Below are 138,772 nucleotides of genomic sequence, written 5' to 3'. Positions count from 1 at the left end.
TAAGAGATGAGCCTTCTCTGCATTTTTAATTTTCAGTTTTAGAAAGTCCAGAGCGGCACGCTGTCCACCAGAGAGAACAGTCAGCTGGGTGGAAACACTGACCTCATACCTGTCGACATACAAGCTTCCTCTTCATGTAGTCATTAACCTGACACTTAGAGGCCAAGTTGATACAGAAATGTGAAAGTGCAGAAAACCCTGGAAATGAGTCTCATAACTTCCTGTATCCTGTTCAGCAATCAACTGTCTTTAATGTTTGGATGGGCAGCTTGTAGTCATGAGTAATGCTAACAGGTGGATACACTGTAACAAAAACATGACATTGGTTTGTGTTACCTGTGAGTCGAGATAGATTCCCAGGACTTTCATATTATGTACTAATGTTTATACTTTAACAGTGGCTCCATCCATACACTACAAACTACAAACATGTTTCTAGTGTAGAAGCTTAAGAATGGCTTCCATGTGATGTGATTATGTGTCATTAATACAGTAAACACAAACAAAGCTTTTTTGGTAGGGTTGGATTTGGTCCATTTGGCAACAAGAAGAGAAATGTTCTTCTCCAAAATCAAACTAAAAACTGAATTAGTGGACTGAAGTGGACATCGGGAAAAACCAAATTCACTCTCTTTTTTTTTTTTCCAGCAGCAGTGTCCAACATTTCAAATGCAAATTCAACACATATCCTGAATGTGCAAAGAAGTCAGAGGTAGATCCTGAGAAACCTTACTACAAAAACACATCCATAGTGTTCCTCAACTTCGAACATACTAAAAGCATTGTGGATGGATTCAGGAGCTCTTACTGGATATCCTGCCGTCAAATAATCTTAAAATGTAAATACATAAGCTTTATATAGGAGGATTTTCTCTTTCCACATATTTTCTGATAACTTGCCAAAGTAGAAATACATCTTAAAGCTTATATTTAATGCATTTCCTAGTACAATAAAACTGAAAGACTTCTACAATTTTGTGCAGGAGAACATGTCTGAAATGGCTAACAGAGCTCATTCTGGATCTGCTTTTTGTCCTCTGAACCACACTTTTAAAGATTCTGGCTCCAAAAGGACTTTATCCATCAACAGATGCGAGTCCTGACTGTAGTTACATGATGTCATTACAGGAATTGATGCAAACTAAATACCAGGTACAGCTGTGGGGAAAGGAGGCTAATGGTGAGTATTTCACTAGGCAGAACTGTTTGAGGTATAAGTTCCCAATCACAACATACATCTGGTGAACAAGGTGAATACATCAGTCAACACCGTCTGCTGTACTTCCTTAACAAGCAAACATGCCGATTCCTGCTGGAAACAGTTACTGAATGTGGAATCGTGCCGTTTGCTCTCTCATGACAACCTCTGGATTTTTCTGTCTGGCTGTTAATCTGTTCGTCTCATAGCTGGCTTTGAAACTCTGATGTTCCTCTCCATGTTTGGTTGAAGGTTTCAGAGTTTGGCAGAGCAGCGGTATGCCAAAAGGTTCAGGAGTCGACAGCTTGTCTTCATCCCCTCATTAAAGCTAGCGGGCTGTGTAAGAGGCACAAAGTCTGGCAAAATCTCTCCCAGAGAAAATCATTTAGCCCTCTCAGTTTCCCTCAGAGTTCTTCAACGTGTGTCTGTACAAAAACTGGAACAACTGAGTGACAGATAGCAATGAAGGGAAATAATGAAACCGCTTAATTGGCTGAAAAATGTAAAGTTGTGCCAGTCGTCCTGTGAGGGTGCTTAGAGCTTAACACTGTTCCAGCATAGAGGTCGTGGTAACGTTGGGATGGTTAGCAGGTTGAATGTTTATATTGTTCAAAATCTTGGTCAAGACTTACAGCATGCTAACATTAGAAATAAACACAGGGGGCTTTGGATAAGCTAATGTTATTATCACGTGCAGTTATTGTAGAGACACACGATGTATTTCCCTATTTGCACACAAAAAGAGTCAGTGCAGCTTTCATTAACTGTACTGTATGAGAATCCTTCACAAGCACTTAACCTGTATTTAAAAAAATGTAAATTACTCAGCGAGTTAAATATTATCTTTAGCATCCGGCAGGGCCGTTCACTGTAGCATGCTGCGTGTGACCGCTAGAAAAAACACAAGGCACAAGAGTAGTCGTGCCACTACTGCTTGGAAAGGCAACAGAATACTGTTTGTGCATTTTCCCACCATTTATTTTCCTTCGGTGAAGTCAGGCCAATTACAGAGCAAACCAAAGCATGCCAGTTCTACGTGATATCACAGGAAAAGGGTCATTAGCTTCTAACCCCCTTTACCAACATTTCCTGTGGTCATTAAGTCTGCAGAGAAGACAGAGAAGCAGGGTTGTCTGAGGGGTAAATCACCTCCACTCTGTGCTCTACTGCCTCTTTTCTGGCTCTGTCTGTGTCGGAAACCTGTCAACCTGTGTTTTTTCTAACCATGATGCAATCGTCTAGGTTCAGCAGACCCTGAATAATTAATTACTTTATTACCTGTTGCTTGGCTCCAGTTACTGGCTGGATTAGATTTAGTTCTGCACTGTAATTTAACATTTTCCGATAAGATATGATCGGTTTGGGAAGTAAAATGTTTCCAGGAGTGTCATTTTTTAGATTTGTTGGCCAACTTGTCCCATACATTCCTCATATTACAGTCAGGTTAATTATTTATTGTCCTACATTTCCCAAAATGCAGCACCAAATAAAGGGAGAATTAACACTCAATGCACTCACATCTTTATCTCATATTTTCTATTCATGTTGTTTTGCAACATTTCTAACTTTTTCTACCACTAATAACTCACTTTAGAGTCATGAAATCGTTTTTTTGCGGGAAAAAAGGAGTAATTAAAAGTGAAATTATATTGTACAGTGACAAAACAAGTGAAGAATTGCAAAGTAAACCCCTGAAAGAAAACATTTTTTAAAAGCTTTCTTCCATTGCAAAGGTATAAGATCTGGGATGCACTAGAGATGGATTAATTAAACTAAAAAGGACAAAGTTTAGGTTACAGATTTTGAGTTATGTTTAATTATAGCGACCCAAGCTCCATGTTTCCAGCATTTTTCTAATCATATTATGCAACGTAAACGTTTGTGTTATGTTTCAATAAATTCCGAAGTGTGCAAGTTTAAGTCGCACTTTTAGGGTTAGGGTACTTTTTTTCATATCAGACGTGGTACTTAAATCTGAAAGATGAACTTGCTACTCAAGGTATTAAAGCTTTCTCTCCTCCCTTCTCAACATATGAATGTAATCCATTTTGTTGGGAGCATCAAAACATCATAAAGAGAAACCACACCGTTTATTAACCTATCTCCAAACCTCTCCATCAATGGAGCTATTGTGTGAATTCTGTTTCTGGGCGATTCCCTACAGCGAGAAAAAAGAAATTACATTATGAAGAATGGCAAATATGATCCTAAAACATTTACTTTTTCAGTTAGTCCCTGCAGCCTGTCAGTCATCAACTACACCTTCTACTCCCACACACTGCCTGGCTGATGCCTGATACACACACACACACTCACTAACACACACCTGGACACTCCTGCCTGCCAGAAACCTTTCATAAAAAATGTTGTCACTGTATCTAAATCTACATATAGACAAAAACTCAATTACTACAGTCTGTTTCATGGCATATGCATTATGCTACTTTCCCCACTTTTCCCCACATTATACAGAGTATGCATTCATCTGATTCTAAGAACACTTCATCGTCCTTGGGCATGAAGGTATTCTCTGTCCGTCAAGATTACTGCACATATACGAGAGAATACCGCAGCTTGAGGAGAGCCTCCCTCTAAAATCTTTTATTTATTTGGCTGCAGGTTTGAGCCAAACGCTTTGGTTTGCATTTCATTCCTCTGCTGCCCTTGGAACGGGGGCCAGGTCTATGTGGACTGGAAACCCCCGGTGTTTGATGGTGGGGAAGCAAATTAATCAATTTAAGATGCTTGCTCACATCTTTAAAAAGCAGCTGAGTCATTGCCTGTTGATTGCCTATGCAATCTGGGCATAGTCTGGGACTACTGGGTTTACGGCAAAAAAATGGAATTTACATAGGTAAACCTGAGCCTGCTTGATGCAGAAAAGTCCTATTTTTAGTTCAGCCTTTATAAAAAAAAATTCTGCAGGTTTTTCAGACAGACATGTTGGAGGCCCATGTTGAGTTCCTCATGGGAATGCTGTTTGACCAAGACCAGGTCTAGATACACACCAAACGTGTCAGCCCTCCAGCAGCCCACTCTGTCAATTCAGCCCTGTGTCTCGCTATGTCTGTTGACTGGCTGGAGGTATGCTGTAACCTTATTCAGCAGATTGAAAGTACAGCAATAATGACAGAGACAATATCACTGCTCAAGTTAAATTTCAACCAATTCCCACAGTAGCCACTTTCCTCTGAAAGCAATAATGCTTAAAAAAATTGCACTAATAAATTGCAGTTTCTAGACTTATCCGTTACTGAAGAAGGCCATATTACAGTTTATAACAAATTCAATGATTCACTTTCCATCATTTGCCAACAGCAAAGCCTTCAACCACTTCCTAATTGCAATGTCAGAGGATAATGGACACCATGTAAAAATGTTAAATACTTTTAAATGTTCTTATATTGATTCAGAATTCAAATTGACTGCTGTGGCTCATTAAGTAGTGTGGGCTGGAAGATTGGGCCGGTGGTAAAATCCACTGCTCCTTCAGGTTACATTTTATATTGGCCCTGGCAAAGCTGATGGCTGGATGTCTAAAGTGTTTTGAACAGTGGGAAGACAAGAAAGGTGCGATATAAGTGCATTTACAAATGCAATGTTATTATGTTTTTTGATAACCTGGAAACTCTGCCAGATAGTTAACTGGCACAGTTTGTTTGCTCTTTATAATAACTTGATATCAGAAGTATACTATTCTTATAAAACTGCCTGAACTGAGCACTTTTGACGTATAAATAAGCCAAAAGGTTTGGGCTAGGACCAGAAAGTATCCAGTGGTAAAGGTTCAAAACAATCATGTGATTCTTTCACTCTCAGACCCCTATTTCTTTTGCAATGCAGTTATAAAAGGGTCCAGACGGCATGAAACTGAACATAAACATTAGTTTAAACAACACTTTCTCTAGGGATATTACATGAGAGAGGTACACAGTTGGCTCAGGGATTTGGCCTGAAACAAGACGTCATGCCCAGGGGGTCAAACAAATGTTTCATTTGAACAGCGTACAAGTGTTAAACTCTGCTTTCCCACACTCAAATCAACTCAATATGGCTAAAAATAAGACAGATTAATGACAAGTTCGATGCATTTGTCTAAGAAGCTTTGCCTCATTGAACACACATTCTTTAGCTGTTTTCATGGGTGTGTGTCTCCAAATTGAAATACAAAATAATTACAGTTCACCTCTAAGGCCACACCAATCTGACAGTACATCTGCAGTTCTGTCTACCTCAGCTCAAGCCTCCAAGTTTGCTCATTGGGTCAACTTCCTTCTTAGATGTTGTGTGATTATGTAAGTACATTTAAATGTTACTTTTGAGCATGTTCAGGTTGTAATAGAAATCTTTTCATTACTTTACTGGTCTACATTTTTGGTTGTGTGCACAGTCCTTTTTATTTTCCCTTGTGGACAAGCTCACATTATTTCTTTGGAGACAGGAATGACAGCTGTCTGAGATTCATGCCACTGGAAGCAAAAGGTATGAAAAATATCAGCCTGAAAATCCAGACAATGAGCCATAGTCTCTTTTTCCATGAAACACAGCTCTCGGGGCTGTCTGGACTAATTAAGGGATCATTTTCTTCCACCTATTCTGTAAGTCATGCTGTATGCTGGCAGGAGAGAATTTACAGCCACCACCTTTAAGGGTAATATGCAATAAAAATGTCTCGCTTTGAAGTATGAAGAGCAGCAAACCACAGGTTTTTCAGCTTCATGTTGTGAAACAATCACTAGAGTCCTGTCATGTGTTGTTCTGAGAATTTACATGATTGTGATGTTGAACAGAAATACTCATCTGTTCACATGACTGAGGCACAAAAATTCCTTCCTGCTTATGTGTCAGATGAGGCCACAAAGTCCTGTTTTATTTCTGCACTTGGCAAAATATCTGCGCTAATATCTTCAAAACAGGCTTTCTTTTACGTCTCGCCAAAGTCGGCCGCGACGCTGCGCTTGCCAGCAGAATCCAGATATTGATTCCAGATTTAGTCAATTAACTGTTTTTGACACACACACCAATTTTTGCGTCCAACCAAAGCCTCTGATACACCATTAAGACCAAAACCCTGCAGCTACATCACCAAGGCAACGCTAAAGGGTGCAACATTAAACGCGGATGCATGCATTTCATCCAAGCCAAAAATGAAGGCATGTGCACTTGTGTGCGTCAAGAAAAAGCAGAACTGAGTCGTACAGAAGCAGCAGAAGATGAAGCAGACAGTAGAAAAATTACCGTCATCCCTCCGAGGAGCAGAGTAAACTGACCCTGCTGGCCTTCTTTTGCCACACAGGTTGAGACGCTGAGTTTGGACATGTTTGGTGTTAAACGTACATGAAAGTACCTAAATATTGAAATATGCTGTAACTGGGTAAGTTCCCCATTCTTTACTGAGATACAATTATGCAACATGTGTATAATATCACAGTATAGTATAATATGTCGATTAAAGGTTGATGTGTAAGGGGCAACAGATTCCCCCTGGACACCAAATGTCCCTTAAATACAAAGTAATAAAGGAGCCCTAAAGGTCACTGTGACATTTCACTCTTCCTTACTATCCAGGGAAATTACTTCCATTAATGGAAACAGCTGATGTCAACCCTGTCCAGGAGACTTAATCAACTCTATAAGGTCTCACAGCTCCATGTTTCAGTGTTGATGTATTAATCGGAGCCTGCCGCACATCAGATTGATGTCTGGCGGCGTAAACTTGAAAGATGAGGACTACAGATGAGACTGTGAGAAAGACAGAGTCTAAGCAGAGACGGAATGATAATAACGATGTAGCCAAGACAGAAACGGAAAGGCTGAAGACTACTGTTGGTCTTCGCAGTGGGTCTCGGCCTCCTCAGAAGCTCAGCTCTCGACCCTGTTTGTCCAGCTTTGACGAACTGAGCCGGCTTCTCTCTTCGTTTGCCAGGAGAGAAAGTTTTTATTGGCTCGATCTCATCACATGCAGAGACATTACACACAGGCCGTGTTGACTCAGATAGAAGTCGATGCCCGAGCACGAAAGATGTAGGTTTGTCCAAGTTTACAGACGCTAAATCCAAAGAGTCACAAGATTGTCTGTTAGTCTCAGAAACAAGAACTTTGTGTACAGCAGCACTGACAAGGCACAAAATAAGGGGTTTTTGTGCGTAATTGTGGTTAGTCTGATTAACAGGATGTAGACAGTTTGTGTTAGCTTGCTCTGGCTGCCAATTTAGAAATAAATCTCCCCTCCTTCTGATATCATCGTGTCAGCACTTTAAATATCCCTGTGGCTACATAAAATGACAACAAGCTCTCGGAAAGCAACAAAATTGCAAGTATGGACAAAGACTAGTTTAGCTCAACCAAATAAGTTCCCTCCTTAAACCACTTTGCAAAAATGTTCAACAATCCCTGAATGTGTCTGGGTACTAATGTAACATTCCTTGATTTTCTGGTTTAATACCAAAAAAGGAATATGTTTTTTTGACACTGCAATCAGAATTTTAAAAAGAACAAAAAGGAGTTTCACATTTTCAGAAAAGTACTTTTTTGTTTGTGCTTATTGCTCTTAATTTTGATTAACTTACAGCAATACAATTGTGTTTAATATTCCATTAGCATTACAAAAAAACAAACTGCTGCTACATGGTGTGTATTTACAAATTTGCATGCAAACATTATTCTTAAAAGTTTAAAATATATTCTGAAGATGCACTATAAAGAGTCTCTACACTATCCTCATCATCACTTAGTCAAACTTTGAGCTTTTATATATGAAGTACTACAATGCTTTAATGATGGGACACATTATGACACAGAACCCCCTCGGTATAAAAAAAGTCAACGTGCGTGTGAGAATTCATGCTCAGCTGATTGAAGTGAACCTGACTCTGTTACATGAGAGACAGCGGGCGGGGGACTAATTGACTTCAGGTGTGTGTGGAGGCAGCGTGCCTCATTTTCCGGGCTACCGGTATTTATAGCATTTTTCACATGAGCTGTGCAGAAGATACCGGCCCATTGTGGACATTTTAACAACAAGAGACCACCCAAGATATTGGAATTTAAATGCACTCAACATTTAAATCTGAATCAGAGACACATAAGTGAGCTTGAGTGGTGAATTTTATTGGCTTTAGTGCTGAGCAAGGCCAGCTTTTTCTTCCTGTTTACTGTTTTTGAGCGAAGCTAGGTTATAATTAGCTTACCAGTAAGAGATTCATTTGCTGTGGTTTATTGTGTTTGTATAAATTGAACAAAACAACTAAAAACGTACTTAATAGTAAGGTTCAGTGGTAGATTTCCATACCTGTGTAAAGAGATAGGCTAGCTTCTTGTGCCTGTTTCCAGTCTTTATGCTATGCTATGCTAAGCTAACTGACTGTAGCTTATTTTTACACGAGCGTGGTGTCAAACTTCTCTTTTAAGTCTCGCCAAGAATGAAGATAGGTACATTGTCCAACATAATCAACTGTTCCTTTTTCAAAAACTGACTTCAAAACGTGTTTAGCCAAATGCTGGTTCATCCTAAGGGTTTTAACAAATCTCACAAATGTATTGTTTCCATTTGTAAACTATCTACAGACATGTGCAGACTCTGTGTAGAAACTGGTATTGCATTTAATTAAGGTTTTTATTGATATAGCTGTTCTAGCCATTATTAGGTTTCAGGTCTTTATACAAAGGTAGAAAAAGCTAAGCTAACCAGAATTAGCCTTGTTTAATGTACAGATATGAGAATGGTTTCAATCATTTGACCCTCAGCAAGAAAAACAATAAGCACTTTCCCAAGATGTAGAACAGTGTTTTGAGACAATTTCTGTTTGAAAAAGAGGATTTGGGGGTTTGAACAAACCAGATTTGTTCCCACATTCTAACAATCTAAAAAAAACACCAAAACACTCGCAAGCATTGTTCAAATATTTTGTCTATTGCATTATATTTTCATTTTGCTCTCCAAACACCTACAAAACACCCTTCCTTCCTGTCTTTCCCTTTCCTGGGGAAAGTAATCTGCATCACTGTGGGGAAGGATCTTTTTGCTAGACAATATTAATCAAATAGCTTAGACGTTCTTCCATGGTAATCACATTAAGAGTCTAAGTGGTTCAGAGTTTCCTCTCTAATTATTAAACCAAAGCTCTCTCTTGTCTTTGGTGTTTCCAAACCACATTAAAGAGGAAAATCCTCTCAAGAAGTGCTCGCTCTTGGTTTTGGATTTTAGTGAAACTGGGCCAAGAACTAAGGGGGCAGGATTCACACTTAGCCTCCACACTGAGGTTTGGATGTGTCAGTGAGTGTGCTCCTGCTCTGCCAGCTTTGGCAAAACAACTCGTACATGTGTCACAGACCTCACCTCCTCGGGTCTCAGACTTGCTCTCTCTACAGGGTTTTCCTTGGCAGGGGACAGGGGGAGCAACTAAGGCCCAAGATAAACAGAGACACGTTACAGGGGAGGACAGATGGTTTCAGAACGGCTAAGAGTCTGAAACTAAATATCTTTGTCACACCAAAGCTAATCTGCGGCTGGTCCTTTACAGTAGTGTTATAACAGATGTTAGCCTGAAATGGCAATGAATGAAACTTTGCTCTTTTTTTGTGAGATTGTGTCTTCTGATAAACCGAGCCCACCCAGAAAAATCTTTTCCCGAGACAAGTCAAGAAATAAGAAAAAAATGAAAAGGTCTTCGCTAAGAACAAGCAACCCCTGGTCTTCAAAAATGAAGCTACGGGTTGAGGCTGAAATCACTGACAGGTGGACATGATGTAATTGTTTCCCACGACTCAGTCCTGCCGCTTTGCCTGTTTATACATTGATTGAAAGTAAGGTCGAGGCAGCATTCTCCAATATGGCCACCGCCATTGTTAGTCTTTATAACCTCTCTTAACCAGTGGGTGTCGTGTATGTGAAGACGTCCATGTTTCATAGAGTCTTTCGTTTAAAAGGCTGAAAGTCATCCCCCCAGTGTTTGTTTTTCCAACAAATGGTCAAAATCCTCAAAACGATTACACATTAAATCCATCACGAAGTAAAGCAGCAAATCCAAGAATCAGACGCAGAAACTATACAGAGAAAAGACTATAAGTTGCGGATTAATTTTCAGATTAATTACACAATAAATGTGTAATTGTAGTGCAATAAAAATACCTCTAAATGTTTTAGCATGACAAGAAAATACTCAAGCACTTGTACAACTGAGAAACAAAACTTTTCATATATTTATATATAAAGGATGATACTACAATACACAAAAAATATCAAGTTAAAAAGGAGAATTATAGGGTCAAAGGACCTTTTGTTCTTACATTCATATTACTGCCCCCTAGTGGTGGTTTGCACTCAATGCACCTGTGCAGAAAGTTCAATGAGTAGCATAATGTTACAGTACAAGGAAAAAACTCTGTTTTTGATCTTAATCATTTTAAAGAGAAAAATCCTGTAGGCTTTAATGATGAACAATTGACTGCCTTCAATTTACTGAACAGAACAATAAAAGTAATTATGATTAATACGACAGCAACTGTGTAAAATGGAAGAACATTTGAGTTATTTTTCTCAGTCTAGCAGCCACAGGGCAAAAGACATGAACAATTTGTATGTAATCCACAACCCACAATTCCTTGGGCCTGGGTCCCGGCTGTCTGCTTGGACTCCTTCCGTAAACAAGATCTGATTTCTGAAATTGACGCGCTTGAGGTACCGTTCCCATGCCTCGATTTTAAAAAGGAGCTCAGGGTTCCAGGTTTGGCAAACACAATCAGAGAATCAGACACAAAGGAAGAAAACAGAAAACATGCAGGACAGACGAGACAAAGAAGGTGATGAACTCTGCAGCCAAAACTAAACACTTTTTTAAAAATAAAATCATTGCCTACAATTTTGGAATTTGGATGTAAACTATTAAATTTAATAGCAGGATATGAATCCATGATTCCCACCCTGTGCTTGTATTACTCTGGTCTTGGCCCGGTCATTTTGCTTGACCATCAGACAAATATCTCACAAATTACGGAATGTGTGTGCGTGCATAGTTTCGAGGAGAAAAAGGGAAATTCACAGTCAGGTTTTAGGGATTATGTCCAGCCTGAAATTGATCCTCCAAGATTGTCGGAAGAAGTCAAGGATCAAGACCCAAGGTGGAAAAATATAACAAAACTTTAGCCTTTCAGATTGATAAAGCTGAGATCGTCAAGATTTCCCTGCTTTTGGAGTGAATCTTGGCAGGTGACGGACAAATCTGACTGTCAGTTCAAACTTAATTTGTAACTCAAGAAGGTGCCTCAAAACATTCCGACTGTCAGCGCAATTTTCCCCCCAATTCAGCCTCACTGACAGCAAATTGAGGGAGTTTTTTTCTACTTTACATTCAGATTGATTGGGCGTTAATGTAAGATTAACAAGGTTCCACCCAAATTGCAGCACCGGACACTGCAAGATGTACTGCAGTGATGGTGAGTCATTTCCAGATGTGACAAGTTAATAAGAGAGATGAGAAAATCTTGTGTTAAGCTTCAGAAACATCTCATAATCTCACGGAAATGATTCAAAGTGATTCAAATCCATGATTAGATTAACACTCATCTAAAATTGCATTTATAAACATATCCAAAAGTTTGGGTGTCGCTTTAAGAAGTGCCAAAAAATTTGATTTCTTTCCGAACACAAATCAAACACATCAAGTTTCATTCAGTTTGTCAGGAGGGTTTGGCTTCAGGCCTCTGTGCTGACAACTTTTTACTCCTGAGGTGTTCTTGAGTTAAAGTCGAGTCAGGGCTAAAAGTGCTGCAGTAAAGCAGTCCATTTTTCATCATTAAAAAACGAATTCACTTAAAGTTGTTACTTTTAATATTTTGTAAACCCAGACAGGGCAGAGCATCAGCTTTGAAGCATACAATATGTCTAGACAAACTAACATTTTACAGCAAAAAAAAAACAGCTCAAATAATATATAACAAAAAAAAGAATGTGCTCTTGGTTAAAATGTTAATTTCATAACAGGGAAAATTCTCACAGGGATACTTAGGGGTCGTAACTTCATAACCCATCCAGTCAAAGAAAAAATGGGCGTTAACAATTTTAACGCTTTTTATGCTGTAGGAAACCTTGATTCCAGTTTGAGTATATTTACGAGTATACTTAATGAGATATTTAAAAGATATATTTCAGTGGGACTCAACCATCAAAGCCATCAGGTCCTGTTGGCTATCCTCTTGGATCTTCTCAGACCTGGGTTTGGTTGGTCCTCTGCAGCAGCTCGTTTTCTGCTGCGCTGCACACCAGTTTCAATGTTTTTTTTACCCTCTGTGACTTTGCTCTTTGTTGATTTACTTTGGTTTGTTGAGTCTTGCACATTTTCTTTAGATTTTACAGCATTTTTTCTTTCCTTTCCTCGACTATTAACTTTGGTGGCCTGTGGTTCATCCGAGGTTTTTACTTCTTCTGCTTCCACTTTGCTTTCTTGAGCTTTTTGGGTGCTGATCTGCAGTTCAAGAGCTTTGTTAGCTTCCTGTGAAGTCATGTCATTTAGTCAGTACAGTAAATCCGTTAAAGCCTTCAGTTTGCACAAATTCAGTTTAGTGAGAAAAGCAAAAATTTAATGAACATTACTTCAGATCCAATCCACTTCTCACCTCTTGTTGTGTTAGTTCAGATTTAAGGGTGAATAACTGGCTCATCAAACCCTGTATCTTCATCTGAAAACATAAACGAACTGTCAAAAATCACCCCAAAAAAACGACACATGCATTTAAAGTAGTTTGAGCTTCTCATACCTGTTCAGCGGCGACCTTTTTTTCAAGCTTGGCCTCCTCCTTCTTCCTGTTTTTAAGAGATCCATATTAGTAAATGATCCTCCTCATTTTGACAGACGTTAAATGTAAAACATCTACACATGCAGACTGATTTTTCTAACATTCATGAGCTGCACTGATCTAAAAAATAAAAAATAAACAGAAGAAATAATCAATAAGCAATCTGTGCGGAATTTCAAGTTCTGGGGCTTCTCACATGAAGGATGTTGCCGTTTGTGTTTGGGATTTACATGACACATGAACGCAACAATTAAATTACTATTCATCGATCTGTTAAAAGGCCTTGTTGTATTGAGGTTAACGTTGACAAAAAATCCTTTAAATCTTCTCTGCAAAGTCAATTTCTAAATAATTTCAAGTTAACATTTGCTGCTAATTTTCTTAGAGTTCAAAAAACATTTGGAATATAATTAGCAGGCATGCTAATAAATAAATTAGAATTATCGTAAACATTTGTAAGCATAATCTTGGATATTTGACTGTTTCAAATAACTCAAGGTAAAGGCTCCCATCTTAAAAGGGAAAGGCCGCCAGCTTACTTGTTTGCCACCATCTTCTCCATCCGAGTGAGCTCAATCCTTTCCTCGGCCATGGCTGTTTGGACGTCCTCTTCGGTCACCATGGCGAGGAGAGACTTGGCGTCGAGGTCTGTTAAATCTGTCAGAGGCGTGGAGGTTTTGAGGACCACCTTCATCAACCGGGTGAGGTCTTCACAGGAGGGGAACTGACGGAAAAAAAAAAAGATTCACGAGAATCAACTGGACCATTTTGATCTTCTTTACAAGACAGGCAACTTAAATACTTTTCACACAAGTTTGTAATTAGTGAGTGCATTTGTTTATAAAACAAAACCAACAACAACAGGTCAATGTGCTTGTGTTCAAGCTGTCCATCTTCTAACCTTTAAATGTCGATGGAAATGTCAGCGATAAGATCCATCCCCCTTACCTTCAGGTGAAAAGATATATTCTACAAGTAATGCCTTTTCAGGGTCAATACAAACAGAGACTCACCTTTTTAAGCTCAGCCTGTGCTTTCTCCCTGGTTGCACATGTCAGCTCGAACGCCATCATTTCATTCTTTAACAGCCTCTGTATCTGTTCCAGATCTCCCTGCAGACAGACAAAGCATCCCAAAACATGTTAAACTAAACAAAAATGATTGCAATCAAGGGAACATAACAACATTTTTTTTGCAAACAAGAATCAGCAAGGAGTGAGTAAGCCTGAATCACCTGCAGCTTCTTAGCTAGTTTTTCTTCCTTCATCTTCTCGATGAACTCCAAGTCACTCTGTGTCAGCTGATAGCCCTTCATCCCTTTCAGCATGGAGGTAGGGTCGTCTGGTTCTAAGAGTTTTAAATTAAAAGAAAATAACAAGCAAGAAAAATGATTAAGGGCAGAAAATGGGCAGCTAGGACTATTGAAATCCAAATCTGGGTTTTCAAAAATGCTATTTTGTTATCTTTAGCTTAAGAGAGGAAAAGACTAACACAATAATACAATTAAAAAAGCAGGAGTAAAGATCACTTTTACTTGTTTTAATCTCAAGAGGGTTGAAATCAAATGTGCTGTTTAGCTCATTTTCTTCCTGATTTCTTGAACCTGCCTGTTGAAAGAAAGCACAACAGGATTGAGTGCTTATAAGATATATAACTGGATATACGATGAAGGTAGGAGGTGAAATAATCTCAGTATGTACCTGCGCTCCCTGCTGTGTCTCCTCACAATCCTCATTCTGATCTTCATTACAAAAATCCAAGTGTCTTTTCACATCCATCATAGGAGGAGTCCTGGGGAGTTGTTGACCGGAGGGGATACAATTCCCCATGTGCCCGCTCTCTCTTCGAATTTCATAGTATCTGTCAGACATGTCTGAGGCTCCGTCTGTAAAACTGAAGATGCAGGCCCAGCCAATATGTTCTCCTAAGTTTGACTCTAAGATTTCTGCCCTGCCTTCTCCACACTCTCTTGTTGTTTGAAAATGTGGAGCTGTTTCTCAATTATCTGAATCATTTTCACCTGTGGCTCAAAGTTTGTAGTTCCTCCGTTTGACCACTAGATGGCGACATTTTCCTTTTAGTTTTGAGGCACGGGTAAAGGTTTGTTTGAAAATTTTAACTTGAGACAATAAATATGAAATAAAATAAGACAACAGAAGCTGTAGAGTTATTACAAGTGTGCACTTTTTTACGAAGGTTAAACACTTAGCAACCATCCCTTTATGTTCATACATAACAGAAAGTGCTCATACTAGACTGCTGCTAGTGCTGTTACTATTACTTGAAATATATGAAGAATGTCGAGTTACATGGGAGCAAAATATGATTTAAATTGATTATTTTTAGATTAAAAAATAAGTAAGACACAAGAGGGGACTCAGTTTACCTGTGTACACATTTGAGGTACTTGAACCTTAATTTAGAGGCAATGATCCCACTTTAAACTGTCTTCAAGCTCCTCTGGTATACAGATCTGACCGCTAAAGTTACTCATTAATCTGTTCATTTTAATTTCACATGTAAAATATAAACCTCAAGAAAAAGATTTTAAAAGAACTTTGCAAAAATAATTCAGCAAATGATACAGAAAGCAGGAAATATAGAAAAGTACATTCTGCTGATAATCCATGACTTCTAAGTGCAATTGAGTTTTTTCACACTGAATAAATCGTATTCTATCACTCTGTATGGAAACTCAAAGATACACTTGTGGCTCCATTAATCTGTACAATCAGAAAAGCAGAAATTAAAGTACAGTATTCACTATCTGATCTAATTTAGAAGCTGGTGTGTGTTTGATTTTCCTCTTACAGTCACGCTCAGGTCACAAAGTACCAGTAGCACACACAGACAGACACATAGACAGGCAGGTGTACAGACCCCTGATACAGAATAGCCAGATAGCCAACCAAAACCCCGGTCTATCTTTAACCTGAGCCGTTGGTGTCACACTGCCAGTCCCACATGTTTGCGGAGCTCCAGGAACTCTAGAGGAGAGTGCTGAGTCGTAAATACCTCTGTTTTTAAACCGCCCGCTCCCATAATGCCGAGCGGGAGAGGAAGGAGGAAGAGGTCAGGGAGTGTGTCTATCTGCGTGATAAATTGGTGCTTTATGACCCTGGCTCGGCCTCACCGAGTGGAACATGTTTGCATGGTTTTACATTGCAGGTGACAAATCATTCCTTAATAAAAATCAGAATTTCAAATGACATTTCTCATCTTCTTCATACCGACAATTCCTCTGCCGTGTAAGTATCTCCTACCATGTATACACACAGTGACCATGTGGCCGGTGGTCTTAACACATGTTTTTAAAGAAATATCCTCATAAATGACTCACAATGTGGCAAAATGCACCCAAAATCCCACACTTACATGCTATTTAAAAAGCTATAACAGTACAGTAAGATTTATTTAGTAGGAAACCAATTTTAACCGGATACTACATATTGATGAAATGCTTAATACTTCATATGAATAAACATCCCAAATGGCAATGTACTGTAGTAGTTAGGACAATAACATGACGGGCAGTTCAGGCTAAACTTCAGTACCATCACGTTAGCGCTCGGGTGCTGAGAGCAGTGTACCCAAAAGGCCGTTCACAGCTGCTCTGTCATGTAGCCTATTGAACAGGCAGCGCAGACGGCTCGTAAAGAGGCTGAGAAAACAGCACCCTGGTGGCGGTTAATGGAAGACAGAGGACGGATCTGACAGGTGTTCAGATTTCACTGAGAGACTAATGGAAATGGAAAAGTGTCAATACTGTGAGAAGGATTGACCCTTTGTTAGTTTTCATTCCCAAGAAACAAAAGACGTTGACTCATGTGTGGCAGCAGAGGATAAACACTTGAAAGTGTTCAGTAAAGGAACAAACTGTGCCAGGTGTTACACATTTACATACACTCCATTGTTTTCATGATAAATACAATTAATAGTCTATAATTAGTACACAGATTTTAAGATGTTGTTTTCAGAGTGGTAGCAGCGTCGGTTTAACTGAGTGAAGATGTAGTCCTCATTACAGCGGAGGCTGGTTAAAATCCGACCTTGGGCCTTTGCTGCATGTCATCCCCTACTCTCTCATCCCAAAATGTCCTGCCTCTCTTCAGCTGTCCTATCCAATTAAGGCATTAATTACCAAGCGGTTATGTCGCGTGCCCCATGTGCGGTTGCTATATTCCTTGTTGCAGCAGCCGTGGGTTCAAATCCGACCTCTGCCCTCCGCTGCAATTTATTCCCCACTCTCTCCTCTTAACATATCCTGTCTCTTTTCAGCTCTACTATCCAATACGGGCAAACCCAAAAATATAATTGGAAAAACTGTAAACAAACAAGATGTCTATATATGGTAGTAAATGTCGGGAATGACACTGATGTAACATTATACTCAGTAAGCACACACATGTACAGATACACGTGTAATAATCACGGCCAAATCTTAAACACACACACACTCACAACCATCTGCGAGTGATGAGAGAAGGTTAGTTGGAAACCTCGAGGCCTGCACTTCTCCGTCGTGCCGCTCTCAGAGCTGTCAGTGAGGTTCATTTTGAGATGTTTGTGTGTAGTGACCAGTGTAACGTTACTGCATGCCTCAGGCCAGGGACATGCACAGTAATCAGTCCAGCCCTGACGATGTGTTCTGTGCATGTTTGAGTAAATGTGTCCTGAGTCATTCGTCATTAGGGGGTGAAGTTTCACTGTGACGGGGTCCTCTTTCAACCCACCCAAAACAATCTTAAAAACAGAGGCGTATTCGCAGACTGCAATTGATGTGTTTTATTTTTGCCGGCCTCCCAAAGTGCAGTGACAGATATTTACAAAAATGCAAAAACAGGAAAAAATGTATTTAAACTATTTAAACACATGTTATTTCTGTTAGCATCACATGCTAGTCTAAAAAAAAAAGAGTTATTTTCTGTGAGAGTTACAAATTGAATTCACCTTTTCAAAACAAAGCTCAAATGCTCCTTTTCCAGGTTTGTTTACGTGCTTCATAGGGATGCTTTCACTTTTTATTTTATTTTATATTTATTTTTGATTTTTTGCGCTTTAAGAGAACACCATCTTTACTTCACAATGCCACTAAAATGCTTGAGAGGGTTGCAAATCAGCACAGCATGTATCCACACTTGCAGACTGTACTTTGTAATTATAATATAGTAAGAAATAGATATGTTTACATCAGGTTTTGTAGCTTTCGACCCAATTTGAGGGGATGTATTATGTTAAAACACAAAATCTGTATTCCCAATCGGTATAAAATAAAAATTCATCCACAAACAACATAAATGTAGTCTCTCATTAAGGCTTGTCTGCCCATAATGTGGATCGATGTACCATCTATAATTAAAACGGCAATCTGAGTCCTCTATGTGTCTCCTTAATTGCTGTTTTGTCCGCTTTCGAGCTCATAAGGGAAATGCGATTAATTGGTGCTGGTGTCGCATTGATTCACTGAGTGGGACATAAAAACAGCTCGACTGAGGTTAAGATCAGACGTAAATAAAAACCTTTAATGCTCAATGTAATCTGGAACACTACAGAATCCATGTTATTCAGGATTTAGAGAGCATTTCACTTCTTTTATTCTGCCTCCTGCAGCCATTTCTTCTTCTGATAAAGAAACTCATTCACTCCATAAAAGCACTACTCGAAGACCTGAGCAGTTTTTAATCTTAAGAGCTTAACTGAGAGTGAAAAATGCTGCGTGAACAGCTTTTATCTGTCGAGAGATCTACTCCTAATACGAGAAAATGCAAAAAATTGACATCCAATTCTGAATGGACTTTTAAGGCGCAGGGCTAGTGTCTGCTGTAATAGATACACTTCAGGAGCAGTACAAGCTATAATCACTTTAGAACGACAACATATATAACAGGGATTGACAACTATGTGAGACCGAGTGCCAAGAGTGAAGGTGTCAGAACAAAGCCTGCATGCTCTCAGCCCTCTGTGGCCTTTTATTATCTCTTCCTGCTGAATCCTTTCAAACCAAACATTTATTTTTAGACTTTTATTTTCATTTAGTTTGATTGTGGTTTCAACCACGTAAAGTCAGCAGTCTGTTCAAGCTTAGTGTTATTTTAATATTAAGGCATATGTTTGTGTAGGTGTGCGCCCTATTTCAGCCAGAGCAGCTGAGTCACTTCCTTATTTCCACTGTAGGCTGAAAAATCCATGTTTTGAAAGAAGCGTTTCAAGTATTTTCTCCTCACTGAACTATTTCTTCTCTCCTTGACTCGACTAGCTTGGACACATTTTTATGTACCCATCTGCTGGACTCTAATACTTATCTACTGACCTGACATGTTAACTGTTGTAGAGACACTTGAAACACAGAGGACCATCTTGTGGATCATCTGAAAAGTTTATGCACCAACTGTGTACACATTTAGAAGACAATCTGCAGATGAAGCCATAATGACAAATGATTCCATCCAAAGTGACACGAATGATAAAAAAATAAATTAAAGTAGATGTTAGCTGCAGTAGTAGTGTGCATCATCGATCCGTGTTTTATTGTAGGTTTGCAATTAAAAGTAAGATAAGTGAGATCATTGATGTAAAAACATCGAAAAGCAAAAATGAGATGGTTGAACATCTAAAGAAAGCCTGAAAAAACATAATTTACTCTTTGTTACAACTCTCACCAATCCGAATTTGTATGGAGAGAGATGGAGAAGACAATAGTGACTATAACAATGCACACACACACACACACACACACACACACACACACACACACACACACACACACACACACACACACACACACACACACACACACACACACACACACACACACACACACACACACACACACACACACACACACACACACACACACACACACACACACACACACACACACACACACACACACACACACACACACACACACACACACACGCCTGGGTAACTAAAGGTGAAAGACAAGAGAGTCGGCCGGGGTATTTACAATGACGCGTCAAAAAGAAGAACCACAGACAGCTGGAGGTCTCCGCAATTCAGGTCACGTCCACACACACACTCATAAAAGACACATTCACAAGTATGTACAGGTCAATTCTTATTTAATTACCTCTGTCTGATATTTTTCAAGTCCAGGGATACCTCTGAATAGAAATCTCATTTATTTGAAAGCAGTTTATTTTAGCTCTGCATGCCCTCTAAAACTGAACAATGCCCATAATTCTATGAAGGCTCTGACGTCTGACTGTGACTCAACCGTCTGTGACCCTCAGACTGCATCACAAAGTAACCCAGATTTTAAAACCAGCCAAGGGGCCGGCCACTTAAAGTGTCAGGTGCCTATTTTAGGTGCAATCCCACCTCGCTCCAAGGTGAAAAATATTACTCAACAGGGTTTTTAAAAAGGGAACTCCACTCATTTCATGATGAAGTTTCAGGTATTAAATCTTAAGGGGCTCGAGAGAGAGATGGAGACATAATAAAAACATTAAAACATTCTTACATACAGTACATGTTACTGCTGATTGGGTAAAACTTCTGACACACCCACCAAACTCAAAATAATGTTATTATTGATTAAACATGCTAACACTGAATAGTTATATAAACACTAACATTGAAACTGAAATTGAGAAAAAACAACAACTAGCGAATTCAACTCAGAACCCGAAGCGATTCAATGCAGCAAAGTTTTCAGTCTGAACACTACTCTCATTAACTTCCTCAAGTGTTGTCACTTGAGGAGGCAGAATGATTTGACATTCTGAAGATTGCAAGAAACCTAAGAAGCCAAGTGTTTGGCTTTCTTGCTTAGATTTTCAACTAATTTAAAAATATTTATCCATTGTGAGTCGACAGTAGTAAAGGAGACAATGACATGCATTGTGGGTAATGTAGGCAACCGGTTTTTATAACAAAGACGCAAGCAAGGGATTAAGAAGACAATATTTTTGGTAATGTTGCACATATTTTGATGGTTTTGTTTTAGCCATCTATCATGACACTTTGCCGTCACAGGAATAATGACAATGACAGGCATTAGGCATATTCATATCTGAGATATAGACTCATGGGAGCAGGAGTGCATACAGTCTGATTGAAGGCTTAAAGGACCGCACAAGGTAGCAGTTTTGGTGACATTTTTCAATCAGTTTCCTGTCTAGGTATCGACTGTAAAAAAAAACAAAAAAACAGCCCCATCACAATGTCTCTTCTCAGGGACAGTCACAGACTCCAAAGGGCTCAGTCTTCTGTCAAGGGCCATATGGTACCGTCAGAGATGTGTGTGTGCTTGCGTCCGAGTGTGTCTGTGTGGGAGAGAGAGAGGCTCAAGGTGTCAGAAGGGAGGGTGGTTTAAATTTAACTGCAACAGGGCTGATATCTGCTGCATGGCAGGTCGTGTCTCTCTCCCCCCTCTGCTCTCTCTTTCTGACACACACACACACACACACACACACACTTACACACAGTCTGTCTTTACAGTCCCCAGCCAGAGAGATCATCACACACATACACACACACACAATCACAGACACAGCAGCTCCCCCAGTCCGTCAGTAGACGCTCCTTTTCTTCTCTCCCACCTATCAGACCACCTGGATTGTACAAGGGGCCAGCTGAGGACGCGACAGAGGAGGAAAAAAAAGGGTAGCAGAGCAAATATTCGCACTAAGGATAACGATTCATCCGAGGCAGCGGGCTGAAGGCACAGCCAGTGGCACTGCAGAGGCACAGCAGCACTGAGGGCTAAAGATTCTCTGCAAGAGGTAAGACTTGGAGGCTGTGTTTATGTGCATGCTCAAACCTTGACAAAGCAATATTAATCTCTCATATTTAGGAAGAAAATGAGGTTGCATCCTTGTGTGTTTGGGATTCGTCAGCATTTTCTGGGTCTGGAAAACATCCAAATCAAGCAGCACTAGGAATCCTTGGCAAATGCAAAGTTATATGTGCAATATATTCAGATTGCTCTTAATAAAAAATCACTGTCTGAGATCATACATGCTTAAAGCTGCACCTGCTTTTCATTAATAATACATTTTCTGAAAAACTTTTTTTCTGCATATAAGATCAGTCCACTTTGCTGGTACAAATATTCATATATTTTATTTTAAGGCAAATTAAACTAGGTTGCATCATTGAATGTTTCGGTTCATCAGCATTTTGTAATATTCTTGTAATGAAAGTGGAAATCCTTGGCAAATTGTTAGTGATGTGCAATACATTAAGAATTTTTTTTTTCACTACCTGACATTTTAAATTACAAACATTCCTACATTTTCTTAGTTTATTACACCAATATTGTTGAGAACAGTAGCTGTGAAGTCCAGACGCACTAAAACGTTTAAGTTGAGTGGATTTACAGGACACTTAGTGAGCGGGCTGTAATCTGCATTGTGGCAGCTTTTCTGCAAATTTGCTGCTAATTAGACAGATATAGAGATTAGAGGCGAGTAGAGAGACACTACCTGAAGCTTTTAGGGGGCGAGGGGGTCTCTGTTTAATCTGAGTGGATTACATTTGCTCTAACAGAGTTGGACTTATCTGGAAAGGAAGTTCTTCTGCAAATCTGCACAGTATTTAGGGTGAACATGATGTATGTTTTTGCAGACTGACAGTACTTCTCAATTGGATTTGCTGGCCAGAGCAAAACATGATACTGTCCCGTGGTCAATTTGCCCACCACATCAAAGCAGCGGTGATAATTCATCCACCTCCTGTGCAGTGATACTCGGACGCTGGTGCAGCATCGTAGGCCGTATCCGTTGCAGCGAGGGAATTTCCAAAGGGCAGGGTGTCCATGAGAACCCACAGCAGTGCCATACAGTATTTGAGTGCATGGGGGGAAGGAGGGGGAGGTGGGGGGGATCAAGTTACAAGTTTGGACGCAAATTAACAGAAGTGGGAGAGTAAAATGTCACGCCAATACAGCATTTTTAATAGAGAAACTAAGACATTTATATTTTCCACTTTAAAAATGCTAAAGCTATTAGCACGTGTTACCACAGGATCGCCCCGCGCACACATCCAGAGTTTGATGACGTGTTGGTATGTTGTGGCATGCTGACCACCACATACACATATAGTAAAAGCGGTGTTAGCCGGAAAAAGGATTAGCGAGGCTCTCGAAGATCGTCACCATGCATTTCGGTTATGAATAGAGAAAGCTGCGTTTATGGCTACATTAAGAGCTGATAAGTCATTTTTAGATGAACTGTAACGGCTCTTCTCTGAATTACTTACAAAAGAATTGGACAAAATAACTAAAGGTATCACTCATAGAAATACACTGTATGTTGTTTTTTCATTATTTTCTGGGTTCAATTGACTACAATAAACTTCAATTGAAGCAACAGGTGTCAAAGCATTCCCCATACGAAACCTCCCCTCCTGTGAGTAAATATTTGGGTTGACAGAAGGACACCCCTTGGCGCTCCAGATGCAGCTTTAAAAGGCTTTGGTTTTGGTCATGTGACTGGAAGTGACAGGTTAATCTGTTTAAGGAGGTACGGTGGCGATGCGGAGAGCCACAGCCTTCTGTTGCTGCTAATCTGCCGTAAGCTTGAGAGAAGACGGACAACTGATTGATCAGAAATTGATTGGCTGGTATTCATTCCATCAAAGTTAACTTTATGAATTCCTGCACAAGAGCTCTTTCACCTAGAAGTACAGAAGACTGTTCATGTCCAGTTTTCAATTCCAAATTGACTGATTTAACCAAAACCAAAATGTTTTTGTTAACTAATTTATGTGGGAGGTTGTTTTAAAGAACAGTTTCAGAGGGGTACAGGTAGCCTAGTGGTTAGTGCGCACACCCGATGTACAGAGGGTGCAATCCTCAAAGGGTACGGCCTGGGTTCGAATATGAGCTGTGGCTCCTTTCCATCAGGTCATTCCCCACTCTCTTTCCCATTTTCTAAATCTGTCCTATCTCTAAATAAAAGTCATAACTCCCCCCCCCCCCAAAACAAACAACAACAACAACAACAACGACAACAGTGATATCATGATTTGGTTTAAAATATTGACCAATTTTGTTTGGTTTCATCTGGGACTCCTGATTGGTTTTAACCACTTAGACTCCAAATATGATTCAAATGAAACAACTACGATATCACTTGTTGGTAAGAATGCAATAACAGTAAGACAACGCCCTATTTTCAATATCAGAAGCCTAAAAACACTGCACTATATCAAATGTGAACATCTAGACAATATATGACTTTTAAGCAGCAGTGAAACTTCCTTCAAACTTCTTTCCTTGCAGGTTTGATTGACAGATTGAGGGCAGTGGGGCAGAGATCATTAAAGCAGACACGCATTAAGAAAAACCTCCTGGCACCTTGAGCTTCACCAGCTGTAGTCGGGATTAGATGGTTTGGCTCTGAGGCTTTATAGAAGGTGTTTGATTCATCAATGGGGGGAGCTTTGTGTTGCATGGCACGCTACGGTAAGAAGTGTGTGTGTGAAAGAATCAAAGCAAATCTCTCCTTGATTAGCTTAAACAATCATCAAACTAGATTGAAGATTGAATGCCTTTCCATCTACCTGAAATAACAAGATTTTCTTTTATGTGAATCAGTTAAAACACCTTGCTACTTATTAAGTACTAAAAGTGTCTGAATATGAAGGGAAAAGTTACTGAACTTGCTGAAGTGTCTTGAGCTGACAGTGTTTGCTGGTGTGATGCCAACAGAAAAGAGGAATCAATACAGAGTCCCATGAGATTATTGCTTCAGGGTGTGATGAAAAACAGTGATTAGAATTCCTGAGGCGTCTTAGACTGCGTTAATGGGATCTGTTGTTGAGATGAGCTGTGAGCAGAGTGATAAGTTGTATCATATTACAAATGGGAGGTCTCTTTTTAATTCAGCAGTCAAAGTATCTAAGAGCTAATGTTGTTTTATGATTTAAAGTTGCTGGACTTGTAATTACTTTGTGTGGAGGAGATGTAGAGAAAGGTTGGAAGAAAAATTTCAAGGGCACAAAGCAGACTGTAATATGTCTTAGAGCTATGTGCATATAAAAGGTAGAAAGCTTACTACTGCCTTCTAAGCATAACTGGGTTCTACCGATAAAAACTAAAAGATATTTAAAGATATCATCTTGTAGATATTTAGACATGTTAACACAATTACAATGAATGTCTCCTTCATGGTTGCCCTAGAGGTATTCTGTTTGTTTTTTCACTGAATGCATTAGAAAGGTTTTAGTTACACTTTTGTTACAATAATACATTTTAAAAGCTCAAGTCTATAACAGTGATCAAAGGCTCAATAAGTGGGCAAAAAGGAGTACCACAGGGTACCTGAGCGGGACCACTAAACTTTAACTCTGCTTTTTTAACTCTCTACCCTCACAAATTTGTTTTACATAATCTGAATCCCCCAAGCTGTTGAACCCTATAAACAGGAGGAGATCACATCGACTTGTTTCAGTCCAGGTATCCTGTTTCTCTCACAGAATACCAGCTGCACACAGCTCTGGGAAAAGAGCACTATATATATATCAAGAGAGAAAAGCCAATGTTGTCCAACATCGGTACTCTCTGTGTGTCTCACAGCTTGACCTGCAGCCTGCTGCTGTCAAGTAAAGTCAAAATAAGAGCAGAGATCAGTATATTGGGCATTGACAGGTCAGATGGAGGTTGCTTTTGTTGAACATGTTCCCTATGAGGGCTAGTGAAGACAAGAATAAGAGGCTTGTAACATTTGAGTCAGTCATTTAGTCAGCTTATCAACTCTTTTGTTAAAAAAATTGCCTTCACATCAATGTTATTTGTAGTTTGACAGAATCAAAAGAGCTGACAGAAAGAAGGGCTGGCAGGAGAATCTCCTGGTAAAATCAGAGAGAAAAATGTAGCTTAATTGCCTTACCCTTATAAGCAATAAGTCTGACATGCTCAGCTAAGAAGTGACCGTATTTGGTCTAGATGTTGGAGCTGGAGAAGAGTATAGGGTTTGCAAACATCGATTAGCGAAAGCTGTAAAGTCTACACCCTTGGACTAATCCTCTGGTAAAGAGCTAGTTGTGGCTCCTACACTTCTCTCAGCCCTGGAGGTTGCACTTTAGAATTAAAGTAATAATTTTTTGTACACTCTGTAGAGGGTCCTTCTGTTGTCTTTATGCTGCATTTTACTGCTGACACGTTCCTACAGCTAAACTTTTCCCCCTGAGGTGCATCACTGCAGAAGCCTCTTGACTCCAGGTGCATAAATAATTCACATCCATATCTCTTTAAGCCTTAGCTGGACCAACTGGTTCTGCTGGGATTTGCTCATATCTGTGGAAGTGTTAAAGTGAGTAATGCTTGTACAGAAGCAGCATCAGGACACCATGGAGCATTAGTGGTGGATGGCTGCCTGTGCTGCATTAAAAACTATCCGTCCATGTGGGCAATTTGAGGCTCAGATATTTTGGTGTTAAAATGCAACACGGGGAAAACCAAAGAGATGAAAAAGCCGGATACATCAGTGTTCTTCTTTGAACTGGTTTTGAAGTTGAAATTTTCCCTGAATCCAATAACCTGCTCTGTCAGACACCTAGTATCAATTCTTGTCACGTTTAAGTCATATTTCGTAAAGTACAAGAATATGCTCTTCTTGGATCCCTTTTTTTAACATATTCTTAGATGGTGTGAAATGACGATCTTACTATGACTGCTTTTACAAGAAGAAAGAAAAAGAAAATCATAGAAGGAAGTGAGACAGCAGAAATATTTAAGAAGCAGAGCAAACAAATCCAGTTTGAGATGGAGAAGTCTTATGGGATGAGGCACAAGTACAAAAAGGAAAACAGAAAAAGACAAGAATTGTGTTGAAAGAACACTTCAAAATATAGATTTATATAAAAACTGCGCACAGAGACAAAATAAACTCAGGACAAACCCTCCAACAGAGGACACAACTGACTTACATCTTATGAAGATGACGTGAAAAAAAAGAAGGCAAAAGCTACATATATGATCCTATAAGATCAAGCCAAATGCATATATTAAGTCATTTATTCAGTCGGGTGTTGCATGTCAACAAACTGAATTAGCTTGAAAATAGTCATAAAAATAAAGACACTATTATTATGGGTCAACCTTTACCAATACAATCTTTAAGCTGGTAGGTGATTTCTTTTAACTTTCCAATCCATTCAAATCCCTGCACTGTGTATTGCATTTGCTATTTTACAGGTTTTGGCCTTCTGTCAATTGAAAAAAAAAAAGCTCAAGCCTGACAGCAAGATACAGACAATTTGAAAATTACAATGCAGACGATAACAGCTTGCAGTAAAAGCCATGAAACTTTATGTGCAAGTTACTGCAACAATAAAGAGATCTCACTCGGAGTTAATGGACAAGAACAGACAGAGCTGCACTGTGATTCATCGAACAAATAAGGGAATGTATTGTTGGTATTGCAACACAATGATGCAGAACATTACATAAGCTACAACTCCTTATTGACTGTGGCATGAATTGAAAATCTTTCCTTTGTGCACTAATTGTAAAGAAATAAAAGTGTCACCAGCTAAGATTAGTTGCAGTCCCGAGTTTTAACCCTGCATCTCTCTTAATTTCATGGAGCTATTAATGTAAGTTCTCAACATCGCTGGGATTTGAAGGTGCGTCATCACCTTTACTTTATTTAGAGCCAATGTTCTCTGTCAAATATACAACGAGGGCCCACTGAAGTCAGATTCCACTGTTAGCTGTGTGACGTGGTCGATGCTTTCCATGATGCAGCACAAACTGTCAGGTCCATGTGCACGATGAAGACCACAGCCGCCGCTGGCTGGTCGGCATGTCAGACAGATTAACACGGAACACTGTGGAGTCCTGCTCTACTTAAAAATGTATGTTCCCTCTGAGAAAGGACTTTTGAGAGGTACCTGACCGGTACAGATTACAGTGAGCACAAACATCTCTAAAAAGGTGCAAAAATATCTAGCCTGGCTCGATCTACAAGCATCTCCAAAGCTCACATATCAACATGCCATTAATCAGGGGTATCTGCTGGTTTAATTCCTGTCAAGAGGAAGCAAGGCAGTGACTCTGAAAAAATGGCAAGGAGGTTTTCAGGCAGCCAGTGACGACTCTGGATTCAGTTAAAACCCCAAGATAAAACATTTACTCCTTTTATTTTCTTAGAAGACGTTAACAAGTGCATTTTAGAGCTTCTCTGTTTGGTGATTTGTTCCCCCTGTCAAGAGCTAGGCGAGCTGTTTTAGCTGTTTCCAGTCTTTATGCTAAGCTAGGCTAATCGTCGTCTGGCTATAACTTCACATATTGTTCGACCGACTTTATTCCTTCAGCCTATCAAACAGCAAGAAAGTTAATTTGATAAACCACTTTTTTAGCAATGAAACTAACTGCTAGCATGGTATTGTCTTTGTGAACTAGCTTTTGGAAGTTAAACTAACTAAGCTCAAAATCTTAGAATGGTGTGTTCTTCTGTAGCTTAGCTTTGCTTTGCCATACATTATGTAAACGAAATCTGTACGGAGCTCTCAGTCATGCCAACCTCAACATGAACCTGCTCACATCTTGCTGCTATTCCTGCATTGTATTCCCTGCCGGGCCTCGGCTTTGGTTGTGAAATTCTTGGCATATGTAACATGATTGGATAAAGCAACACAGGTGGCAGCTTGATGCTAAAAATGCACTGAAGAAAAAAATAAAACACCAAAAGGATCCCTGCTGCTAACACTCTGTTTTCAGCGTCAGCCTCCATTGTTGCCCCTCTGTGTGTTTGCTGTCTCTATAGAAACAGACCAGGGGCTTAGCATGGCTCTGTGACCTCTGCATACGCTAAATGACAGGGTCAATTATCGGGCTATTTTCTGATGACCCACTAACATTTCAACTACTGTCTCTTATTTAAGAGAAGCTCGGCATGTTGAGAGCTAATGGGAACATGGGAGGGAAGGACAGGAGTTCATGGCAGAGAGAAAGGTCAGTGTTGCAACATATGACAGTTCATTTACTCACTTTGGCCAGAACAATATCGGACCCATTTGGGAAATGTCCGAAATTGGCATGGTTTTTAGATAGAGGGATTGTGTTTGGCAGGAGTGCGACAGGGATGAGGCCCAGGGCTCGACACACGGTGTTGGAGAGGGTGAAGGAGGGTGCATTGCACCCATCTGCCAAGATGACTCATCGGCTGTGCAGGGGGGCCAAAGCCACAAAACTGCTTCACAGTTTGGTGTCCAAGTGGTGAAGGAAAAACTGTGGTTTTGGGCAGCTTATCTTGGGCTTTTATTTCAACACAACCTTGAATTCTATTATTTTGCTATTTTCATCTTAATCAGGAGTTTGCAGAGACCTTCATGCACAATGGTTTGCACTCTCTACATACAAAAATTGATTTTAATGTTCTCTTACGCTATAAAAATATATACATGGAAGAACACTCTGCACGCATGACTCGTGCTCTAACTCAGTACAAGACAATCCAAGCATAGTATTGCACAGTATTGCTGGAAGACGTGAGGCTCACCGACTTTTTGAAAAACAAAAACATGAGTCAGCTCAAAGAGAAATGCTGTTTTGCAGCTTGGAAGCAGCACAGCCACTGAATATTAACAAAGGCAGAAGAGGTGGCAGAGAACTGCATTATCATCATCTATTTTCTCATATTGGGGTTACCTTGGGATAAATTGCATCTCTTGTGGTATAATGTGGTCTGCAGGCCAATGCTTTGTTACTTGTAGTCTGGTAGAAAATGATATGTTTTGACCCTCGATTCCTCTTTGTTGTTGGCCTTTAATATTAGATATATGGATATTAGAGTCGCTAGAATCAACACTTATCTGAATTAACAAAGGATAACATGCACTTTTGAACCATTTTGGCATCTTTCAGCTCATTGTTTCGGTTCAGTGACTCGTAAACAAACTATTATTCACTCTTACTTCTTTCAAAGTGTTATTTCCAGCAGCTGTTTTTAGTTTCTAAAACTACCACTAACAAGTTACTTAGAGGTTGAGTATGTCAGTGTTGGCTTTGCATTTTGTTTATGCTGCCCCCCTGTGGCAAAAAACAAACAAACTATAATTGCAGGTTAAAAAGACCTGCAAACACTATTCCCCAACTTTGTTGTCGTCAGATGTTTACTCAGATTACTGAGGCTCGTTTCATGATAGATCGACAGAAAACCATGAGACCCTCCCTACCGTGGAATGTTAGTATTATTTATTGTTAATTATGTAGATGTCATTTTATATTTGACCAGTGTTGCAAACTACTTTAATGCCCTGAACAGGAAATCAAAAATCACCTGCTTATTGTTTTAAATAAATAATATTTCAGGTGCTCAAACTGCTCTCTACATCTTTTCATTTAGCAGCAAACCTTTTGTTGTTCAAATGAATAATGCAACAAGAATTTAAAGTTATTTGAGCTCTAGATGGGATTTAAATCACTCACTATCAGACAGGTAACCACATGTCCCCTGGAGAAATTCATGAGCTAAGAGATAATGAGATCCGATCCAGTTAATAGTGTGCCAACAATATGCTCCAGGACATTTTGGACGCACAGATCCCAATAAAAGCTCATTATAAACAAATCGCATCTTCCTGTTTGTTTGTTTATCAGATACAGTCAGCCTGATTGATTTGCTGATGTGCATTAATCCAAACACTTTGCCGTCACAAGGTCGATGCTCTGATTGCAGCTCATACATTTGACTTGTAAATGGCTGAAGGTGTGACTCATCACAAAGCTCACTGAGGAGGCTTTTTGGAAACAGGGATGAGTGCAGAACTGCAGAGACAGAAAGGTACGAGGAGGCAAAGTTAAGCCTACATTTAATTATCCTTCAGAATACGTTTTCATTAGATGAAGAAGGAAGTTGCATCCATAGAGAATCATTCCCTGGACGGAGAAGTTTGAAGGAATATGAAAGATCATAAAGATTTGCTTATCGCTCATATACTGATTTAGAATAGGTCTTTTGGTGTTTTCACATTGGAGGATAGACAGACACTAAACTACTACTAAACTAAATAAGGTACACAAATATCTTGCCTTTGAGTGTGCATTTTATGTAGACTTCTCTCCCACCATGCAATACAGTTGCAGCAATTATTGCAATAACAGCTCAAAAAACAATAACAAAAATCACTGGCAATGGTGTTGGTGCTGTCTGATAGTTTGGTTTATTGTTAGTGACATTTCCTGTTTGTTTTGTCACATAATTGCTGAGTTTCCTGCCATAAATGAGCTGATAAGTTGTATACTAATAGGAAAACTGTACACTACATGGATTATAGTATCCATAGTATAGTATAGTAGTAGATTTGAGTAACCTCCTCAATTCTCCAGTAAATAGTACAGTGGCCTGTAAGGGACAGTAAAGACTCACTTTGCTCTGCTAATTTCAATAGAACAAATGGTAAAGTGGGGTACTGGTGGCCTAGCGGCTAGGTAGCGCTCCATGTACCCTGATTTCATACTCTATCCAGTGTCCTCTGTAATAAAAAGGCATTAAAGCCAAAAAAATATCTTTATAAAAAAAAGAATAAATAGAAAATGGGAGAAACTGTCTATTCTTGGATGTGACCTTGAGGCTCTCGTTCATCGACTCAGTTGATAGAGATTCAAACATTTATTTGGAAGCATCCAGAGATATTCATAAGGTCTCATGCATTGAGTAATGATCACAGATACACCACCAAAAATGGACACAAAAAGAAGATTCTGTACAAGACAACTCTCCATTAAATTACCCCATTTCAAGTAGAAGACAAATCTGCAGCGTCTCACAAACCAGCCTGCTGAACTCTGTGATACCGTGCAGGGAAAGTCCCTTTATCACTTGATAAATGAAACCTTGGCTGCTGGAGGTTACATGCAGTGGACTACAGTACAGTTCCTCAAAAGGACGTGTTTCAACACCACCAAGCAATGTCACAGCTACACTCCTCAGTTCTGCTCTGCAGGGGATTGAATGACCCCTAATTTTAGCCCGAGGTTTGTCGGCCACTAGACAGATTGGATTACGAGCAAAGAGGAGAGGACGCAATAGTCATTAGTTGGGGAGATAATTAGGAAAATCACAACACTTGTACTTCATTTGTGATGTAATATTTTTAATCCCTCAAGAGTAGGGATGTTTTTCTTCTAAGAGAGTCCAAGCAACTAATGTTGGTAATTATTAAACCTCAAGCTCAGGAACAAAAACATAAATAAACACAGGGGATGGAAGTGAAGAGGGCATAAATCCACTGCAACAACAACTGTCAATCATGTGACAATTATCTTTTATTAAGCTATGCTCATTCAAAATAATTATGAACATTATTACAATATTTATATCAAATCTTCACACTTAATATTAAAAGTGGAAGTATGTCTATTAGGCCTTGATGTCAGAGTTTGGCATATGGCTGTTCCCATTTTATGGGAGCCAGAAGGGACCATATATGGACAAAAAGGTGGAGTGAGGTGCTGGCAAATGTGATAGCGCCAACAGTAATGATAGTTTGGTGAGCAAGGTGCATCTATAAGTCACAGTAACTGTGATATGATTGGGTTGTTTATAGGTGCATAACGCATTTAAAAAAGAACAAATCAGAGGGAAAATAAAAACTAACTCGTGTCAGTCTCTATCAGTACAAGCTACGCTTTACAAGAACACTTTCATGTCCAAATTCTTGGTCAAAAAAACGTAGTAACACCCTGATTTGATTGATTCATTGTCAATTTAAAGGTATTTAAATGGGGGATTTCGAAACAATTTGGCATTTTTCTCACCAGGGGAGGTGCACCCTACTGGCTACAAGAAAGCATTCAAGTTGTACACATTTTGCATAATCTTTTCAGATAATAGATACAAAAATGAGCGAGACATTTCAGTCTGGAACAGAGTGGTGTACTGATTGAGCAACAAATAGGCAGGCTGCGAACATGGCTAAAGAAAAACAACCGAAAGGATGATATTCTTGAGGTTATCAATGAATGAGGACTTCAATTATAACTAAGTCAGATACTTATGTCAGTGTGCTGAGGGTAAAGCTGCAGCATGTGAAGCAGCTGATGGATGCTGTGACCCTGTAATCCTCTACTGTCAATCCTCTGACTCTACACAGATGGATGGACAGACCGGGAATGCTTTGGTTAATGAATGAGTGAGTGCAAGGCGATGCCTTTGTTACGGGTTTGTTTTTCTACCTGATGGGATTGTGAGTACGGTAGCTTTAATCTTCATCTTATTGGCTTTCTGGACGAGATGCTAGCTGATGTTAATATTTGATTATTTCTATACTGGATGGTACAGAAGTACTCTATCTTCCATTACTGCAGACAATGTGACAGCCTGCTGAGCAGCTGTTGAACCTTTTGACTTCCTAATCTGCTAATGTACAAAGACTTGAGAGCATGTTTCTTTGGGGTCTTCACATACACGTTAACCAAACACTCTGCCAGGTCTTTATATAGGTTGAGTATCTGTTCCTGGAAAACACTTCGAAAGAGGACTAACTTAAAACCACTGCATTCTCTCAATGGTAAAAACACAACACCGCTATGTGGCAGATTTTCTGTCTAAATGTCATCTTAGGTATTTGAAGACGTAAGTTGTCTGCATGCCACTGATCCAGTTATGCATGTAACACACTGTAAACTATGACCAGGACAGGTTGGGAGTTCAAAACATAACCAGGTGCTAAACCAACATTTTTCACATTCTGACTTGTAGATCAGGGTCCTATTTTGGCATTTTTACTGCAGTTTTTTTTGTTGTTGTTGTTTTTCTTTTGTTTTGCTCTTTGGTTTTCCTTTAGTGTGTTGGACTGTGGTTGTTTTTTTTTAACTTTCAGACCATCATACTTCACAACTTCCAACCTCCTTTAACACAGTTTTTTTTTTTATCAGAAGCACACATGCATATTGTCCTACAAGTCCAACTACATGATGGTTTTAATGGCAGTCATCAAAAATAGTCCCAATATGAGTTACTAAAATAACTTCATAAATATGAAGTGGGAAAAACATGCTTGCAGAGCTGAGCAGCATCATCCAGAGTCCATGAGATCAAAACAGCCCCTCCCAAAAATAAAAAAATGCTGCCCTCTGCTGGCCGAACAAAGCTTACAGTTCCAAAGTGGGAAATTTGACCTCTGAACAATAAAGCAGTGTTATGATCAAATCCAAAGCTATTAGCTATTTTCTACTCCTATTTCTTGTTTTTGTTTGTGTGAATCATTTTTCATGAGTCTGGCAGAAGTTGCACAGCACAAACATTGGAAGAAGTGATAATGCTATTTGTCAAAATAGGAGACGTGTGGGCTCTTATTCAGATCAATTCAAACAGTATTTGGAGCTGAAAGTTGTCCCAATGATTTAGTGTTTTTCTGTGTGGACATGTTTTGGATCAAGTGAGAAGGATCAGGGTGTCAGGATGTTGGGGCTTGAAGGTGATTTGTCTTCTTCCCGAGTGGCCCTAATGCTGACAGATCCGTTCAGATATTCACACCTTCCTACAATCAGATCCGTGTGGATCTGCTCTGTCCTGTGGGCGCACAGGGGCCTTTAGAGGGGCCGAGGGCGAGCAGGAACACAGGATCACATTTTAAAATATGGAAAGAGATCTGAGTGTTTTTAAACTGTTGCCTAATCAGGGGAAACTCAGATAGACATGTTAAACGAGTTGCTGAAATCTAAATGTGAACGTTGTCCAAACATAAAACAAACCTCCTCCTATCAGTCAGGAAAATGGGACCGTGTCATGCTCTGACAAATTCAATTTCACGCAGAACACATCGAGCAGTTCTGGCAGCACACTCTAGATGTGTATAGGATGCAAATTAGTTTTATGCATCTTAACTACAGAGCTTTTGGTGCTACAAGTGTGGGAGGTACAATTTCATTTCTGGTCCTTTAGTGCTTCCATATCTTCCTAGCAGAGGTTCATGAGAACAAGTATTTCTAGAATGACTAAATAAGATTTATTTTTACAAAATTGCAAAGACAATTTACACATAAGATGCAGTGCATCCATGTGAAACTGTAGACAAACATTCAGAGTTTAAAGGGAAAAGATGGCGCAACCTTCAGCAGCTTATTGTTCCACTTGTTTACCGAGTGGTTGCTAGCTATGTTTGCCGGTAATTTGGCTTCTAAGCTAGCAGGAAACGCCAGAGTTGTTTACTGTACTGTGTCTTTGAGTTTGACCCAACATTACAAAGTCATGTACAGTAGCCAGCATGCCACTGAACTGGATGACCCTGTTGTATTAAATGAATGACATTAAAACCATCCAGCAGCTCCGGGCCAACTCAAACCCCATCAGGCCTCCAGCTTCTCTTTCTCATAATCACCTGCTCTAAAACAGACAAGGTTACAGTCTGATGACACTGAATGTAGAGCACCTGCCAATGCATGAAAGCCGATACATCATATTAAATAGATTCTGCATGTCAGAGGCATGTTTTGAGGCTTACATGAGACCTGGCCAAACATAGAGGCGAGTTTAGAGAGCTTCATTTAGAGAATGAGGTTTCCTGCATGAGTGTCATGTTCTGTTGAATCAAAACAGCATAACGATTAGGTTGTCTGCTCTAACCCTAACTAATGTTACATACGAGTGAAAAGGCATACTCTCCTTGCTAATGATGAAAACTAGTCGAGCAAATAAAAAAAAAATCATTCATTCTACCACAATGAAGCAGTACAATTTTTTCACAGTATCGACCTACCCTTCCTTTATCAGGGCGTAAGAGACAAATGGCAGCCATGTGAATATAAGGTGAATGAGCTCATGTGAAAGATATTCTCATGGCAACAGTGTTGCTCCAAACGAGACAAAAAAAACAGACAGCGTATGTGAGTGTGTGCATTAACACATTCAATACAGTAAGTAAGACTAATTGCATGTATGCTTGGCCAAGTTTCATAGTTTAGCGTCAGACTTGGCCCTCCTCCCAGACTGAAAACTCTTCAAATGCAAAGCTGGCTGAGGAAGTATGAGTCACTGTCAATGCTCTGTCTTTTCTCCTACGTTCCCAGAAGAATAACCATCTCCACTGTCCTCACCGTCTGTTACCTGGATGAGCTCAGCGATCAGAAACACATTCCCTAGTCTGTCTTAGATCAGAAAGCAGCAGTGTTTCATTTTCTGTTTTTTTTTACAGAGTCTGAAAATCAGGTCGTCTCTCAAATGAAGCAAAGTACATTTATTTAACTTTGACATTTAGAAATATGTAGAAGGGTTTCATCATCTCTACTGGAAAAGACATGAGGGCAATAACTATACAACAGAAAAAATAAAGGAGCTAATTTTTGCAGTTGCACAGCTGGTCACCGAAAAAAATGCAATATGCTTTTTTTTCACCATTCTAATTACCATCAAGAAAAATTCACATCTCTTCAGAGAGTCCTTCATCTAATTCAATTTGCTGTCATTTGAAACAAAGATGTTGAGATCCTAAACTGGATACTTTTTTCCCACTTTCGCTCGAGTACTCCCCATGCTGTGTTTCAGTTTAACGTAAATACGCAAAATACAAATTTAAAATAGTTTTTTTTTTAAATGCAGTAAGGAGACAACTCAAGGGATCACAACGGGTTGATTCCTCCACACAAGCACGATCAGAAAAGCAAGAAATGTCTCACATACACAGTCGACCATCATAGGAGCAGCAGAACAAGAATACAGAGAATCCAAATATAAATATTTAAGCTCAAGCTGCTCAAAAGTGTGCTTTGCTTGATGTTACTTCACTAAGTGACATCACAGTCCAGTCTACAACCAGAACGAGTGGGATGAAGAGACTCAAGCATATATACACTAAGAATGGACATAAGGATGTGGGGTACATGCTGTTCCCATCAAATGGAAAATATTTGCAGAGATTCTGGATTTGTTCATGTATGAAAGGATTGTTTATTTTAAGCTTTTCTATCAAAATCACTGAACTGTTTTCATCCCAAGCAGAGTATTTTTACATGTCTTTCTAAAGTTTAACATCACCCTCTGGACAGGTTTAAAGCTATTTTAATTGTCTTTATAGCTCCCACCTCACATGTAAGGGCTATATTTGGGTTGTTTTATTGACACACACACTAACCCTGACTTCAGAGTTTTGAAGGTTTGAATTTTATTGGCATCATGGCGCCCCCTGGTGCCTCACAGTTTCTCTTTTACAGCTCTTTGTGTACCTTATGTCCTACAAGAGCTGATGACAAATGAAAGCTAAGAAACATCTATGTAGGATTTATTATCACTTCTCTATTTCCAGCTGGAAGATCTTGCATGCTATTCATCTGTTCCAATTCATTGAGTTTATTCCACATAATCAGATTTAGAAATGCACAGCGGAACTAAACTCTGACTGAATATGATCTCTGTCTGTTTGACATGCAGGAAGAAATGTTACAGTTTCTGGCCTGTCCAGAGATTTCCTGGGATTGCATCATGTAACAGAAAGAAGGCCTCTAGACCAACCGGGCATTTTAGCAACTATCAGTCCTGTAGCAGAGAGTCTCTGACATATGCTGTGCCCTAAATCTGAGCTAATGCATCTTTTTTTTTGTGTCCTCGAGTGCTCCTGTGCACGACTTCAGCACAGAGGAATTCCCAAACCGCTTCTCTTGTTGCTTTACGGTCCAGCTCACTAATGATCCCAGGAAGCATCCCCGACGGTTTTATGGCACCTCATCCGACCTCGAGGCCAGAGTGCTGATCGCTACCTGTTGCTGCGGCAACCAATGCACTGTTTGTAAACATTTCAGTCTTTTTTTTCTTTTGGCTGGATGCTGGTAACCCCCCCGGCACAGCATGCTACTCTTTACTCTCTGACAGTCAATCTTTAGGGACAGTTAGCATTACTGATTAATTTAACATGAGAAGAAACACTACAGCTTTATCCTTATCTTACTCGTCTAAAGTTTTTACCACTTAATGTTTGAACTGAAAGAAGTAACACACAGAACTGTGATCTGTTTACCATTAAGGCATCAAGGTGTGACTGTGACTTGTCTCTAGTATTATTTGGTTCGGGAAGAGTCGTTCATAAACTCTTCAGTTACTACAGTTTGTAGCAAGACGTCCAAGACGTTTTTAGTCTATCCTGCCATAAAAATGAGAAACTTCCTCTAAGCAGAAAAGGAACAGTCTTTTTTTCTTTCATGGCTTTCTAACCTTGAATCCTCTAACATTTCTTGCTTTTATATCTCCCTCTTCAGTGTGTGGCCTTGCATTGATACACTCACACACTGTACATATGTTTGTGAATCATAACATGCATGAAGTAAAGTAACGATGCCATGACATTATTCACAGGTAATGTCTAAAGAGTAATGGATACCATGAATAATAAATGCAATGTTTGCTGCACTTGAGTCCTGACTGTGCATAAGATGTAAAAGTATTCAAAAGAAACTCCAAATAGTGGATATTGGATTACACAGCCCAGCACATGGTTGTGACTTCACATTCATCACACCTGACCTGCAGAGTGAAAAACAAAACATGTGACACCTGAGCAGATCTGACTGCCTTTTGTCTCATCCGTTTACTTCCTCCTGTACTCTGTTAACTCTGATATATTGGCGCATGACTTTACAGTTCCGCTGTGAGTCAACACACGCTGGGCTGAAAACAAGCATCTAAAAGTGGATTTGCTATGCCCCCGTCTCTATGAAAAGCAACTCTTGCTCTGCATGATCTATTTTTCATGGGTCACAGACAGATTGTGACGCATACTGGAAGAAATGAATACTGCTTCTGTATGTGTAACATAAAAATCCACTGCGGCCTAACATTTCTGGTATTTTGTTTAAAATCAGCTGTCTCCCCTGAAAAAGTCTTTACTAACCAGCTTCGAAAGAAACACTTTTGAGAAATTTGCTTTTTTGTGAGGGGAGAAGCCTGATACTAGTGTCCATACATTCATTCTGAATATGAAGCCAGCGACTTGTTAGCGGTAAACTGAGCACAAACACTGGAAACAGGGGACAACAGCTAGCCTGTCTGTTTACAAAGGTAACTAAATCTGCTTCCCAGCCCCTCTGAAGGCTCCGGATTTGTGATGAAAGAAATATTTCAGACGACGACTTGTTAAGATGACTTGTGGATGGAGTTAGGCTTCCCCATTGTCATTGTGCTAATCTAACTGGCTGTTGGCAATATCATCATACTGTATTTATCCAAGAGACATTACAGTAGTAAGAATCTTCTAATTGAACTTAAAGCAAGAGACCCTTATCTTATTGCATTTACACAGCTAAGACAACAGACGTTACAACAGGTGTAAGATTGATAGTGAACATACAAACATGTGAGTTGTAAAAAACTGTAAACAACTTTCAGCAAGAAAGCAAAATAACGCCTGTCAGTTCTCGATTTTTGTAATTTTAGTAATATGTGAAAATGAGGCAAACAGAGCCCCAGACTAGTGTGAAAGACGTTCAGATATGTTTGCACACAAATGCAAATGAAAACTCATTCATTTGCTTATAAAAGTTACGATTTTTCTTACAAACGCTGGTTGAATTATGTAAAAAGACAGTTCGCTGTTTATGCAGGATCTTAATCTTAAATTATCACATGTGAACTTTACTGGAATCAAAAGAATAAAAATGGTGTGCTTAAGTGTGTTGAGACTAAACAATCTGCTTTATGAAAAGGTTGAAAAATGTTAAAGACCTCTTGCTGTAATTACTGTAAGTGGTGATTTAGTGTACACTTTGTGTACAGTACGCTGCATGCTCCAGATCTTCCATCTTTCCCCTCCCTCTCTTCCCTTTCCCTGCTTTCTTTTGATCTGCGTGTCTCTTCCCCTCAATCATATTGACAGCCGCATGATGTCAGACTGCAGGAATTTACTCTGTAATTTGTGAGGGTGTGTACATGCGTGCATGTGTTCTGTGAGTTTGTGTGCCTTTCTGCAAGCTACTGATGTTTCCAGGCATACAATGTGTGTGTGTGTGTGTGTGTGTGTGTGTGTGTGTGGGAGGAAAAAGGGAAGAGGTGTGTGTTTTTTTTGTAGCACACCTGCTTCTTCACCTTTCACCTTTCTGACTTTAACTGCCCGGGCCTCTGCTTCACTTCCAGCTCACATGAAAAGTGAAGTCATCACTAAAAAAAGTCATATTTTTAGACAGCAAGTGCTCGTGCATTTCAGTGTCCTTGACGGCATTCAAAAAGATTTAATACATTTGGGAAAGGCCTTTAAATATGTGAGTGTGTGGCAGGGGTGTGGTGCCGCTTTAGATTGTGAGTCCCAAAAGTCACAGAAAGGATCCAAAATCATAAAGACCCAAAATAATACATTTAATGGTTTCCTTAAGTGTTCAGATGTGCGGTATAAATACTGGATGGCCATTATAGATGGACTTTATGAGCGTTTATGAGTTAGTGACTGGCTGGCTGGCTGTCTTGGTGAGTTCATTGCTTAGAAACTCTTTGAATGAATGAGCCTTTTGACCTGGTAGCAAGTCGAGGAAGCCTTGGTGGTCCTAGCTAGACAAGTCCAAACTGCCAACCGTTTCCAGTAACAGCTTTGCTTTTGGCTTCAGACATTGTCCACGCTGCTTAATGAGAGCACGAGGTAATGGAAGGTCCTCGGGGAAGAAGGAAAAACACGGGAAAAACGTATGAATGAATAAGCAAGTTGTTTTTATTAATATTGCTAATTTTGAGCCATGCTAGCTGCGTGTCTCTTGGGATGGTAATACGGGTTGGTTGGACCACCACTTGGGATTTTTGACTGAAACATCGTAACAACTAATAGAAGAATAGCCATGACATTTTGTTAACGCTGCCAAAGTATGACTCTTCACAACTTTTATTATACCAAGGCTTTTCATATGGTGTCATTAGCAGGCCAAGCATGCTGCAAGAATAATAAGGTTCTAATTAGTCACTGCATTTTGTGTTATCAAAGTTTGCATGCTAATACGGTACGTCGAGGAGGAAGTATTAAGTTCCTTTAGTCCGGTAAAAGCAATGAAACCAAATCGTAAAAATACTATTTTAGAGTTAAGGGTAATTGAAAATGTTATCTGAGTGAAAGAATAATCAGGAATAGGCACAAAAGGTAAGTCAAGTAAAATTTCAGTTGTCAATTGGATAATGGATGAATGGACTAAAGGGTACATGGTACATGTATTTACTCATGTGTTGGTTTGACTTTTAGCAAAACGTCAGATGCTAGAAGCTCTTTGCATGTTGAAAGTCAAATTGATGTAAAGTACAAGCAACTAAAAAGAAGCAAACAGACATGTTGATTTACAGTAAAAGTAGGTTTAAATAGTAAAATACTCAAGTGAACATTTGTACAGTAAATCCACTACGTTCCACCGTCGCTGAAAGTCTAACTAAGAACACCGTCTCAAACATCTGCATGGTAGATTAACCATTTGAGAATGTTAGCATGCTGTCATTAGCATTAAGCTCAATGCCCAAGCTTGTCTCAATACAGCCTTATAGAGACATTACCATGGCTATACTTTCACTTAAAAAAACAACCTTTACTTTGGCTCTGAGTGCATGTGTCCACTTGCTACAACCCTGATTCTCTGAAAAAGGTACGCTGTGTGTACATGTGTTATACATCGATGTATAAACGTATGCATACCTTAAATGAAAAGTAATCGAGTCTGTACACCAAAAAAATACATTCATTAATCCTACCTCTGTGTATTATTGAGCAGGAGCATGAATGATTCCTTTCAATGAGTCGCCTTTATTACCCAAACCGAGCTAAGCGGCCAAGTCCCTTGCATAAGATCTGAGCACCTGTTAATCATAATAACATCACCTTCTGGCACTGATCCCCGCTAACAAAACGAAAAAGGACTGGAGGTTATTCAAGCCGCTCTGACAGAATCGCCTGACACTGGCTGCATGGGATTAGTAAGAAGACAAAGCACGGATAAGTCATCTCTGGGCAGTTTTACACATGTCACACACCCGTTCATTCAAGCAGTGATTGTCAATAAGTACTTCAACAGATGGAGATCATGATGTATTATTATAGAGTTAGAAATACAAGTAAAAACTTGATAACAGTATTTCTACACCTAGAGCTTCATCAGATGACTATCCAGGTTAAACTGGAGTATATGTTGGCTGTAATGGACATGCAATTTATAGTTAACTGTTTGGGATAAAGATAAGGAACATCCTATTAAGACTTTTTGGAATAAGCTTGCGGACGAATACTTAACATTTAATGACTTTTGAATGCGCAACAATTATCATAATGTGGCTATCTTTGCAAAACAGCTGCAGATCGGTTATCTGTTTGCACCAAAGCATAAAACGGACTTGGTTATGTTTAAGCACTGAAACAACTTTGTAATGTTTATGGACCAAAAAAACTTAAGGTAAGATAAAGTAAAAAGATAATTTTTTGGTAAGTAAGTGCTTACTGTAAGCTAGCATGCTACTTGTGAATCTTGTTTTTTATGTAACTAAATCTGCTTAGTTACATAAACTATAAGTTATATGTAACTATATAACTGGACATAAAACCTGCCTCTCTGGATGGCAGGCCCCAAAGTCCACCATTTATACGTTATCACCGGACTTCAGGGCTATATCATAACAATAAGCTAAAGGGAAGTATGCTACAGAGATACCTGCGGCATCAAATTCAACTTGGAATTAAGAGTCGGGGTCTTCATGAGAAATACTGAAGTGTGTCAGGTTCATTTAAGTCCAAAAAAGACATCTAGCTAAATCTTTACTGATTTAATTTGTCCCAGGATTTAACAACAGTAATATATTCACCACCATGATTTTCTTTTCTTTTGAGTTAATCTGCTAAAGAACAATCCTGTAAGACTCTGACAGGGTTATCTGAGGCCTCCTGCAACAGATGGTGACTAATTAACTCTGTTTTGGCAGTTTCTTTTTCACACCTTTTTCAAGCTGACGACACCAACAACACAACACGGTCATGAAGAAAATATGTGCCCACACAGCGCACACAGGCATTTTAGAGCTAGTGTTTTTTCCTCCTCAAGCACAGGAAGGCCCAAAGGAAATTTCCAAGCAGCATTTTTTTTAAAGCTGTGTTTGTATTTGGCAGCAACCCCTTCCAAAGTCAATTTACACCCTGTGTTTATTTGGAATTGGACTGTGATGCTGTACAACTGACAGTGATGGGATTTTGAAGCTTAATGGTGAAGAAAAATGGGATCTGATTTATTTGTCATATTCACTGGAGGTCAACTGTTTGATTAAAGGAACAATTTGTTTAATCTAGCTCACTTATTTAGGAAATCTTTCTGCCAAACTGTGATACAAAACTCTTAAGTTTAAGTTAGTCGTATGGTTCAAATTTGTAAAGAAATCTTTAAGGAGCAGAATCAGACCTTTGATAGTAGAAAACAGTGAAACAACAGTTCAACACATTATTTACACCATCACATGAACACAAATCAACCCCGTTTTGGCCAGCTCTCTTGGACTTTTCTCACCATAGCAGTGTGTCAGAATTTGGCTGCTTTTCTATAAGTTTCCAATAACTAATAACAGTTCACAAAAACCACGAACATCTCTCGTCAGAGATAAAACCCAGATCTCCAAACCAATTTACTCGTCTCCCACGACGGCAGTAAGGGACTGATTTGGAGATAAGTCAGATCCAGTGCGGAGCTATTTTCCCGTCCCCTCTGTGAACCTTTTTATGAACTATGTGATATATTTGTGATCCATCTTGGAGATTTTGCAGATATGTGATACTTGCACATGTAGGAATCCCAGCAGAGCTGCGCTACATGTCTGTGACCCCACGATTTGTTGCACAATCTCAGTCCTAAACTGTATCCTGCTGCTTTTTATGCAAGTGTGTGTTTGTTGCATCACGTCTTTGTTAATTTTAACCAGCTGTAGTTGTGCATGAGTGACTGAGAGCTGAAATTAATTATATATAAACTTATTAGACAGGTTACATACTGTTCTAATGACGCTCAGGGTAAGGTTACAAACACATAAACTACACTGCCTCCTCTGCATATAGCACAAGAATTGAATGCCCAAACACTTGCAGACACATTTTGAACAGTTCTGTCTACATCTGAGTCCGTTGATGTGGAGTCTGTCTTAGACTGCAGGGAATTACCTCAGCTCTGAATCATGTGGCGCCTTGCCTAGAGTGTGCACAATGCAATCACCCAGCCATCTTTCTTACTCATAAACTGTCAGAGGGCCTCACACAGAGGCCGGACGCACACTGCAGCAGTTTGAACACAATGTTTCTAAGGTGCAATTAAGGCGTCTCAGGCAAATTCTGCCAGAGATGTGAGATCTTCCTTTCTGTCTTAGTGGCAACCAAGCTGAAAATATTGTTCTGTATTTTGTTTAGTTTATCCAGAGCTTCAAGTTTTGTTGATCCCAAATGTGGATACAGAATTGTATTCATTAAAAAGCTTATCCACATTTCATCAGAGTAATAATCTGTTAAGTAACTGCTTTAAATGATTTAAAGAGACTCTTCCTTCTACAGAGATACAATCCAAAGAATCAACCACATAAAAAAAGCTTAAATCATCACTGTTTCTGAGCCACCAAGACACCTTGGGTGGCGTCTTGGCTTTTTGAGAACTTTTTCCTTTACAGAAGTTGCCTTTAAATATTTCTAAGCATTTAAGTTACCTTCCATGTAAAGATTACGATGTAACATATGGTGACAACATTTTTGGCAAAAAAAACATAGTTAGCAAGAGTAACTTTACAGCTTCGTTGGAAATCTTTTGACAAGAGTTGAGCAGGATACACAATGATGTAATGCCTTGAGGCAGATTATTCTCTGAAACATCAAACACTCAGAAATGAGTCTCGGCATGTTATTTGCTACAGTCCATGTTTGTCTTGTTTTTTCTTTAGCTGAATATAATGCTGAAAATGTTTGATGGACTTGGCAAAGGAGCCAACATTTATTTTTGCCTGTGAGCTTGTGGCTTACGGCATGCATGTATTTATGATAGTTCGATTTATCACAGTCAGTGAGTCACTGAATGGCCCATTCATAAACCAGATGTCACAAAGACGCACTGTATACTAAACAGACCTTGGTGGGTAGACATGATGCTTTTAATGGCTCCATATGATGTTAGCCTTTTTTTCCGATCACTAGGCACAAACACATCCGACCACCTATCACCATCAGTGAAACTAAGAAGGTACACAAGAACAGTGCTCCAGTCCCTATACTATACTTTGGCAGACTACATTTAGCCGCCTTTTCTGGGCAAAAATTTCACGCTTTGGGGAAATTCATCGACTGTAAATGACGGCCATCAGTTTAGGGTAATTTGTTGTGACAGGACTTGAGGTTCAGGGTCCAAAAAAGTCCTGGCACTGTCTGAGAATTTGTGGCGTAATCATGCTTTGTGGCCGGGGGTACGACGCTGTGATGATGACAGTATTCCACTGAGTGACTAATAACTACATATCAGGCAACGACGACATGCCGATAGCTGAACGGATGACAAATGTGGAATTGGATGTAGTACGTAGGGTGTGATGACAGAACAGGTATTATCTGAACAGCATGACGTGAACCTACAGCCCATCTTTATTGTCCTCTCTTGTTGATTTGGAAGTCTTATTTTCTTGAAAGTGAAGGATTCATTTAAGGGACTTTTGGGATTTATTGGCAGGTATAGTGAAAGTGACATCCATATCAACTAACACCTCAGTCCTCTGGGCTGAAAATGTATATTTAACATTTCATTGGTCACAAGGTAACTTCAGGAATGCAACAAACGGTGCAGATTGATTACACATGATGGAAAAGAGTATCTGAGTGTTTCCTTCCTTAAGGACACTGACTCATTGTCAACAAGTAATGTTTTTGTTGTTTTGTCCTTTTATTGCCCCAAAATCAAGACAAGTAATGCAGAGCCAAGCACAAGTAAGACAAGGTGCAGAAGATTGGGGTTCATATTTGCATGCAGAATGATAATAAACGTCTTAACCCTTGCATCTTTTTGACTCAGCAGGTAGTGGAACATGCGATCCCGCAGCAACAGTCTGGAGGACGTAACCAAGGCCAAGCTGTCACAGCAGCATATAGATGCACGCAAGAGTTCTGCAGAACGAGAGGACCCTGCAGGAAGGACTGAACGTCGCAGCAGACACAGAGAACCCCCTGACGACACTGGCACCATCCAACGTAATCACAAGACAACAAAGAACAGCACCTGTGCAAGTGGGACTGGAAATGGGAGCGGGAGCAGCAGCACCAGTAGTGCAGCAAAGGGTGGTCGTAGGGAGAAGGGCAGGGACCTTTCTCGAGACGACATGGTATTTCTCCTGAGCCTGCTAGAAGGAGAGCTGCAGGTAATCGAAAAACTGTTAAATGGTGGTCTAAGTCTTTGGAACGTTTCACCGATACAGCAACATACAGGGTTTCCAGACATGGCTCTAGCCCAAGTCAGGCATAAAGTCATACAGACAGTCAATGGGCAGTGGGCACTGGAGATGGATTCAAAGCCAGTGTTAATGGACAGCTAACAGCTGAGGCTACTTTCTTTCATTGAAGCACTGGATCCAAGACTCTCTTGGCACTGTTGTTGTATGATAGGAAGAAGGCAGAGTTTGTCTTGTTGCTAGCGAGACACAAGCTAGCAGAGCAGCTTTTTTGGTGGATTTGGTCAATTAAGATATGAAAAAACTGCTAATTTGATTGGCAAAAGTAAGATATTCAAACCCTGTATCTACTTGACCATTGACCAAGACAATGTCAACACTCAGTTATTTATTTTTTGAGGTTACTTTACACATCTCAGGTTAAGATTCATCCTTTTCTGTCTTGGTGCTAGAGTATTGGAAGTCTGCTATATGTTAATCCACAGAATTAAATTTAACCACATCCATATTCTTTACCATTTAAGGCCAGAGATGAGGTGATCACAGTGCTGAAGGCAGAGAAAATCGACTTGGCTTTGTTGGAGGCCAAATATGGATTTGTCACACCACAGAAAGTCCTTCAGGCCTTGCAGAGAGACTCAATACAGGGCAAGTCTGAGGACCTGGAGGAGGACATCTATGAGAGACCCATGGAAGAGGTAACACCAACTGTAAATTAAATCATATATTATAATCTGACTAAATAACTTCTGACAAAAAAAGAGCAGTCCAGAAATGACAGATGTTTTGTCTGCTTCCCTCACAGCTGGACAAGTTGGTGGAGAAGCAGAGAGAGACGCACCGGCGGATGCTGGAGCAGCTGTTGATGGTGGAGCAGTCGCACAAGCAGGCCCTGTACAAGTTAGAGGATGAGAAAAGGAACCACGGAGAGTTCATGAAGAAAAGTGATGAGTTTACCAACTTGCTGGAGAAGGAGCGCGAGAGGTCAGTGTGTGAATCAACCCGAGCTCTTTGGAAGTCATTTGGAAATGCTGCAAGTCCTCTGGCAGACATGGCCACAATTGTTGCTGCTGCATTTCAGTGACCATATGTATTCAGTTTATTTCCCTCGGAAAGATCTGGTGCTGTACAATTTAAAGCAATAAGACACAATTTGTAATTTTGGATATCTGACCTAGACGCTAACCCTGGATGCCCTTTGAAGCAAATCGGCTCCACTAGATTACCAAGTCCATGAGCTTTGGCGAAAAGGTTGTGATATCGTCCATTGGTTTGTCAATGCCTTTTTGTTAACAGCAACGGTAAATGCCTCAAGTTCTATGTTTTAACTTCCTTTAGTGTGAGGTGCTATAAATAAAAGTTAGGGAAACCCTTCAATAGACCAGCCATGGCAACTCACTGGACGTTCCACTAAGGTTCAACAGGAAGAACAGAAAATACTTATTATCTCAAGAAACCATCAAGGTAACACACAACAATCTGAAATGAATTCAGCTGTTGAGTGCAATATCAATCTGAGCCAAATCTGCAACCAGCATTTTGCAGTAACTGATCTCAAGTTGCCTCACTGTCACCACAGAACACTCTTCAGAGTAAGAGGGCCTCTTAAGCCTTAGAAATTAATGATCAAAATGTTGTCTCTTTCCATGACCTTGTGATGACGGATAAGGATAGGAGCCGTTGAATAATCTCTAGTGCCTGGCTCATAAACAGATTTTCATCTAGCATAAGTTTGCATATCCTTTATCCAACTCCAGCCACTCTTGTGCTGCCAAATATAAATATCTTTATAATCCAATGTAATGTTAGCATTAAATCAAAGTCTCCTTCTGGATTACAGGGGGGAAAAACAGACTCAAGTATTCCATTATTGTTTTTCCCATGATCTGCTGTAAGTCCTTAACTTTTATTATCACCTTTTATTGAACCACTCTGCACAAACCTGGAGCAAACTGAGAGTTTTTACTGGAGACGATCCAGCGAAACCAAGAGAAGAGAGGCACGGGTTTGTCGACAGATAATTTAGGTTGGAGCTTGAATACGCACATGAGCTTTACATTTACAGCTGGTATTTGTGGAGCAGAGTGAAAAACCATATCGCAAGAAAGCTTTACTACAGCTGTGTCTGCATTTCAGTGCTAGTGAGGCTCAGAGGCAGCAGACATAATTATATATTTGCTGTACTTCTGTTAAACATTCAACCCTGTGATGGAGCTGGGATATTACAACTACTTTAGGTAACAGTACAGGCATGTTGCAGAGGGCTTAACGTCTCAAATAGTGAAACTTTTATCCATAAATACTGTAATGTGAGAGAAGTCTGGGATAGATTATTTGGAAATGTTGTTAAACATTGCCCCCTCAGACATAGATGGATGGAGGCCAAAGGTGGAAACAAGTTCTGATTGATTTCTTCTGTAAACGTCACAGAGAGCTGTTACCGTGCAGGGCTGTGTTTACTGCTTCCACAGCATTATCACATATCACTAACACACAAAGGTGTATAAATCAACCCCAAAAAGTAATCTACAACATGTTCAGGCAAACCCACACCCATAAACGACACAAATGCTCTCTCAGCAATTAATCTCACAATGGAAACACAGCTGGACGTCGGCCCGTGACCTATTTGGGACAATCACATCATCGCACTTTAGCCGGAGCAGAATGTTTAAGTTGGACCGGGGAACTGTGTGACGATGGTCTGCGCCTTGTCACCAAGCATGTCGGAAAGGACAGGCTGCCATGAAAAATAGACCTCTGTCCAGGGTCGGGCTAATTACCTCGTGAGAAAAGGCGAACAGATTTATACGACTGAAAGGGGAACAAAAAAGAAAACTAAGCTAATGGCTCTGAGAAGCATCAATCACACTGCATGTTCAACAAGATGCCAGATTACCATGGAAATAGTTGATGAGGGTGTATTTTTTCAGTCTTGAGTTTGCCAGGAGACTTTAGCGTGGGTGAATGTACTGAAAAGCAAGAAAAAAAACTGGTGTGGGGGGTTGTCTTCAGCCGTAACCTTGTTTATATAGCTTAGTACTCCGTTATGGTTTAATGCAAGCATGTGTGATGTGTAAAGTTTATAAATGTGTGTAATCAGAGGTGTCCTCTTACTGGACAGCCATTCCTCCCTGAATTGTTTGGACAGAGAATCCTTAAATGAGAGTCGTTTTTCAGTGCTGCCACACAGATAATTATGAGTTATATAATACTGTGCTGCTGTAAGTGTATGTACATCAGAGTCTGAGGAGTCTCAGCTCCTTTTTCGTTCAGAAAAAAGGGGCTTAGCTAAATTAAATATGGTTGGAGGCACATTTGTGGCAACTTTGTTCTCCATTTTGCAGTTTTACTTTTGGTTTTAATACAGTATTTAAAAACAAAAGGCAGGGAGTGAACTTTACGAGACATGTTAAGAAAATCCTGAAGGTGAGTCTCCAGAAATCAAAGGTGAATGGTAAAATGAGTGCCTAAGTGGTTCACTGAAAACTCCCTGGTGAAAATTTGACTCACTGCAATTACATCATTTCATTGTTTTTCTGTTTAATTAGGTTTACATTACACCAGGAAACATCATTTTGTGGTTTTACAGGCTGGTTTGAGTGGGTCTATGTCTTGGTAGGGGGCATATTCTTGAGTTTTGTGATCGCTGTAATGTTGTTGGAAATCGTCAGGGACTCCAATAAACTACCACTCCTGATGAGCCTCATGCAAACAGACTTTGACAGAGTTTATGGTCAAACCTCTGAAGACATTAAGAATGCTGCTAGCACCAATGATGCCCTTTTTCTGAATTCTTTTGTGCGATCTGCAGCGATTCATGCCATTAACATTAGCTGGGTTAACTTTAAGGCCAAGCAGCTAGCCAAGCATCTCTTCCACTTTACTTCAAACTTACTTCAACTCACTGGAGCTACCAACAGCCGTTACAGCACAATTGATACGTCCAAGCTAAGCTACCCTTCTTCTGGTTTTTAAAGCTAAAAATGAGTGCTGAGACATGGGAGTGATATCAAGCGTATCATCTAACTTTTTAAAAGGAAGCAAATGCACATATTTGCCAAAACATTTAAGCAATGTTCTGGCGTTCTACAATAACAACAATTACTTCAGAGAGTACAATCGTAACAATACTGAGGGAACTGATATCCAAAACAACAAAATCAGTTGATAGAAGCCAGATTTATCTTTTAGAACTCGCTGTCCGGTAGTCAATTCAACAGGGAATAACCTCTGAAAACTTCCAGTGCTGTTGACAAAAAGCTTCAACCAGAAGATATACGACTGTCATATAACAGTTCATTGATCCTTTAAGGTTGTAGAAGCAGACTTTTCATCAAGACTAACTCAGGCAGAAAGAAACAGAGAATCCCAGAGGAGCTTAAGTAAACAACATTTTAGTCGTTCGCCCCAAAACACAAAACCCAGAGTTTGTTCAGCGGCTTCTGTTCTGCTCTGCACACCTTCCAAAACATTATTACAGAGGGCTAGGAAAACTACAAACCTCAAAAAAGCTTTGACTTCTAAAGGGAAAAGCCACTTATCGCTTGTTTGAGGAGAGTTAAAACAGCTCTCTGTGTTTTGGGACCGGCTGCCACAGCTCGACATGTACACTACAACAGGCACCAGATCTCAGCGGGCTTTAAGTTCACTTTTGTTCATGTGTTTTTGTATGATGCATTTTAGCTGCATAGAATCATTTCCTTTTTACTCTGCCTCAGAAAGCAGAACGTTGTGATTACACCCTAGGGTTATATGCAGCAGGATTTGGGAATGGCCAATGCCTTTTTTCCCCTTCCTAAAAGCACTGAACTCTGCTTGCTGTCTGTTTTAATTGACCTTTTTCATAGGAGGATGCCCCAGACTGTGGACTGATCTCCTCTTTGGAAGGCCTAGCAAGCATTTAAATCAAGGCTGGGGGTTGGAGATAAACCTGGTTCCCCTCTGATTAATTAGCGATTGAGTGGTTGTCAATGAGTGATGACCTCATCGTGTGCTGAGTACAGCGGGAGCAGCAGGGGTGTGAGAGCTAGAGCGGCATCCTAACCGTCAACAGATGTGACATTAAACATGACTTCAGCACACACGCTGCATGTGTTTCACCCATCTTTGTTCTTTTTGCAACGAAACAAAAAAGGCAGGGAGCGAACTTTATGACCATCTGTATCCTCTGATTTCATGCATAGCAAAGAAAAACTTAAAACTCGGCTCACGTTTGGAACATACTGCCTCATGTCAATGTGAGGAGCCTGTGCCGTATTGAAATACGAGCCGGTTCATCCTGCTATCTTTACCATTTAAAGCTGCAGCAGGCAGCTTCGTGTGGCGACTTCTCCAGATGGCAGCAGGCGAGAGGCATGAAACATGAACTTGGATACCTACAGCTCCTCTGATGTAATGTCAGGAAAATGCACACAGCACCAGCATGTTTACTGAGCCAGCTGGTCTGGGATCATTTTAGACCAAAGAAAGAAGAGAGTCAAAAGGTCCTACAGTTACTGAGTCAAGGTTTTCATGGTTGGAAGTCTTGCTTGCAGCACTTTAGTTTGACTTTCATTTTTAATACTTTGATGCTTTCGATCCTTTAATGGGTCTTGAGTTAATCTTACCAGAGTTGAATTTTGCTGCTGCACAACATAAAAACTGCACAAAACCCTGAACAGAAAACCACATTACAAGTTGAAAAGTATGGAAATAGATACAAAAAGCCACAGACTAAAGCACACCTGATAAATAGATTAACTTGTTTATATAGGGGTGTTTGATTCCAGTGTAAGACAAAGATGCATTCAGCTCAAGCATAATAGCAGCAAACAGTTCTTTAAAAAATAAATTGTGTTGTTGCTTTTACCTGTCTATTATTGTTGTGTTGCCCAAGTACTCTTTATACAGCAAAGTACATGTCACTGCTGACTCTGACAAGAGAACATTTTCCTACAAAGTTTCTTGCACATTGTTATGAGGAAACATGTTGTTCAACAACGTGTATGAACGGTATCAGTTACTTCTGATGGGCACTTGAGAAGCAGCCTCTGCCATCGGTGTGTGAATGGGTGTTAATGGGTCGGTGTGACCTGCGGTGTATAAGTGCTTTGAGCCTTCAGACGACTAGAAACACGCCACACAAGCTCTAGTCCATTTTCCATTATTATAAGGCCTTTATGATCTTGGACTAGTTGACAGCATAAACATCAAAATCAGATCTGTGGCTGTTGGATGTCACTATATCAGCAACATCTCATGATTGGCACTAATAAGATGTGTGTACTTTCCCATGCAGATCATGATATCGTCATTTTCGGTATTTGTTAGTCATTATTCTTGCACAATCAATTTAGGCCTTTACGGGGAAGTCCGATAGTTGTATTTTGTCATGGAAACGAAGCTTTGGGAAAACAGCACGAAGATGATATGAAACAAGAGCATGTTGACGTAATTTGCTGGCACAATAAATTATAATCGCTGTAACCGAGCCTTTTATATAGTAGATGAAAAAACACAGTAGCTGCAAAACGTGACACTGCATGACCTTCCTGATCCTCCTCCTCCTCGTAATCATTTGCAGGGCACACAATATATCTCCATGCCATCTGCTGACTTAAAAGCAGCGCAGGGTGACATCACTCATGTGGATCAGATCGAGAACATTCCTGTGTGGTGTCCTCATCATCGCTGAGATGCTTATTATCCAGACCTGCCCTGTTCTTTGAAACAGAACACAGTGTTTTTTTGTTTTTTTTGAGAGATAATTTGGTTATTAATTCCTGTCTGTCTCTGCTGGTTCACCTTAGATCAGGTTGTGAACTTTGCAGAATATGCAAAGATGTTGTGTTTTGGACTCACGCTTGAGGAAGCGTTGGAGCAGCTGTATGTACACATATCCTTCCTTCACTCATGCGTTGTTGAGATATTATCAATGTTGGAGAGTAGACTAGAATCAGCCTCATTCATCAACCGGAGCTGACGTGACTGCTGATCTCTGAGTGAGCGTTGCTTTATCTTTCCTGGCTCTGAGCAGATGCACACCTGTATCTCTCTAAAGCCTGGTACATATTATACATTCCAGTGAAAAGATTTTGATATGATAAATGGAATATGAGCAACAACATATTCTAAACTTTCTGCAAAAATGTGATTACAAAATGCAAGTACAGAATTTACAAGCGTGCTTTTGGAAGCTCTGTGTTAAACTCTTCCTTTTAAGGGAAGGATATGGATTCCTCGAGCAGAGTACTATACATGACGTCACTCACATGTTTGCAGTGGGACAGTTTGAAGGTTCAGCAGCGAGGCCCCATGCTGAGGTCAGGAATCACACAAATACGACACATTCAGAGAAACCCTCAAAGTACACATATGACATGCAGCCACAGCTTTACACGCCTTCAAAACACATTCAGCGCGGTCTCTAAATGCGTCAGATTATAGTCTTCAGTGTAAACAGCAAATGGCTTCAGAGCACTCACTGATACTTTAAAGGTTTGGTAGCTTAAAATAAATGTATGACTGAATATAATCTAGAAAGTGAAGGGGTAAAATAAAATGAGACAAAAACTAAGAATAGACTGCAGTTTGAAATTCATGTTTACTACTACAAGAAGAAAAAACGATTATACAAAATGTTTCCATCAAAGGCAGAACATTCTTTGTAATTTAACCTTTCTTGATTTGGGTTATGCTCTATGAATGTTGGGATGGAAAGTCAGTGGGCAGTTGCTTCTATATTCAGTAGAATTGATTTTCCTGATTTGCAATACCTTTGTTTGTGTATCTAGACACTCATCACAGTATCACTCCCACATCTTAGGAAAAATAGAGCTTCTTCTGACCTAAATCAAGCCAGCAAACACTCCTTTCTCCGCTCTGGCCAGATAAAGAGCAGAATGCTCCTCAGCCTTTTGCCTATTAGTCTGAATCTAAAGTAACAAGGTGGATTGTACTGAGACTAGACAACTTACCCTCCCTTTCTTTCAATTAACCCTAGAAGCTTTTGAATTGCACAACTTTATCTTAAAAATGTAAGACGCTGAGTGTCTGAAGGTTGTTTTATTTGAATAATTGTGTTTACTTCAGACTAAGAGAAGAACGACCGTCTGAGAACAAAACTTGGTCTAAATGTTTTTAATGTTACACTTTGCACAGTAATGAAGTTTTGTCTTCATTAATGCTAAAATAGCTGAAAGAGTGATTTGTTTTTACTCCTCACAGCATTAAGATTATAAACCTAACATTTTGAAAGTCTTCCTCACTAACAACTGTATAAATTCCAAACACATATACACGCAGAGAGAAACGAGTGTGTTCTTACCAAAGCATTTCATTTGAAATAATGTAATAAACTACTTTTGCCCAGCGTTTTGGTTAACAATGCATCATGGTTTGTATTTTATTGTGAAATTATCTCATCACCAAACTATGACAGTATTCTTGAAGACGTTAGACACAGGATCCTCATTGCACCGTCTCTGTGCTGCAGATGTGCAGTTACTGCTGCATCGATAGATAGAAGACAGAGAGCGCTAAGATAAAACAGATACAACTCACATGAAAGTGCAGATTTTAAACGTGTGCACCTTCAAGTGTGTGTGTGTGTCCGAGACTCAACACATCACTTCACTGCATCTGCAAACTAGGTGGCGATTATACCCGGAGAGTCGTCATTGCATGGCGTAATGTGATTACATCTCTCTGACAGAATGCAGCGATTAGACCTCAACAACCACAACGACGCAAGCTCGTACTGCTTGTACTTTTCCAACCTTTTTTAGACTTGTTGTAGAAGAAGAAGAAGAAGAAAAAAAAACTCAGCCCATAAATAGAACTGAAATGTTATGTGCGGTTTGTTTTGCAGTGTAGGTATTTATTCAAGTAGGCAACATTCAAACTACTTCTAGATAAATGAAAGTTACATTTAGTGGCTTCATGTGGTCAAGAGAAAAGCAGCACTGCTTGGTTTGGTGTCATTGCAAGGTTTGTAAAGTTTTGAAATGTTAAAATTTACAAAGAAAATAGCTTAGTTTGTCATTTCAGGTAAGGAGAAAGGTGAATAACTGACTGCACATCTCCACAAGTGTTGTAGTAAAACTATGAGAGCAGCAGTGTTATTAAAGCATTTAGTTAGTTCTTGGATCTGTTAGAGGTTAAAAAGGAGCAGAAACAAATGAATAGTCTGCTGAATAGAGCATGACAAATGATTCTTGGGACTGGGAATCTGCAGGAGTGATGCATGAGCTAATCTTCTATTTGTGAAAGGAAATAGCACCAAGGGTGGAGGGCCGAGGTCAGGGAGGAAAAATGCGGCTAATGTAGAGTTAGCATGACATTTCTATGCTTTCTGTGAACCGTGCATGGCCTCTGCTAGAGCTGGAGACAGGGAATGATGACTCAAATTGCAAGAGGCAACAGGGGTAAATCCAAAGAAAGACATGTAAATCTGACACTATGGAGGATACATTTACCCGTCAGCGAGGTCTAATCTACCTGATTTACCTTCTTCTTTGTTCTTGCAGACACCTTCTTGAGTTACAGCTTTGGCAAAATAGGGCAAAGGGAAGCCATTTTTCCCTCCCGTCCTGTCAGGCTGGAAGGAAGCGACAGCGAGAAACTTGCACATTATGTCCTCGTAGCTGGCAGCTGCTGTGTCTGAACAATGAGTGTGTGCCTGCGCTGCCGGCCAAGTCGGCGTCGAGATAGTGAGTGAAATATAGAGGGAGGAAGGAGCCTGCCTGGATCTGCCAACTTGAATGTCTCATTGTGGTGAATGGGCGATCTGGACATGGCAGCAGTGAATAGTGCAAACAGGAGAAGTCAATCAATGTGGTGACATTTCTCGCCTTTTCTTTTCAACAAAGGCAGGATTACTGCTGTGCTGCAAAAGGCCATTTGCTTGATTGAGACAATAAGCCTTTTACTTTAACCCAACTCTGTAGCATTTTATGAAAATAAAACGAGGCATTTTGTAGTGTTTTTAAGTACATCGTATAGTGACGGTCTGATTGTGACTGAATCATAGGGATATTACAATTTATCAATATACTTGAGTATTGCTATATGTTTGTTTCTTAATTGATCTAATGAAATACTGTCCACATTTTAAGTACTAGTTTAAAAGACAGATTTTGTTTCTAAGCAAAGATCAAAAGGTCAGTAGTGTAATGTTGATGTTCCAGGAACCTGGATATTTCATAACTGTTTGTAGTCATCATTGCTTTAAATATGTTGAAATACCTTAAAATGATGTTTCACTACTCAACAAATGAGGTAACACAATTGGCAGAACTATGGCAGATGAGTCTGCCGAGGACGTTCATGTCAGCACAACTCATGACCTCATATCCTGTTTCAGCCCCCGGGAGGAAGAGTCGGTTTAGACAGGCAACAAAACCCCACCTATGGGACTGCATTTGGCACAATAAAGGATCACTTTTGGTTATCTTTTCTTTCTCACTACATTACAGCATGGAAACCTTGGCACTACGTTCTCCCTCCCATTTGGGGAAGTTAACATCCCTCCAAGAGTCACTTATCTTGATGAAGAACACCTTGCTGGGTAAACAAAGCACAGTAAAGTGGCATCCTGTTAAGTGGAAGTGGAAGTGATTTACACCACTATTGTTGCTTTCACTTTCTTGTTTGCTAAGCTCTACGTTAAGACAACTCAAATCAGAGTATAACTGAAGAGTCAAGCAGAGAACATAGGGTTTGTACATAGAAGGGCTGGAGATAATGTGTAATATTTTCAATCAATATTGGAAATATCTCCCCACACACAAGTAGACTTTTTCCAGTTTTAATGGTCTGATTGCTGACTGACTACTGGCTCTGGCACAAACGACAGAGGTTTTGATTTTTTTCTGCTTTTTTAACATAAAACAATTACCGTTAATCCCAAATGTCTAACTATTCCTTTATGTTAGCTTCTCCAGAGAAAATAAATCAAAGAACATTAACACGTGTAGAATATGTCCTTTTTTACTTTGTTTTGTTTTAGTGTCTAAAAATGGAAAAACCTAAGTCAGTCTCTTTTCCACCATCATAAGAACCTGTCGATACATTTGGAGAAACATTGTGTCAAGCATCAAACAAGTCCGCTCTCCTGAGTCACTGTGTCTGCAGCCATTGTTGGGATTTCATGGGATTTGTGTAAAATTGAAAATAGCACTTGTAACTGTCTCAGGGTGTTAGGAAGCAACTGATTCGGAGGTGGTAACTGTTAATTAGAGATGTTTATAGGGAGCAGGGTTTCATTTACTTTTCCTTGACGGAGTTTGCCTGACAGAGACCAAAAAACAAAGCCTCTGTTTTGGTAACGTGTTACTTGTGAATGCAGCTTTTTATTTGTGGCTGAGGTAACGTACAATCTTTAAGATTTATCACCTAAAAGGAATTTAAAGATGTCGGGTTTCTTACACTGTAAATCCTCGTGTAAGCGAGAGAAACATTGAGAAAGTAAGTTTGTGGTTATTATGGGAGTGAAAGAATCTCAAGGTTGTGTGTTGAGCTCAAGTCGGACCTGTCGAGACCCAGTTGGTTGAGTATCAAGCTGTGATATGGAAACCAACATTCAAAGCTCTGGGGATCGACTCTTTGGCGTGGAACAATAGTGAGCTGTCAGAGGGACCACCCTGTCGCAGTGCATCCTGGGCTTCAACAAACCAAGAAATAAGAGCCCACAGTTGGGTTTGAATTCCCTCCCCTCGAATCAGATACGAGGTACTGAGAATGATTGATGAGAAGGTTTTCCTGGAGGGTTGAGGCTGGAGAATAGCTGGCACGGGCTTGTGTCACGGTTGAGATATGAGGGTAAACATTATCTTTTCAGACACACCTTTTCCCTCAGTCGTAATTATTGTTTTTATTAAAGTTTCAAGGAAATGATTAAATCTTAATAATTATGTAACTGTGAGAAAAAGGTTTAATAAAAGAATTTGGACATCGTCTGAAACTTTTACAAGCCCACACAGCCTCTGCAAAAACACTCCTGAAATGTAATGTAACTCTCAATAACACGCATGAGTTAACAGAAAACCAAATTCTGCCTTTTTATTGCGGGAGACAAAGCCAGCACCAAGCTAATTATTACACCAGTGTAACAAGCCCAATGGCTCCTATGCTTGATAATGTACTTTCATGGACCACAAAATGTCCAATAGACAGTTTGATCTGCAGTTTCATAACAACAAAACAAACATCATCCACCTTCCTCCACCCAAACTCTGAACCGCACTCTTTCTAGAAATCATTTCCAGGGTAAAACAGTCTTTTTGATCCGAGCCCAAAACCTCAATTACACTGTATTTTTCCAAGATTGAATTATCCAGTCGACTTAGTTTTACTCAACAATCGCCTGTCCTGATGTTGCGTTGACCCCGGTGAGGCGCCATAAATGCCTTGCGTTTAGCTTGATACCCTTGTAACACTGACGGATGAAGACGTCAAATGGATAATGTTTTGATGGGGTTGCAGCAGGATGTCAGAGTGCCTGTGCACTTTGGGGTAGGAGCTTTAAGCGAGGAAATCAGACTTTGTGTCGAAGTCCGGCATCTGATATCTCAGGACAAATGTTTTTGAGTTTCAAATCAAGCAAATCCTCCTGGCAGTGATGGAGGTGGGGAAAGATGGTGGGTGGGTGGGAGTATGACTAAAGGGTGGAAAAATTGTTTAAAGGGTCTATCCAGTTTCAGGAGCCTCTCATGGTTTAGTGAAGAGGAAGAAAATGGAAGTATCCATGTCAGCAGGGGACAAAGATGTAGAGTACTAAACCGGCAAAGAACTGAGTGTGTCATTAATGTTTTATGCCATATTTGTTCTGGTTTCTTTGGCTGAGTCACCTGTTAATATAACAACTTCTTTATTGTTTTATTCTCCCAAAAAAGACAATTATATTTGCCATTTGAATCCCATAAGCATGACATTTGTGCTAAAGTGGAGAATATCAGACAGTCTTCTCATCTTGTATCACCTATAATCTGAGTAAGATCATCCAAAGATTTCAGACGGGGTCCCGTACTGTTTAAGCATGCCAAAGAGGAGGAACGGTATCTGCGGTTTGGCCAAAGAGCAAACACAAGAGAGAATAAATGCAATGCCTGCATCTCTCTAATTTTATGTAAGTATAGCGTGAGCTCATTCCTAGGGCGCTCTCCTTTTTTTTCAAACAAAGAAAATTATGAGCTCACATTTCGAGAAGCCGTATATTACAGCCAGTTTTGTGCTCAGCCCAAAATAACATAAAAATCTGATTTAGCAGCTTTTCTTTTGCTCTGTTAAGCCTTGGCGTCCTTTCAGAGGGACTGCACTGCATCCAAATTTTAATATCACATTTTAAATGGAAGCCTTTCTCTTGCAAGGAAGGGTCAAATTAAATGCATTTATAGAAACAAATGAAAAACTGATTTTGTATAGTTTCAAGCCAAAACGCAAACAGAAGTTAGTTCTCCAAAGTCATGGTGTATTTGAGAGTGTAAAGGTTAAACATGAGGCATCCAAAGTGAAGGTTATTGGCACAAGAAGTGCTGTTAAGGTTCCTTTGGACAACTTTGGGAGCTTAAGCCCCGGTAAGCTCCCACAACTCAAGTGGAGCTGCTGAGTGGCCAAAAGTGCATGAATGGTGTTGCATTAGCAGCCTCCCTGGAGGACTGAATATGTACAGTATATTTCTGCAGAGCAGAGTGTTTCAGAAAAGGAATGTGCCAGGCATAATGCAATTATAACCATTTCTTGTACAAGTAACTGTTGAAAAATCATCAATATTATGAATTTGAAAGAACGTTATGAAGACGTTTATGCACATCAGACAATCAAGGAGAAGCAGAATCAAACGGATTTGGCAGAACATTTTGCAGAGTGTTTGATTGGAAAATAATCTAGTTAAGACTACAAAGGTGATATAAAAGTGAATTGGGTTTTCTTTTCTGTAAATCTGTAAATATTTTCAAAGAATGAAAAAAGGTTTGGTGATTATGAAAGTTAATGTAGTTTAACACAAGAGGACAAAAGTGTTCATAAAGATCCACACAACTGTGCCAACAGATGTCCTCACATTTTTCAAATATCTTGTAAAACCTTTCAAGACTCGGCGTCCTGCCAGAGCTAATTGCTCCAAAAGAAAATGAAATCACCATCAATCCTCATCAACACTGGATGTGGACAAAGCTAAACCTCATAACCCTCAGTGCTAAAATGCCTCCCTGGATCCCCTCCAGATGTGAGCCATCTGTTGTGTTCAGTCACTGAGGTGAGACTAGTTGTGTCTATCCAGACGGTGACATCACCCAGAATAGAGACGGGATCAAATCCAACATTCAGGCCGTTCATTAATAATGCTGCTGATCCAAGGCTTTCAGGCAGCCTCCCGACGTGCACTAAGGTATCCCACTGGTGCACTTCATCAACATTATAAGTGTTTTCTACCACGGGGATCCTAATGCAGCCAAGAGACCAGAACACAGCAGGGCTGCACTGTACCAAACACACTCCTTCTCTCTGCTTCCCAGAGAGGTTTCAGGTTTTATGGACTGGCATGGCATGAAGTCATGGTAGAAACAGCTACTAAAGTGTGCTAATCTGACCTGTTTGAACCTGGTTGCAGGATAAAAAGGGAGCTTCAGAACATAGGGCAATTATATCTGTTAAGGCTGAAGTACTTACAAGATTTAAACAGAGGCTATTTAGATTATTCCACATTCATGAACTAAAATGTGAAATTTTCTTAATTATTAAGGATGTAAAAGTAAGAAATGGTACGCCTGATGTACTAAACTTCCATCGACAAATTATATGACATACAACTTTTAGGACCTACTAACACAAGAGATACAGTAACTGAAGAACAATTGATTTACCTTCAACATTCTCTTAAAAAGTTTAAATCAAAAGAAAGCTAGTGTACCTCTTTTTCCATTTAAACTTCCCACTAACTCTTCTTTGTCTGACTAAAATGAACACTAGTTTTGTGTGTCCATGAAGACTAAAACCCAGCGCTCAGTCATGTATCTTCAACCGTAAAAAGTTACATGACAGAAAGACAAAAAGCAGCTATTAGGCTGCCTCATAAGGACTGTAATCAAACAATCATGTCTCCACAGATTCTACGAGGGATTAACTCGAGTTGTTTGCATCACTCAACATCTAAATCAAATTAAATTATGCTGTGCAGTATCTCAATTATTCTGTGCAGTATCTAAATAACCCACGGGAAAACAACAGGATGCCAAGAAAAACATCTTTTGAGGGATATGAATGTGTGGGATGACACAAAACAATCCATGAGAAATTAAAGCGATGACGTGGTGGCCAAGTGGTGTGAGATTTAGTCTGCTTCTCCTCAATACAATTCAGAGACAATCTGAGGCCAGCTGCCAAGTAATTGGGGATAATGAAAGCTGTTTGCCTGGACGGGAAGTGAGCAGACAATAGAAAGCGCTCAGGTCCAGGGTCCCATACCGCCGCCCAGCCGTGGTCTCATCCCCTCTGAGCTCTCCAGGAGGGGAGTGATGTCACCCTAACACACCCGCTAAGACAGACAGACGATTAGGCAGACACACACTCGCAAGCTCACAGTCCATCACTGCTCTTGTCTTGCTTAAGTAAATTCCAGCGTCACACCCCACATCCCGAATCACTATCATTTACATTCCTCCTGAACACAAAGAGGTGAGCAGCGAGTGGGAGGATCCAGGGTGAGCCGGCAGCTGGCTGAGCGTGATGGAAAGGCTGAGAGAAGAGCAGGAGGAACAGAAAAGAGGATAAAAGGGAAGAAAGGAGCTTCTAATAAACCATGTAAAGGAAGTTGTTATAGCACTGTGGGCGGGTAGTTGCTCAAGGGTCAGAGGAATATTCATGCTGTTAACCTGGAGATCGTCAGGATTAAAGAAAAAATAACTGCTGATAACTTCTCAAACCAAAAACATCTTTGATTATCTTCAACTTGTGGCTTCGGCCAGATTGTGGGGTAAATAAAAACCGTGTCAAGGTCGTGACAACAATGTGAGACAACAGCTACATGGGCAACATCCCTAGTGAGTGGATAATATAACCCAGGGACTGAGGAAACCCGTAAGACAATAACGAAATGATTCTGGAAAGATACACTCTGTACTAGAAGAAAGTGAACATTGGACTTATTCTGGAAAATGGCAACTCAAACTTGTTTTGGCAAGCTAACAACCAACATAGGCTCAAACTTATATCAAAGAAAGCGTGCTGAAGCTAAATGCCAAAGTCTGTTCCCATGTCCTTTGTGTAAAACCTTTGGTTGTTCAACTTTTATCCTCACCAATGACTCAAACTGACCCTTATGGATGACTTCCTGTTGAAGCTGTCCCCGTCATCTGTCCAGATCTGAAATAACTATGTGATGACACTTCTATTAGTGAAGTGTATTTCACAGTGGGCTTTTGGTATTCTTCCATTGATGCAGTTGTGAAATGATGACCAGATTAGGAAACCTATTTCCTGTGTTTAAAGATGCTGGACAGTGTTTGTAGATAAGTCATAGAATGATTAAATGGGAAAGATACGTAAGTAGGAGCTGAGTGTGCTTTTGGCCTTTTATGTAACACAAGTTTGTTTGTCCTTAATCTTTATCAAATGTGTCAAAAAGAGTGGGTAGTTACACTGGAAAAGCTCAGAGAGATTTATTCTACACTAAATACATTGGAAATTCAAATGAATACTACCTGCATTCAACAGTTTACTCTAGTAGCTGGTGGTCACACTGTCATTTTTTCAGACTAAACTTATAATAAGATGTTTATGATCCACCTTAAACATTGTCTGAACACTGAAGGCTTTGAAGTACAGTTATCTTTAAGTGCCTGGATACACTTTTGTTTAGGCTGAAGGGATGGAGGCGACTCTCTGATACTCAAGAGATAAAGGAAAAAAACAGCTTTTATAGCTTGAAATAATTTAATATAAAGGTGGATTTACTAGCACACAAGTGGGAAGAATGTCACCGGCGCGATGACTTGACAACTTGAGAAATCTCAGCCCCTTGAAATCTGATTAGAGAGCCACTTGTGTACGCCTCTGTGGACTGTGCAGGATCAATGCTAATCCATCAGGAAACCATCAAAGAGTCTCTGGAGGCAGATCCACCCTGCTCACCTGACAGCTGGACAGATTGCTGTGTGTTAATGTGTGTAAGTGTGTGTGTGTATCGCGTCCTTCTTCCTGTGAATTTCCTGCCAAGTTACAAGATCCAGGCACTATTGTTTAGCCATTGTCGGGTGTGAAGGCTCATTTGATCACCACTGTGTACTTGTTGTGGTTTGATAGCAGGAGTCTGGCTCTAAAGCTCTAAATTGCTTTAATGGACACTGAAGGGCAAGGATTCTTTCTCAGGGGGGCACTTACGCAGCAGCAGGGGGTACTTGGGAGGATTAGAGATGAGCTATAAAAAAACATGATTTGAGGTTGGTTAGAAGTTGAACATGTCCACAAATTAACAACTTTCAAGTAGGAAGTAAAAAAAAAAACTATTCCTCCAAGGTGCTTCCCATGAATCAAAAATAAAACCAAATTTAAATGTGGCTAAAATGATTGTGAGAATGATACAAGAGAGACACAGGAGATACAAAAATCTTGATTATAGTCTACTGAGGTTGCTTGTTTTAGAAGGTTTCATAAATTGAGATTGTTTGCAGAACAAATGTTCCAAATTTGGCACATTGTGAAAATACAACAGTGTCATCACAAGTTACTTTAAAGTGAGTTGTAAGATTTGCCATTTTGATGGAAAACAGATCAAATGGAAATGCAAATGATCATTTACATACAGTCAGTCAATGCCAGATCTTGCCATAGCTTTTATGTAATTGTTGGTGGTTTTTCAACGTTTGGCCCCCAAGGTCTTTGAAATCCACCACAACTGTGCAAACAGCGATCTGAACATCCTCCTTAAGTGTTTGCGATTTACATCAAAGTCCAAAGTGCTGCAGGGGTAATGATTATCAGCTGTACCAATTGAGGGCAGCAGACACACGCCTACCTTGTTGACTACACACACACACACACACACACACACACACACACACACACACACACACACACACACACACACACACACACACACACACACACACACACACACACACACACACACACACACACACACACACACACACACACACACACACACACACACACACACACACACACACACACACACACACACACACACACACACACACACACACACATTTCTTTTTCTAACACCAGTGTGATCCTTTGTTAGGCAATAGTCTCTAAATTACAGCCTGTCTACCTGGTCCAGCCCTTCAATCTGACCCTGAAAGATTGATTCCTGCCTATAATTTTATATCACTTCATGCTGGGATTACGTGCTTCCTTTGTTATGCAGTTAGGTGTAAGGAACAATCTGTTCCCATCACCGGAGTTGGGAAGCAACAACTAGCTTTTTCCACCAAGGAAAATGGAGGTGAGATTTACCTCTGCAACACTGATATATATTCACGTACCTGCAACCCACGGAGGGTGAAATGATAAATAAATATAGCAAACAGGAATCCTTTAAAAAGACTACTTGCAGAAGTTTTCATATTCTTTTGTTGTTGTAAGTTTAGGTATTTTATCAAAATCAATGCAAGAAAAATGTTGACCAAGTCTTGCCATTTCAAGCTCATAATATTAAAAACATGATACCACTAGTTTATAAAAGAACAGAAATAATCAAAACAAGCAATAATGTGGTGAATACAGACAAAGAAAAGTATGATAAATAACAAAAGTTTGATTTAGTTTGCATTTCACTAAGAAATTCTTGATATGACCTAACATTGAAAGTGAATAATGGAGACAGGTACAGGAACAGAGCACATATTTGAGTTTTCCTTTCCTCTCTGGGACTGAACAAAAGGTCAAACATCTTTAAAGCAAACTTTAATCATGAAGAAAAAAGAACTCTTGAGTGACATGTATCTACAGAAGAAAATAAATAAAAAAAAAACTCAAAAAAGGTTTGGCTTTAACAATGTAGCAGACATTACTTTAGTGCTACAAGCATCACGGTTTAAAGAACAAGATGCACCTCCAGTTCTTAGTTTTCATTTGAGAGGCAGACAGAAAAAAAGAGATGCGAAGATAGACAGAAATACCTTAAGCTGGAATAACATGTGTGTAAAAATCATCAAAAGGAACAATACAAGAGAGAGAGAGAGAAAAAATGAATAATGCAGTTTCAAAGAGGGAACACAACCCCAGATGAATCAGGCCCACCTCAAAGAGGCAGTTACAACTATTTGGACCGTACAACATGTCAACAGAACAACGAACAAAAGGTCTCCATCCAGAGAACAGCCATAAAAAAAAAGGGATTTTGGCCATAAAAGGCCAGCAAACGTCCGCATGAGCCTTTTTTAGTCTGGCAATCAAAATCACGTTCCATTTTAACAGCATAGCCCATGCTGAGGCCAGGGCTGAGATCTGAAAAAAAATGGGGGGAAAAACTGAGGTGAGGGATGAAAAGGAGGAAGAAAGAAGGATTGTGAAGAAGAGGAAGAAAGACAAGAGAGGGGGACAGGGGATAAACAAACAGAACAAGGAATGTGGAGCCATGGGTGGATAAAAAGATGGAGAGAATTCCAGTAAGAGATAGAGAGAGCGACTGAGGGAGCAAGGGGAAAAAAAGGAAGCATATGGGTTTGATTACAAGACGATGATGTCATATATGTATGTCAGGTAATCAGCCCTGGGGTTGTGTGTATCGCACGAGTATGTGTGTGTCAGAAGGAGTGTGTCAGGGCAAGACTGGGCCTTGTCTGTGACAACTGCAGAGAGAGGTCTGTGTGTGATGTGCAGCAGAAATCACACTCAGTGAGAGGGTGAGTGTGTGTCTTTGTCTGGCTTAGACAGGTTAATAAGTTCCTTAACACACACACACACACACACACACACACACACATTGCTGCAAGGTAAAATAAGTGTCAGTCAGCTCCAGCAGAGGTAGTACATGCATTGAGTTCTGTGATATCTCTTGTTTCCATCTGGTTTGGACATTAATGGTTTGTCAAATTCATGGTGGATATCAGGTACCAGCCCTAACACATACACACGTACACACATAAAAGTGCACTTACAAACTGAAACACAGGTGTCCTTTGCTGCAAGCTTTTGCAACACTTGACTGTGCTCATATAACAGCTGTATTTTTCATCATGTTCAGCCTGAAACTCGACAAGTAAAAGAAATCAAGGATATCCCATATCACTGGTTCACTCATATAACGTTAAAAGAAGAGGCCAAGTCATTGCCGTGAAGCCCATAACACTCCCTTGTATTTATGTCAACATGTTTCAAGACTAGTTTGAGTAACTGAGTAGAGTGCCAATCCACAAATTTCACAAAGTTTAAGAGAATTTCAATCATTTTGCAGAAAATAAGTTGCATCAATGCACGTTCTCACCCACTACTCTGATGTTCATTTTAGGAGTTTGGTGAATTGAGATTAAAAGGATTTTTATTTTTTTTGACAGTGACAGTGTAAATAATGATAAGAGTTCAAATGGATAGAGTAGCATGACATCAAGGTACTCAGTCAGAATAAAACTGGAAACGTTACAATTATAAGGTAGACATTTAAACCACTAAGCCAAAGGGACTTTTTTGACAATGTAAAATCTTTGACCATAGATAGCCTTACAGAGAAAGTCAAAGTTGGAAAGACACAAGCTTCTGTAATCAAAAGTCATCGCCTTCTTCCAAGGGGGAATAAATCCTTCCATTCATGCTTGTAGCTCATTTGTAATCTTGAATTTCCAGGAAGTCCCAGCTCACAAAAACAAAACAGAATCTAAAAATGCCGGAAGACGATGCTTTGAGATTTAACAACTGCTTTGCCAAACCGCACACGTTGCTCATGAAAACCCAAATCCCAAACCTCCACATTCTTCTGAGCATCGTCAGCAAAATAGTCATCTAATCAAGGTTACATAATACGTCTTCATCCTCCCTCTATTTGTCATTTAGCGGAGGCTTGTCACAGCAAACATGTTTGTGTGGCCTGATCGTCTGTTTGATCCCCAACATCTGTTTTATGTGTACACGACTCTGGGCCTCAAATTTGTCCGAATCCAGAAATAGAATCTAATTTTGGATGACCGAATTGTTTGTTCCACGAACAAACAATTTGCTGCGAGGAAATGGAAGAGAACACTAAGCTAAAATACATCATAGTTTATCGCCAGAGCTGGAGGGCAGTTGTTGCACTCTGTGACTCTGTAGCTGGGGGTTATGAAGTATTGGTGTTTTAAACTCCCTGAAATCAATCATGCTTTATCCAAGTGTGCACTACAGTACCCCAATTCCCATGGTGTTGTTGCAAAGTATTACAATTCTACTCTGAAGACTCCAGAGTGCTTCAGGAAAAAAAGGCTTTCTGAGCAATCTGGGGTTATACTTTCAAGTGGAAACAGGAATTGGTTCCTCTAAGAAGCAAGAAAGAGACAAGGCTCAGGTCACAGTGTGTAACTCTGACATGTCATTCTGGTTGTCCTTCCAACTCCTCCAGACTCTGAACTTTAGGCTGTAAGCTGTCAACAACTTATGTGACAACTACCAAATGGTGTTGAGCGTACTGAATAACAAACGTACGTCTAGCAGTATTGTCCAAACAACTCTTCAAATTATTCGTGTTTGCTCAGGCAACATGGCAAGTTTCTGGCTAAAAACAAATGCTATTTTTGGCTGCTATTGGCGTCATTAGCCATCCAAACGTTTTCCACACAGTCTCATTCACTATGGTCCAACAAAAGTCTCCTCCAATTGGTCAAAAAGTTTGTGATTAGTTGCAATTTATTACACAAGTTGCTGGGCCACATGTTTTCATTTTACCTCTTTTTAGGAATTAGTGAGTCATGTCTGGCTCTAAAGCCCATCTGCCACCAAACAAACCTAAGTCAAGTTACCATTTTGGATACCATATTCCCTTCATGTTACCAGTCGATATCATGATTTGATTATTAGCCAATAATTTACCATTGGAGGTGAATACTGATACTGGTATTAGGACTGGAACGGTTCTTGTTGGAAGGATGGGTATTTAAATCTTGTGGACTCAACTGATAAAACAAACAACCTGTTTCTGATCATTGTTAGTTTTATACGTAATAAATGACAGTATGAATGGGAAAACCAGGGTACTTGTTACTTTACTGAGTATTGTTTGGCAAACATTCAGTTGAGAAGAGAGGTCATGACTTCTTGCGTTTAACCATCACCACTTTATTGGGCAAAGATGTCAGTATTTTTTATTTAAAAGTCCTGCCAAGTACAGCTTAAAACTGATCCATGAAATATGTGTCCTTTAGCTAGGTGGGCAGAGATTGCAGCTTAGTATTTAATACATGTGACCTCATCCATTGTGCAACCATGACATATTTTACTCAGTAGGCAGGAGACAGGAGTCTTGGCTTTGTTTCTTGCTTGATGGCTGGATTCAGTTAGAACTCTAACGTATTGCCTGAAAACATTTAGTGACAGAATGAACTCAGTTTTTTTTTACAGACTGACATGTACATGTGAGTAATTTGCTGTCTTATTGAATGTCATGCACTGTTGCCTTACACTAAACATGAGGTCCTGCTGTTCTTGAGCAGTGTTTGTAGGAAAGCATTATGTCATTACTTGAGTTCTCCATATGTTTCTGCACCATGCAATGTCACCAGTCCCATTGTTTTCCACTAAACAATAGAGACACTGACAGCTAAGATCTAAACTCTGTAAACAATCACCAAAATTTACTCTTATCATGTTACAATAGATTAAACAAATTACGAACACTCAGAGACAGATCTAGTCAACAGATTACGTTTAAAAAATGTGTGGGTTATGTAAGAGCAATCTGATAATTCAAGTAAAAACGAAAGCACTTTTAACTGAACAAAGTGCCACTGATGAAGAGATCTGTGCTATGCTAAATTTGTGATTGAATTAAATTCCATTATTTGGTTGTGATGCCATTATCTTAAAGCCACTTTAACACACACAGTTACAATGTCTAAATACCTAACCCAAGCTTTGGATGCAAGCTCATAATGCTGGCTGTGAGAGTACTGCATTGCCTTTCAGAAGTGGAAAGTTACAAAGCACATACGCCTAAGATCTATATGTTAGTGCAAATTTGAGGAAGTTGGACCATTTTCCACCAAATATCTGAGGGTAAACGTTAACAACCATTTCACACTGCTTCTCGACCAATCGAGTAGTTTATTAAACTTTATTCCTGTTATGGTTTTCAGGCTATGTAGATTGAGACTGAAAGGAACAAGTCATGAACAGACAAGATATCCTACAAAGTTAACACTTCGTAGCTGCTGGTGGGATAATTTATTTATCTTCAGAGAGCCAGGCGAGGTGGACTTTTTGCCAAACTATTGGCCCCCTCATCTGTAGCTTTGAATCTACAGTACAGATATGAAAACTTTTGTTTTAATGTAACTCTTGGCCATGAAGTGAAAACACAAACTGGTTTTCTTGGTAAAATACAGATCTGGGCCATGAAAGTGGGTAGAGTCCATAGAAAGTACTTATTTATTATTATTAGGACTAGATGTTCATATGTATGTACTTTTACCTGAGTTACATTTTTTAAATGCAGGGCTATTATTATTATTATTATTATTATACATGTGTTATATGGGTCTGAAAATGTTTTAAAAATTGCTGTATACTGATATAAAATACCAAATTACACTGTTAAATCTGATATAAATGGAGCCTGAGAAAGGAACCATGTTGTGGGAAAAAAATGAATTCCTGAAAACTAAGTCAGCCACCAAAACATCATCCCTAGCTTATTAGCAGTTTTAACATTCCTGAGTGAGGTTGCTGCTAACAGCTAGTGGCACCTCATGATTCCAATTTCAGTGAAACCATTCAAATATGAAGACAAGTCAAAGATTTGTGTAACATGTCTTGTCTTGTACTTCAGCATCGGTCTCAATTACAAATCCTCTTCCAAGAATTTCTCATTAACTTTTGAAGCTTATTCTTTATTCCTCCTTTCTTGGCTCAATATGTTGACGAGAGGCAGAGGGAGAAATACTGAAACTCGAACTGCTTGTCTCTCCTCGACTACATGCCTTGCCTCCAGAGCAGTGACAGAACCGTCAGATATTTCACACAATACATACGTCAAGAAAAAAAACCTTTCCCTCTTCTCTGCCACATCCTCTAGTTTAACAGTTATGAGCACTTACACATACGAGCAAGCACACCCCCTTCTTGCGAGCCTCAGCAATGCAAAGCTCCATATAAGGACATGTTGATGATGTAATGGTCCATAGGCAGGGAGCACATCCCTTATTGTTTGGTCTGAGTGCAGGAATGCCCACATCACGGCTACTCAGTGAGTGAGACACACACAGAGAGGAAGAGTGGAGGGTCGGGTGTTGTACGGCAAGATCATGAGCTTATGGCTGTGAAGCTGGGAAAGCCTTTGGCACAGGTAGGCACTTTGAACAAAACTTCTTAGACTTTAAAAAAGTTGCCGATAGTTTGAATGGCTTAGAAGTGAATCCATGGTGAGGGTAGCATCATTTTCTGCTTGTGTTCTTGCGTATTTAGTTTGTTTCATTGTGTGTTTTTTTGGCTTTAGGGTATTTTTTGTTCGTCTCTGAAATGTCTGATGATCAAACAACTTAGTCTGCCAACTTCATATAACTCAGTAAAATGCTTTTCAACTTAGAAAAAAGCTAGCGTTTCAAAGTACTTCAAGATATTTCTGAGACTGTAGAGAAGTTCAAGTTTTAAATTATTCTTCAAAATGATTTAAATGAAAAAGAAGTATTTAAAAACTTTGTCTCAAAAGAGGGGAGTTGCGCCATATCAGTCTATTCCCTCTTTAATACTGTTGTGAATGTCCATGAGGAAAAGCTGAAACATTTTTTGATTCATTCATCTGAATCTGAAAGAACAGCTCTGATGTGCTGAAGAGTTAGACTCAGCTGTCTCACAATGCAAACTCCACCAAAGATGTTCAGTATTAAATCCATAATGAGGCTCAGTGTTGTGAGAAACGGTTGAAAGCACGTAACATTTGCAGCAAATCAATTGTGATGTAATTTTACGAAGATAACATCATTGTAGAAACACTGAAAGCCAAGTTTCAAACAAACAAGTAACATGAAATTAAAAGAAAAAGTATTTAAGCATTCGATATGAACAGGAAATGACTTTGTTGTAAGCACGATAGCAGATACTTGATTACATAACTTCTGTAATTATACTTCATTTTTAATACTGTATATGCATTCTATTATTTTGGTAAGAGAGAAATAAAGAAAAGTTTTATAGTTGAGGGAATGACATTAAAATGATGGATTCAGTCTGATGTAATCACTTCTTGTCCTGACAAACTGATGGTGGTTGATAAAATCTTTATTTTAAAAATATGTATTTTTTTAAACTCTGCTTTGGTTGTTGGTTTATGTACTTTAAATTTCATTCACGACACAGATTTTTGGGCTATTTTTCTTTGTATTCTGTACCAGAAGAACTGTTAATCTATTAGATTTAGCCACAGAAGGTTCAGATGTCTCTTGGTTACATAATGCTTCATTAACCATATTACCACGATGAGGAAGTTAATAAAGCTCAGAGCTCTATACTTTACACACGTTGATTGGACTCTGGGGGCATATCACTTAGCCTGTGTGGACTTTAAACACAGTCAACACACAACACCATCCCCTTCAGACTGCCTGTGTGTGCGTGTGTGTATACAGGATATATCGGTCTGTACATACATGACCTAATCACTTGTGGTTCGGAAATGGCCCTGACATATGGGAGCTTTAGGCAACGGGTGAGCCACAGTTTCCAGCTTTGAGAGCCACGTAAAGAGAGGGAAACCCTCGGTAAAGCTGCTCGTTGTGACTCTTTTAGTCATGGCTAACTGCTCCCATTGTATGTTTCCTTTTTCTGTTTTATTGCATTCTTGTAGGTGAAAATTTGAGGAAAAAATAGATTTGCAACAACGCCAAAAACAATCAAGTTAACTAAAGATATCCTACATTTGGGACTTTTTATCCACGACACATTTACAACCCACAGAGGTGGTCGTGCATCCGATCCTATACAAACTTATTGCCTGTTGAAAAGGTTGCAAAGGCTGCAGAGTGGGTGGTAAGGTGTCTTGTAACACTGATAGCCATGAAACTGTTATGTCGCCAGCTTTATGCTCAGCACTTTGCAATTTATTCCTCCAAAATGTTCTTTCCTGCTGCGAAGACGTCTGCATAAAAGGGCTGCTCTCCAACGACGGCGAGATAAAAAATTATGGGGAAATGGGACGAATGCTTTATAGATTAGCTGTAATAATTATGTGTTCCCTTAACGTGTAAAGCAACGGCTTCTGCAGACTTATTACAGACGATGAAAGCTGGTCAGTTAGGCTGCTACTGCGCTTTAAAATGATGTCCGTCTCATCAACTAGTTAAGGGTTAGCTGCTGGGCAATGTTTCCCCCAAAGATCACCTCTTGTTTTGTCTTCCAAACGAAATAACATTAAATCTAATAATGAAATTTGTCTAGGCCAAATACACTGATCTATGTGTGTGTCCTTAATGATAAAAGTTCAGGAGCAAGTGACCAACATTTCCTTACGCACCACAAAGTGCATTGGGAATACAGGGCTGTAGTAAAATGTAGGTATAAAGTGCTAAAAGTGATTTCAATGGTGTGAGGGGAGCCGTGTATTTTGGGCTAAGAGCAGTTTCCTCTCAATGGGTTTGCTTTTATAAGCGAAAAGCGACCTTGTGTCGGTTTACAGGATTTATATCCAGTTCAGGACTCTTTTTTTTTTTTTTTTTTTTAAGCGATAGGCAGCTTTTCCAGTCCTTCAAGAGAACAGAGTTCACTTCTCTTTCTATTTGGGTAGATGACATCACTAGAAAAACAGCGAGACTGAGATAAGACATTAAATAAACAGTGATTACAGACGACAGGCTAGTTTGCAGGAGAGATGTCTGAGTGTTTGCTTAGCAACTGCGTACACATTCTATTCAGAGAAAATGTAATTTTTCAAAACTTTTGTGTCTAGATGAAGCGGGCATACTTTTCCCTTAGTCCTTGAAAAAGTATGAAAGATAACTAAAATGTTTTGTCAGCATTTCATGCAGCCAGTTTGTAACAAGGGCAAACTTCATGTCAACAAAGCTAGACAGGAAAATGATCAGAGCACAGGGAGTACACACAGACCTCAAAGTGAAAATGGGTTTATAAAAGGCTTTTAAAAGGGATTTGGGTTTAGTTTACAGTGTTGAAGCTTCAATGCCTTAAATTCAGGACAAGGTGAGCTGAAACTAAAAATGCAAGCGTTGGTTTATTTAAAACCAACAGTAGAGAAAGATTATGCCAAGTAAGTGACTGTTTTGTTATTAAATGTGTAGGCCGCCCTTTAATGTTACAAGTGAGTACAAGTACATGTTATAAGTGAAACTAAGCAGTGTCACTTATTACAGTATAATGCAGTAGATTAGAAGTATGAAGTGACTTGAGATGGAAGTACTAAAGTAAAGGTTCCTCAACTTAAAAAGTACTTAAAAAGTACCATGAACAATAGTTTTTTAATTCCATGTTGGTCGTTAACCTTTTTGGCCACAAACGTATCCCTTAACTGACACTTGCTTGGGCGATTTTGAATCTGTACACAGTTAACATAAATCAATTTAATAACACAACTTATAAGTATATTTGCTTCACAAAAACAGAACTGCCCTGAAAAAAAACATCTCCTAATGCACTTAAACCACACTAATAATGAAGTCTTATTCATATCCTTTGTTATATTTTATGGGGGTGTTGTTAGGTCTGCATCTAATTGCACCACATGGCTTCATGCAGTCACACGTGTCTCCTTTGAGCTCCCACCCTTTTAGCAGCTACTGAAGAAAATAAATGACACACACTCAGAAAAGTGACCCACCCTACCATACTTACATCATAGCCCACAATCCAAGTGTACATGTGGAATCAGTGCTCCTTGAGTGTGTGTTGGTGCGGGGGGGGGGGGGGGGGGGGGGGGGGGTTCTGTATAAACTCTGAGGGACTGTAATTGCCTATGAAAGCAGGGGGAATTCCTTCAAATGTATTTTAAAAAAACGGGGAGGGTAGTTGGTGGTGGTTTTGGGTGAGGGGGGTGCAGGGTTGGTAGTAGAGGAACCCCTTAATTAAAGGATTGTTCCATGCCAGTGGGCCATCTGTGTGTAAATGCCTGGCAGCTGCACACACTGCAGTCATAACATAGTTTCCCCTTGGGGCTGAAGGCACGGTGATGTATGCATGTGCCAGACGCACTGACCCCGGCTATGCATTGTACTTTGAGCACTTTAAGTTGTTCCAGTGGCACATGTGTGTTGGAGGACATCTTGGGAATCATCTGAGTACTTTTTAACCTGTAATGGTATTTAAACAGCATGTACAAAAATGATATACAAGTAGTTCTAACTTTTTTACCTTTAGTTTTTTGTCATACTGTATGAAAGGGTGAGTTACATAATGAACAGACCATCCACAAGTTTGCCTTCATAAAGTATTGCTTTAGTTTTTCTGTTTCATTGTGGAATCAGTTTGTCTTTTTTTATAATTCCCCTGTCATAATGCTTGTTTTATCTGGTTAGATTATTGTCAGTGTTTTACATCAACAATTTGGCGTCATGTCAGTCTTTTCCAATCATTTCCCAAATGACTCAGTGAGGGCCATCTGGTACACCATGAAAAACATTGGAAACTTTTTGAAATAAACTGATTGTAAAAGTCATGGTTAGATATTTATAGCAGTAACTCAGGTTTTCAAACCATTGGAGAATTAGTTGGTAACAAGGGGATACAAAAAAATGACCACAGGCATTCCAGACTACCAACTTAAGAGAGTTAAAGCTATGTTTTTTATGACGTGTTAAATTTTCCATGACATTAAAAGTTAAGTCCTGCTCAGAAATGCAGGTAAATCACAGTGTTTATGATGTGTCAGTGTTTGGAAAAGTGGACCCAATGGGTAATGACAGTGGGGGTGTGGAGTTACTTTAGAACTTTTCATGCATACTTAAAGCCTATAGAAGAAGAAATAACCGTCAATCCAGGTCAATCAAGTTAAAGTAAAATTATTGTAAATTTCAAGATTTATATGATTGGTGTGACATTTCTTTATTTTTATGCACTTATTAAATGATCACATATCTGAATTGGTTTGCTGAAACACCATATTTTCTTGTTTTCTTACAGGTTGAAGCTGTTAATTGATCAGGAAAAGGCCTACCAAGAAAGAAAGGAAGAAGATAATAATAAAAAGGTCACAAGTCTGAAGGAGGAGCTGACAAAACTCAAGTCATTTGCGTTGGTGGTTGTGGATGAACAACAGCGTCTCACTGAACAGCTGAATCAACAAACAGCCAAGGTCCAGGAACTGAGTGACAGCGCCTCACAAGCCCAAGAGGAGCTGAGCTCAGCTAATGCTCGACTACAGGAGGAGGAGCAAAAGGTCTTTCGCTTGGAGGCTGAGCTGAGTGACCAAAAGGGTCGATACCATCAGGAACAAGAGGCCATGACTGCCAAATTGACCACTGAGGATGCCCAAAACAGGCAGCTGCGCCTCAAAATGTCAACTCTCAGCAGGCAGCTTGATGAGCTGGAGGAGACCAACAAGACACTGCGCAGAGCTGAGGAGGAACTGCTGGAGCTGAGGGATAAAATAAGTCGTGGTGAGTGCGGAAACTCTAGCCTCATGTCTGAGCTTGAAGAGTTACGGAAAAGGGTCCTTGAAATGGAAGGGAAGGATGAAGAGTTGATCAGGATGGAGGATCACTGCAGGGACCTCAACAAGAAACTGGAGAAAGAGGCAAATCAAAGCCGGAGCCTGAAAGCTGAGGTCGATAAACTGAACAACAGAATTATGGACTTAGAGAAACTGGAGGATGCTTTCAGCAAGAGCAAACAAGAATGCAGCTCACTCAAAAGCAACATGGAGAAAGAGAAGACAGTGTCAAAGGTTCTGACCAGTGAGCTTGAAGTGTTGAAAATCAGGGTCAAAGAGCTTGAGACTGCTGAGAGCCAATTGGGAAAGACAGAGCTGAGTCTGAAGGAAGATCTCACCAAGTTAAAGACTCTCACAGTCATGCTTGTGGATGAGAGGAAGGCAATGGCGGAGAAGTTGAAGCAAATGGAGAACAAAGTCCAAAACAGCACGGGCAAACTTCAGGCTGAACAGGATAAAGTTACATCAGTCACAGAGAAGCTGATTGAGGAAAGCAAGAAAGCCCTGAGGTCAAAGGCTGAACTGGAGGAGAAAATGTGCAGCGCTACAAAGGAAAGGGATGACTTGAAAGCAAAGCTGAGAGCTGAGGAGGAAAAGAGCAATGATTTGGAGTCGAAGATCAATATGATGAAGAAAAGGTTGCAATCGCTAGAGACCATTGAAAGAGAGCACCTGAGAAACAAAGCAAAAGAGGAGCACATCAAAACACCCATTGCTAACCGCTTCCAACAAGAAGACAACAAAGTCAAAGACTTGACACAGGAGGTTGAACGCCTCAGACGCAAATTAAAAGACATGAAGGTGGTGGAAGGTGACCTCTTAAAAACAGAGGAGTTTGAGTCACTGGAGAAACGATTCAACAACGAACAAGAGAAAGCTAAAGCCTTGATGGAAGAGCTGGAAATATCCAGGAATGAACTTTCAAAGTACCAATTGGCAGAAAAGAAAGAGTGCAACCAAGAGCACGTTCTCTATAAGCGCTTGAAGGATGAGGAGGCAAAGTCAAGTCACTTGACGAGAGAGGTAACAGCTTTGAAAGAGAAGATCCATGACTTTATGGGAACAGAGGACTCAATTTGCCGCATGAAAACTGACCACTCTACACTGCAAAGAAAACTGACCCAGCAGGAGGTCAGAAACAAAGAACTGGCCAGAGAGATGGAGACACTCACAAGAGAGCTTGAGAGATACAGACGATTTAGCAAAAGCCTTCGTCCTGGCATGAATGGAAGGCGTTTTTCAGACCTCCATGTTTCCACAAAGGAAGTTCAGACTGAGCCACTTGACCTCATGTCCCCGAACTGCAAGACAATCGCACCGCTGGAACGGGCTGTGGTAAACGGGAAGCTGTACGATGAGAGTGAAACTGAAGATAATGCAAACTACAGCAATGAGCTTCAACTCAGCAAATGTAGCCCCTCACTCATCAATAATGTAAATAACCTCAACAACAACATGAGAAGAGCCAGAGTCCCGTTCCTTAAAAACAAAGACACACCACATCAGGTGAACGGCAAAGTGCAACCGCGGCAGAACGGCAACCACGTCCAGTCTGGAGATGTTGTGTTGACCCACAGTCCTGGGCAACCTCTGCACATTAAAGTTACTCCTGACCACGGCCATAACACAGCAACATTAGAGATCACCAGCCCGACCACAGAAAACACCCAGTCATTCACCAGCACTGCCGTCATACCCACAAGTGGAGGTCCACCCAAACAGAGAATTACCATCATTCAAAATGCTTCCATGTCCCCAACTGCAAAATCCATTTCCCCAACAATCAAATCCAAAGGTTCGCCAATATCCGACGGTCTTTGTTCACCTGATAGATCCCTGTCACCTTTCACCATGGCCACATACTCCAGAGCAATGACTCCGGATTCTTGTGGCTCTGTTACGCCAGACAGAGCCATGTCACCTATTCAAATTGTGTCGGTCACAACAGGCACCCCTGACCGCTCCCTATCCACAGAGCCGGTGGAGGTTGTTGGAGGACATGCCGTCTTCCGTGTGTCGCCAGAAAGGCAAACCAGCTGGCAGGTGCAGAGGTCAAACAGCTCTGGGCCAAATGTCATCACAACAGAGGACAACAAAATCCACATTCACTTAGGGAGCCCCTTTATACAGAGCATCAGCACTCCGACACAAACACTGAGTCCATGCCATACCCCTGGACTCCAGGAGCAGAGGACTCAGGTGCTTGCAAATTGCAGTACTCCTACTCTCAAAGGCAACAGCAAAATCACAAGTAGCATCATGATTAAGCCCACCTCTACCCCAATCCAAAGGCCATCACAAATTACAGTAAGTAATGTCTATGACTGACCTGACAACCCCCCAAATCTCTCCATCCCATCCTTTGTTACTGAATCCTTCCCATCACATCCAGTCCCACCGTAGACCTTTAGGCCCCAGCTGTATGCCCTGATACATTTACATGTCTGTTTTACATAATTTATGTGCTTAAACCAAGGTTTGAATGTCTTCCTTTTATTTTGGTTGAGGTGCTTGGTTTTGTGTGACACTTTCAAACAATTGTTTGCTTGCATGAGAAAAAAAATACAATTTGAAAGCACTAGAAAATTGATTTTTTTTTTGACATAACACAAGGTTTTAACTTATGTGCACTTACTGTATTGTACTCAGTGGCTTATTTGCCATGTAGTCAGATTATTCACACTGATGTATCATACCAGTTTTATACTTCATATAACACATATTGCATTATATTAAGTTGTTTGGTTTTCTGAGAATTAAAGTGTGCAAAAACAAGTGTTTTTATTTTAGTTTTTCATCCATGCTTGCCCATTTCATTTATTCACTAAATCCGGCATGTTTTGAATGTGTAAAATTAAAAGACATAATGCAAGGAAAATGCAAATATTCTAATATCAGTTGTTTGATTTAAATAATGATGCATGCAAAGAAAGTTTTCAATGATTTAGAGAGTAAGTATGTAAGAGTAAGAGCTCAAACTTGACCAGATTACAAACAGAAAAACCTTTTCATCTTTTTGAATTCTCACATGTCTACTTGCTTGAGTTAAAATCATAGGTTGATGTCATAGTTTCTTTATACATCCAGAACACAACAGTGTGCGAGAGAAAACCAGCATGATGAGAACTTAGGAGTTCTTTTAAATGACGCAACGGAAACTCTGCTTGAATCCTTTCAACCTCAGAGTGGTGCTCCATAAGGCCGCTGTGAGAGGTGAACCTTTTCTAACAAAACACGAGTGCAGTTCAGTGGATGGAAAAATGAAGGAATTCAAAAACTTTCAGTTATCTTCCTGCCTGAATGCACCAAAAACGTTTCACGTGTGTTCAATTCAATTCAGTTCACCAGTTTAGATCTAAAAATGTTTGTAAGAATTAGATTAAAAGACACAAACTCTAACAATCTCATGATTCTCAATAAACAAACTAACCTAGAAGCTTATCAAAACAATGTTATTGAGGCTTTCACTTTATCCTGACCATCATTAACACAATTTGCGTTTCCTTGACTAAGCTCAATCCTGGCCTAAAATGACATTTTTGTGATCCATTAGGGATCAAAACTATCAACAGAATCTTAATTTAAAGTTTTAACTATAGAATTTTCTGAGCCAGGAATCAGAACTTCCTATAGTTCCCATTTCTGAGAGCGCTTTACCCATTTAAACACACGATAACCATCCCTTCAAAGTCCCTTCAAAACTTGAATCAGTGTCTGGCTCTCAGATAAACCATGTCTCTGCTGATAGCTCAACCTCAGTGGTCTTTACTAGAAAAACTCACTTAGCTTGCTAGTCTTTGGTAGTAACCCAAAACGTCTGTTTTATTTTCTTTCTCTTATGAATCACATCCTTTGAAATGAGTCAGCACCAATGTTTCTCCGCGTAAATGCATTTTTCTTTGTGTGGTTTTATGCGCCCACAGTGGAAACCTTACCACATACGTGCGATTTGTTTAAATAAAATAAGCCTTCAAGGGCAGAACGAGATGACGAGCGGATGGAGACAGAAAGGATAGAAGGGAGGACGCAGTGGGGAGGATGTGGGATAGCTATCTCTATTGTGGCACACCATTAATTTCATGTCTCAATACAAAGCCAATGAAAGAAAACATCAACATAAAAATGACTTCTAAATCAAATCTTTTTTTGCACTAGGTTTTAGAAAATCTAGATCACAGCAAAAGTTTTTCCCATGATAGTGAAGTTAGTTTATAAAGATGTAATGTGCAGAACAAAGTAACAAGCACTATATGAATCTGGTATTCTCCACTCTACTATAAAACATGTTTTTAGTCCTCAGTGTCATCAAGATGGATCAAGACAACTGCTGCAGGAAAAAGGCGAAAGAAACCCAAACACGCACATATACAAACACACAAACCAGTGTGACATGGAGGAGATGATTAAATCAAGCGTTAAATTGAATGAGTGTGAAGGAGCACAGCTGGAGAAACCGGATCCAAATCAGTCTGGGCACGATGAGATGATGCAGGCTGAGGCTAAACAAGATGCTATTCATTAAACTGCTGCTTTAGAAAGCATGCAGCAGCTGGGATTCACTGTCTGCGACCTCACTTAACCCCCTGACTCAGACTTAAGACTTACTTGATTCATAAACTGTGCTTGTTAACCAAGGGAGACTGATCTGCACACGGTATCCTTGCCAAACTGATAAAATGAGTATCAAGTGACGCGCTGGAAGCTAGCGGTTGTTTTATTGAAAATCCTAAAGTGGTGCTAGCTTCCGTTGGCTAAAATTGAAGTTGAAATCGCACTTAATTACAATGACACAGCCGATGAACAGCTGCATATTTTGGAGAAAAGAATCCATCAAAAAACAGGAAAGATGATTTAATTTAAACAATTAGTTTCTGATTTAACTCAAATGCAGCCAAACAAGTCCACGTACAAGAAAGACAAGTTGTGTATCACTCTGCGACGGAGCAGATTTCCTCGTGTTAGCTATGATGATAATCGCAGAGGAATTTGCTCACCTTGACCGACAGGCTCAACAAAACCAAAGGCAGACAATAAAAACTGGTATGGGGCTTTTCTCTAAACAAAGGCTTTGAGAGTGTGAGCGCATAGTCACTTCAAGTAGCCTCTCCCCCACTGCAACACAAGCACCAAAACAATCCTCCTGTTTGGTTGACATAGAAACAGCAGCGCCTGTACTACAGAGGAAGCACTTAGCTGAACTCCTGCTGCACTGCTGATATACGAGAGAACAAAGCCGCACATTAAGGCCTCTCTTCCATGTAAAATCAACAGCACTCCCATGACGTGCAGCCCCGTACAGATTTTCTGCACCATTAGTCGTCCTGAAGCGCAGGCACTACTTATTCTGAAATGTATACCCCCGTATGAATATTTAAGGATGTAGTTCACTGCAGATTTTTGTTAATTCTTGAAAAACCTCAAGCCACACAAGAACATATCCAAGTGGCTTTCTCAAGAGAGAGAGAGGTTTTGTGTTGCCTGGGAATAAAGTCAGTGAGTGTGATGAAACTCATGGAAATACTGGAAGAAGTTTCAGTTTCACTCAGCTGCAGAAATGTGGAACAGATCGATGACACAGTTTGTCAAAGAAGAAGCTCCAGTTTCTATTTGTAATTAACACTCCTGCCCAAAACTTTTTTTTTGCAGAGTTTCAAAATGTTTTTTTTGTTAAACACACATTACAGATATCCAAAATGCTGCAGCAATAATCATCAAATAGGTTATTGGAGGTGACGGAGAACATATCTCAAATTTTAATTACCTTTTACAAATGTTTCTGCTGGGAAAAAGGAAGAACCAAGCTTGATTAAAAATGAAACTATGTGCCAATTACATCCCCAGATAACTTTGAAGAAAAATAATTGCCCGCTGACTACTGCCAGGGAGTAATTTGGTCTCTGGAGAAGACAAACTATGAGCCCATCAACAGGCAGAGAGACTCAGACATGTGACTGTTTTTCTGTCCGGATATACAGATCTTGATCATGATTTACATGACTAATAGAGATGATTTAGGAATATCTGCACACAAATACACAATGAATGCAAGATTCATGTTATAAAAAGGAAATGATAAAGACTAATTTATGTATGAGCTGTAGATTTATCACCATCTTGCAGAAAGTACACCAACCATACTAGAAGTGCAGGAGACGCGTATGTGTATGTGGAAACAGCTTATCAGAGTCACAGTGAACAGGATGTGGTTTCTACAGTGCATGGACCTATCCAAATTGATGTACCTCAGTGTCCAGGCGCGCTGCTGGACAAGTAAACACACTGATTAAATAACGTGATAGCATAGGAAGCGGAGCATTACGCTGTTTAAGAATCTCAGAAAGGCTACTTTTCTCATAATGATTCCCGTTCTTGTGATAAAGAAAAGAGCTAATGCTGGTTTGGTCACAGCAGACGCATGCAGTTGTTAATAATGGGATAAACTGGGAGAACAATGAGAAGTCATTTCTTGCATTAGGAGGTTTTTTTTTAAGCGGGCATACGAGGAAAACAATTAAACAAAAGCATTCGAACAGCTGCGACTAATTACTACTTCTACTTTTGAAAAGCTTTCGGATTATTTTTCAATTAACTGATGAATGATTTTGCTCTGAACATGTCTAAGAATACTGAGATGCCTTGTATAAGATATTAGAATAGTATAGATTATTTGTTTTACTTGTCCAAATGATTCATTGGCAAATACACATTTAAAGGATACTTAGTGATGTACAAAAGGCAAACTATAAAACAAAGTAACGCCTGAAGCCATCGAGGCACAGCAAAGATATGAAATCATGTTGAAGGGGTGACATGCATTATCCAGTGTCAGTCAGGGCAGAAGCCTCTCTTTCACTGGGAACATCGGTTAAGATATGAATAACAATTAGATCAAATATTGAATAACAGAAATGCATGACTAAACAGCCAAATTACATGTTATCTAGTTACTGTGGGATAATCATCTGATAATCAATCCTGTCTTGAAGGGAAACAGCCAAGTGCAGCATTCATGCAGTAAAACTTTGGCGGTGTGGCTATCCAGTGTCCATAAAATATGATTTCCTATCATCTAGTGGTCATTAGAAGTATTGCAGAAATCAAAATCACAGCCACTATCTGGTCAAACTAGCTGCTTTGCTTCCTGTATATTTCATATCGTATTTCCCCATCCTTCTAATTTTATTAATCTAATCATTAATTTTATAAGAAAGTCCAAAAAAACGATATTATTTCCACTCTTTGAGAAACTTCATCGTCTGTTTGTGTTTTCTTCAACAGATACCTCCAGAAGCATTACGCCGACCAGGACCCACAAGAATCCCCAAACCGAAGGGCTACAGCTCCCAGAAAGGGACAAACAGCACGGCAGCAAACGTGGGACTGCAGAACAAGAGTCAGACTAATCAAACCACAGGCCAGCCTACAGCGCAAAACAACAACAACCCACATCTGATGAACCGCAGACTGTGATCATATATGACCTCTGTCATTTTCTCTACTTTAAGTCAAAGCTGTTATAAAAATGTTGGGGCAGAAGGTGGAAACAGCCTCGTAGTTCCCTTGGATTTAAATAATAATAACTCTGCAAAGGAGAAATAACAGGAGAACTGAAACTCTGAAGTTTGTACGTCTTTTCCCTGATTTAACTTAAGAACAGAACTCTTCTGATCATTTGTGGTGCTGAAAACTGCAAAGTGCAACATGTTAATGTGTCAATATAAACGTGAACTCATCGTATCGTTTGTAAATAAATGTGCAGAACATTTGAGAAAATAGATTATTTAATATTTACAGTGATGCTGTTGAAGATGTCACTGACTGAAACTGAAGGGTTAAACTAGAAGTTACTTTATGTTGTTGAGAGAAAATGAATGTTTATTAGTTTTGAGATTGTATTAATTCATCTGTTAGAACAAACTATGGTTTATTTATTTTTAGGGATATTTTGAATCAAGTGGCAATAATGTACATAAGCGTAAAAGTGATGTGACGTGTAAAGCAGCTACTTGATAGTGATCATCTTTAAATGTGTTATTTGTGTCTCTTTTCGTTATCAATAAAGACTTTTTTATACCTGACAATTGTTTCCCTGACAGATCATTAAACAAATATTATGAAGTGATTATCATAGTTAGAAAGCATTGCCATGTTTCACTTTTTATGACAAGTTGAAAATGCAACAATTGTTATTTCTGTGCAGAGAATTTTGGTTGAGGTATTTAAGACACTTTGAGTGAGTGAGCAATGCCTAGAGAATCAAAAAGTTTAGAAACCGTGTAAAACCTGAAGATCACCACAACGCAGGTTGTTGAGTAGTGTAGTGAAGTAAGTCGTACCTGCCTGAGGAAGCAGGAAGTACATGATGTCAAAGTGACAACATAACTCACAAATATTGCTCATATAAGAAATTAAAATGTTCCTAAATGTTGAGTTGCAAAGTAGTCATTGTGATCAAAGGATTGTGTCCAGAATTACTGAAGTGAGATACTCAAAGCTCCGTTTAAACTGAGCTCGAATGGAACAAGAGCCATTACTCGCCTTCTGAGATTTCCCCTGTTTAAGAAAAAAAAAAAAAATATATATATGTAACAACTTTGTGTCCAGTGGTGACCAAACCTTGTCTTGTCCTGCGGGCGATGTCGTCATGATGGTGTCATTGATGTCCTTTCAGAGCTGACTTTATGGATGAACGCAGCACAGACAGAAAGTGCTCTCTCTCTTCTTCTCTTCCTGTGGCACAAACCCACGAACGACAGGGACCCTCCAGGACAAAGGCATGACTCACATCTACAGAGGAACACATTAACAGTCCTGGAACTTAAAAAAATATATTTAACAACTTTAATGATCATTTGCTGAAAAAAGAACTGGAAATAATCGCTACATTAGAACTCACAACGTGTGTGTGTGATCTCTCTGACTCGCAGACTGCACAGAGCCACTGAGGCCAGGAAAGTGTGTGTGCTCTGGTGAGCCAATGAGAACGGTGTGTGATGAACGTTTCTTCGCGTCAACACCAATGCATCATTAAAGAGGAAGAGGCCCACATCAGAGACATGCTCGTAGGTCCTGATCATGCACACAGACAAAAAAGAAGCACAACAAAAGTTTGAAAGCTCAGCAATGATGTCATTCCAATATTCAGTACTTGTATCTTTTGTTGTTATTTTTAATATACGCTCAAATCTTTAAGTAAATAATGCATTGTAAAAAAATAAATACTCTGGATATAGAACTTTACCTGAGAGAGTCTGGAATCTGTTCACCAGGACTCCTGAGCAAAGCAGCATCCTGGGTCGTTATCAGCTGCCTGTTTCCTTCATTGAGGTTCTTCATGGCACAAAGAAAACACATGACATTCATGATTACATAGTTCAACATTTAAGTATTCTGGTGTGTTCTGAGTGTGAGACAGAAAAGATGTTGTGTTTTTACCGGGCAGCCCTGGATCGTCTGCTGCGTTTCTTCCATCAGCTTGTTTCTCTCCGAGTTACGCTTCAACTTAAACAGACAGAAACATTCATGCATTAATTGCATCAATTACATATATTAAACAGTTTACATTTTCAAATATAGCACGAAGTACAGAGTCATTGCCCTGTGACTACCTTCTGTATAAATTCCCTGAATCGTAACATGGAGTTGAGGGCGGAGGAGAGGTGTTTGTGGTCAGGATGCCCAGGCGGTGAGTGTACGGACAGAGCCTGAAGTAGAGTCACGTACTCCTGGATTCTCCACACAGGACACAGCAGCAGCTCCTGCAGGCTTCACAAAAACATGAAAACATGCAATCAAGTACAGAGAATATTGGTCGGATGTGGATATTTATTTAACCAAAAGAAAAAAAAATGTGTCGTTACCTCAGCATGTGTGCTGCAAGCGTTCTGTCTGCTCTCTTCAGGAAAGCCCTGAATGGAGGCTTTGTCTCCCTGCACTGTTACACAAACACAACATCTGTTTACATGAAGTACACAATACGCTTTTTGTCTGAACTACACACGCAGTTGGAAAAATATACAAAATAACCTTTTGTTAAATAATTAAAGTTGAAAAGAAAAAGACTGCTGTCTATCCTAATAAAACCAGACTAAAAACAAGGTTCAGATAGAGGCTAGTTAAGCATGTTAGCGTTAAGAATTTCATTCAGTGACTTTACCTTGTCAATTGTGCAGAGGGCAGTGGTGTAGTTGTTGAGGTAGTTGGTGTAGACTTTCAGTTTTGAGCACAATTTGACCAACACGTCTCCTACACACTGCTCTGCACCCCACTGCTGCAGCCTGGCTCCTAAATCCATCTGAAACTCCCTGAAGCAAACACACACTCACACTAAGGTAAGTTATCTACACACAGAGGAAACAAGACAGTGTCACTAAGATACTTGTGTGATGATGCGTACTTGCTGAGCTCCAGTATGTGTGCGACTGGGCTGAGGACGATGTGGATGTCGGTGAAGCTGAGAATGGCTCTGTTGGAGTTGAGAGCTGCTGTCAGAGGCTCCTTGTAGACCTTCAGCACAAAAGCAGAACAGGTTGACTTCATATTCTTATGCTTTTATTTCAACATGGAATTGTTTGGCTACGTTGTAACCTTGGTTCTCTGAGTGAAGAGACTATCTCTCCACACAGTTACATATGGAATATGTACGGGGACTGACCCACTGGGGTAGTTGACGTGGATCCTTCTTTAAGACACAACACCGCATGGCCCATGCGCGGGTAAAACAGACCCAGTAAGAGTCTCACAGAGTAGATGGGCTTCTTAGATTGACAGTCCACAAATGATCAAGTTGAAAAATGGAAGAAGTACCTTCAGCACTGCGCCCAGTCTCCCCAGGTAAACACACTCGCTGTGGTGCAACTCTCTGGCAACTGTACCTCTCCAGTCTAATGCCATCTACAGACAAAATGAACAAAACAAACTGAGGATGATGCATACTCCTTGTACTAGGCCTGGGTGGACAGGTACAAAGCACACACACACACACACACACCTCTTGTAGCTCAGATATTGAGCTGAGGCCTCTCTGTGAGCTCCACTTTTCCTCTCCACTACGCTCTTCTCTCTCCTTCTCCTCACTCCATCTTGTCAAGAAGAGGACAAGAAACTCCACAGGTTTGGTCTAGAGATGTAAGAGCAGAAATAAAACACACCCACTTGATTTGAAACTAATGACATTTGCACACAGAAGACAATGTGAAACTGTAAGTGTTTGTTAGAAACTTCTCGACAGTAATCCCACCTCTTCTTGTCTTGTGAGAGCAACGAGCCCCTCAGTCAGAGCCTCCTTCAGCTCTTTGGACACACACAGATCCTCCAGGCAGATCTCCTCCCACAGAAAATGACCTATAAACACATCATCATACTCAGGAAGTTTACAGGACACAGAGAATGCAGGCTTCTGTTTAAACCTGCCACTGGTCCAGCTGTGTGTATCTGCTGCAAATCTACATGTGTGTGAAACCCACCCAGAGCGCGGCCCCTGGCCTGCAGGCTGGCCCGCTGTAGCTGTGGCCCCAGGCGGCCCCTCAGCTCCCCCAGAGCCTCCTCCATCCACTGAGCCTGTCTGCACCAGCCCTGCAGGACGCTCTCACACACATAGAGCAGAGCGGGGCCGGCTGGCTGCTCCTTGGAGAATCTGGTGCACACACTGCTGTCAGACCACTCACTGAGGACTGGAAAAGGGAAACAAAAATATTTGACTTACAGTAAGTCTTTAACCAATGATTCACAGTGATTTTAGGAAAATTTTGCTGTAATTGACTCATGAGTTCTGAAGTAACGGACATTTTGGCGCAATCAGTGACTTTAAACTTTGACCACCGAAATCTAAAACATATAATGACCCCAGCAACAGCTGTCATTTTATAGAATTGACCATTTCATTGTTTTGAAGAAACAATTTCCTAAACTTGAAATTGAAAATACTTCAGGTGTAGAACAATGGCAGGAAGATATTCTGTCTGCATCAGAAGTATCATAATACAGCTCTTATAAATTAGTATTGATTAAAATGTAAACAGTGAGGTTGATATAAAAAAAAGAGCTTTCAAGAAAAGCACTTTAAATAAATAGATAAATATTAGCAAAAATGCTGTGTATCTTAAGAACAATCTGAAGGATTGTAAATCTAAATATTTAGAGATAGTCAATAAATCCCGATCAGATCAGGCCCCTGATAACTTAGATATCTTTTAGGTGTAAGTAAAAATCTAAGGAGGAACACACCATATTCTACATATTCTCTTTTTTTTTAAATTATTATTTCAGATTGATTAAATCTTTTGAATGAGTGACTCACTGTTCTGGAAATTTCCAGTGGCAAGACCCATAGGTGCCCGAACCTCCAAACCCGTCAGAGTAGACAGAGCCTGCATGAGAGCCAAACCTGACGCTGAGGAAGAGAGACAGGGACGATGATGAGACAAATAAACAACAACAGAGGTTCAGATTCCAGAGACGTGTATGTCCGTTACTTCAGTGTCTTCCTACCAGATGCAGCCAGTGGAGAGAAGATATCAATCCCTCCTCCTTCTTCTGTTAATGCAACCCAGCCAGACAGTTTTTCCCAGAATTCTCTGTGGTCAGGGGTCAGAAGAGTCGCCTGTGACAGGCTACAACCTGAAGTATCAAAGGTGACATCAAAGACAATCAGCTAAGTAGAAAAAAATCCCTCACAGGTTTAAACGCCTTTCTTTGTTTCCATTTTTCAAAGTATTTAAAACTCTTAATTGTCTACTAAAACACGATCCTACAAAGATACCAAACAGACAAAAAGGATGGCTGTGGTGAAGTCAATAAATCTTCATGCAGCTGATTTATATTGTAGAAACTTTACAAGGTACTTTTTTTGTTTTTTTGACATTCAAAATTGTTTAAATTGTTTTAAAAGTTGACTTGAAAAATGAGTGAAAAAGCTCACTGATCTTCAGTGTCCAAAACGTAATGTGAAATGACTGTGAGATTTATGATCATAATAAACAGAGGTACTTTTATATTAAAAATGAGCCATGTAAAAATGGAACAGGATCATCACACTTCCAAAACTGATGAAAATCTTATAATATATAATAATCTATGTACAAGCAAAGAGGAGGCGGCCATGGCCCGCACCAAATGTCATTATTATGAATTTGGAAATAAAACAAGTAAACTCCTAGCTTGGCAAATAAAGAAAGAGAATGCTGATAAATTCATACACTCAATATTAACAGACGATGGTAGGCAACTGAATGACTCCACGGCCATAAATACAGAATTCAAGCAATTTTACAATAATCTTTATAAAACAGAAAATACCAAAGACAATGTAGCAGCTTAAAGATTCCTGAACGGAATACCTTTGCCAAAATTAAAAGATGACGATAGAAAACAGCTGGATGCTGATGTCTCGGAGAGGGAGGTTCTCCAAGCTATTAACTCCCTACAGAATAATAAAGCCCCCGGACCAGACGGCTTCCCAATAGAATATCTTAAAGCATTTTCAGGGAAATTACTGACTCCTCTTACAAACATGATTAAAGAAGCTCTAGATAAAAATTACCAGACTCATTGGAAAAAGCAACCATCATACTGCTCCCAAAACCAGGCAAGGACAAACAGAAATGTGACTCGTACAGACCCCTCAGTCTCTTAAATGCAGATTATAAGGTCTTATCAAAGCTAATCGCTTGCAGACTGGAGAGTGTAATACCTAAAATAATTCACCCTGATCAAACAGGGTTTGTCAAAAACAGACATGGAGCTGACAATGTACGGCGACTGCTCCCCCTAGTGGATGCAGTCCAAAAAAATGGTGAGCAAATGCTAATAATATCTATGGATGCAAACAAAGCATTTGATAGGATTGAACCAAGTTTTCTTCTCCGGACACTTGAGGCTATGGAATTTGGAGAGAAATGTATTAAATATATTAGAACACTCTTTAGAGCTCCAAAAGCCAACATTTTGACAAATTATGTTCTCTCTAGCAGTATCTCCTTATCCAGAGGATGCAGGCAAGGCTGCCCCAGCTCACTTTTACTTTTTGCACTAGCAATTGAACCATTAGCAATTGCAGTTCGATCCAACCTCTCCATAACAGGCTTCAAATTCGGTCATAATGAACACAAATTATCACTTTACGCTGATGATCTTTTGCTGTATATAACTGAACCATACACGTCATTACCCCCATTATTACAATGCCTTAAGGAGTACAGTGCAGCCTCTGGCTACAAATTAAATTATACTAAAAGTGAGATTCTCCCATTAAATATACAAGACAGAAACATCAGATATCTCACTAACCCACTAAAATGGAGCACTAATGGGTTCAAGTACCTGGGTATACAGTGGGTACGGAAAGTATTCAGACCCCTTTACATTTTTCACTCATTGTTTCATTGCAGCCATTTGCTAAAATCAAAAAAGTTCATTTTATTTCTCATTAATGTACACTCAGCACCCCATCTTGACAGAAAAAAACAGAAATGTAGAAATTTTTGCAAATTTATTAAAAAAGAAAAACTGAAATATCACATGGTCATAAGTATTCAGACCCTTTGCTGTGACACTCATATTTAACTCACATGCTGTCCATTTCTTCTGATCCTCCTTGAGATGGTTCTGCTCCTTCATTGGAGTCCAGCTGTGTTTAATTAAACTGATTGGACTTGATTAGGAAAGGCACACACCTGTCTATATAAGACCTTACAGCTCGACATTTTGCCTTCTTTAGAGCAGGATGGTCATAAAAGTGCAACTCTTCCAAGACCAACTCAAAGTTAATCACCCGGATTAAGCCAAATGTGAATATGTGTGGACACAAGTACACGTAGATAAATGAAAGAAAATAGAGAGCCATACTGGGGAGAAGGGTGGGATATGGGAGGACGGGTGGGGAGATTTGTTTCAGTTTATTTTTTTGTTTGTTTGTTTTTGTTCGTTTATGTTTGTTATTGTTTTATTATTGTTTTTTTATTGTTATAATAATAGCAATTGTTACAATTAGATATATTACAAGTGAATAGACACTGGATTTGTGTGTTCTCTCTCTTATTTCTTTCTCAATCATTACTTTGCATACATACTATTATTGTAATTATTGTTACAACAATTATTGATGCTGTATTATTATTAGTATAGTTGTAATATACTTATATTATAACTATATAGAATTGCCTAATTGATATAGGGGTGTATTGGAAGTACACTTGCTAAATCTATTTAAGTATATACATCTAGATTTTCTCTGGTTAATCATGTATTATTATTATTATTTTTTATTTATTTATATGTTTTTGTGTCTGTTTGAAACACACCACAAAATGTTCATGTTGACAGTGGATTTGCTTGTAAAGTTTTATGTTTTCCTAATAAACAAATCTTAAAAAAAAATAATAATAATGAGCCATGTAATGGTTTCAGCAGATGTCATTTTGCTGAGATAAACTTCTTACACTGCAGGCTCCACTTACACCGGATCTGACTCTGGCAGTGTTTTCACACATAAAGATACACAGGATTATTGATTCTCACCTTCAAGCAGATGGATTTCCTCCGCTCCTCCAGGAGCGAGTAGTCCCAGCCTCTGAACTCTCTTTCCAGAAATGGCCCTCTCGGCCTGGGTTAACAGCGCTGAGAGAGTCCCTCTATGGTCGTACAGAACCACGATCACTCCAGCCGTCACACCGCTCAGCAGCAGCTACATGGAGCGAGAGAGAGGAAAAGAGCAGACAGAGAAATATTAATGTTCATCTTCCCACTGAGACTTTTTTCATTTTACACTCAGTATTGTGTTTTACCCCCTACTGGCTTGTACCAAGTATATGGCTGTTTAAATCTTTATTTTACCTCATAGGCTGGAATTCGGTTGGACATCAGCAGCAAGAGAGGGGGAGCAGGACGATGGATTGGAGTGGCTGCTTGTAGCACTGCAGGTTTACAGGTGAAGGAGGACAGCGCTCCATTTGCTGTGTTCACTCTCTCACTGAAAAAACACACCACGGCTAGTAGAGTTAGGTAAGAAAGTCGATACAATACGATACATGTCTTTAGCTAGAAATGGCAGCTGAGTAGCTTAGCATAAAGGCAGGAAGTAGAGGGGAAGACTTAAGTTAAATCAAATCTGCACACATTGACTCCATTTGAATACAGTAGCACTTGAATTCAAAGACTTGTCAGTTTCATGTTTTTCATATAAGAACACAAACATTCACATTTACAAACAGCTATGCAATGAAAGATGTCACACTGTGCTATTTCTTTGGCCTGATGCAGTGTCTTATGTTGTCTGGAAACCTCAGGTTGACATAGGTGTTCTGTTTATATTATGAGGTTGTCATGAAAAGTAAATGAAAAGACTTTCATTCAGTTCTTTAGCCCTCTTTATAAATAATACAATGAACAAGTGTATCGGAGAAGATGTCTGTTAAGCTCAAAGTAAGACAAATTGATGTCAGGTAGAAATGGGGGAGCCAGCATGATGGGACAGGACTGTATGTGTAAAAGACAGTTGCTGTTTTCATGCGTCTTTTGTTCTATGAATGCGGGCACGCTGTGCAAAATCACAATCGCTTTGTTGCATAATCTCTGTCTAAAGACTTCACCATTCTAGTTAAAATAGGGTTGGTAAAAACCAACACCCATGACATATCATGAGCTTCACTGAAAATGTCAAAAGAGACAGAGTTATTATAAAGAATATTGAGTGATGTTTCATTTTAAAAACTGTACTTTAAAGAACATGCAACTGATTTAGTGTGGGCAGGTGAAAATAAAGACAATCACCTGCTAGGATTGGAGGCCTGGACTCTCTCCAAGCTTTGAGATGCAAATACATGTCGTCCACCTTCGAGGCTAAGACTGGGAGACCCAACAAGAGTTTGAGGCCATGAAAGGGAGGGCCAGGACCTGGATGTCATACCAGGGCTGGACCTCCCTGTTTGGGTTCTTCCACCTCTGGCTCCTTCAGGGTTTGCGTTGCTGCCCCACACTCTCCTGGTTCTTATAGATTCTCCTGCAAAAATTACAGATTTAAGCACGGTAATGACTCCGCTTAGGAGGTCGCAGCACCACGTTAAATGAAACAATTCTTTATTTAACCTCATAAGGAAGAATTAAATGAATCGCATTAAACATTTACAATGTGAGGTGTGTGAGCAGATTTACAACCAATCACACACACCTCTGAGATGACAACAGTAAAAAAAAACCTCATGATGACTTATCCCTTTGAATAAAAAGTTTAAAAATCAATAAGGTAGTCCAGCGTCCTCCTGTTCTTTCACTCACTTTTCTCCTCTTGCAGTTTGCCTCTGATCATCTGCCTGATCCTCCTCTCCTTCCTTCTCTCTTCAGCCTCCTCTGTGCTTTGTTGGTTCAGGGTCCCATACTGCTCAGCTGCTTCCCGAGGAGTAAGCCAGTCCAGAGTGGAGACGCAGGAAACGTAGTGAGTCTTCCATGCTCCAAATTCTTTTTCTGCAGGTGTGTAGGGGAGAAACCAGCCTCTCTTGATGCAGCGGTCGGCCCAGAGACAATCCTGGGTAAAAGAAAGACAAGAGGGGAAGGTAGACACTCTTTAGAATCACTTGTTGTATCCTCTCTTTACTGTATCTTAAAAACTAAGAACATTCAAGCCTCTCTCCTCTGTCCTCTCACCTGTTCAGCAAGGACCCTCCATTGCCAGCTGACTTGTGCGGCAGAGCAGAGGTCACGAGGGGACAGAAATGACATCACATACAGGGACAGAAAGCGTGGCAGCACCGCTGTGAAGTCCACTTGAGTCACAGGAACAGTCTCAATCAGCAAATCCCGACAATACCTGCTCAGGTTGTAAGATATGAATTAAACACGACACCAAACAAAGAAGTGACACAATATTTCATCATTTTAAAATAAAACAGTCTGAACAGGAAGAAAGAGTCCTCACTTGAGCTGTGTCTTTGAGCAGCGTGTTAGCAGAGAGTACAACAGCTGTTTCCTCTGTCTGTCAGTCCACAGATCAAACCAATGCAACAAAAGGTTCCTCCTCTCCTCAAATAACTGGAATCAAATGGAAAAGGTCACTGAACAACTTTATAGTTTATTATGAATGAAGGAAGGCTCTGCTCATTGCATACCGGCAAACATACTGACTTTCATGCAGGAGAGGCATGACTACATCGAGGGCTACATGTGAGGTTGTGAGAGCACTACTCTCTGTAGGTAGAGTTAAGGAGAGTTTCCTGCCTTTATAAGGACAGGTGTGGGCAAACAGTTACTCTTTGCCTGAAACCTGGTAGATGTGTTGTAGGACTGCTTAGTGTGTGTGCAGGTAAGGAAGATTTGTGGTAAAACACTGGTTGTGTGTTTTGATCACTAATCAAATGAGGTTTCTTGTATATTCAGATGTAGTTAAGCTGTGTCCTGATATAAATATAAAATCTCAAATACTGTTTTTATGGGATATTCAAATGCATTAAAATGACATCTATTGTACGCAAGTCTGGTGCCATCTAGTGGTCATTAACAAAATGTATTTAACGTCCCTTAAAGGTTTGTTTGATACTTTAAAAGATCTGGATTTTCTTTCTTTTCCTGACCTGGACGTTGCTGGTCCTGTTGTTCAGGGGGGTCCAGGTGCTAAAGCAGGTTTCAGACCGCTGCCTGTGGACCTGCTGTGGCTCATAGTCCGTCCCACCAAGCTGCCACCGCTTCACCGAGTGAGGGGTTGACTTCAGGCTCGACTCCATGGTCTCACACAGAAATAAAGACTTGAAGAAGACTCGTCTCCTCCTGTTTAAAATCCAGAATACTATCAGGTTAAGCTTGCTAACGTTGGTCTGCCACTGAGCTGCTCTGCCACTGAGCTGCTCTGCTCCCTGCTCTGTCACCTTAGAGACGCATCAACAAGGGATGTGCACATTCCTCCACACAGCTCATGAATAAGTAACATGGACTCCAGTCTATAAACAAGTCACAAAAAGAAGGTTGTCAACACAAATAGAAGACACTAGTGTCGTCAAGTAAAAATAGGGGGATTCATTTAGAAAATGATTAAGTTAAAGGAACACCAATTGTATTTAAGCATGATGAGACTAAATTCCAATGAAGTAGTCGCTGATACTCCCCCCAAAAAAATCTTTATTAAATACACACCCACATGGAAAAAAAACAAAACAACACATTTAATTATTTTCTGTTAGGAGTGTTACCACGACGACCAAACACACTCATCATCCATACCGCATTTTCACTTTGAGGTAAAGAAAAATAAAAGCTTAATCTTGTAGGACTCTAGCCTTAACTTGTGTTCACCAGTGTACGACAAAGCCTCAACATGATGCATGCACTGGGTTGACTTGTTATGCAGATGATAAAAATTACATAACAGAGCGAGAGCACGTAGCACAGATTAGCGAGTTCATTCTGGCTTGAACTCTGATTTTGCAACACAAATCCCTAACTCTCTTCCATTTTATTTTAGTACTTTTTCTACGAATGACTATTTTTACATTTAAAAATATAATACAAGATTAAAAAACAGTGACCAAGGAATTCAGACAATACATTTATTATATCAATAAAAATAAAATCACCAAACAGCAAAAACACTTACAAATACCCCCATCCCCCAAAAACCCAACACACAGTTATAACAAGTGATAAAATACAGTAAGGATTTACAATCAAAGCAGCATCATCAGATGATTATATATTATCTTTAAAAACACAATCTGGACTCTAAAATCAACATGGTCTTTATAAATTGATTAAAAATTAAGAACCAATAAGGCAAAAATGAGTAAATTAAAAAGTTAAGGCATGGTTGTGATGTCAACTTCTGGATTCTTTTTCTTTCTCCCACGCAGTAGTGATAATGTGCAGAGTACATGTTGCATGGAAACGTGCAAAAAGATGAAACACTGAGCAACATGTTGGAGGCCTCTCACATGGAGCAGGACATCATTCACAGAGACTACGAACATGGATCTCATTCAGAATGTAACTTTGCGTGAGATGATGAATGCATAGGAGACATCAGGATTGTAGTCTCAGATCAAATCTAATCTTTTTACGCTGAGAAACAATTCTACTCCTGTCTTGATATTTTGATCATTGTAGCTCCAAGTCTTTAGTTTGTGAGGTTACAGACATTGATCGACCTGTGATAACAGATATGACAAAGTGCAAAGAAGGAGCTTAAATATGCATTTATAACTTTGGTTAGCAATGTACTGCAAATCTAAGCTGTTTGGAAAGGAGTCAGCTGACTAAAACCTTATGACCAGTGATAAAACACTGTGTATTGTACTGAAGGTCAAATCTCAATGATTTGATGTTGCCCTCTATAAATAACTCTGATTTACATGAGACAACATCTGGTTATTCACATTTGATTAAAGCTATTTCTACTCAAAATTAATCACTGTGTAACATAATGCTTTCAGTGCATACCTGTTTGGGACATCTTACATTACATCCCTCCCCCTGCATGTACAGGGTACGCTGGTGAATACATGTGCAGCCAATTCTGCCACAATACTTAAGAGATATAGTGCGTCAAGCCCACTTCAACTCCACCTTACTCATTGCAGCTCCTCTAGGTGGAATAAATAAAACATTCAGGTGAGATGGGGTGGGGAAGCGGAAGGAAATTCACATGCTGGCAGTCCTCGGGATGTCCTGGGAGTCAGCAAGGTTTAGTTTCTGACTGGAGAAGTACAAGGGTCAAGGAAAAGAATCCAAACAAAAATCTGACATTTTAAACCAAAACAATGCCTAAAAGACAGGCTACATGAAATAAAAGTGATTTAACATTCACTTAAAGCCTTTGGGGGAAAAAAAGAGTCTCAGACTTGTGTAATGATCAAAAGGATACATAGATGAACTCAGCTCCTCAAGCTGTGGAGAAAAAACATAGTTTAAATTCAAACCTCAGTGACAGTAAGGCATGACTTTATCCTGTTCCTCATGTATCAGGTAGCTCTAAGTCTTTAATAGTTTCAAACTAAGAAAGAGAATTAGCAGCTTAACCCTTGCTGGGATGTGGAGCAATTACACCACACAATTACCAGCTTAATCCAGGATGTCACAAAATAGATGGGATGTAACAGATTTGTGGATTTTAAGACTATCAGCAAAAATGTGGATCTGTCTGCTAATATAGCATGAACTTTGACATTTTGGTGAAAATATATTTGTCATTCAAATGATGCGATAACAGTCTCACATTCGTAAGTAATTTGTCCATGTTGGTGTCGCAGGCCACCTTCCTCTGGTCCTCGGGCATTTCATCTACCTCTCCATAGAGGTCAAAGTGCAAACGGGCCAGCTTCTCCTGCATCTCTCTCACATGCTCCATCTGGCCAATGGAGCACTCATTACCTGACAACGTAGAAAAGTACAACAGATTTACAGAGGGCACCAGCTGATGTTGATATATTTACCTTTATTCTTTTTGACCATAAAACGTCTTATAGTTGCTATATTTATGAAATGTAAGAAAATGTGAACTGTGTTTTTTTTATCTTAACACACGTAGGAAAATATGTGCTGTAATTGAAAGTGCTTTTTGAAGTCCAAATTACCAAATGCTTGTAGTTTCCCTGAGTGGAAGTCATTGAGGAGACTGAGCAGGCCATTCTCCATCTCCTGTACATCTGAAACATCAGTCAGAAAGGAGTGTTGGATGGTCGGAGCTGTCTGACCCAGGTTCTGAGTAGCTTTGCCAGCCTGCTGATTCCTCAGTTTATCTCTAAGACCCCTAAAAAAGAGACAAAAACAAAGAGGCACAAAAAGTTAGAAAGTAGTTGCCAGTAGAATCAGAATCAGCTTTATTGGCCAGGTATGCTTACACACACAAGGATTTTAACTTTGGTGAACTGTGCTCTCTTTGTACATAGGGATAACATTAAGTATCAACAACACACGCAAAATAAGCAAAGACTAACATGTACAAGACTAAATAAGATAATAGTGCAGTGGTGAGTAGTGCAAAAGATGCTGAAGTAACATGATAATAATAAAAAAAAAAAGTATAAAAAGTAATTGTGACAGATGGGTTAATTTACATGAGTTTTACAGTATTAACATGAGTTTTCCATCAGATATCGTGGGGTACAAATATGGAATTCCAAAAAGACACGTTAACAGCTCTTCGTCTACAGAGATTTTTAAAAGGAAACTGTCTTCAAATTTAATCTATGAGGTCAAACTTTTGCATATATAAAATATATTTCTTTTTTCTTTCATCAACTCACTCATTCACTCCATTTTTAATAGATGAATGCCTGTTTCATTTAGCTGATAAGAGGATTAACATTCTCAGTCTTTCTATTGCATGCATGTGTCTAAGTGTGTGTGTGTATGAATACGTGTAGAGGTTACTGTATATGTGTTTATATTGAAATTGTGTAAATGGATTTGTTTAGTTGTTTTATTTGTCTCTTAAGAGGTGAGGTTCCTTGTATAAGCCTGGTGGCTTCTTGACCTCTCCTGACACACCTTTTATGTTTTTGTTAATCCTATTTTGATGTATTCTTGTGTGTGCTAATAAATGAATAATAATAAAAAATAACATTAAAGGTGTGCATAGATTGATAATTTAGATTAAATAATATACATGTATGTAGGTAGTAGAAACAAAACTATGATTGATGGGTGGACAGATAGAAAGATAGACACAGACATGTATATTCATATCCAGAATTTATCTTAACATGACTTATAAAGTCTAAATAAATAAATGAAATAAAGTCAACCTAAAATAAAAAGCTAGAGTTTATAACTGAATGTAAACACTTTGCTGGACTGCAGAGGTGTGTCACTGACTTGATAATAATCATAGTTGTGTGGCTCCTACCTTCTGCTCTTGTTCTTCTGGCTGGAGGTATGGCTGTAGCCGACGTGTCGTCCCCCGGAGGAACTGCCTGTTTTCCGGCCAGATCCAGCAGTCGGAGCCGCTGTGTTGGTGGTGGACTTGGGGCTCTTTCTCTTTAGCTTTCGCTCCTCCATAGCTTCATGTTACGTTGTTAAAATGGTACAACACGACGAGCTGACACCAAGGGACTGCGGATAAAAACCGTGACTGTATGCCAAACCCTAGAGCTGAAAAAAAATACTCACTGTCTGCAATGAACGTGGATCGTGACCAAGATTACGTTAGCTTAGCAGTTAGCTGGTCTGCTAATCTTCAGACTGCAGCGTCCGGTTATGTTTAAAACCACAAATAAAAGCTGGTGAATACATAAAATCACGACTCCTTCTGAGCTAACCGCATGTCGTGTGTGGTGCTGACAGATAGTCCACAAGACGCAAACACTTGTTGAAACTTTTGTAAATGCGTACGCACCTCTCTAGCCCCGTAAACTCTGAAAACTTCCTGTTTAGGTGGGACTCACGCTCCGGCCTCACTACAGTGTTGTCAGATCTCGCGAGAGTAGCCAGGCTGCAGACTTACAGTCTTTCTTATTTTTGCATTGCATAAGCAACCGTCAACAATACATTGTAACTTGCCTTTTGCATTTATTATTCATTTTTGTGCAGAATAAACCCCAAGATGTTGCACGTTTGAGGCTATTTAGTGTGTCAAAATTTCTCCTGGGATAATTTAAACTTTAAAAACGTTTCCTAACAAACTACATAGACAAAGAAGATTTTAATAAGATGATGTTTTACTCTAACACTTTCCATTTCTGACATGCCCAAGGACAATAATTGTACGCTCTGCTGCTCATGTATGGCGAGAAAACAAAAATAATATCATATTCATGAAGTCTACTGAAAGATGTCATTAATTATACCCCAGAAACCCCCAGTCAATTAGAACTACAGTTTAACTCTAAATAAGTGAAACAAAACCAACCGGCCAGCAAAAAACAAGTCATAAACAAATGAATGACTGAAAATAAATTAAAGTTTAAATCAAGTTGCTTATAAGGAACATGCCAAGTAACCATATCATTGAAAAAGGGAGAGGAACAGGAGGGGTTCATGCACCAAAACACCAAGTCAAATGTCTTGTAAGTGTAAATGTAATTGGCAAAAAAACCCATTTCTGATTCTGAGATGTAGTTACAGACAATGACCACAAGGTGGAGATAAGTGAACATCCAATAATGATGTCCTTCTCTTGCTCTGACTAATAATTAAGTATTAATCACACATTGTTCAGTTTAATTAACAGAGTGTGCCCTCACAAACACAAACTATATTCAAAATTCTGATTAACTCAGTTTCCCAAAACACCATTCAAGCCTTAACTAGAGTTTAACACAAATGAGCAGTAAAGTCTGATTGTTTGAGGGTCATTAGGTGATGCTTTTTTCAGTCACACTCTTAAAACAGGTGCACACATAGCTGACTGAGTTCACTTTTACTCACATTGCAGAAAAATGCTCAGTTTTTAGTGTTTGTAAGTGAACATCTGCACATTACTACTGCAGATTAAGACAGACAGACAGACAGACAGACAGACAGACAGACAGACAGACAGGCAGGCAGACAGACATGTTGATGTTACACTCATTATTGCATAAAATAAGGTAAAGACCTTAAATAAAGGTTCCTTCATTCAGGATGCTTTTTCTGCTGGTGTGAGGAATTGCCTTCTTTTCCATTCCACTGCGATTGTTCTATTTATTTGAAATAAGTAGTTCCCATACTGTATGTGTCGTCCTTGTTCTTTGCCATTTGAAGAGGGCAGATAATCATTAGAAATTTGACATCTTAAACCAATCAGGCTTTAGCAATATTTGAATCTAAAGTTACTGAGAGTCGTTGTGTTTTCAGCTTTTACTACCAACTTACTCTTCTCATGCCACAACCACAACCACACACTCCCAATAAGCTGAGATATGGCTGTTTGAATGCTTAAAAATCATTAAAAAGAAGAAGTGGCTGTTTCACATTTTAATTGTAATTGTTTATGATTGAGTTGTAAATATTTTATTTTGAAGTGAATTTAGAGACAGAAAAACATTTGGCTCTCAAAGATCAGGGACTTGTACAATCACCACATGTACAATGCACACTAACATAAATTGTAGATGGAAATAGAGAACAAGTCTTTCTATTATTAAGGTCTTTTTTTTGTTTTAATATTCAAATGTATACCTTGCATAGCCTAATTGAGATTTTTTCACAACTCTGAATCCCCTCCATTGTTTGGTCCAGTCTGTTGCTCTTCGTATTTCAGAATGATCGGTGTGGGAGGTAAAACTATTTGAACGCCATAAATCATTCTAGTGCAGTACCCTGACTAAATAAAATTCTTATTGTGGAAAAAATAATCAAAAAAAGTTCCAAAGTTTTAGTAAAACTGACCTGCTGTGAAAAAAAAGGACTCATCATTTCCACTTTCTCTTCCCTCTCTCCTCCCGTTTTCCTCTCCAAGCTCATGTGTGTGAGAGTGTGTTGTTCTGCGTGATGGTGTCTGAGTGAGGTGAACCAGGATAAAATGTTACAGATGAACACATTTAGACCGTTACTTCCACACAGCCATTAACTTCCACACACAAATACACACACACACACACACGTATCTCTCATCTGTAATTGCTGTGTAGGTGCTGTTTGGAGAGCGAGCTGCTCGTTACAGCCTGTTCATTCTTTCCTCGTACGCACTGCTGCCTCGAATTATGCATCAGATTCTAACAGAATGACACACCTGATGCAGTGCTAATTGTAAGTTACCTGCCTGTTTAATGTGGCTTTACTCCAGCTTCATTTCACTATCTCAGATCAATAAATAAGTGAAACACAAGCTGTGAGCTCTTCTATTGTTCCTTTTCATGCATGTGTGTTTGAAGCTGTGGTGAAAAGGAGGCTCATGGGACAGTTGTAAACTGTGTGTGTGTGTGTGTGTGTGTGTGTGTGGGAGCAGGCCTAAGGGGAATTAAGGTTAAGCAGAGAGAAATACCAGTACAAGTGTGTGCGATTTCAGCAGCTGTGACCCTGAAGAAGACGTGTTTATGCCTACATCTACTCCTAACACACAACTGTGCGAGTGTTTACTAATCAAAATGACCAAATCTAGATTTGTGTCTTTCTCCGTGAACAAACATGTTGTTGTGTGGACGCCAGGCGCCTTGACTTGTATTTGTCCTCCATACAAGGACAAGGAGAGAAGGACACAAGAGACTGGCAGAGGTAAAAGGGGGATATAGGCAACACAAGACAATATATTTGTATTAATATCACTGCAACATGTCCAAGGACATTTCAGGTAGATACTGTAAACACAGCTGTGGCGAGCAGTGAAGAGTATAAAGCAGCGAAACTCGCTCAACAGGAATCCCATCATCACTCCGCCGCGTAGTGCCAGTAAATGTTGCAGACTTTTACCTGCAGCGTGCACACATCGGCTCACCCAAGATTTACACAGATCTTTTACAAGAATGCTGGCAAAAAAAAAATTGGGAACTTTGCCTTCACAGGGACGATGTCTGAAAAATGTCAGGATTGCAGTGCATGTGTGAAAGCGGCTTAGTGATCGGTTTGGTGATGTGTTTTTGCTTTCATGTCTAGTATGTTTAAGGCTGAAACAAAGCTGCAACTGCAAGATTTTTTGGGTTGCATAAGCTGATGACAAAAAGCCCTCAAAAATAATAAATACAAAGTAAAAAAAAAAAAATTAGGTAATGCAGGCACATTGAGTTTGCAATGACACTGAACATTTGTATCAGTTCCTCATTCATTCCTGTTGTATAAACCTCTTTTGTTGCTCTACAATTCTTTCTAACTCCTCTTTAACTTCCGTCTCCCTCTCATCATTTCCCTGTCTCCTCCCCCCTCTCCCTCTCCCACTCGCCTCTTCCTGTCCTCCTCTCTCTCCACTCTGTAGAGGGTCCAAGTGACATTTGGCTGTCCTCTGCCTCGAGGGGGTCCAGGAGATGCAGACGTTTTTGGCAGGCGGGCACAGGGACGCCTAGGGGTCCTGACGGGGACTCCTGGACGGGGAAGAGAAAAAGAAAGTACACATCATAAAATGCACCCGCAGTCAGAAACACACAGTCGCTCTCGGGGCACACATGCATAAGCAAACAATCGCACAAACAGAGGAGAGCTAACATAGGCACACACTGACACATGTAAACCGTGTGCGCGCACAAACACTCACACACCTCGCAATCAAACGCGTGTAATGAAGACACAGCGGACAGTAAATGTGAGAAGGCGAGGGAAGCTGCCCCCGCGGAAAAGTCTGGAACACAAGAAGTGAACTGGGATTTAGATTTGAAAAGCGAAACTATCGAGCTTCAATGTGACCAATCTGGCTTTGTTTCCTCCTCTCCTCACTATCACAACTTGATTTATTATCCTGTTTCATAGTCTATTCAGGTCTGGGACTGATTTAAAGAAACCATTCAGATGATACAAAAAAAAGAAGACAGAAATGTATGTCGGACTTGTCAAAAAAGGTCTCTGCTACCCTGTAATACAAGGAGAACTTGTTTTTAGTATAACAAAGTATTTTGATCATTTAGCAGTTTTACATTCCTTACAAATAAGACAAAACGTTGCTTAATATTCCTGCTGTAAAACAAACAAAGCACGGCATACAAATGAAAGAATAAAAGAGGAAGTGTAAAAGGCAGTTTCTTCAGCACGGGAACAGGCATTACAAATTGAAACATAAAAACAGACCGTAACGTCTCTGATGGTCTGGTTTGCTTTTGTAGGTCAGACACAGTCACCACCTCACAGCGGCTTTACGTATTCACGTCCATACATTTGTCACAGTGGTAATCTGTTAAACTTCTGTTTGTAATTTGTTGTTTTTTTCACTGATTCAAGGGGTTCAACTCTGAATCGCTCCTACACTCTACTTCCTATTGATCACTCATCAACCACACTTTTACATTTTTGGCACTTTAATGACCCACAATGCAATTAATTCACTGACGGTTTGGTTCACTTCTTTCTGACTTCTTGTCCACATGCCTTTGTCCTTTTCAAACTTGTATTATACAACCAAACATATTGACTCAAATGATGTCACTTGAGGCAACGACTTTAATCTTCAAGGCTCATATGGTAAATGGACTTGAGCTTGTATAGCGCTTTTCTAGTCTTCTGAACAAGTGCTTTTTACACCACAGTTCACACCTACACATTCACACACTGATGGTAGAGGCTGCTATGTAGTGAGATCATCTGAAGTAACCAATACCATCATTTAAAACATGTTAATAGACATCCATGAAAATATCAAGGTTATAGAGGAACAACACGAGGATTCATTTCTGTGAAAACACTGCCAAATAGAGCCAAAGAAAGCACTAAACACAACACATCTTGATCAAATGGGAGAGATTTGTTGGTGTTACTCCTGTCACGTCCCCCTGAATCCACTCATCTGTCCTTTCTCTCCTCTCTCCTCACAGAGATAACACGCTGATCAGAGCGAGGGGGGTGGATGAGGGGGTTGGACATGCAGGGCTAATTGTGGGGTGCCCGAGCTCGTCGACGCAGCACTGCCCGCTGTTTTGGCTCGGCCGTAATTACCTGGTCGCCGCAGATGTTTCACGCCATTGTTGCAGGACCAGACAGAGGGGAAGGGATGAGAGATGGACGGAGAGATGGACCGAGGGGTGGGGGGGGGGACATAAAAAGAGGGAGGGACAGAGGGCGGGTTTTTCGCTCACAGCTGCAAACTTCTGCAAAGAAAAAAACAACAACCAGACGCTTTTACTCTCCGTCCATCTTTTTATCCATTCTTTTATTCATCTCTTTCAATCCATTATCAAAGCAACCCTTTTATATTTGCACCTTGAGTGTTGATAGGTGATAATAATTCTTTGTGTGTGTGCGTGTGTGTGCGTGTAGCCATCCCACTGAGGCAGAACAAAGTAGCGTAATAACTCAGACACTGAGCTGACCCTCTCTGCTGCTCTCAAGTACACTTAATGGAGGTGTGTGTGCATGTGTGTTGTATTTGAATATGACTGCTAGCAAAACCCGACAGTGTGTGTATATGTGTGTGTGTGTGTGTGTGTGTGTGTGTGTGTTGAAATAGCTGATCCCCTCCAGGGGTGAATTGTTATGGATGCTGTTCTGTTGAAATTACTGTTATTTATTTCCTTTAAAACAAGCTAATTGCAGCATAGCCGATTGCTGTGTCTGCCTGTGTTTGTGTAAGTGTGTGTGTGTGTGTGTGTGTGTGTGTGTGTCAATTTGTTTGCTTCCTTGTTTATTGTTTGTTTGTGTCGCACTGCAGACCCCTCCGATTTCTTTAGCATGGACACATTTTCACACAGGCGTCAAAACTCATTCTGCTGCAGCTGGCGGGCAGTAATTTGACTTTTTAGCCAAATTTTGTTTAACGCTTAACTGCTCAATAAAAGAGGAGAGCAAATTATCTGCATATAAATTGTGTGACAAACATGAGAACAGGACTTTTCTTATTTTCATGTCTTTTATATCTAAATATCTTTTTTTTATATCGAAATATCTATACCAATAAAGTGTCTTTCTCTCACCCTAATGATAAATGTGAATTAACTCCAGTTTGAGGTGCTTCAGGCTTCAAAACAAGACAAGATAAACATGTTAGTGTTTAGAACATTTCATGTTTATCTTGTTCAACATCTGAGGGCTACATATAAAGGAGCATTGAGGCTAAAAGGAGAGCTTCACAGGAGTTTCATTAAAAAAATAAAGCAAACTAAAGTATGTGAAAAAAATTGAATTTTTTTCCTTTTCTTTTTTTTTTCCAAGACAGAGCACAGCTACTGCACAGATACTATTATATACAGATTCTGTGAGTTTTAAGAACCAGGTGAGACAAAAGGTGTATAGAACTGAAATAATCCATAAATCAGCATGAAGAGAACTACTTAGAAACAGTTAGTCACACTTCGTCCCTGAAATACATCCATTGTTACATGAAAAACGGGAATGTCAAACAATGCCAAGCAGATGCAGAGTGTGTGTGAGTGTGAGAGTGTTTGAACACAGCTTGGAGAGCGAGACAGAAGAAAGTGAGTGTGTGCTGGTGTTGAGTGGGTTAAGTGTGTTAAGTGGGACATCTCAGACAGACAGGCCGTCCTCTCACAGGCCCTCCTGTCTGCCAGGCAGGTGAGCTCTTTATCTGTTTCTCTCTCTCTCACACACACACACACACACACGCTCAAAAACACACACACACACCTCTGCCAGCTCCTTCACGTCCCCCTGTGCCAGGTACGTCTACGTCCCGTCTTTGTGTGCGAATGAAAGCGCTGCAGATCTGAGGAGGAAGAAAACACACACACACACACACACGAGAGCGCTGCATTCTCACGGGGGGAAGAGGAGGGACGAGAGGAGGAGAGGGAGAAGAAGAGGTGGCCTCGCCTTCCCTCTCATCCCTCAATCCAACACTTCTTCTCCTTTCGTTCGGTTCCACTCATTCGTCAGTTCTTTTTTCCATTTTGTTGCTGTTCCATGTACTGCCGCTCTGTCTGTCTCTCTCTCTCTCTCTCTCTCTCTCTCTCTCTGCCTCCGCTCTTCTTCTCTCCTTCCTTTCTTTGCGCTCCATCCTTTTACTTTTTCCCCCATCGCACCGCTCCCTTTCTTTCCCATCCATCCTCTTCTCTTTCCTCCTCGCCTCGTTCCAGTTTCCAAGTGCTTGGATGGGAGGCTTACTGCTCCGGTCACTGCTCAGGGAGTAAAAGTAGGCTCACAAACACACTCACAAGAACACAGGCACACACTTCAACAAACAAAACGCGGCCCCTTTCTCTTGCTCCAATTTCAATTGTGTCTTGTTTGCTACCTGCATATGTCTCTACCTTCTCCAGATCCCAGAGCTTATCTGTGCACACAGCCTAGAAAGCATTATGAGAACTGGTCTGACATCATACGTATCCAAACACCAAGCACTCAGAGATAAGCCTCCCTGCTCCTATCTCAATCAGTTACTCAGGCGTCCGGGCCAAGCAAAGTTCAGCACAACAGAACCCGACTCAAGTTCAAACCAGCGGGAGGGAGGTGACTCTATTATTCTCGCATCTGCAAATTAAAAAAGTTAGAAGGAACTTGAGGAAATGTGTAAGATTCGTCACACCATGTAGAAAATACATTTCGATTAAACCATACTGACTGTATAGGGAAGTATACAGAGCCTCTGTGATGTCACCCACTGGATTCTGCACCACTGTTTTAAAGCCCTGACTCTTGCAGGGCTTTAGGCAGGGACATAGCAATAGACTTACAGTAAATAGAAATTTTATTCCATAAAAATAGAAATAAAGAATTAAGATATTTACCCCTCACTGTGTGCGAAAGATTCAAATTGTTATCAACAGTAATAACCAAAAATAATAATCATTTTAAGAGAAGTAGCTGCACGCATTATTGTTTCCTGCAAACAACACTTGAGGCAACTGTGTGAAACTTTGAATTGATTTAGAAAGCCCCGAAGTGAAAAGCGTCACATCTTGTTCTGATCTTGTCCTGTACATGTTCGTGTAGGAAAACAGATGTTTAAGTTGTAAGGACGATTAGCTTCTTGAAGCTTCACTAAAATGCAGACAAAACTGAACTCTAGAGATCGTGTCTCAAAAAGGCACGAAATTCACCTCTTAAGTCTTTGAACTTTTTTTTAACCTCTTTAATATTTTCACGTTTAATCCCTTACAGAAATGAAAGGAGCTGTAAGAAGCAGAAACCAAAAAGACTGAAAAATGAGATCTGAAGTGATAAATAGCAAACAGTCAAGCACTAGTATTATTTCTTATTCTAAGTGTCTGTTCTCTGCTTATATTTACGATCACTTCTTTCTGTTTTTCATCCTCCTCATCACCTTCATCATCACATATTGATTGTGTCGTAGCTCTCCAGGTGTGCTCTGACCTTTCACATGAGGTGCTCGTTCTTCAAGACTTCAAGAGGTGAGAATGATTGATGTCTAATCTTTGATATCCTCTGAAGATGTGTGTGTGTGGGATGGTTGCTCAAGACCTCCTACAGTTAAGGAACCAAAGGTCCTCAGGGTATTAGAGCAGGAGATCAGGGAGTCGCGCGCACACACACACACACACACGTTGTGGAGTCTCAGCGACCTCGTGGTGAGTTCAGTGGCAGGGCGTGGTGAGAGTAGTCGTTTGAACCTGCAGATCTTAAAGATCACATTCACACTGACAAACACACACACAGATTAATGCTAAAAGAAGAAAGCAGTTACAGCTTCTTTTTGCCTCATGGGGGATCAGGGGGACTAAACAGAAACAAAACAGAAACAGAGCCTTGTATAAGAAAAACCAGTAAACAATGTGTTTTGGTTAAAACGAGAAAAACTAAGGTTATGATAGGAGCTATTAAAGTAATGTTGCTCCTCACAAGAACACTACTAGTGTTACAATCTTCTCCTTGTCCATTAAAATCTGATAGAAGTCAGATTTTTTCAGTAAAGGGAAGATCCACATTAGCTCAAAAACAGAGAGAATTCAAACTTGGTCATTACACTTATATGTAATGACCAATGACATTGTTGTGTCTTCATAGCCTCAAACTTAAGTTATTACAGTAGATACTTTCAGATCTTAAGTCATCATGTCAAAGCAGGACCCCTTTGAGGGTCTGGATCACCAAAGAGAGCAAACTTGAAAGAGCGCTTGTACTTCCGCTGAGGTTTTGCTTTGAAAGCTTTTCCTTCAGTGCAGCTTTTGGCAACGCAACCTGCCACGATACTCTATGTACACAGCATAGTCCAGTATTAAAGAAAACACTCTGAAATGTCTGACTCGGTAAAACGAATAAATGTGGTGTATGTAGTGACAGCCAAGGATGTAGAATCACATTCATCTGAAACCAGAAGCCCCTCTTATTGCAATATAATGCTTTTGAAAAACTAAAGTTTCCCTCTGCTGTGGGTTGAAGCTGCAGGACAGAAAGGATATGAAATACTCAGTATGTATAGTCTGTATTTCAGGTGACATTAAAAGTATCAGAAGGGTGTTTGGTATTCAAATGGAAAGTTTAGTGGCGCTTTGTCTCAGTGTAAATGATGAAAAGATTAAAGTGACAGAGTTTTATATGAACACAGAAGCAAAGACAGTATAAGTGAGGGACAAAGCAGAGGAAGAATGAGTTATGTAGATGTGGAGAGATGAAGACAGAGGAGCGCAGAGATGAAGGAGAAAAAGGAGTCTTTAATGTGCGTGGGTCTTGTAAGGTCAGACGGGGGCTGGGGAGGGGGGGAAAGGTTACAGGAAAGGTTAGCATTATTTATTTAATCACTGATCCATCAGACGCTGCACACACACACACACACACACACACACACACACACACACACACACACACACACACACACACACACACACACACACACACACACACACACACACACACACACACACACAGAGAAACAAATTCCCTCGCACATCCACAGTTATTACCTTCAACCCTCCTTTCTCATTCACACACGTGCAGAACAGCTTCATCTACCGTCAGATAAAAAACAGAAGATGAAGAAGACTTCCAGCTTTTCAGATCTTTCAACAATAATAGATTTATAAACTAACTTTTAAAGAAAAGAAAGCTGTGTATTAATGCCAGCTGGCATGAGGTGCTGCATGCTTCATTTTTTATTCACGCTAAAAAAGGTTTACCCAAGTGGTCCCTAAAGCACTCTGGAGAGTCAAATATCCTGACACCTATTGTATGGATTCCTACAAAAAGTGGTCCAGCTTCTCTTATTACTCTCAGTCTCATTGTTTCTCAGTGCAGCCTCATCTTGTTGTACACTCCACAAATAAACTTGCCTTACCTGCGCTGAGTAAGAGGAGATTAAATCAGTTTATATTGGAATCATTACAACAATATATCTTTTAAACAAGTCATGCAAACTGCAAAGACAAACCAGGTGTGAGGCATCATTGTGGATGTATGATGATGCATGTTCAAACCTGACCTATGGCTCCTTTACTTTAAAAAAGATCAAGTGAAAATGTATCCCATCTAAAATAAAATCTTGTTAATTCTGTTTGACTGTCGACAAAGACTGAATACAGTTCAGTGTGTTTCCACTTCTATACCATCAATCTGATTAAATCAACATACAGCAACACTCCCATGTGCTTTGAAAAACATCAATTCAAGGTTTTAAAACATCTATACTCTCTCTCCATATATCCAACTTTTTCTCTCTGTTCACCAATTCTAACATCTCTACATGGAGTATTGATCTGGTTCCCGTGCTCTCTTTCTGTTTTCCCAAGCCTTGAATCCCAGTATACCCAGTGTCTGGAAAGCACTGGAATCATTTTGTTTAGGGCCATGACGAGCTTTATCAGCTGTCTGAACGTAACCGACACAACAACTGAAATATTTCATATTCTGACACTGACATAGAAATCTGTTTTCACTATAGATCAGTGACCTGGAGGCCAACACTTGAGCTACTGTCAGATACATGTCGGGTAACATAACAGAGGATCACACTGAGAACAGCAGAGAGGAGAATCTGTGCAAAAAAACGACAACATTTGGTATGACAACTTCTGCTTTTGATGCGATGGACCAAAATCAGAACTTTAAGGAAACCAAGTATACAAAAAAAACTGATCAACTAATGACAATGCTGCCCATTGTTACGTGTTTACAGCTAGAGAAGACTTTTAGTTCAAAGTGTATAAGTCTTGACGAGCCTTTCTAGTAACGTGAAATTTAAACAACTAAGTGAGCTTTTTTTTCCCCCCATACAAGTTATTATAAACCACAAAATAATGAAAAATGTTTCAAGAGTAAGTGTAGCCCTGTAATCACTGAAGTCGTAAGGTACACAGAGCGTAAAGAAAGCATCCAAGCAGGTTTGCTTGTCAGTGTTTTTGATGTTATTTGCTGTGATTTACAGGGTTTATGGGAATTGTCAGGATGGTTTTGTTGTTTTTACCAAGGATGGTTTTTGGCGAACACATAATATAACAAATGTTGTTTTCTCTGCAGCCAATAAAGGTGCTTTGTTGGCTTTTGTTGTCCATAATTTGACATATTGAGGTCATTCGGGGGAAATTTAATTGCAAACATTGTTTCCACGACATTCATTAAAAATCTGTTTTTGCATTAATATATATTTTTGTATTGAGTTAACATCTCCTTTCGAAAGCTTTACTAAACTTTAACTTTGTTGGACAACAGCAGAAACTGTGAGTGACTACTTCTGCTCCACACCTGCATTTTGTTAACTTTCCAAGGTGTTTTTGGCCTGGTTCCCTCTCGGATATCTAACCTAACCCGATACTGACACGAGCGCTGGGTTTCCTGGAACGTGTAAAGAGGCCCGGGAAGACTAAAGAGAATAGCAGAGTGGTGCATCGCCCGCACATGCAAAAGAACGCTCATGAAAAATGGACGACTTTGGAATAGTCAATGTAATTAATGTTAGTGTTGAAACAAAACGTCCACCCCTGCTGTCATACCTCTTTTCGCGCACACACACGTCTTATCTGAAGGAGTAGATGGATGGAGAGGATGAAGGGAGGATGAAAGTGCCACACTCGTTTTTTTTCCCCTGCCTTTTTGTGGCGGAGGATGCCCTGAGGCGAGATTTAACAGAGGGAAGAGATGGAGAGAGGAAATAAAGGGAGGTGTCTCAGTGACAATGCCAACCCTGCCACCATCACCTCCCCCCCTTTTTTCTCCTCCATGTCTCCTTTATTTTGCTCCCTTGCTGGAGGCCTCGATAGCCCTTTGCTAGTGCTCAGGGTGCGACCTTGGTGGTCACTGAGCTGGTGTGAACACGCAAGAAACCCGCCATATGGGTGAGGCAGAGCGAGAAATGGGTGGAGAGATTCAAGGAGGGAGCCGTCTAATCCTTGGTTTGTCCCTGCGTCTTCTCTCCCTCTCTCTCACACACGCCGTCTGGGCTGCATATGTGCTCCTTCACCCCGATCTCTTGGCCTGGGCCGAGGCCAGTGCCCCCGCCACCTTACCCAGGGCAAGGGCTGCATATGTTGGGAAGGTGGGCGCTGCAGAGGGGGGGAAGTGGGCAGGGTGGGCAGCAGATGGCCAAGCCCGAAGGCCTCCGCTGGTGTGGCCGGTGGAGAGTGTGTATGCATGTTGTGGGGGTGGGATAGAAGAAGGTGTGTGTGTGTGTGTGTGTGTGTAGGTTTTCTGCTTGGAAGGATGGATGGAGGGGCACCAGTGCAGAAGAACTTCTTCTGGTCACGGTGAGAGAGAAACGGGAGGAGAAGAGGGAGAGAAGGAAAGAGTGGATGCAGAAAGAGAAAGTGTGGTTGAATCCAACACAGCTGAATAGGAAGAGGAGCTACCTGTCTCTACCGTTGTTGTTTTTTAATCCTCACCACATAGTGAGCAGAATCACCTGATCCTCCAGACTTAACCAATTCAAAGTTCAAATTCAAAAGCTCACCCGTTTATATGAATGCTTCCATACATGTATGTACTTACGCATTACTTAAAACTAGACTTTACATTTTATTATTAGTCATTTACAAAGTATGTCTTGTGTGCCGTGCTTTACTTTACTTGTGTTGTACTTACTCTCTGATGTACATAACATTGCTTTGGATAAAAGTGTCTGCTAAGTAGAATGTATACTATGTTTATTCTTGTCTTATTTGATTGAGCTATATAGAGAGTTTGTTCATTTGCATTCAGGCATGGAGACATTTTGTGCCAAGTTCATGTACCGGTACGTGCTTGTTGAATGAGTGTGTATTGCTTCTGGCTCCCTGTCTCCTATCTGCCCTCCAAGGAAAGGGAAGAGGAAACGTCCACGCTGCCCTTCGTCGCATGTGAGAAAGAGACCGGGTGAGAAAAGGACGAGAGGGATGCGGAAGATACCAGTTTTGCCCTTCACTGCTCCCACAATCCCCTGCTTCTGCTCCATTACAGGCGAGGAGAGTGTCCCGAAGACGCTCGCAGGTATGACACAGCTGCCACGCTCTGAATCACACACACACACACACACACACACACACACACACACACACACACACACACACACACACACACACACACACACACACACACACACACACACACACACACACACACACACACACACACACACACACACACACACACACACACACACACACACACACACACACACACACACACACACACACACACACACACACACACACACACCTTGCAGGTATGGGCCAGTTGCCATGCTCTAGATAATTGGCTGTTGAGGGTGCAGCTTGTTAGCCAGCCACAGCTGACATGCCAGACACACACATGCACGCACTTAAGCACGCACACACGGGTCGAAAGAGCCAAGAACTGAACAGAGAGCGACCAAAGGATGCAAGGATGGCTCTATCCTCTTCTTCTAGCTTTTTCATTCTTACTTTTTTCCTCAAGTTAGATCCCTATCTCTGAACCCTCTTATCTTTAAAAAAAAAAAAAAAAATGTTTTAACTATTTTTATTAACATCTTTATCGCATCAACGTCTCTTGGACAGATGGGTCGGCCTGCTGCTCCTGATGTTTCTATTAAAATGACATTACCAACCATAAAAACTTTCGCTGGATCGTCCAGCAGCCCATTCATAACCATTTAGCCCGCACCTGTTTGGAAAGGGTGTGTGTGCATCGTTTTTTGTGTGTGACTGAGATGTATCAGAAGAAGGCTACTTTAATGTCCACACACACACACACACACACACACACCCCACAGACTCCCAGAAGGTCATCCCCTCGGAGAATGTCCGTTTGAACTAAGGACCTCTGTCGCAAGCTGCTGGAGGCCTGATCACTGTCAGTAGAGTGTGTGTTTGTGTGTTTCTTAAAAATAAATATGCATATTTATTTAAATGTATTTTTTATCAATTAGGTAATTCTCTAAATTTCTGATCAATTAGGATGTAAAACATGTTCCTGTTTGTACAGCATTATATATATTTGTATGGCTTTTAACGCCTGTACTTTTTATAGACTTCCATCTTTCCTGCAAGTCTGTTCAAGCAAGAGTGTGTGTTCGTGTGATTGTGTGTGCGAAAATTAAGCGCCACAGGCTGTGGTTTTCCATGCCTCCTGGTAATGGATACTAATGGCCCTGGGCAGGCCTCCATGGAGCAGGGGGGGGTACATTTTGTCTGTTTGACCCCATCCTGCTGCCCTCACCCTGGGAGGAGACGGCCTGAGGAGTGAGGGGCCCGGTGGGGGTCTGGGTCACCATCAGCATGCATAACACTCAACATAAACACACACTGTTATCTGTGTAAGTGACAGTGAAGGCAAGCAGGCTCACATCACACACACTGTAAGGATTCAAAAGCAAGAAGGAGGAAATACTACACTGAACAAATTAACCATCATATTCAATCTTCATATTGTTTCACAGATTATTAAATATGACGTCTGTGGAGAAGCTTATAAGTGTATCAGTCATTTTGTAGTACATAATCTAATAAGGTGTACCTCAAGGATCCAAATTCAGACCCATTTTGTTCATAATTATATAAATAAAACTGCTTAAGTATCATTTCCATAGTTGATGATATTATTATTATATAATAATATATATATCGCTTTAGTTAAGATGATGCCAACCGTTTTAAATATAGATTAAACAAATCTCATTAGAAATGAAGTCATGATCTTTTCATATACTTGACATGGTTTTTAACAATGACGATGTTATTCATTTCTCTTTTTTTGTATGGGTCTAAGAGCTATTCTAATCATGCTAACACTGATGAATAAAACAGTACATTTTAACGGCTCTAATGGCAACGTAAAAGTAAAAAATAAATGGCTTGATAATTATTTTGATGAAAGAAAACAATATGTTCTGTAAAAACTCATGATCTCATAAGTAATCCAAGATGGTGTACATCATGATTCAGTATTAAGGCCTTTATTTTTTTTTAGTAAGGAAACATTCAATTCCAGGCTTTTTTGCAGACACCAACTGTGTGTTTTTATTTTTGCATTATATGTGTATCTGGTTGGGTTTTCATACGAGCCATTAACATTTTTCTATAACCCATTTTTCTTCTTAGATCTGTTTTTTTTGTAGTATAACACACTATAACATTTTCTTAGGTGATGATTAAAAAGGAGAAGCGGTCTGATGTTTTTTTTTTAAGTGTAGAAAATATCTCTGTCACTGCTTCAAATGTACAAAGCCATTCTATGAGCTCAATGCATGATCTTGTGCATTTACCTCTCAAATAAAAATGATAGACCCACTTTTTCAAATCGTCCTTTCCAACCAGCACTTCTGAGACACAATCAATATAACATGGTGAAAGACACAGGTGTAGATGCATATTGCACACACGTTATTCTATTTCTGCTACATGCCATTTTAAAGTGGCCACTCAGTTTTTTCAGCATACCTCTTAAAAACCCTGAAGCCCTTTGGAAGTGAACGGCACAAAGGGCTTCAAGGTGCTAAACGCGTAGTGTGTAAATTGTCTCATCGCACTTAATGCTTTAATGCAGGATCAATTAGCTTGATGTGAATACTCTCAAGGACTGGACTAAAGATGTTTTCATTGCCTAACGTGTTTCATCTTTCTATTGGTTTCTAGCCGAATAAAGTTTGAATTTGATTTTTATTAAATGTTAAGATAACGCTTGAACATGTGCAAGGATGTGGCATGATGGATTTCCGCTTTTAAGATCCACCACCCAACCTGACTTTTTCTTTTTTGTGTTTGATTTCTGTAACCAACCTCCGATCTGAAAGGAGCTAAATTTGTTCTTTTTTTCTCTCCTTCTATCTCCAAGTAGGTGAATGCCAAAAGGCGGGGTGCGGTTCAGGTAAACAGGGCTCTCAGGGGAGAGGTGACCTTTGGGTTCGCAGTCAGGGGGACAAAACTAAAGGGGGAGGGAGAAGGAAGGGAGGGAGGTCTGGTAGAGAACAAAGCTGAGTGCAGGGGGAGTAAAATAATACAATACCATGAAGCAAGATGGAAGTAGAAGGAAGAATGAAGGGGACGAATGATGTTAACAGAGAGGGAATAAAGAAAAGGAGCCTGCTAGCCTTATTTAGAGTATCAGACACACTTAAAAAGTAGCACCTTAAAAAGTTGAAACCAAGTTCTGATTTAGGTTCTGACCAAAAAAAGTTAAAAAAAAATCTGACATACTTCAAACCACAAGAAAAAAAAAGGACTTCCCAAAATTGTAGTTGGATTGTTTATAAGCCTTGGTCATGATGAATATCTACTCAACTATTTTGTTTTGGTGCTGAGTAACAAGCAGATCAGTTTTTTTATGGAAAAGGTGAAAATGCGTTGTGTTTAAACTTAGCTTCTCTTTTAATTTATTTGGTATTTGAAAAGATAATTTTGCTTAAACACGAGGGGTTAATTTTTAAACACAATTCTTCAAGTTGACAGTGAAGCAGAGTTGTTGGCTCATCCTTTGTGCCCCAGCAGGGATTGGTGAGTGTCTTCACTCATCAGAAGGTGCATATTCAGATCGATGTCTCCTCTCCACAGGTAACTGCCACTGCTCATAAGTCTGACTCTCCTCACGTTACAGGAGGCTCAGTGGGCTAACATTCAGCGCACAACAACAGTGACAGATTTTCTCTTTCAGCTCTCTATTTTCTCCCCCTTGTGTCTCATCGCCCCCTGAAACTTTTTCTTCATGTTTCACTCCTTCTCTCTGTTTCTCTCTCTGTGTCTCCGTGCGCCTCCGTCTCCCAGCGTGGCGGGCAGACATCAGGAGCCCCGGGGAAGTGCTTCGCTGTGGGAAGGAGCCTTGGCTTTAAGTGGCTCTAAGTGGCTCTCGCTGTTTGTCTCTTTAGTTGTTTATTTTCTCCTTCGCTCGCCCCGGGCAGGGAGGAGAGAGGGACACTTAGCGTCGAGGAAAAACACAGCGTGGCCAGGCAGGGAGGTTTAATACCGCTTAGTAGCCTGCAGAGTTTACATGTGAGGGAGGCACAGAGACACAAAGTGCAAGTGTGTGCAAGTTTATTATTGCAGTTTGTGTGTCGTTTTATCATTAGAAATTTTATAAAGATGTCAGAGGGTTCGTGCATATTTTACTACGTGTGTGTGTGTTTGTATTGACAAAGCCAAAAGGTCCAGGTATGACCTTCTAAGATGACATTATTTTCCATTGATCCGCCTCGGTTCCGTGTTTTGTCTCACTGGGACTACTGCACCAACAATCGCCTCCATTGTTCTGTTTTTAAAGACAAACAGCTACTTAACGTCCCCTCATGAAAGACCGTTGTGTTTGTGGTCAATGCCTCCAAACCAGGTTGGAAAATTTAAACATGACACAACCCAAAGGCCAAGTATTTTTGTTAAAACTCAACCCAAAATACCAACAATGACGACGTTTTAAGCTCAAACTAAATATAAGAGCAAACATTTATTGGGACCAAACAATGACAATGAGATTAACATTTTCTTTAGCTGAGAGAAATGTTGTGTTCATGTAATGCAGGATGGCTGATTGGCATAATTGAATGTTCCAACTGTTCCCTTGACATATAACCACCTTATGAGTATGACTCATAATGACAAACCTAGATTTACAAAAACATTAAGATTAGTTTCAGGCCAACTTCTGGATGTACCGTTTCATGAAGCTCTTTTTGTCTCACTTAACGTTTGCAGAAAATAACAGATTCTTAAGCTACTATATTCTGCATTATGTTCATCCTATCGCAGCAATCATTTTCCATCTCCTGGTTGCTACCGAACAGGACGTGTGCAGAAGATTCATTGGAGAAAACAGCTGCCTAAAGTGGCTCAAAGTAAGCTTGCAGAGAGAAATGAAAGAAAGCTAAAACTTTGATTGTGTTGCTTCCATAACTAAAGCAATGAGCTGAAATGTTTTACATTTTGACAAACCTACTGGAAGAGCCGAGGATCAAACCGCAATGTCTGAGTCTATTGTCATGTAAAGAGCAAAAAAAGTCTGCAAACAATGCAGCACTTTGAACCAGCAGACCAGGGTTCTAGTCCATGGAAAACCAGAAGTCAATGTGAAGTCATTTTTTAACCATAAGCATGATGATTCCCTAAACATACCGAAGTAGTTTTCTCTAGCCGAATCTAACCGACCTGTTACCATTTCATATAAACTGCACTTTAAAATGATGCATAGGAGCAGAAAATGTGTCTTTGACAATGTGGGATAAGGAGTGGAAAGTTGACATATTGCTCTGTCCATGGTGCTGATTATACCTCCTCAAAGGGCTAGACTGACTAACTGTATCTAACACTCAACACTTTGCATGTAACTTAAACCATCATCAGAAGTAGAATAACAACCTTTCTCCGCTAGACTGTGTGTAGTTAATAGTCAGAGATTAATGACGTTATTACAAATCTGAACTGAGAGCAAATTTGGATTACATGTAGACAAGAAAGATGATTCAAAAAGTATCTAGTAATCAGATTGGCCTTATAAAGGAAACTTAACATGAATGCAGCTTCTCAATGTGTCTATCTGGCCCCTCACAGACGGAGGCCTCTCTTCAGCTCCAGAGAGTAACTTCTCTGTTTGTTGGCACGAGTGTGTGTTGTTCAAAGATTAAGGCAGATAGCGCTTTAATTCCTCTAAGTGGTGTGCAAGCTTGAGCTGTGAACTCATGCGAAAACGCCAGCGAGCATGTGTTTAGAAAAGTGTGTGTGTGTGTGTGTTTCCAAGAACCTAAGCGAGTGCATCTTAGTGTGTAATGCGTGTGAGGCCGGGCAGATGTACGGAGGGAAAAAATTAGCGCTCTCTTAAATGCTCAGCTCACCTCACATACAGACATATACACACACACACACACACACACATACACACAACTCACAAATGAACACTTCCACTTCATAATGAGGATTACCTGCATGGCCTCACATTGCACTTCCTCATAAACATACACACACACACTTGTTCTGTTGCTCATCTGTCCTTGTTCCATCCTCCCCCTATCACTCTTTCTTGTTCTACACACACACACACACACACACACACACACACACACACACACACACACACGCACACACACACACACCCCTTCAGTGTCCTAGCTGTCTCAACTTGAGCAGCAAATGAACACAATTAGCCACGGCTCCACAAACACACACTGGGGTATTGTTTTGCTCACACTCACTCAGACCTTAATCTGGTGCTCCAGTGGGACCTTGTGTGTGTGTGTGTGTGTTCATGTATGTGTGCGTGTGTGCGTGTGTGAGGGCAGTCGAGGGGAAGTGTTGCAGAGCCCAGCTGACAGAAGGGGCTTCCAGGCCTTATTTTCCCCTCAGGTTTCAACGACGATGTTCAAGTCCTCGCGCCTTAGTCCTTGCTGTGCTCGCCTGGGTGCCCTCACACACACACACACACACACACACTTTTTCAGCTTGAAAGCATTTCAAACATGCACATACACAGCCACAGCCTTCGGTCAGAGCCAGATGTTACGAGGTGAACAAAGGCATTGAGTCACAAGTTACTGTTCTCAACAGCAGGTTGAGCCTCAGGTCATTATTAGCACACACACACACACACACACACACACACACACACACACACACACACACACACACACACACATAGACACACGCCTTCACACTGCACTGACTATGCTTTGCCGCTTCTTCCCCTTGAGCTAGTGTGTGTGCTGCCTGCCTAATTAGACAGCAGGTATCTGCCTGACAAGATTTCTTGCAAGAACACCTACACAAGTGGGCGCCTAATGACTGCACTTTAAGATGCCTTGCAGGCCTCTACAGAGGAGGTGGGTGTCTCTGCAGAGGAGGTGGGTGTCTCTGCAGAGGAGGTGGGTGTCTCTGCAGAGGAGGTGGGTGTCTCTGCAGAGGAGGTGGGTGCCATTACAGCCAGAGCGCTGTGACGCAGTAGCTCGAGGCCAGAAGACAGCGTAAAGCCAGCAGCCAATGGCATGTAGCATGCTAAATGAAAAGCCTGATTCTTCAAACTGGGCTGGTTAAGGAGCCTCTAGTGATGCTAAATATAAAAACTCTAGTTTTCAAACAGTCTGTGGAGAATGTACGGTCCAGAGTCATTTTTGAAATTATACTAGGGTTAGTCTCGTCCACTTAATTTGGACAACAAAATTAATTTTAGGACAGGTGCCAATATGAAGTATAACTGCACTCAGATTTTAACACAGTAGAACAATACTCTTCATATGTTTTCAATAAGAATAACTAATGGGACACAATTAACCTTACAGCTAACTATTGTGCAGATTATAGACAACCATGCACCACAAAGATGGACATATTTCCTCAAAAAAACATTTCAATATGTTAACATTGTAGCGCTAAGACCTACACAAAGAAGCACGTGTGCAGGGAAAAAAAACCTTTATGTTGTAGTCATGGTGTTTAACCAGAAATAACTGCTCCGTGTCATTTCCAGTTGATCTTAGAGCTGGGATCAGAAACTTGAGACACACTTCCTCTATACCTAAGGTATGCTAAGATAGTGTCTGTAGTACTCTACAGTCAATGTTACTGCTGAATCTCACTCTAAAACTCAATCCAGAGAGGAAAAAGCACTGACTTGTTGCACAGTACAGAGAGTTTAAATTCCATGCTCAAGGACGTTTTTGACACTATTAGGTGTGAAATATAATAAAATTAGACAAACAGTTTTTTCTTTTGCTTAATCTGCCTGTAAAGAAATAATCACAACAGAGTGACATCATGCTGCTAATGTAACCATTAGACTTCTAAAGCTTTTTTTTATCATGAGGCCTTGTTCCTGTGAGTGACAATGAGAGAGGCTGAACCCTGTGAAGCACCACAGTGGCATTTGGAGTGGACACACACACACACACACACACACACACACACACACACACACACACACACACACACACACACACACACACACACACACACACACACACACACACACACACACACACACACACACACACACACACACACACACACACACACACACACACACGAACACACTGTCATTACCATCGCTGCGTCGAGCCAGAACTCAATCTCAAAGTGCACCAGATGTGCTCGCTCATGGAATTATTCAGGCAAAGACATTGGCTCAGATGTATTTCTATTTCTGTGTGTATCGGTCATGTGTGTGTACGTGTGTGTGTGTTTGTGTGTGTGTGTTTGTGTGTGCATACGGTCTTGTTAAAGCTGTAAATGTCTTCCATTTGAGCTGCTGGCTGACCTTCTCGCTCTCGGTTTTTAATGTTTAGCCTTTCGCAGCGTTCTCACCTTTCCTGCCAAGTCAACTGTAGTCTCATCTCTCTTTCAGTCTCATTTTTTAAAAATCATTTCAGTAATTCTGGATCTTTCTTCCCCAGTAAACTTAACCAGACCGACACTATTTTTCCTTTTGAACGGAATTCAAGTCACTTACTATGTAAAATAATGACACTAAATATTAAGTTTGGGGTAAAGAAGAGCTAGAACAGTAATCATTTTTAAGCTATTATATTTATATTTAAGGGGGTAATAAGGGGTTTTGGTCTATGGCATATTCATTAATGTATATAATGGAGTGAGTTTTTTGTTGTATTTTCATATCTGTAGTTTTGTGTGGTTTCATTACACGACAAGCTGCATATTTAAATTACACTACATGGAAGGCCAAGCTAGAGAACATTTTAAATATTTTAAATAGCATTATTTCTATAAAATAAAATAAAATAACATTCAGTATTCTTGTACGTTTGGCTGACTAACTCACTTAAAGATAAATATAATTAATTAAACAATCAATTATTAGGGGCAAAAAAGGCGGTCGGGGGTGTTGGATGGTAAAAAAATACAAAACAAGAATTAGTGTCTTTATAAGATATATCTTTGATTTGCTAGAAAAAGGCACAAACTTCATATTTCTGATGATAGCGTTTTATGTAAATATAAAGGTGTGCCTATACAGTACGATGTTTGCACCTTTATTATTTATCATCGTCTTTATGATCGCACATCAGGTCAATTATTTTAATTTTTTTAATGAAAACTTTGTCACGTGCAGAAAAAGTTGGTTAAATATTCACTTTTATCGCCTTTGCATCACTTTAAGTCCACCACCAGAGAGTTCAGGTACACACACACACACACACACACACACACACACACACACACACACACACACACACACTGAACCTTCAGGTAACATGTGCGTCCGTTGTGTCCCCTCCTCTTCCTCTGACAGACACTTCCAGCTTTGTTTGTGTAAATTGCTGCACAGTCATTTGCATATGTCTGTTGTGTGCTTACAACTTCACATTGTTTTTAATCTGAAAAATATGCTAATGCTGTGGTGTGGAGGGGAACACGTGTCTGTGTGTGTGTGTGTGTGTGTGTGTGTGTGTGTGTGATGTGGCAGGCCTGGTAATAATAGCACAAGGTGAGGGTGACAGAGGTGAGAGCATGTGTCGCATTAATACTCGCTGTGACTATTAAAGCCCATTTGCATTAGTCCATATGCTGCTGCAGAGCTCAAGTGTTGCCCTTTTCTCTCCCCGCTCCGGCTGTAATGTATGTTTGAACTGAATGTGTTGGTGAATGGAGAGGAGTGAGGTTTGTAAAACATGTTATTAGCTGTGAGAAATACCCAGAGTGCCCCTGGGCTTTAAGTGTTTAGAGGGTGTTAACCCTGCATCAGCACCTATGTGACCTCACAGTTTATTTATCAGGGTAAACAATGTTTTCTTTTTGTCTGATTTAAAAACAAACTAACAAAACAACTTAAATAAATAAATAAATAATATAATAAATAAATAAATAATGCAGATTACTTTAACATAAGTGGAGAATATTACATTACAAATAGCTGTATTTAAGTTGATTTTTTTCAGGTGTTTGTACAACACAATATGATACAATAAAGATACCATTCAATACAATATGATTTGACGCAACATGATGTGATAGGATGCCATATATAGGAAGACCACACACTTCTTATTGGATATAAAAAGCCTGATTTCAGCTTAATGGACAAGGCTTTTGAACAGGACAATTGTATGTTAAATGTTTGCAAACTACATGTAAGCAGATCATTTACTTAAGGATTTAATTGATGACAAAAAGAGCTCTCGTTTAATGAGAAAGTGTTGACATGTGACCATCCACACGACCCTTAAAAGACACTTATAAATGTGCTATTGTTGTTTTGTTTGATAAATCAGTTAAAGTAGTTCCACACTTTAATTTCATCTTCTGATATGTTTCACTCTCAAATGCTCTCCTCTCTCCTACTGCTCTCTATAAAAGTGTCTCCAATCTTCTCTGTCTGCCTCCAATTAATCATGGGGGCGTTTTATCCTCTGATTAGTATCTTCGTTGTTCACTCACAGGCTCATTATCTATGCGTCCTGTTTAGTAAAAGCCTTAACGACGCTAACGAGACGTCCAATCAGATGGTTTTAGCCACAAAGGGCTAATTGCAGCTGTTGCTTCTCTAACAGAGAAAAAAAAAAACCTGTTTGGATTGTCGGGTTGTTTTAAAACACACACACACACACACACACACACACACACACACACACAAACACACACACACAAACACACACACACACACACACACACACACACACACACACACACACGTTAGAAATACAAATGCAGCCAGCATTTTCAGTTGTTCTTAGTGTGATGTGTGTGTGTGTGTGTGTTTCACAGGAGGGAGTCTATGTGTGGTTACCTGTCATCACAAAGCTGCAGGTTTGACATGATGGGATGATGGAGAGGAGCCTCAGGTTGCTTTACAAACACACACACACACACACACACACACACACACACACACACACACACACACACACACACCTCAGCTCTAAAAGGGTTTAGCATATAAATACCTAACTGGGCTGCAGTACAAGTAAGCACAATGCAGAGAGTGTGTGTGTGTGTGTGTGTGTGTGTGTGTGTGTGTGCATCAGTGTGTGTGCTCAGATCTCTTTGTTGATGTTCTCTCTGATTTGGTGCCAGCTTCACATCCATCTGTCTCCACACACACACACACACACACACACACACACACACACACACACACACACACACACACACACACACACACACACACACACACACACACACACACACACACACACACACACACACACACACACACACACACAAAGGTAATGAGTTTAATTTTGTAAAACCAGACGAGCAGTGACACATTTTTTTCTTTCTGTTGTGGAAGCATCGCGACACATGCACGCCCGTTTCTTTCTCGTTGCTAAATTAATTCTCAACTTTTCTTCAAGACACAAAACACACACAACGATGCATCAGAGGGAGAGAGCACACACGCTTCAAACACACAAACACAGTAGCAGGTTTTCACTCAAATCCACTGTTTTTCTTATAATTGATTGATCCTGATTCCACCAGCCTGCGCTGCATGAAGCCGCCAAACTGTCAGTGATCACCAGCAGTCAAATCTAACTGTGGATTCTGACGGTGCTGGTCGTTTAGTACACTTGACTAAATGTGTGATTCCAGAACATTCAGGCTGAATGTGATATAGAGTTAACTGCTGCACCTGTATAAGAAGGTGTAGACTTTAGACTTCATTGTCCCCATGGGGAAATTATTTTTCACAGCACCGTTACTGTCCAAACAGACAATTCCCACCAAAGAACATACCTACACCAAACACAGAGTAAAACACAAACAGAGTTAGACGACAGTCAAGAGTTCCCACTTTGGCCTGTTCAGCGAGGCCTTTTGTTCAGGGCCGTTATTACAGCGGGGATCAGGCTCCTCCCGAGGCGAGCCTTTCTGCCCCTCAGTGCTCTGTACCTCCGTCCTGAGGGGAGTGGGGTGAGGTGAGTGTTCAGTGCATGTGTGATGTCCTGATGGCCCTGTTGTTGAGTTCTGTTAGGTTGGGTGTGGAGAGACCTATTATTCTGGCAGCTGTGGTTGGGATGTGTGTGAGTTTGGCCCTGTTTTTTTTTTTTACACATAACATGTCGAAGAAGCAGGTGGAACAGTAGAACAGAGAACGGTCTGAGCGTGCGCCATCTTGGCTTCAACGTTGTGCTGCAGACACCAGTGGGTGCAAAGTCAAAACATGACATATCTGACGTAAACTCAAACAATAATAAAGAGTAAGCACATTGAGCTGTTTGAAAAACAAAACTCAAACAAAACTCAAACTGAATTCTCTTCAAGGAATTGTCCAAAAACAATATTTATAAAGAAGAGGAGAGGACGTGATGACTGCTTAAATTGTTTGTTTATTTATCAGTTTTCTCTGGTTTTGACACCCGGTCGGTGTTGGTGTTCAAGTTGTTGAAAGTAGAGAAGAGGTGGGATAGAAAAAATGTGTAACAATCATCCTACTCCTTTTCTAACATGCACTGTTTGCTCCGTGCTGAATGAGCTGACGTTCTGTATATCATTTTTGTATTTTCTTATCTATTTATTTATCCTCTTTAGTTTTATTAACATTCAAAATGAATCAATCAAGTTTACAGACAGAGAGGTAGCTCATGGATATCCTTTGATACATTTAGTTCGACACATTTAACTAGAACTTGATGAATATGCAAAGAAGATAAATCAACATCTTACCCTGATGCATGTTTCAACATCTCTCCTCCTCTACATTCCAGCGGGACCGATTCAAATAATCATCTTTCATAGCAGTGTTCACGTTAACAACTGCACTAACGTCGTTAAGAAGGAATCAATATTTAGTTTGAAGAGGTAAAATACAAAAAAAAACAAAGATTTTTACCCCTAAATCCTCTTTAAGCAGATTTTAATTTGAATGTGTGAAAAAAGTTTTTAATGTGAGAAGTCGCTTTTTATTTAAAGTTACATAACTGTGAGAGCTTGGATTTAGTGAAAGCTCCAAAAAATAGTTTTTCTTAGTTATAAAAACAGCTAAGGATATCAAAATATTTTAAATGAATGACATCTATTTTATTAAGAACATAAAATGAAGCATTTCCAGTGTATTGTTCTCTGAGTTGGCCTATTTTAGAGGTTACTGGTTAGTAAATACACAAAGAAGTCAAAGGTTTAAACGCTCAGTAATCAAACAGCTTTTTCTGCATTTTTTTTTTACTGCACATATAAGAAATAGTTTGCAGCAGCTTATTGTTGATCACCAGTTGTTATGGACCTCCTTTAACTACATTTCAGTGTCTGATGATGTTTTGTGCAGGCTGTAGTTGCAGTTTCTGACCAGTAGGTGGGGACATGTTCAGTCTACTTAAACTCTGTGCTGCATCGCTCTCCATAACTGAAAACATCTGAGCTTTATTTCCTTAAAATCACCTTACTTAATGGGATGTCTTGCCTGAATCATTTGTCAAACTTTGTCTTTGTTTTAACTGCTGAAATAAAGTGTGTGTCGTTCATTTTGCTATCATCCAATGGAGAAGGGTTGCTGGTTATGAGTCTCCGTTTTTTTTTTAATAATGTGCTCACATTTTTGCAGTTTTTGTTTAGTGAATAAAAAGTTATTTCTCACTTCTCTCATCTCTCCCGAGGCTCTCCTGAAGTGTATTTTAATTTGTCCTGCCAGAGAGCGCTTATCAGATGGCATCTCTTCCTGCATGTCGTTTGTGTGTGTGTGTGTGTGTGTGCGTGGACTTCAGTGGGCTCCTCTTGTTCAGTTCAGTAAGTATGTCTGTGTGTGTGTGTGTGTGTGTGTGCGTGTGTGTGTGTGTGAGAGTTGACCTGATAATCTGTGTGCTTTATAGAGTGCTGTTCACACATCAGTCTCTACTCTGATCCCAAACCCAAACACAGTGCCCCCCCCCCCCCCCCCTCCCTCCCTCCTCCTTTATCAAAGCACACACATACACACACACCTCACACACACAGACATGATATCCCTCCATCCTGTTATTATACACTTTTATTTTCCTCCACCCTGCTTTTTTTGGGTGAAAAAGAGACAGAGGTTTGGTTTAACAGATAATGAGAAATTTGATATTGGGCTAAACAGGAATTCTTTTTTTCACTTTTCACTGTATGACGGACAGACGTGGATTTGTTTCTTGATGTTCAGTAAATGAATGTTGTTTTGTACTAATTTGTATCTTTTGACTCTTTCTCTCTCTGCCTCTTTTTTTCCCAGCGGCCTGTGTTCCTGATCACACACTGAATCCGACACAGATCCCAAAGTCAAACACAGATTCTTTATCGGAGAACACACACCTCTCATAATCCCTGGTTAGCTGCACCTGTGTGGATGTGTGTGTGTGTGTGTGATATGTGTGTACATGTGTGTCCCCTGAGCTGGGATGATTCTCAAGCTGTGATCATAAGAATACAACGCTGTAGGAAACAAATTGTGGCGTTAAAATCAGATGTCCAAATATAAGGAATAAGAGAATCAACCATCAGCAGCAGGGGAACGAGCCATGATTGACGACTTCATCTTTAGTCTTCTCCTTTGCAAAAGTGTCATTTTCAGCCTTATCAAGGAGATATTCCGGTGTTGTTTCAGAGCTAGAGTAGAACTAAATGTCTAATGATTAAATGGGGCGCACTGAGGTTTCCTTGTTGATGTCAATTACATCTTTAATTAGTGCATGTGTAATGTAAATACAGTCTGTTTTGATTGCTCCTGTGCCTCCTGTCCCACGGTAAAACAGATTTTCTCCCTCATTAGGCAGTCACTCCTTCAAGTGGCTCCGTCCCCCAGGACCTGCCCTGGACGAGCCTGCATGTGTGCATGCGTGTGAAAGAGTGTGTGTGTGTGTGTGTGTGTGTGTGTGTGTGATGGTGAAAAAAGGGGGAGCATATGGATCCATACGGAAAAGTACCGTTAAGATGTTTTAAAAAAACGTTCACAAATGTTTAAAAAAAGGCAGAAAATGTTCAGCTTTTAATCATTTATGGGTTTTCTTAACTAAACACACAGTATGTTAAAATGCACGTAATCATCACCTACTTTTCTGTGTCCCAGTCTGATGATGACCTAGTCCCTTTTAGTCAAACTGTGAATGCTCTTTTGGCTGCATGCATTGTTGAAGAAGTCATTATTTATGTCTCGTTATTATTCCCGCGGCCTCTTGTGAATGCCGAGGCACATGAAAGGAGCTGGATTGAATGAATAAGCAAGGCTGACATGCTTTAAAGAAAGAGGATTTTGTTGTTTCACAGGAGTCTGGAGGCTTTTGTGTGAACATGAGCAGACTACGTGGTCAACCGCGGGACGCAGACGTGCAGGTCGTCTGATGCATGCATGCTCCACTATTATTAGACTTATAAGAAGTCTGTAAATGTTTACAAAAGGAAAGCAGAACGCAAAGTCAAAAGAAAAAATTACGGAATCAGAGTTTCGGGGGGGATGAAGAGAAAAGGGAGAAACAAGGCAGAAATAAAAAGAGGGAGAGATGCCATGTGTTGCACACCTGAGCCCTGAGAAAAGGAGGGAGAGTCGGGGTGGGAGGAAGAGGAGGAGGAGGAGAAAGGAGGGGGGAGGGAACAGGGGGAAGCTGGGAGAGAATCAGTTCCACTACACGCTCATTACCACCTATTCATCTGGAAGACATCTCCGCACAGATCCAGCACTCGCTAACTCCACTGCGCTGGCTCTCCCTGTCTCAATATGTACGAGTGTGTGTGTGTGTATGTGTGCCTCTATAGGCCTGGCTTTGTGCCCCCCCCCCCCACCCCCCATTCTAATAAGATAAACATCTCCATAATGACCCATGTGTACGTTCTTCTTCATATTCGCTGCAGGACTTCCTTTCTGTTGTGCCCCGCTTTATTTTGAAGGCTGTGACAGTAATTAGGACCCTTTAATATGAAATACACAAGTACTAGCATCTTTTTAGGATAATGGACGTTGACGTATGCTCATTGGAACTACAAGGTCTCCTATCACTATAAAAGCATGTTTCTTAAGAACAAGAGACAGCAGGCACTCACAGGCACAAAGGGTCAAGGACTGCTGGAGGAGGCTAATGCTAATATGTACACATGTATATGGATATGGAATAAAGTGCTTTTAACTGTGAGAAAGTCCAATGGTCTGAGCAGAGAGACACTAAAAAAGCAAAGTGAACAAGACAAAAGCTGCAAGGGGCTGTCTGTTTAAAAATATTCAAAATTCCCATTCAATGGGCTTTTTAAGAATCACTTTGTACAGCTGCATTCAATTCTATTTTCTCTGCATTGAGACCTGGAAAGTGTGCAAGCTAAAGCTATCCACATCTCCTTGTGATAAGTGTGTCCACTCGCACACAGAAACTAGCTGTAGCCATGCTTTGTACATTGACAGGATGAGAAGCTTGAACAGCATTGTGCAGGCCTACAACCAATAGCAACAGATTCCATGACACCTCAGCGGCCTCCTATTAAAGCAGTTCTTTCCTCGGTTTTGCTATTTCTGTCTAAACTTGATTCGATTTCACCATCTTGGACTCTTTCAAATGTTTACCTGTACATATAAACATGTCAAAGCTCAGAGACAAACATTACTCCAACAAACCATGTGGTGAAGAGTCCCACAACAGTATTTGACTTAAATCAATCACTCATCGTTGAGAAACGTCTCTGTAAACGCAGACACCAATTAGATGGATATTTTTGCATGCTTGCATCAACCAAAATCATACTCCTGCAGCATCAGAGCATCGTAGCAAATGTAGGAAATATTGAAACATCTATTTTAATAAACTGCAAAACTTCCAAAACTGTCTTAACATCTATCACACCTTTGTTTCACTCCCTAAATCTGTCTTCATGCACTTTTCTTTGCCTGTTTTATGTCTCTGTGCACTGACATTTGTGTGTGTGCATCACCGCCCATATGCATGTGCACATATGAGTGTGTGTGAGGTACAGCTGGCAGCCTTGCAGACAGGTGGGCAGGCAGCACTTCCTTCCAAAGAGTCGTACCCTCACAAATGTTCCCTCCTCCACCCCCCCATCTTTTCCCCTCGCTCCTCCCCAGCGCTGCCTTCCTCCTCGTCTCGTTAGCGGCAGTTTTTTTTTTTTTTTTAAACGCCTCATCCCAATCTGGACGGACATATGCACGCACACATTTCCCCCCCCCCCCGCCCCGGCATTTGGGCTCCTAAGAAATTGTCACACATAAACATCGCAAATTAGCGAAGACCAAATGGCCTTTTATGAATTCTTCTGTCGCCGAAATGGTTTCAAATGGCCGCTTTTATTTTCTCTCTGATGTACATCTGTTGGAGGAAATAAACAAGAAAACAACAACAGATTTCTGCATGTGAATGCATGTTAGTGTGCATGGGAAACGAGGCGAACAATATGTCAGTGTGTTCAAAGATTAGACTCCTAAATTTTATGGGGGGAATTATTAGATCAACAAAAAACTAATATTCCACAATAGCACGCAGTGACATTCCCCAAACTGGGATGTTCCCGTCTGGATTTCCTTTCCAACTAGAGCTATTGTGACGAGGCGAGACACACTCACACACACACACAATGTCACCCCACCAGCTTGAGCATTTGTCCGTGTGTGTGTGTGTGTGTGTGTGTGTGTGTGTGTGTTGCAGACTTTTGTGCCAGAGCCCTCTGCCCCTCTCTCCATCTGCTGAAGCCCCCCAGGCTGGACCAAGGTCACTCCTCTGCTCTCTTTTAACATGGATGTGGATCTGTGTGCACAATTTACTGCACACATGCATTTCAGAGAAAGAGAGTGTGTGTGTGTGTGTGTGTGTGTGTGTGTGTGTGTGTGTGTGTGTGTGTGTGTGTGTGTGTGTGTAACAGGAAAAGGAGAGATTTGGCTGATAGAAAAACTGCAAATACTATAGGAGACAGGAAGTGGAAATACATTAGAATCTATAGAAAGTGCACATAAAGTAGTTGGAGTTTAACTTCATATAGTACATTTCATCCCTTTCTTTGGCTTATGTGCTATTCAAAGTTACACAATTAGATCTTTCTTGGAGCCTATTGAGTTCTTTCAAACCCCAGGTAAGGATTCACATTTTTCCATATGATGCTAACTCTACTCAGACACCAATAATGCTAACCTTAGCTTTGAAACTGTGTCCACTAACAATGTCGCAACACAAAGTCCAACACGAAGCAAACTACATTTGGCTTGGATTGCTTTTTTTTAGCCGGCTTGTTAAAGCAGACTAAATGCAAAGCTGAGCTAGAAGAATGTTTTCTCACGTGCAGCTTCTGTGTGGAGTTTTAATACCTGTACATTTCTTCTTGGTTGTATGACTTTGTTACATATTTTATGAATAAGACCTGGTGCGTGCTGCTCCACTGCAGCGCCAACATCGCTAACATAAAAGTTAGCACACAAAACATAATAGAAAATAATTTATCAAGGAGGTCAACATGTGCAAGAGGATTTGACTGTATGTTGTTAGCTAACAAAAGAGCACAAAGACAACGGAACTTAATGCGAGCTAACGTAATCTTGCCACGTTCTGATGAATGGAAACATGGCGCACAGCTGACATTGAAAAGTTGTAGAATCTGAGACAGATCAGAGAATGAAAAGTAAAACATGCTGTTCATTAGTGTGTCCGGAATGATATGCCTTTACTATACAATATCTCGCAAGCAGACTCAATCAGGAAGAAAAAAGACAAAGTGGCGTCTTTCGTCCTCAGTTCTCTAGACACACACTCAGACACACACACACACTCAGACACACACACACACTCAGACACACACACACACTCAGACACACACACACACACACACACACACAGGAGAGCAGAAACCAAACATTGACAGAGCGCTGCTCCTTCTCTCGGTCTTAAGACGTAATTTTTCCCCCTTGAGGGAACAGACCGGGCACACTGCCAGACAATGAAGTCCACTTAGCTGCTAATAGCCCACATAAGCACTGCACACTCTCTCTCTCACACACACACACACACACACACACACACACACACACACACACACACACACACACACACACACACACACACACACACACACACACACACACACACACACACACACACACATACACACACACTTATGCAAAGACACAGACTTTTACAGCATTTAAACACACAGACAATCATAATTATTACCGCAAATAAAAACAAATAATCAGGTAAACGCAGGCTAAAAGATGTGCGTTTTAGCTGCAGCACTTTAGAGGACTTGCAGGAATGGAGAATAAAAACGAATGAAAAGCTGGAAAAAGCTTCAAATTTCTGAACCTTAGATCTCCTTTTGTCATAGAAACGTACAAAAAGTGAGGCGATGGGGACAGACGGAGAGGAGGCTCGGAATGATGAATTAAGCAGAGGACATGCAGATTTGCTGCTCATTGGTTGAGTGTTTCTTCTCCTTGAAGACCGAACGTCTTTCTGCCTTTTTCACCTTTTAGCTTTACAGCAAAGAACACACACACACACACACACACACACACACACACACACACACACACACACATCCTTTTCTTCCATTCAAATACAAGTAGTGCTCAAGTCTCTCACCTTTGAACACACTTCTACAAGTACTGACCTTTCTACTGTGTGGAGTCTTCTTGAAGAAAAAGGAAGAACGAGCTGCCACAATAAGTCTTTTCATTAATTCCACTCAATTATAAGTTTTAATAACGAGAAATTCTTAGTTATTTTTACATAAATATATTCATCTATCGTTTTGTTTGCAGTTGATTTCTTTCAGACGGTCATTACTAGTTCGTTTCTTAACACTTTCATTCTTTTATTGGCTTTGTCTCAGCACCAGTTATCATGAGGTAAAACTGAAGTGCATCTGATTCCCAGCAGTCTCCGAATGCCGAAGTCAACCTGCTCGTCTTTCATCGACGACGGTGACAAACTGGAGAGGAGCCAGAGGTTGAGCTCTCTTTGTGTTTTCTAATTAATCTATTCAGAGCACCAGCCACAAAGTAACAGCCTTTTTGTCACATGGAGGTTATTCCAAAAAAAAAAAAAAAAGAGGAGAAAATTGTGTAAAAGCCTCAGGTCAGAGAGAGGAACGTAGGCGTGTGTGTGAGTGTGCTGTATGTTGAGATACAGTGTGTGTCTCAAGGTGAGGCTATCTCCTGCCTTATCTGCTGTGTCTTCAAGGTGTACTGTTGATTGGTCGATACAGACACACACATTCAAGCACACACATACACACACACATAGCACTGCATTTTTTATTCATCAGACTGAAACTCGCCATTTTCTAATCTTCAATATCTGCAAAGCTCCTTTCCTTGCCAACATAAAAGTCAAAAGAAATAGTAGTTAAAGGATTACTCACAGAGTTTTAAACATGTTAGAAAATTGGTTCAATGCCTGTTACTGCTGTCACCAGGTCTGATCCCCAACAAGCAATTTACTGCGACCAATCCCCCCCTACTTTGACCCATGAGTGAAGGGTCCTCCTGCTTAATTTCTTCCTTCTAGTCTCGGTGACATCACACATTGGTTTCTGAACAGGCGTTTTGAAACCCAGCAATGGCGGTCCATTTCCCAACCAACGTTGTAAATGCTGACTGCTAACTTTTGGTCAATCCAGTGACAGACAAAGAGGTGGAGCTGAGGAGCTTTAAGCCTGATGGCAAACAGCTACTACACGCCCTGTCTGTCAGTCAGATCAGCCATGGCATTAAATATGCAAATTTATGCAAATTATGCATTTTTTTTACAAATAAAAAATGGAGCTATATCTTTATTTTCGAGCGTGTTTCTCTAGTAGCATGGCGGATTTTCACATAAATCTTGAAAATCTAATGTGGAAATCTGGTGTAGAGATCGATAGGGAGAGATGGTTTTAATAACAATATGGCTGTCAAAAAAACCATATTCAAACCCAAGCGTTCTGAAACATCCAAAACAACTGGAGACTCAAAACGATACAGAATCTGTTCTCACGAGTCCATATTTGTTCGCTCTCAGAGGTCGACTCTCTCAAATCTCTTTTCCTGAATATACTTCAGCCGAGACCCCTCATCCTCTAAAAAAATCTGACCCAAAAATACACACACGAGCTCAAGCGTGGAAATACACGAGCTAGTTGTAAACACACACAGACACACTGCTCTGCATACAGAGAAATGTCACCTTACTCTTACAAGCTGTTAGCCAAACACTTCCATGCCAAAATCACCCTGCCCCACTGGAACGTGGAGTGAGGGAGTGTGTGTGTGTGTGTCAGTGTGTGTATATCCGTTGGACAGCTCTTTAAAGTAGAGAGTTGCCCGAGGCAGAGTAGGTTGAGCGGACGAAGACAGGCAGATAATGGAGGGGCATCTGTGTGCCAAGGACTGCACCTCAAAGTCACCCACACAAACGCACAAACAAGCACACACACACACAAACACGCACACACACATAACCACCTGAAAAACACATGCCCCTGCCCGCAACATATACATTTTCTGTCCTTGTGTGGTTCTATTTATCATTTCTACATTTATCAGAAAGCCTTTCCAAGATGTCTCTCTGTTTTTTTTTTTTTCTATCTCTACCTCTACGTCCTTTTTCCTCTCTCGTCCTCTTCCTCCCCTCCCTCTCGCTCTCTCTCTCCACTCATGTCATATCTCCCTTCAATTTCACATATCTTGAATTAGCTGCAGATAGCCTTAAGTACCCCGCAGTCCACTTCAGATATGCCCTTATTCACTGATGGACAGATATACAGTATGTGTGCGGGGTGAGGAGGGCAGTGTTTTTGGAGGGCACGCACACTAAAAGGGTTTACTGTGGAGTTGTATGCGTCAAAGGGGCATTTGATGGTCACTACATAGAATCAGACTCCAATTTCTTAGTCATACTCTCTTTAAGTGGAAATATTTGCTCTGGATTATGGTTTGCTGCCTTGTCGTACCAAGAAGCCGACCCCTACACATGTCCCTATACAGGCATGCATTAATGAAGAGACTCCATGACAACATCGTCTGCAGATTCATATATTTGGTAATATTCATAACTTTCAGTTTAATCTGGAAAGTGTGTGCATCTGTGAGTGGACTGACTCCCAGAAGGTTTGCATTAATACCCTCCACAAATGTGTAGAGGTTCAGTTCTGATGTGCACATGAAATAAAAGGCGTCCTGCCATAATTGCCCGTCTGTTAAACAGCTTCCTGTTTTGATTCAGGGAAATACATTTTACAGTGTGTGTCTCAGTTGGATGATGTGCTGTATGTTTATGTGCTGCCAAAATGTTTCCCAGCACCTGTACTGTTCGGTGGACTGTGGACTCACTGCAGGATAGATTAGGAGCCAACAAACAGGTTTGATTTGCACAAATTGACTACCAGAGCTCGGAGTATCAGTTTCAATTTGCAGAAAAGCTCATTTTGAAAATGTTTATGTGAGTTAAAGTCAATTGCATTGTGGGGCTTTACATTGATGCAATAATTACAGTCCGATGAGCTTCAACAAAGCAGTAACCTCTGGTGCTGAAAAACTATAAAAAAACAGCAGTCCCTCCAGTATCCCTCGAGGCTGGCTGCCAAAGCCCAGGAAGTTACAAAAATAGTGCAATTCAACAACATCGCTGTCACAAATCTCTGCTGTCATTAAGCCTCAAGACATTCATATTGATTCAACATCGGTGTAATATTAGTGGAAACGTGAGAGAGCACAGCAAAGCAGGAGCTCCTCATAGACACACAATCAGACATGCACACACACAGTGCTGTTCTTTCCTGTTTGCTCCTTCAGAGGTACAAACTGGAGGTTATTTCTTCCATAGGCGCGACAGCGGGGGGATTCATTCGCCCCCCCCCCCCGTTATGCCTCTGCAGCATTCATATTGAAGGAGAAATATCCCACCTTGAATGGGCAGCCCACTCATTCGAAGAAGCCTTAAGAGCAGAAATAACCATGTTTACAGCCTGACTGTATAACTCGTCTGTATTGATTTCCTAAAGGTTAAGGGTTACTCATATCGAGGGGTGTGGCTGATCTGATTGTCAAGTGGGCGTGTTGTACTGTTTGTCAGGAGTCTAAAGGCTGCCTCAGCTCATAGCCTGTTACTAGGTAGACCCAAATATAATTGGAGACAGCATTTCAGTCATGGCGACCTATGGGCTACAAGAGTCTGCTTCAGAAACCATTGGATGACATCACTGAGACAACGTCCATGTCTATATACAGTCTATGAGTACACAACCCCCCAAAATGATAATCAAATCAAGAAACCTCCAGTCTAACACCATTTCCTGACAGCTTACTAATGTCTACAAACATTGTATGTGGTAACATTGGAACAACATTGGACGCTCTGTGTCCACAGTGAATTTGTTAAAGATACACACATACACAAACCTTTCAGCTGTAGGCTCAAGATCAGACGAAAAAACAAGACACATACAAGTAGGTTTGCCATGATCCTTTGTTCGTACTTTTTTAATAGAAAATACTATAGTGTGATATTTGCATGTTTCTTCTATGAGAAAGTAGAAAAAGGAAGGAAACATATTTCCTATTTTGCTTTTCTTTTCCTGTTTTCGACCATGCTACACACACATGAACTAATGGAGAGATGTCAGGGTGAGGGTGATGTCGTTGAATATTCTGTTGTTATTCTGTTACGACCCAGTTTTATGCTGTTAAAATCCCATTGGATTATCTGGAGAAACACAGGGTCACAAAGCGTAAAACGGACCTGTTTTTACTCGCTTGAGTCATAAAATAATTTGGTGCTTTCAACTGAAACTTTCTGGAAGAAGAAGCGATTTTATCACAGGAAAATGTGAAACCAATAAGAACTACATGCAGTGTCATTGGAGATATTGACCAAATGATCTCAAATATATTAATAATTGTCAAAGTGCGAGCATTGTTCTACTCACATGAGCAGAAGTAAACTCCATGTCTCCACTTAAAGTAGCCTTGATAGACTGATGAGTAGTGTGACATTATAAGAGTTTGTGTAAGTGAAGAAGAAGTAAACAAGTTGAAGAGAAACTGTTCCAGTAAACAACTCTTGGACTTGTTTAAAATGACAGGTTGATCACGTCTATGTGTTTAAACATCTGAAGATGGATTCCTTTCTTTCTTTAAAACCTCTTGAAATCCTCCTGCTCTGCCAGTTCCTGTATGGCACCTCACAACAGGATTTCTTCTGATTTACACTCTCGATGTATGTGCGTGTGTGTGTGTGTGCGTGTGTGTGTGTGTGTGTGTGTGTGTGTGTGCGGTAGCCATACTGAGGGCTGCTGCCATCTTTACTCTGCCAGTTGGACTGTCCCCAATATGGCAATGGACAGTAAACACTCACACACACACAGATCTACTACTCAGGTGTATGTAGCCTCTAGGTTTGGACGAGAGCCTTGTGAGGGGAGTACTGGTCTCCTGAAGGGACATAAAGTGCTCCGATTACAGACATCAAACACACAAACACCCTCGTATAGAGAGAGTTCTCATTAGAAGATAAATCCAGCTTGTAGATTGATGATATATGTATTTTTCTTCCATGCCAAAAATTGAGAATCTGAACTTTATGTAGGCTAGATTTTATTTGCTGAGATCTTAGTCGGTCTTAATAGCAGTCTTTTTGTATTTCAATGTACACTTCTTTTTGTCAAATTCTATTTCTCTTATTTCCAGCTTTATTCTTAACGTGTCTTTCCTTCTCCTTTCCTTTTCAACACAGGTCTACTCAGACACACGTGTTGGTATTAAACGTAGAAAGGAGAAGGGTCTGTTTTATTCACACTCACTCGCAGTGTTGATTTCCACGGAGAAATAGAAGAGGAAACTGTTGCTCTCCCACACATTGCTGGTCACAGTTCCCTGCATGCATCATTTAGCAGGCGGCTGCCATCAGTGTGCAGTGACAGGTGACCGCCTGAAGACATATTAAAGAGTAACAATAATAGCACTCTCTGCTGCTTCTAGGAGGCGCCTCAAACACACTGAAATACTGCTTACATGTTTTTTACTTTCACTTTTTTGTTTCGGTGCAGTCCTGTAGTTGTCAGAAGTGTTGCAGAGGGCCGCTGCTCACAAGAAGAAAAAGCCTTCAACACCTACTGTGCACTTTGTTCTCAGTGTAAACAAACGTTTGTTTCCCTCAGGAGTCAGAGAGCAAGACTGAGCTACACAGTGGTCTTATAGTTCCTCAAAAAAAAACAACTATGATGGGATGATATTGTCACTCTTTGTTGGTTGCATATGCCAAAGCTGTCTAGCTAACAAATGCATCGTTTAAACTATATGTGGTGATGATACCGAGTGTCACAGATGGTTTTTGCTGCCCCAAATGGCCAATCAAAAAGTTACTGCTGAGTAATACAATTATTTCAGAATCCTTATCGTCAAATAAACGTATGCGTCAGATTAGATCATTGTATTAACATATTACTCGTAATAAATGCAACAACATGAGATCTTTTAAAGTAGGCTTTGTAACTTAACGCATTGACATAATGATATATAAACAACTGCTAAAGCTACAGTCTGTGATCATCATACTTAGGATGTTAAGCGCTTTTGTTTGCATATTTTCTTGTACTTGGTTTTCCTTCCATACGCTTATTTACTTCTCTTACAAACGCTCAAAGAAGGAATCTTTCAGTGTGTCAGTGAATTGATTTTCTGTGTGTGTGTCTTATAGATTAATTTCCACCTCTGTCCTATAATTGACAATCCTTTCAGTCTTTTGCTATTATTTCTGGAAAAGATGCCGTGGTGACCTCTGGCCTCGGCGTGCGTGTGTCTGTCAGTGTGTGCCTTTGGGCTATAAGCGTGCCAATATGAACACGTGTTCGTCTTTGTCTCCTCCAGAGAAGAGCCGGGTGCGTACATTAATGACTGTTTTATGTTTCTTGCTATCCGAGTCTCTTTTATTCACGCTGGCCATGACGGCCTAATATCTGCCTGTCAAACAACTTCTATTCAGTCGGGCTAACAGACTGGAGACTGATACTTAAGACACAAAAAACACACACCTACGTACAGGAGCAC

General features: G+C 40.2%; 4 protein-coding genes across 5 annotated transcripts; 1 reads left to right on the top strand and 3 right to left on the bottom strand.

Annotated features, from left to right (window-relative positions):
• Nucleotides 1-12,008: 12,008 nt before the first annotated feature.
• Nucleotides 12,009-15,018, bottom strand: LOC132959775 (myosin-11-like). The gene is made up of 8 exons (XM_061032965.1): nucleotides 14,692-15,018; nucleotides 14,526-14,598; nucleotides 14,226-14,338; nucleotides 14,005-14,103; nucleotides 13,531-13,715; nucleotides 12,953-12,998; nucleotides 12,812-12,874; nucleotides 12,009-12,687 (listed from the first exon to the last, which is right to left on the bottom strand). The coding sequence occupies exons 1-8, from the start codon at nucleotides 14,860-14,862 to the stop codon at nucleotides 12,370-12,372; spliced, it is 1,068 nt and encodes a 355-aa protein (XP_060888948.1). The 5' UTR covers nucleotides 14,863-15,018; the 3' UTR covers nucleotides 12,009-12,369.
• Nucleotides 15,019-21,413: 6,395 nt separating this feature from the next.
• Nucleotides 21,414-83,542, top strand: filip1l (filamin A interacting protein 1-like). Of its 2 annotated transcripts, none has more exons than XM_061032323.1 (6): nucleotides 21,414-21,738; nucleotides 45,924-46,263; nucleotides 46,818-46,991; nucleotides 47,099-47,277; nucleotides 75,538-78,373; nucleotides 83,345-83,542. In XM_061032323.1, exons 2-6 carry the CDS (start codon nucleotides 45,934-45,936, stop codon nucleotides 83,534-83,536), a joined length of 3,711 nt encoding a protein of 1,236 aa, XP_060888306.1. In that variant the 5' UTR covers nucleotides 21,414-21,738; nucleotides 45,924-45,933; the 3' UTR covers nucleotides 83,537-83,542. The 2 variants fall into 2 exon arrangements, with proteins under 2 accessions (XP_060888306.1, XP_060888305.1); XM_061032322.1 differs by having other exon boundaries at nucleotides 45,921-46,263.
• A 754-nt stretch (nucleotides 83,543-84,296) lies between these two features.
• On the bottom strand, nucleotides 84,297-94,879 carry LOC132959874 (epithelial cell-transforming sequence 2 oncogene-like). Its single transcript, XM_061033125.1, has 21 exons — nucleotides 94,627-94,879; nucleotides 93,975-94,087; nucleotides 93,704-93,866; nucleotides 93,338-93,584; nucleotides 92,957-93,062; nucleotides 91,898-92,033; nucleotides 91,583-91,748; nucleotides 88,556-88,684; nucleotides 88,365-88,457; nucleotides 87,532-87,738; nucleotides 87,306-87,409; nucleotides 87,057-87,185; nucleotides 86,873-86,959; nucleotides 86,463-86,572; nucleotides 86,223-86,370; nucleotides 85,927-86,000; nucleotides 85,675-85,831; nucleotides 85,502-85,567; nucleotides 85,308-85,396; nucleotides 84,963-85,135; nucleotides 84,297-84,853 (listed from the first exon to the last, which is right to left on the bottom strand). The coding sequence occupies exons 1-21, from the start codon at nucleotides 94,774-94,776 to the stop codon at nucleotides 84,720-84,722; spliced, it is 2,781 nt and encodes a 926-aa protein (XP_060889108.1). The 5' UTR covers nucleotides 94,777-94,879; the 3' UTR covers nucleotides 84,297-84,719.
• A 702-nt stretch (nucleotides 94,880-95,581) lies between these two features.
• On the bottom strand, nucleotides 95,582-99,402 carry ccdc28a (coiled-coil domain containing 28A). The gene is made up of 5 exons (XM_061032586.1): nucleotides 98,889-99,402; nucleotides 97,615-97,790; nucleotides 97,257-97,411; nucleotides 96,906-96,928; nucleotides 95,582-96,737 (listed from the first exon to the last, which is right to left on the bottom strand). Exons 1-5 carry the CDS (start codon nucleotides 99,038-99,040, stop codon nucleotides 96,683-96,685), a joined length of 561 nt encoding a protein of 186 aa, XP_060888569.1. The 5' UTR covers nucleotides 99,041-99,402; the 3' UTR covers nucleotides 95,582-96,682.
• Nucleotides 99,403-138,772: the final 39,370 nt, after the last annotated feature.

The sequence above is a fragment of the Labrus mixtus genome, chromosome 24, assembly GCF_963584025.1.
Source record: "Labrus mixtus chromosome 24, fLabMix1.1, whole genome shotgun sequence".
Taxonomy (NCBI): Eukaryota; Metazoa; Chordata; class Actinopteri; order Labriformes; family Labridae; genus Labrus; species Labrus mixtus.
The sequence above is the reverse complement of the archived record's forward strand: the minus strand, read 5'-3'. Positions and strand labels throughout refer to the sequence as shown.

Excerpts from the sequence above, each read along its gene's own strand:
- LOC132959874 (XM_061033125.1), bottom strand. The coding sequence starts at position 94,776 with ATGGAGTCGAGCCTGAAGTCAACCCCTCACTCGGTGAAGCGGTGGCAG. Across the intron at positions 88,685-91,582 it reads GGAAATCCATCTGCTTGAAG|GTTGTAGCCTGTCACAGGCG; the intron begins GTGAGAATCAAT and ends TTGATACTTCAG. Across the intron at positions 88,458-88,555 it reads CTCTCCACTGGCTGCATCTG|CGTCAGGTTTGGCTCTCATG; the intron begins GTAGGAAGACAC and ends TCTCTTCCTCAG.
- filip1l (XM_061032323.1), top strand. The coding sequence starts at position 45,934 with ATGCGATCCCGCAGCAACAGTCTGGAGGACGTAACCAAGGCCAAGCTG. Across the intron at positions 46,264-46,817 it reads TGCTAGAAGGAGAGCTGCAG|GCCAGAGATGAGGTGATCAC; the intron begins GTAATCGAAAAA and ends TTACCATTTAAG. Across the intron at positions 78,374-83,344 it reads AAAGGCCATCACAAATTACA|ATACCTCCAGAAGCATTACG; the intron begins GTAAGTAATGTC and ends TTTCTTCAACAG.
- LOC132959775 (XM_061032965.1), bottom strand. The coding sequence starts at position 14,862 with ATGTCTGACAGATACTATGAAATTCGAAGAGAGAGCGGGCACATGGGG. Across the intron at positions 13,716-14,004 it reads CACAGGCTGAGCTTAAAAAG|TTCCCCTCCTGTGAAGACCT; the intron begins GTGAGTCTCTGT and ends TTTTTCCGTCAG. Across the intron at positions 12,999-13,530 it reads GAGAAGATGGTGGCAAACAA|GAAGAAGGAGGAGGCCAAGC; the intron begins GTAAGCTGGCGG and ends TCTTAAAAACAG.
- ccdc28a (XM_061032586.1), bottom strand. The coding sequence starts at position 99,040 with ATGGAGGAGCGAAAGCTAAAGAGAAAGAGCCCCAAGTCCACCACCAAC. Across the intron at positions 97,791-98,888 it reads CAGAAGAACAAGAGCAGAAG|GGGTCTTAGAGATAAACTGA; the intron begins GTAGGAGCCACA and ends TCTCTTTTTTAG. Across the intron at positions 97,412-97,614 it reads AGGGAAACTACAAGCATTTG|GTAATGAGTGCTCCATTGGC; the intron begins GTAATTTGGACT and ends CTACGTTGTCAG.